This window comes from Bombyx mandarina, chromosome 20 (genome assembly GCF_030267445.1).
Source record: "Bombyx mandarina strain Sakado chromosome 20, ASM3026744v2".
Lineage (NCBI taxonomy): Eukaryota > Metazoa > Arthropoda > Insecta > Lepidoptera > Bombycidae > Bombyx > Bombyx mandarina.
Genome location: NC_143226.1, coordinates 6,285,373 through 6,391,869, shown reverse-complemented (window position 1 = coordinate 6,391,869; position 106,497 = coordinate 6,285,373). Strand labels below are relative to the sequence as shown.

Here is a 106,497-nt window from a genome sequence, read left to right as displayed (position 1 = left end):
TGCTAGCTCTGACGTCACGCGAGAAGAGATAAATGTGTCACAAGCCAACGCTTTGGCCGATTGTGCCTCACTGTCGATTGTTTCGCGCTCTCGATTGCACGCTCAAGCGGAACGTGACACTTTTTCGTGCATGCAGCCGGTGTTCATCAATTATGTATTATCTGTATTTCACTCTTTTGGTTGACAAGGTTTCCGATCACTGGTCTGAAATCTAGACGAAAGCTTAAAAACACGTTGATAAGAATAAACTGAATATAAATGTATCGTTTATGATTGAAATTGTGGCTCGCGTCGTAAAAATAGATTTCTCTTCACGAAAAAATAAGCTAACGTCGTGCGATTTATACCTTTCGGTGGTTGTCAAAGTTCGCGTTTTGTGAGAAGGAATCTATTCGCCGTTGCAATGGTCCTAATTTTACGATGCACGTTGATAGGTAAATTGCGTACCCGATTAGCGCCGAAGACTTGGGTGCGACTAGCGATTGTCGAAGACGATGTTTTGTGTTAATTTTTCCATACACAATATGGATGACAAAATACTGGTAGATAGGCTAGGTAATAATTGCAAGTTTAGAATACACAGCCGCCGCCAGTTACATTGTTATGTAAAAAAATGTCACTTCCAAACATACAGCCAATTTTTATATGAAAATTATATTATATTAACGAAAGTCAGTATGTAACCGTCGCTTTTTCTTCTAAATTGACAAAAGATATCTTGTTTTCATATGATAATCTACCTCGTGTCTACTTTATGATACCATATACCTTAATATAATTCAATTTAAACGCATAAGGCTAGTTGCATCCAATGGCAGATCTTATGAGATTAACGTTACTATTAAATAAATTAATATTCGTAGTGTAATGTAATCGAACTATTGTTATAGAAATGCGCACTCAACCGAATGGCACACCGCCACGGAAACTGTCATCGTGTGACGACAAATACATATCGATTAGTTTTTAAGTAAATTTACGAAAAACAGCAACGAAAATTATTTTTAGAACAACAACAAACAGAGATTGAAGTACGGTACAAAACTTGAATGTCACGTTTTTGACAGTGACAGTATGTAAAAAAATGTCCATAGATTATAAACATACCTCGTCATACGATGGCAGTTGTGGGTTAATAATAATGCTGTGACCTGATATTTTAACTGGCAGACGATTTAATACATTGTAATATTGTATAAGTCGAATAAAAAGATTAGCCATTCCAGAGTAATTTCTAAATATCCCAGTATGACCAAACTCTGGTCATGGAGTGCTCTCGGCGCCATAGGATGTCGTTAGAACGTACATTGGCCGGGCTAATATCTCTAAACAACGAAAAATCGAAGCCGGTTAAAATATTGGTATCAAAATGTAATAGTTTTTTAAATATGCACGCATACTTTGTGATTTCATTGAATCGTACGCTAGTTTGTGATATATTATTATTGATATATTCTGTTTGCTAATAAATAATACTTGTTATTGTTTTTATTGAATCATTTTATTATAAATTATTGTAACTAAATTCAATGTTGTTTTATTGATTTCCTATTTTTTACTTTACACATATTTCTTGTATTTATGGGCCGTGTTGATCCTATTTTCCGTAAACTTTAGGCACGAGATCGAAATGTCAGCTGTCTACTTAGGACATTTTTTACACGAGAATTCTCGATTGTGATAGAAATGAGCAGAATGGTAAAATCAAGTTGGTATAAGGCAACACTTTACTAAATAATTCGCAAAGGCAAAGGATTCTTTTCCTGACAAAATAAAATAAACAAATTAAATTAGAAATATATTTATTTACATTTTTAATAAAAACAAATAAATATGCGTGTAGTAAACAATTTGATCACAGTTTTACTTACGGTTCTGTAATGTATCTTTGCTACACTTTTTTAAGGTTTTCAAATAATTATTTTCTTGATTTTACAAAAATAGTTTGTATTCATTAGCATTAATTAATCATAATGTTAATTAAATCTTACATACTTTAAATTTTATTCAATTAATTGTATATTCATTTTGAAGTTTACTTCGATTCAGTTATAAATTGGATTTTCTAAATTATTGTAAGTCATATATGAAAAATTAAGAATCATCATTTCTGATTTGCTGATTGATTTGGAGTTAAGTTTAACTTTGAATATACCTATCATTTAAACAATTTTGTCACATGAAAATAAGAAAATTCAATCAGTTTTCATAAATTCGTGAAAGAACAACAAACACTCAAACATTTTAAAATCGTTTAAATTCACTAATAACATTAGCTCAATTTTTTTAATAACATAAAAACAAAAAAATTCAATTAAAAAAAAATTAGTAACATTTTTTATTTCATACAATTTTTTTTGACAATAGTTCCTTCGCATACTGCAATACAACAAGGTCAATGACTGCAGTTCTGAATGTTTTCTCATTGAGTGAAAAGCAACGTCTGCTATGCACCAAACATAATCAGACAATAATAAGTGTTCATATCGATTCACAAGCTCCCAAGTTCCTCAAGCTGAAACCACAAGTGTCCACTCTAAGCCCGCCATCAATCCCCACAGATTGGTGCAACAAACTTAACACCAGTAAGCAAGTTTCATAAGTCCACTTTAGCACCTATATTACTCAGGGGTATTGCTTTCAACTCAGTCCTCAGGCACAAGAACTCGCCCGCCACGCACATTACAGCCCCACAGGCTATGTTCAACGTCCACCACGAGAAAGTTGTGGGGAAACTTCCGTTGTAATACCAGCATGCGATCAAATGAAGTCCGTGGTATGTGCAACTGAAATGATAATATACTATTTAAATTCAGATATGCTTTAGTTTTATTATATTCAGTGGTTGAAGTATCTCCCAGCTGTTCAAAAGCATCAGTATTTGAAGTCTCACTTGTACCGTGTTCCATCCATTGTAACACCCTTCAAACCAGAAAAGATGATGGCTTCATGGCCAATATAGACAGAATGATAGTACTTCAGTTTGCGGGCTCACGATATGCCCTATTAATAGTAAAAGAGATGTAAGAATGTTCATTTTATAGCACAGTGCATATTTTACATTCATGCTCCTTTTGATCCGAGAGAACCTGATCAAAATCATCAATAAGTTGTCTGTCCTTCTTCAAACGAGGCTAGTGGAGAGTATTAAGCGGTAGGCAGCGGCTTAGCTCTGCCCTTGGCATTGCTGAAGTCCATGAGCGACAGTAACCACTCACCATCAGGTGGGCCGTATGCTCGTCTGCCTACAAAGGCAATAAAAAAAAAAAAAAGAGTTTTTTTTATCAATGCATTACAACATTGCCATATCACAGTCGATATTGTTAATAAATGCTACCAGTACAGAGGTTGGCTTTGCGAAGATTTAATTGAAATGTTAAAATAAAAAACATACCGATGTTCATTTTATATATGAGTATAATAATAATGTAATGGTATAAAACAATATCAAGATAATTTTCCTATGAAATTATGTTGTATTAATAAACTGTGTAATGTTCAAAGATAGTTGGCATTGATAATTTTTTTTTAAGTGCTTTGATAAACCATCAAATAACTAATAGTAATTTATTAATTTTTATCACAGATAGGGAGACCTACTCGAGGCTTGCCTGGTGTTCTGAGGTGTTCTTGCGGCGATGTCATTGCTTTATACATAAATGATAGGCAATAAACATATTCGTTGTGCAAAAAAAAAAATATTTCTAGGTCTATTAAAATCATTTCAATCCTACAGCTAGATTCGTTAAAATAGATTTTTTTTCAGGTATTTCAACTTAAAATAAGTCTATTGTAAAGTTCACGCATTGTCGCTCAGTCACGTTTGCCTTTCAAGCGTCGATATCATGTGGCTAATTCAGTTAGGAGAATATTGTGCCGAGCACTTGTTCCGCACATCTTGAGGTTCAGTTTTCTTATAAACACTAGACATTATTTATTTATCATATATTTTGTTTTAAGTATGTGATACAGTATTATCATTTTCACAAGAACATGTATGTGTTCATAATTGAAATCTGGTGAAAGAGGGAAGCTCAATAAAGTATTTATAAGCAGTATACATACAGATAGTGTCCCAGGTCCACAGTGACTACATTCCATCAATTGAACCTGTATACAGACTATGACAATAAAGACAAGGTAATCAAAAGCAGCTTTGCTATAACTGCTCCATAATTTCTGATATTTTCCAATCCTGGCGGCGGGGCAACGCAAAGCTGCCTCCGCCTATAATATGTCTTGACAGATCCTGTAGATTCACTCTCAGTGTTTTGCAAGCACAGCCGCAAGGCAGCATTCTCCTTGTGTTGTAAAGGAGAGTTCGACAAATGAACTAACCCATAGACACAACCCACTGACTTTCCCACTGAGACTATTCAGTGAGAATATTCAGTTCAACTGATTCTGATCTGGTGGTAGTTTCAGCAAAACACTGCTCTTTGCTAAGGTTAACGTTAGCAAATTCTCTCAGGTTGAGCCCGTGAGCTCACCTACCCATCTGCACATGGCTGGAATAGTCCCATAGGCTCCCAGTGAATGCATAGTGGCAAAAAAAAGGTTATAAAATATAAAAAAAATATTAGGAAAGTTTTCAAATCAATTAAAGTGACTAGATATTTTCTTTGCTTTTATTATATTCATAATAATGTCTTACCTAAAGTCCAAGCACAGCTTTGTCCGTCCAACAATCATCCATAATGCAAAGGCACCGATGACTGCATTGAAAACAAATGCTAATATCACTGCCCTTCCTTCGTTATCTACTATGTGGAGCTCCTGAAAATAACAAAACAAATTTTATGAAAATGCAATCAATTGGCAGACCAGGTGGTTGCATTAAGCATCTGTTTACATCTTCTCTGTTTCTTAATCTATTTCTATATATTTTTCATGTGTTTGTATTTCATTTGATATTGCTTACCAGTAAATTATAGCACATACAAGCTTATGTTAAGCAGTTATATAAATGAGCCTCTGGTAATATCTGAATGAGTTTAAGAATGATAAGGTAGTTGTTAAGAGGATAATGCTGATATGATGAGAATATATAGGCCTGATTACGCACCTATTTTCCGTAATTACCTGGTCATAATCACTGTAGGAACCTCTAATGTTAATTCTAGTATTATTTTTACCTAACTTGATAATTTAGCAAATAAAAGTTTTTGGCGGAAAATATTTTAGGCTACCAAATCATTCATTGTTTAAGCTAGGGACATACTAACGTACGAAATAAACCGTAACGGAGAGATTTACGTACATTTATTAGTTGAAACTTGACTACTTTTGTCATGCTACCTTTTGTTTGGTAATGTACTTACATGATATTCAAATAAATGATCCAAAGTTCTCGTGGAGCCGGTCAAGTCCTGCATGATGGCCACGAGCAGACTAAGAGACAGGTACATTACAGACTGCATTGCCACTATTTGAGATATTATCAAACAAGGGTCCCATTGCGTATAGCGGAATGAGCCACTGAACTTTTTAATTTTCGACATCGTAACAACGCACTGTTTAGGTCGGCAGAAAATTTAAAGATCTCTGTATACGTTGAGGACGTTTAATTGTAGGCATATGGTATTTTTATGACGAAATTAATGTTATAAACTAATATTAAAAAGTCACTGTTTTATCAGCTGGCTTGGACCTTAGGTGTATTATCTATGGATCTGTCACTATGTTAACACAGATAACAAATATGCTGTCACTGTTTTGCTTAATCTATTTCTAAAGTCGAAGGCATAGAGTAAGATTATATATAACCTAAGTCGAAGGATTTTTTGCAATGTGATGACATTCCGTAAAATTTCTTAATTTTTCACTTAATTGCATCTGTTAAACACGGTCTACACAAATAAATATTACTTTTTGGCGGGAACGCGAGGAGTGAAGTTATGCGATTTGTTTTATTTTATCTATTTAGTGTTTCTTCACGTTTAAATGTGTAATAACGGTGGTTTATTAACTACCGGTAAAATGGGGCGATTAGGGATTGACAGGCGAATCGGGAAAAAACCGGGAAAATCTTTCGACGCTCAATATAAGTTTTATATTCGTTGCAAAATCTTCCATTTTTTGTAGTTTAATAGTAGAATGTTGAAAGTTCACAAAACAACTCTGAATATGCACGATAATAGCTGCTAACTTATAAAAAATCGCGTTTCAAATTAACTTCCTGTGGTGGTCATTATTTTAGTGCTAGAAACTTTGCTCTCTTTTATTTATTTGATAATAATAGAAGACGACTATGATTTATAAACGTTATTTAGTGTTTGAACCAGCATATATATTAAAGGTAAGTCTCAGTTGTTATTGGTTTTAATGTATTTGATTAAATAAAAATACATGTAAAAATCTGTTGTTTTTGGGGATATTGGGGACGTCTTAGGTACAAATAACAACGAAAAAGGGGTCAATTGGGATGAAAATACGTGAAATGGAAACGACCTAAGTATAAATAGGTACAGGTTTGTAGGGTTGTCTATGTAGTTATAACAATATTTTTTAAATTTGTTGGTAAAAATCTGGTTTATTCGAAGCGAAATTGGGAATAAGTCTTTATTTGAAATAGATAAGCAATTTAATATAAGTAAGTCGATTTTGCAGAGACATGTAACAAGATCAATGAAATCTCAAGGTGGACAAAAATGTCTAAGTAATACATAATAAAATATTTAATATTTGTTCAGAGTGGGGGTATTCATCTGATTAATCCATGGAATAACCGACACACCTAATCTCTTAACCCAGATAGAAATATCAGCACTGTCGATTGCACCTATAATTGAGGTGATGTCTGCCATGTACTTTTGTCAGTTTTTCAATTTTTTTATTGATGATCACTTTGTTGGTGCAACTAAATAAATAAATAAATTAAAACTATATATAAAAATAAAAGTAGTGCCAACCCTAGGAAATTTCTCATTTCGTCCCAATTAACCGCAATTTTCGGGTAAATAGGGATTACACCTATTTTTGCATTTTTAGCTTAAACTGGAATGCTAGTTGCATAATTTTAAATTAGATAACAAAGATGCCCCCAAGACTCAATCATTTTGATCCTGATATAGCATTATATACATCAACAACTACCTTAAAATTGCTCATAAAGTTGGAATTTGTCCCTAATCGCCCCATTTTACGGTATTTAATATCTGTGAAAGTGAAGTGATAATATAGTATAAAATTTTTTAATTTTTAGATAAATTTTATGACCTGGCAACTAAGACTTTTAAGTCATGTCTTATATTTTAATTTATTTTCTTATTTTTATGAAAAATTATAATATGGAGTGAAATGAAATTTAATGAACGAAAATTATTAACTTGAGACACTAATAAACTGGGATGAAATTAAATTAAATGAAATGAAATGAGATGATATTATGTGGGATGAAATATAATCTCAATAAAATGGTCATTTACTGAAACTTTCTCAATGGACTTTTTGGAAAATCCCGAGAAGTAACTTTCAGCAACTTTGTTTCATTTTCCCACATTGGTGCACTTTCACAGATACTAAATAGTTAATAAACCACCGTTATTACACATTTAAAGCTGAAGAAACACTAATTAGACAAAATAAAACAAAATCACACAACTTCACTCCTCGCGTTCCCGCCAAAAGTCTCGTATGTTTTTTTTTTAGGGATTTTATAACCTGGTAACTAAGACCTTTAAGTCATGTCTTATTTTAATTTATTTTCTTATTTTTATGACAAATGATAATATGGAGTTGAATGAAATGAAATTAAGATGATTAATTTGAGACATTAATCAACTGTTATGAAATTAAATGAAATGAGATGATATGGGATGAAATATAATCTCAGTAAAGTGGTGGTCATTTATTGAGATTTTTTTCAGTGGGCTTTTTGGAGGATCCCGATAAGTTATGTCCAGTGGCTTTGTTTCATTTTCCCACATTTGTGCACTTTCACAGATATTAAACAGTTAATAAACCACCGTTATTACACATTTAAACCTGAAGAAACACTAAATAGACAAAATGTGGCAAAATGAAACATATCCGCTGGACATAACTTATCGGGATCCTCCAAAGAGTCCTCTGAAAAATATCTTAGTAAATGACCACCATTTTACTAATATCATATCATTTCATTTAATTTCATCCCAGTTGATTAATGTCTCAAATTAAGCATTTTCTTTCATTTAATTTAATTTCACTCCATATTCTCATTTTGCTTAAAAATAAAATATAAATTAAAATGAGATATGACTTAAAGGTCTTTGTTACCAGGTCATAAAATATCTTAAAAAAAGTAAAAAAAAATAACACATGTTCTTGTTTTCGTTCAGTGGATTAAACACATGATATTATTGCTTAAACATTACAAATAACTGTGCAATACAAAAATGGTAATTATAATACACTAACAAAAAAAAGATAAAGATGAAATACGACTAGAGTTTTTACCTCAAAATCTGTGTATTCAAAATAACCTTTTCGAAACTAGAAAAACGATCTTTGGAGATTCACTTTTATATTTTAAAACAACTTTTCAAACAGCGAGTCTTAGAGTCAAAATAGAAATAAATGTAAAACCTTACCTTGTTCCAGCCTAAAACAAAAAAGAAATTCATAGATAAAAAGAAAGCGGTGACGTTTAATCTAGTACACAGATCTCAAAGAGATCCTCTGGCCGCCGACGAAACAGCCCCGCAGCGAGTATTAGTGCCCGTAAACACAACCATCCCACCTACAAAGGATAAAGATCCAGTAAGTAAAAATACTCTCCGACTACAAGCTATCTGTTACACACTACAATAGAAGCCATGTATCCGTACTCCATACTTTCCAATGCCCGCCCTTGAAAAAGGTAGCTTAATTCTCCCATCACTGAGAATGGAAATTTTCTAACACCTTACTGAGTTGTGTAAAGATAATATTATTTTCGAAAGAAGTACTATACAGAAGCTAGAGATTTGTAATAAAGTTTGAATTTTGTCAAAGTGCATACCTATATTGTTAAGAATGGATTTATGTTTACAAGAAGTGTGGCTATGGTAGTTTTCCTATTACAGCACAAGAGCGCATTATGCGGCATAATGCTCAACATTGAATGTTCCCACTACAGCAACGCTTCGCACAATCAAGTACTCTCAAAAGTACTGCTCTCGCGTGATACTCGCAATCGATACGGACTCAGTGACAGAAAATTTACAAGGGTTTTTTCTTTAAGTTGGCATTGATCGAAATTTTGTTTATATTATTGTTAGTAATATTATTTAATGTTGAAAAAAATTGTAAGGCTTTCGTTTCGTCGTAGTTTCTTAGAAATAATCAATGTTAATTAAAACTGCTAACTTAGCGCACTCTGCTGATGCATTTGAAAACTAATTCACGTTCCAATTAAGCTTCAGCATAATTCGGCATTGTGCGTCACTGAGTCGCATTATGCTCTGTAATTGGAAAACTACCTATTTCTACTATCAGTTTCACCCACATGGGCGTAGTAAATGAGTTGTATAACTTAAATCTTTGATTTAAATTAAACCCATAAGTTATTAAATTCACTTCCTGAATCAAAGTATTATGGCACTGATAATCATGTGTGGTCAAGTGGTATATGAAAAAGGGCAATGCCCTTCAATGCCTGTTGCTTAGAGATATATTGAAGAACTCTTTTAAATGATTTTTATTTCATTTTAGGAATACACACCTGAACAACGCAAGGAGGAACAAAGGAAATACGGTATATATTACGACGATGACTACAATTATTTGCAGCATCTCAAAGACACAAAAGAGGTTACACTTGTGTTGCAGCCCGTGAGTTTTTTTTTTAATTGATTCTACGTAGTTATGATTGTTGATCTTGTATGAAGAACTTTTTTCAATAGAAAAACTGTTAACGACTTGCAGGATTTGACCACTGAGTCGCATCACTCCATATATATACACCAAAAGATTTATTCTTTAGTTCATGATAACCTAAAAAAAAAACTAATATCATACAAGATTATTCATTATTAAAAACTATATTTTTATTTGATTTACTCCTTTGCATGGTTCTCCCAAATATTCAGAATGTAGTTTCAACTGTCTAGTAGCAAGTCTGGATTGGCTTGTATCAATGTAACTCTGTTGATTAACAACACTCAACACGCATTCTTATCTTCTCTACGCAACATTAAGTAGAGAAAAATTTAAGAAAATAATTGTTTAGTGTAATATATAAAGTAATTTATGAAAAGTCAGTCCGTATCGGGTATCCAATGACCTCTTCATTCGGTGCACTGTTATATGTTTTGCATGTTTGTACTAACAATAATTTTTACTATACAGAAAACTCCACATAAAAAGAAGGAAAATGAATCAACAAAAACTGATGAAATCATCGATGAAGATGAAGAGCTGCCCATTCCAGTCACAGAACGTCTGATGCTGCCCAGTTCGGTGTTCGCCTCTGAATTTGAAGAGGATGTTGGTTTACTCAATAAAGCTGCTCCACAGGGTCCGTTTTTTTTTATTGATTTGATTACTGAATGGTCGAAAGATCACTTGAACGGTCGCTTCGTTCTTTTGTCGACAATTTTATCTTATACCTTTAAACGAGCAATTCTTATATATCTATTTAAAATCTTAATCTCGGAAACGGCTCCAACGATTTTTATAAAATTTAGTATACAGGGGATCTCGGGGGCGATAAATCGATCTAGCTACGATTTATTTTCAGAAAATGTTGTTTTTTTCGTGTTTTCAATAATCAGCTTTATCGATAATCAACTTTATGACTCTTCCCGATATCTATTGGTGAATAATAATACTATTTTTCTTAATTGAGAGAAACTAACTGCTTTAAAGACACTACAAGATGGCGTTATAAACAAAATTACCGAGTAAAGCTTGGTCATCATCTAGTATGTATATGAGAACGGTCGGTTCGTTCCTTGTCATCTCATTTGTGTCTGTCTTTAAGGAAGTCAAACAATGTACTGCCTGCCGCTAGTCACGTACGCCCTCGTTCCATTACTTTTCTAATTCTTGTCAAGTATCTGTCTTAGTCTGTGTCTATGTCTAGTCGTTGTAGTTCTTATGTCCTTGTCAAAGAGGTTGTACGCCACGACAACTACTTATAAGTATTGCATTATACTAACAAATGTGATTGTTTTTAAATTCCCAAAACGAACAGTAACTCTATAAAAAAATTCGAGTAATCTATAATTTTTTAACAAATTATTTAAACATTTGCAGGTTTACGCCTCGATCTGGATCCGGAAGTAGTGGCCGCTTTGGATGAAGATTTTGATTTCGATGATCCTGAAAATGAACTGGAAGACAACTTCATCGAATTGGCTATGGGGGACGGTGAGGGCTATAAACAATTATAAACGTTAATAAATTGTTGATACGTCCCACCTTTTGTGGACTGTAGGATTAGGATGGCCATGGAGCTTAATAAATAAACTCGCGAGGATTGCACGTATAAAATTTTTATTTTTGGAAATTTCATAATTCGCGTACATTAAATAGCACGGAAAAAAGAGAATGTTAAATCTAAAACATTTCAAAATTCAAAATTAATGTTTTTTCCACAACCACAACAATAAACAATATTTTATACCAATTTGTTGGGTTGCCAACACCACCTATGGTGATAAATAATTAATTGAGTGGATTGTGACGGAAGTGTGAAAGCTTAGTGTAATATCTTGCAAATAATAAATAAAAATCTGTTTAGTGGTAATAGAAGTGAAACCTTCTTTAAACGAGGCTTTTTTCGAGTTTTGTTTGATTGAGTCTCAAATTCCATTGGAACCATTTTCAGATGATGAAGAAGCATATGATGAAGATGAAGGTTCATCGGGTGATGATAACTCTGAGAAAGCGTTCTCTTCAGACTTTGAATCAAATGATGAAAGCGATTCACAGGTTTGGTTTGACAAAAACAATAATTTTTTTTGGTACAATATTGACTGGTGTTAGGAGGTGTTTGACCGAACGGAAAGGTCACTCCCCCTTCCCACCGTTTTGCTCTCTACCTCTCTCTCTCTCTTACCCTCTCCCCCTTCCCACCGTTTTGCTCGCTACTTCTCTCTCTCTCGTAACCCCTCCCCCAACCTCTTTATCTATCTCTCTCTACCCCCTCCCTCTCTACTTCCCCTCTCTCTCCCCTCCCCCTCTCCCTCTACTCTCTCTCCCCTCCCCCTACACCCTCTCTCTCCCCTCCCCCTGCCCCCTCTCTCTCTACTCTCTCTCTCCCCTCCCCCCTACCCCTCTCTCTACTCTCTCTCTCCCCTCCCCCACCCCCTCTCTCTCTACTCTCTCTCTCTCATATTCTCTACTCTTAAGCGACCGGAGCTGGTCGTATTTACTGTCTCTGGTAACAGTCAACAAGTGTTCACTATCAAAAACTAATTAATTATTTAATGGTTGACAGGATGAAGACAACCGCGGCAGGATGCCGACGTGGGCGCCGCCGGACAAGGACGACACCAAGTCGCGGTTCTCGCAGTACTCGATGTCGTCCAGCATTATAAGGCGCAACCAGGGCTTGGAGCTACTGGACAACAGATTCGAAAAGGTAATCACTTTTTATTTATTTTATTTTTATTGCCTTATTATTATTACTAGTGGTCCCTTGCTAGTCGAAATTCGACTATAATTAATTGAAATTATAAGTTTGAACATTATTATGGTTCTATTGACAAAGACTTATACTTCTATGATCACAGATTTCGCCAAAACTACACTATAGACAAATAATATTAAATCATCATTATCCTGCCCTTCTCCCAGTCACCTGAGGTCGGCGCAACATGTTTTCTCCTTCCATACTCTTCTATCATATACCATTTCTTCGCTCACTCCCCTCCTACCCATATCGTCTAGACAAATAATATTAAAGATAAAAAATATTAACCTATTCTCAATTTGACCACACACTGCAATAACAGACAATAAAAGTTTGAAAATAAACATAGAGTTTATATGTGTGTGTGTCAAATACATGGTGATGTGTGTAATGTTTTTTTATTGATTTAATGTATTATTAATGTATAATTTTTAAAAAATATTAGCATTCGTCACTCCTTCTCTATATCTATACTAATATTATAAAGAGGAAAGATTTGTTTGTTTGTTTGTTTCGAATAGGCTCCGAAACTACTGGACCGATTTGAAAAATTCTTTTCCATTAGAAGCCGACATTGTCCCTGATGAACATAGGCTACTTTTTTTTATTTTTTTATTTTGGTTTCATGTGTGTTTTAATGTTTCCGAAGCGAAGCGAGGGCGGGTCGCTAGTTCTCTATAAGTGTGGGAAATTTCACAATGCTCCGTCCGCGCAATTTTCATAAAAAGGGGTACAAAGTTTTTGCTTCACGTATTAATATATAGATTATTATTACAATTTAGAATTTAAGAAGGAGCGAAGGAGTGCAGAATGGTAATTTTTTTTTAAATTATGCATTAATAATACATTAAATGAATAAAAAAAAACGTTACACACACTACCATATATTTGACACACACCCATATGAATACTTTATGTTTATTGTCAAACTTTTGTTGCTCTGTTAGTCTGTGATCAAATTGAGAATAGGTTAATATTGTTTATTTGTCTATAGTGTAGTCTCGGCGAAATCTGTGATTATATTTTAGAAATATTATAGTCTTTAACAATAGAACCGTAACGTTCAAATTTATAATTTCAATTAATTATAGTTGAATTTCGACTACTGCGAGGGCCACTAGTAATTGTAAATTCTTAACGTATTATTAAATTTGAGCGAGTGAAATCGCGGGACAAAAGTGTGTCTATTATTGAACTTGACTTACGGTTAAATGTGTAGCGTGCAACACTCGGTCGCGCTCGGGCGTCATCGGTCGCGATCGGAGTTCCCGAACGCGCAGGTGTCCCGTGACGTCATACTGCGAGATTCGCGCGCGTCGATTTAAGTTGATTGTAAAAACGTAATTTTAGTTTTAATTCGTATCTTCTGGTGCCTAGCGTTGCTCACTTTACTTTTGGTTATATTTTAATATTGTACACATTATAGATACTAGATGATGACCGAGCTTTGTTCGGTTTAAAGCAGTTAGTTGCCCTCAATAAAAATAGTATTATTATTTGCCAATAGATGTCGGGAAGAGTTGATTATTGAAAACACGAATAAAACAACATTTTCTGTAAATAAATCGTAGCTAGATCGATTTATCGCCCCCGAAATCCCCTGTATACTAAATTTTATGAAAATCGTTGGAGCCGTTTCCGAGATTCAGATTATATATATATATATACAAGAATTGCTCGTTTAAAGGTATAAGATTGTGGAATTGGTGTGTTTGACTTTTATATGTTCGGAGTATAATAATCCCAAGAATACGAACAACGAATAACAAACCACATATGTGCCTCCGCGTAGATGTACGCCGAGTACGACGACACGGAGCTGGGAGCCCTCGACCTGGACGAGATCGAGGGTCACATGCCGGAGACGCACGCCATGCTGCTGCAGGCCGCCCAGGAGTTCGAGGCCTCGCAGAGGAAGTACAAGCTCGACAAGGAAACCGAAATGAGGAGGTATGGTCCCGCATATTCAGTATACATAAAGGTTTTTTTTTAAACACGCTTTATGTATCTATATATTTATAAAACTAGCTGACCTGGCAGACTTCGTAGTGCTTCAATCGATAAATAAAAGACCTAAAGGGGAATGCCCACTCTCCATAGTGTGCTGGGCCCAAGGTGGACATCAAATATTACTATAAAAATGGACTGATTCAAATTCTTAAATGTATTGGATATCTAAAAAATATATTGAAATTGACGCCACTATTATAAAAAATATAATAAAAATAAAAACTCGTTTTGAGGTTAATTTTCTATATAAATACTTCAAGAACTTTTCTTTTTTTAATGTTTAAGATGTTCCTAATGTATTTTTATCCAATTGTAGTTATTAGGGTATAAAAAAACACACATACTTTTTTAAATATCAATATTTTCTTCATCTTCATACACAATTAGTAAATCATCTAAAAATAGCACAGGACAGCATATACGCGGTTTTAAATCTCGGTCAGGTTAAAACCACAATTCACACAATGTTTTTCAGTCGTAGTATGAAACGTTATTGATAAAAGCAAAATAAATCGAAAAAAAATCAAAACACATCCATTTTGAACGCAAGCACAAGCAGCAAGCGAAGTGGCAGTCAGATTAAAATCAGTGTTGTCAGTATAAAGAAAAATAATTACATGAAATTCATATATCGATCATTTTTTTAAATAACCGATCATTGATTTATTTCTTAATCTTTTTCTTTACGAGTACACATTTTTTTTTTTTTTTGTTTTAGTTGTACATATTTAAATAACAATACTAGTTAAGTTTTTTTTTTATTGCTTAGATGGGTGGACGATCTCACAGCCACTCTGGTGTTAAGTGGTTACTGGAGCCCACAGACGTCTACAACGTAAATGCACCACCCACCTTGAGATATAAGTTCTAAGGTCTCAAGTATACTAACAAGTTAAAGTCCAATGGGTATGTCTTTGATGTTATTTTATGTGCTTATAATCGATTAAAATCGATTTATTAATGATAATACTTAAAATGATTTATTTATATAATTAAAACGTTTAATTAATACGTAAAAGATTTTGATGCTGGCAACATTTTTCCCGCAAAAATAAAAATCTTGTTTTTTCAATAGAGTTACTTTTTTTAAACTACTTATTGTAAACTGTAGTGGCGCTTATTTGGAAGAAAGTAAATGCATATTTATTTATGACAAAATTAATGCACTAAGTATTTTTTCTCTAATCTATTGTCCGCTTTGGGCCTGAAATGGGCCGTCCCCTTTTTGTATAAAATAAACTCAAACCATGCATTATGTAAAAAAAAATTAGCATTGTGCACTCCTTCTTTATATTCTCTACTAGCTGACCCGGCACACTTCGTAGTGCTCCAATCGATAAATAAAAGACCTAAACTTTTGTATAAAATACAAATAAGCAAACGAAATCCGTCCGACGGGGGATCAAACGAAAAACAAAATTGTTATTTTTATTTAATTCCGAGCATTTTCATATTTATCTACCTTTTAAACCTTCTCTGGACTTCCATAAATAATTCAAGACCAAAATTAGCCAAATCGGTCCAGCCGTTCTCCAATTTTAGCGAGACTAACGAACAGCAATTAATTTTTATATATTTGTATAAATTAAAATAAAATATATCTGTGCAAAGATATTCTTGAAAGTAATTTTTGATCATCTTCAACACGATCGATTAACTTGACAATTTTCACCAAGTTGCAATGCCGATAATATTATTTTACTTTTATTTAAAATTACTTTAGTCTAATATTAGGTGCACTAATATAAAAAATGATGTAATTTATTGTTTTGAGTTATCTACGGTATGTATTTTATGGTAAATTATTTTGTTTTTAAACTATATGTTATATTATTTTGTATTTTAATTATAAATAAATTGCCCTTGATTTTGGTTATGTGTTGAGCTTGGTTGATGTTTGCATAACTGCAATTGGTGATGCCCGAGGGCACAATGGCGGGTATGGAGGTCGCGTTCAGAAACTAGCGAACTCAGGATATTGTTTGAACTTTTCCAGGTTACAACGTCTTCAGGAAATCGAAGAAGAATCTGAAGAAGATGTCGTCACCGTGGAAGTTGAGCCCAAGGAGAGATGGGACTGCGAGACAATTCTCAGTACTTACTCCAACTTGTACAACCATCCGAAACTCATAGAGGAACCTAAGGTACGTCTACCAATTTACAACTTTTCAATGCAGCTGAAGTATTCCAGATGGTCTGTGTTACAATTACGGCACAATCGTATTTATAGTAAAAACCAAAACTATATCTATAACTATAACTTATAGTCAATAATAATTTGCGCAGGAGTTGCCGCCCCTTTCAACATGTCCTCCGCCTGAAGAACAATAGATGAAAGCGTGGCCATCTTGTGTCTTTACCACTTCGACAAATAAGATGCGCCGGCGACATGTTGCAGGGGGCGTGGTTTAACATTCTTTGCACACGGCACTCGGATCACCTGATGCGTCGTAAAATCGTATGATTTCTGTGCTGTTTTGAGATGTGCGAGTTGACTTGCCCACTCGCCACACAGCGATGACCTTAACCACATTGGAAATTTTCCTGTTGTGTAGGTTACCGGTGCCCTACTCTACTCCTCTATCATATACCGTTTCTTTGCTCACTCCCCTCTTACCCATATCGTCTTTCACGCAATCCATCCATTTCTTCTTAGGTCTACCTCTTCCTCTATATCCTTCCACATTCATAGTTAACATTCTCGTACTAAGCTCATTTTCATTTCGTCTCATCACATGTCCATACCATCCCAATCGCGCACTTCTCAGCTTTTCTGTCACAGGCGCCACTTTCAGACTTCCTCTAACATATTAATTCCGTATTCTATCCATTCTCGTTCTCCACACATCCATCGCAACATTCGCAACATTCGCATCTCTGCTGCATGCAATCCTCTATATTCTCTATAAGTGTGGGAAATGTCATATTCTACCGATGGCGCAATATTCGTAAAAAGGGGTACAAAGTTTTTGCTTCACGTATTAATATATAGATATATATTGCAGAAACCGAAGAGGATTGTGATAGATCCAAAAACTGGTATACCTAAGGACGTGCTCGGCGCCGACGGTGGGAAGCTGACGGTGAAGGCGCTGGCCAGGTTCAACGCCATGAGCGAGGCCGCCCCGCGCGCCGCCGACGCCGCCAGCCGCGCCGACACGCTGCTGTCCACGCTCAGCGCGCTCTCCATAAGGTGGGGGGGGGGGGGGGGGGGGGCAGAAACCCAGGGTCTCGCTTCGAACCTCGCTGGAAAACGTATAGAAACGCCCAAGGAAACCGCGAAAAACCCGGCAGTTCGCTTCAGTCTGATGCTGATGTAGGACAATATCTGGAGACGTTACGTTATACGCTCGAGATAAATTTCACAAAAATACACATTAAAAATCTGTTTAATCATTACTCGAATGATACTTTCAAGCAGACTTCAACATCGTTTCTGCTGTTTGACGATAGATGGCGTTACTCGTGCCGCTATAGTAGTACTTAGGACGAACTATTCTGGTGGTTTTCACTAGCCCGGTGACGCTGATATGGTCTCTCAAAACCATCAGCTTAGGTAGGGAAAAAATATCTAACCATTCCTAAATCGATCTTTTCATTTAGTACTATTTTCCCGTAACTGGAATAGCCTCTTATGCTACCAGCGAATGGGTAGGAAAACAAAATATTATTTAATCTCCACTAATTAAAATGAACACTTTTAAAAAAAACTTGTAACATTTCCCAGGCCCACAGACGAAAGTGTTGAAGAAAAGAGAGAACGAAAACGTTTATTGAAAGAATACAGACGAGAGAGGAGAATCGAGAAGAAAGCTAACAAAGAAGCCTTCAAGGAAGAGAAGAAACGGCAAGAGAAGATCATGATGAACAACAAGAATAATGTGCAAGGGAACAGAATATTGTAGGAGCAATAAATATTGTTTAATGTATAACCGGATTATTATTTATTATTTGTCGTACAAGGACTAGAGAGCTCTGCGGCTTGAGCTAACAGTAGCTATTACTCACAGGAGTATATATCTATATATTAATACGTGAAGCAAAAACTTTGTACCCATTTTTACGAAAATTGCGCGGACGGAGGAGTATAGAATTTCCCACACTTATAGAAAATATAGAGGAGTGCAGAAAGCTACTATTTTTTTAAAATTAATAATACATTAAAACAATAAAAAAGAACATTACACACACTACCATGTATTTGACATACACACACATATATATTATTTATACTCTTTGGTTATTGTCAAACTTTTGTTATTGCTTTATATCTTTATATCTAATCTATAGTGTATTCGAATTCTGTGATTATAGAGGAATAATAATCTTAAACAATAGATTCTTAATAATGTTCCATGAATTATAGTCGAATTTCGACTACTGCGGGACCACTAGTTGATATAAATGAAACATAGTAATACATAAAACAATTAGGTAACATTATTTAACAGAAAAAAAACAATTGTGATGCTATATGACTGAGTAACTTAAAAAAAATTTAAATGTTTATTTAAAAAAGCATGTGTTATGAAAAAAAAAGTCGAATATCAGTTATTAAATTTCTTTAATTCGATCATCAACATAAAAACAACAATACTATAATCTAAGATCAATCTTCAGTTTACTAAAAATATGTTTTTTTCTATATACAGATCAAATTGCATATACCAATATATCTTAAATAGTATGTATACTAAAATTGTATATATACTAATTGTAACACTCCTTTTGTCTGATAAATAAATACAAAAAATTTAAGTGTTCGACATCTTAATTAAATGCTTTTCAAAAGCTCACGATATTACGATAGAGTTATGGGCAAGATACTTTAACTGGTTTTCATCCAACAGTGTTTCCACAACCCATATATAATATATTAGTTTTTCATTTCTCTATATAAATGTTATATTTATTTTATCATTTATCATTTCATTAATACATCTTGATGATGTTTATTAGATACTAGTAGTTGAAGGGTACTCACGTGAGCCTTTGACGCTCTATATCGCTCGTGTAGTATGTTTACGAGTGCTAACGCTCCCAACTACGTCATTAAGATAGATTGACAAGAACAAGTACCGGACCTCCCAGGGTTAGGACAGCGTGAGACCCTCGTAGCCCAGACTCTCGGGGTCCGGAGACTCGATCCTGTTCTTCAGATGCTGCAAAGTGTTGTGGAAGTGTTTCGTGATCTGCTCCACTTCTTCGGACTGATCTAAGTTGGCCAGCTCCTCGCGTATTTTCTGTATTATCTGTGGACGAAATTAGTTTAACGTTAATGAAGACTTTTTGGCGGGAACGCGAGGAGTGAAGTTGTGTGATTTGTTTTATTTAGTCTATTTAGTGTTTCTTGAGGTTTAAATGTGATAATATCTTTGAAAATGCACAAATGTGGGAAAATGAAACAAAGCCGCTGGACGTAACTTCTCGGGATCCTCCAAAAAGTCCACTGAAAAAATCACAGTCCATTTTACTGAGATTATATTTCATCCCATATCTCATCTCATTTCATTTAATTTCACCCCAGTTGATTAATATCTCATATTACTCATCTTCACTTCATTTCATTTTATTTCACTTCATATTATTATCATTTTTCATAAAAATAAGAATATATCTTAAAATAAGACATGACTTAAAGATCTTAGTTACCAGGTCATAAAATCCCTAATAAAAAAGTTTAACGTTAACGAGTGGTTATAGACGTCTGGGCCAACCGGTCTAGGGTTCGAATACCGCAGACAACGATATTTCTAATGAAATATTTAACACATGCCCAAAATTACTTCCACGATGAAGTAATAACGTTGTGATACTTTCCTTAGCCGATTTCGGCCACGGCGACCACTTCCGATATCTTTTCTAATTGACACGGGGCGCTTATTTTATAATAACATTTTCTATTCTATTCTATCAGCCCACAGACGTCCACTGTTGGATAGATGCCTCCCCGAAGTTTCGTCACAACGATTTGTCCTGCGGCTAATGTAACCAATCTTTATTCCTAAGTGTTATATAATAATAATAATAATCAAAATTAATAAATTACGTCATCTATGTACATGACATGCATCCACTTTGAATAGCATCAGTGAAAGTACATGAATAAAATGAATGAATAAATAAAATAAAATAAAATATGCCACAAATTAAAGAAAGCCACTGGACATGGTATTCTTCAGGTCCTTAAAAAAAATCCAATAGACTTTCAGTAAATAACGATTATTTCACATACCATCTCATTTTGTTTTGTTTATATTCATCCCAATTAATATGTATTGAATAATTGCATATTTTTATAAATTTGACACTGGCAATAATGGCATCGCAAGTAACCGATTGCCATACGTAAAAAAAGGTATTTATTCCGGCTTAATCTTTGAAAGCTGTTACACACTTATTTTTTCGTGTAAAAGATCTATGTTTGTGGGTTTGTGGTGTCGTCTAGACAGCGACAGAGATAGAGAGAGTGAACTCGCCGCGTCGATGAGGCTGGGCGTGAGGCTCTGGTTGCCGCGCTCCCGCAGCAGCGCGTATCGGCCCAGCAGCTCGGCCAGCAGCTGCGCCTGCACGCCGCCGTCCATGCACTGCTGGGCCACGCGGGCCGCCTTCTTCAGGCAGTCCAGCGCGCGGGACGCGTCGTTCAGCGCCCACACCTGCAAGTATGCGAACATACTATTAGCAAATCGTTTTGTTGTCTTTTTTTTTATTGCTTAGATGGGTGGACGAGCTCACAGCCCACCTGGTGTTAAGTGGTTACTGGAGCCCATAGACATCTACAACGTAAATGCGTCACCCACCTTGAGATATAAGTTCTAAGGTCTCAAGTATAGTTACAACGGCTGCCCCACCCTTCGAACCGAAACGCATTACTGCTTCACGGCAGAAATAGGCAGGGTGGTGGTACCCATCCGCGCGGACTCACAAGTGGTCCTACCACCAGTAATTACGCAAATTATAATTTTGCGGATTTCATTTTTATTACACGATGTTATTCCTTCACCGTGGAAGTAAATCATAAACATTTGTTGAGTACGTATTTCATAAGAAAAATTGGTACCCGCGTGAGATTCGAACACCGGTTCATCGGTCAACACGAATGCACCGGACGTCTTATGCGTTAGGCCACAACGACTTCAAAATCTCTACAAGTACGTCTATACGGATGTACTAACGTCTTTTTCAATGTTTACGTAATATATAGCAGTGACTACACTTCCTTTCATCACGACCCGGGTAGATTAGTTGGCAAGACATAAAAATAAAATACTACTAGCTGTACTAACTGTTAAGAGGTCGTCGTGGCCTAAAGGATAAGACGTCCGGTGCATTCGTGTTGAAGCGATGCACCGGTGTTCGAATCCCGCAGGCGGGTACCAATTTTTCTAATGAAATACGTACTCAACAAATGTTCACGATTGACTTCCACGGTGAAGGAATAACATCGTGTTATAAAAATCAAACCCGCAAAATTATAATTTGCGTAATCACTGGTGGTAAGACCTCTTGTGAGTCCGCTCGGGTAGGTACCACCGCCCCGCCTATTCCTGCCGCGAAGCAGTAATGCGTTTCGGTTTGAAGGGTGGGGCAGCCGTTGTAACTATACTGAGACCTTAGAACTTATATCTCAAGGTGGGTGGCGCATTTACGTTGCAGATGTCTATGGGCTCCAGTAACCACTTAACACCACTAACCACAATAAAAAATAAAAAGCCACATGGGGTCTCGGGGTGCGAGGGTCCCCTGGCGGTGCGTACCGGGCGGCCGTCCCTGGTCCCCTTCCAGAAGAGATGCGAGCAGAGCGCCACGGCCCTGCTCTGGTCCGGCTTCTTCAGCAGCTTGCTGGCCGCCAGCGCGCACTGGGTCCGCATCGGCTCCGCGTTCTCAGCGCCTGCGTACAACATACTCCACATTACACTTATATTCCATTGATACCACAGTCATCCCATAGACACAGTCCACTGAGTTTCTTGACCGGATCTTCTCAGTGGGTCGCGTTTCCGATCCGGTGGTAGATTTCGCGAAGCACTGCTATTGCTAGGGCTTGTGTTAGCAACGTCACCAGGTTAGATCCCGTGAGCTCACCTACTCGCCCGGCGAATCTAACATAGCATTTTCTAAAAAAAACTACCCAGTGCAGACCTTTCCATGGACCACACCCTGAATATCACCAAACCCTGACTGGATTGCGTCGCAGGTTGAGGAATACATTACTAGACCAAAGTGGTCCATGACAAAGCCATTAAACGTGCGAGGGAGACAAAAAGATGTTTTGTCCTGGATTCGGGTTCCACTCGTGACAATGACGGTGCAACACTTGGTACACACCATCTTGAGGCCTGAGGTCCAAGTTCCAATGTCATATATAGCAGAAGATAATTTGCTTGACAAAAAATTTTAAATCAAAGTTTCCGGTGACATAGCAAACTTACCAAAACAATTGATCTGCTCGAAGGTGGCTATTATCAATGTTATTGCGGCCAGTTGCGCTTTGCTGTCGGATATCTCGTCTTCGTATAGCGAGAAAGCTTGCGACAGGAACTCGTAAGCTATCGTTTCGTGATTGGCGAATCCTATTTCGCTTATCGCCAAAGCTCCCTGCAGGTACAACCTGAAAAAAAATTATTTTTTTGTTTTATTGCCTTTCTAGGCAGACGAGCATACGGCCCACCTGATGGTGAGTGGTTACCGTCGCCCATGGACTTCAGCAATGCCAAGGGCAGAGCCAAGCCGCTGCCTACCGCAAACAACATATTTATATACAACATAACATATTTACACACACACCATACAGTACCGATGGGAAGACAATTTTATTATTGCTTGTAGTGGGTAGCCATCACAATTATGGAGGGTAGAAGTAAGGAGGATCATCTCAGTGTATAAAGGACTTTTTAGCGGGAACGCGAGGAGTGAAGTTATGTGATTTGTTTTATTTTGTCTATTTAGTGTTTCTTCGGGTTTAAATGTGTAATAATGGTGGTTTATTAACTGTTTAATATCTGTGAAAGTGCACAAATGTGGGAAAATGAGACAAAGCCGCTGGACGTAACTTCTCGGGATCCTCCAAAAAGTCCACTGAAAAAATCTTAGTAAATGACCACCATTTTACTGAGATTATATTTCATCCCATATCATATCATCTCATCTCATTTAATTTAATTTCCATCTCAGTTGATTAATGTCTGAAACTAATCATCTTCATTTAATTTCAGTCCTTATTATCGTCTTTCATCAAAATAATAATATAAATTAAAATAAGACATGACTTAAAGGTCTTAGTTACCTGGTCATAAAATCCCAAAAAAAAAACAGCGTATTAAAGTGTCTGCTGAATGGGGGTAAATTAAGGTGGCGCCACTGTAGCAAGTGGAAAGATAAAAAAACAGCGCCAAAGACTACACTTCACTACAACCCAGTACACTGAACTCTGTTTAAAACTGCTATATTCATATTATTTACATTTCCTATACTAGCGCTATTTCAGTGAGTCACAATAACTTGCAATTTACATGTGATCATTTTCTCAAATTGTCCCTTATACAAAACTCCTCCTTACTTCTCCTCCTCCTTTACCCTCCACACATACACAAAATATTTCACAGATGAATGCCCGAATCTCACTCACGAAATTTTCAAGATAAGTTTACATATCGACGCTCGAAAGGCAAAAGTGACTAAGCGACAATAACTGCTTTGTACATAAATGATAGGCAATAACCATATTCGATGCGCAAAAAAAAAAAAATTCTAGGTCTATTAAAATCATTTCAATCCTACAGCTACTAACTAGATTCTACTACAGCTAGATTCGTTAAAATAAATTTTGTTTTCAGGTATTTCAACTTTAAATTAGTCTACTGTAAAGCTCACGCATTGTCGCTTAGTCACGTTTGCCTTTCAAGCGTCGATATGTACAAGCTCCTAACATTAACATTAGGACCGTCGTCCACTGAGCAACTTCACCAGTTCACATGACATTAACATATAAGCACAAAAGCTCCCAAGAGTCGAACAGTCTGGTTAGACTTTCCTTAGTCCAAAGGAGCAGGGTACCTTAGAGGGAGTTCGGCCAATTCCGCCTTCACGAGCATGGTGATGGTCTGGTGACAGAACTGGAATATCTTCTGGCATTTCTTCTCCCACATCTCGTCCTGTTCGTTGGAAGATTTAATTAAACATTTTGTTTCTTATTGCTTTGACGACTAGCTCACGGTTTATCGGGTGTTAAATACCGGAGCCCATAGACAACAACGTGAATGCGCCATCCTCCTCGAGGGCATTAGTGAAAACTTCTTAATGTTACGAGTTTCATTATTTTTTTATTGCTTAGTTGGATAGACTAGCTCACAGCCCACATGGTCTTAAATGGTTACTGGAGCCCATAGACATCTACAACATAAAGGCCGCCACCCACTTTGAGACACAAGTTCTAAGGTCTCAGTATAGTTACAACGGCTGACCCAGCCTTCAAACCGCAACGCATTACTGCTTCACGGCAGAAATATGCAGGGTGGTGGTACCTACCCGTGCGGACTCACAAGAGGTCCTACCACCAGTGAATTCTTATTGGATGACGTCACTCCTTCCTAATTCAACTGCTACTACAGTTTATATTGGCCTTTATTAATGTCATTGCATTTTTCGTGACGTCACGAACGCTTGACAGTCTCTAAGGAGACGGACCAGTGACGTAAGCAGCTCTGAGTGACCAACTTCGTAAATGTAGTTTTAGTATTTGATACGTTGGCAACACGTACTCCGAGCAGCCCACGGACGCACCTGGTCTTTGAGGTCCTTATAAACGAAGGCCAGACGGTAGGCGTGGAACACCAGCGGCGGGAACGTGTGCTGGATCCTCCTCGCTCCGCCACCCTGAAGGATCTTCCTCGCTGTGCTGGTTATCAGATACTGCTGGTCGGCGGAGTCCGATTTGAAATGATGAATCAGTCTGAAATGAAACGACAAAGAGCTTACTTCTTACTAGTGGCAGGACCTCTTGTGAACCCGCATGCGTAGGTACCACCACCCCTCCTGTTTCTGCCGTGAAGCAGTAATGCGTTTCGGCTTGAAGGGTGGGGCAGCCGTTGTAACCATACTGAGACCTTAGAACTTACATTTCAAGGTGGGTGGCACATTTACGTGGTAAATGTCTATGGGCCCTAGTAACCACTTAACACCGTGTGGGCTGTGAGCTCGTCCACCGATTTAAGCAACAAAAAATAATAATAATAAAAGCAATAAAATCATAAGTGCAAAAAATTTACATAATTATAGCCGGAGCATATTTCTACAAAACCCTCAAAAGCTACAATTTCATATCTCAAGGCAGCATTCACGTCTTGTGTTCATAAACTCCAGTTCTCTATAAGCAGTCTAGAGCTTTTTCATCTACATCTACTAGATCTCATTTCAATAGCATCTACTAGTTAAGGCGAAGCTGATATAGCCTCTCAAAGCTATCAGCTTAGGTACGGGGAAAAAAAAAGTGGCCTTAACTAGTAGATGAGCTCACGGGGCTCAAACCTGACGAAGTCGCTAACACGAGCCCTAGCAAGAGCCGTGCTTCGCAGAATCTACCACCGGATCGGAGACGCGACCCACTGAGATGGTCCGGCGAGAAACTCAGTTTTTTTTTTATTGCTTAGATGGGTGGACGAGCTCACAGCCCACCTGGTGTTAAGTGGTTACTCGAGCCCATAGACATCTACAACGTAAATGCGCCACCCACCTTGAGATATAAGTTCTAAGGTCTCAAGTATAGACTCAGTGGGCTGTGTCTGAGGGTTGTTTAGAGCAAGACCATCTACCGTGATGATATAGTGGATCCCAGTTACCTGGCCAACAAGCCCTGTTCTTCCACGAAGTCTTCAACGTCGCTTTCAGAAGGCGGCTGATCCGGCTGGTCCTTCACCAGCACATCCAAGAGACCGAGGACAGCTTCGACCTAGCAATATCGACTTAACTACATTACTCATACATAGTCCTGCTAAGGAACGGGCATTTTACTGGTGGTAGGACGTCTTGTGAGTCCGCACGGGTAGGTACCACCACCCCGCCTATTTCTGCCGTGAAGCAGTAATGCGTTTCGGTTTGAAGGGTGGGGCAGCCGTTGTAACTATACTAAGAGGTTAGAACTCATGTCTCAAGGTGAGTGGCGGTCTTTATGTTGTAGATGTCTATGGGCTCCAGTAACCACTTAACACCAGGTGGGCTATGAGCTCGTCCATAGATGGATGGACAATAAAAAATAGCAATAGGAGCAATAAAAAATAAATAAATAAAAAACGTTCCAAATCCACATCGGCTTCGATGACCACTTAACATCAAATAAATAGTTCATCCATTCTCCTACGTGATTATATTATTGCTATAGATCGGCATCTCTCAATTTGCAGTCTACTTGACTCTTTTCCATCATTCAGTGATTCTTTCATGTCACTATTCCACCATTCAATGATTCTTTTGACCTTGATGGTTGTCTGGAAGAGATTGCTCTTAGCGATAAGACCGCCAATTCCCTTTTTTTTTTGTATTTAATGTTTCGCATTGTTAATATACAATAAAGAATTCTCTCTCTTCCTCTCTTTCTTTCTTTCTGTCTCTCTCTTTCTTTCACTCACTCACTCTATTTCTTTCTTTTTTTCTTTCTTTCTTTCTCTCTCTCTCTCTCTCTCTTTCACTCACTCTCTTTCCTTCTCTTTCTCTCTCTCTTTCGAGGCCTCGACTATACCCGTAAATGAAGTCAACCAAGCTTCGAACGTAGAGTCGAACGCTTACATCTTGCGGAGTGGATATTGCGGTGTTGGTCTCCAGCACGTCGTTGATGAGGTGGACGGCTATCATCACCCGACCCTGGTAGCTGAGGTGTCGTATCAGCGGCGCGTAATTAGACAACTTAATCAGCACCAATATGTTCTTGTAGTGGTCGCAGGGCAGCTTGATGATCTTCATCAGTTCCTTGAAGACTGGCGTGTGGTGCTCCAACGTGGACTGGCCGCTGAGAACAGGGTTGTACAAGGTTTATTGACGTAAGAAAATGTTTTTTTTATTGCCTTTGTTGGCAGACGAGTACTTGATGGTGTGGTTCTTACTGGTGGTAGGACCTCTTGTGAGTCCGCGCGGGTAGGTACCACCACCCTGGCTAGTTCTGCCGTGAAGCAGTAATGTGTTTCGGTTTGAAGGGTGGTGCAGCCGTTGTAACTATTCATATCTCAAGAAGGGTGGCGGCATTTACGTTGTAGATGTCTATGGGCTTCGGTAACCACTTAACACCATGTCAGCTGTGAGCTCGTCCACCCAACTAAGCAATAAATAAATAAAATCTACCAATGAGCATAGTGTTTGCAACAGTGCCGCTATGTCGCGTGGGTGAGCTCACGGGCTCAACCTGAGAGGTTTGCTAACACTGGCCCTAACCAAAGCAGTGCTTCGCAGAATACACCACCGGATCGGAAACGCGACCCATTGAGAAAATCCGGCGAGAAACTCGGTGGGCTGTGTCTATGGGTAAATTTACTCGTCGAGCCCTTCGTCGCAAATGACGGGTTCGCCGAGAACGATGACCGGTGCTTGTAGTACCTAAAAGCACTGTTAATGTGTCGGGAGGATCCGTAATGACGTGTTATGGGCGACGTCGACTCTTTACCATTCGGTCTACAGGATCGGGCATGTAATTCCCGGCTGGAGTCATGGTCCAGACGGCTGGCCGATCCTTCGGCTGGTCGTAGGACCGTCGAGGCGATTCGCCCGGTTCTTGTGAACTGGGTGAATCGTGACAGAGGACGCCTCACTTTCCGGCTTACGCAGGTGCTCACTGGGCATGGTTGCTTCGGTGAGTTCCTGCACCGGATCGGAGCCGAGCCGACGGCAGAGTGCCACCATTGTGGTTGCGACTTGGACACGGCGGAGCACACGCTCGTCGCCTGCCCCGCATGGGAGGGGTGGCGCCGTGTCCTCGACGCAAAAATAGGAAACGACTTGTCGTTGCCGAGTGTTGTGGCATCGATGCTCGGTGACGACGAGTCGTGGAAGGCGATGCTCGACTTCTGCGAGTGCGCCATCTCGCAGAAGGAGGCGGCGGGGCGCGTGAGAGACGCACAGGCCCGCCGCCGTCGAGCGGGTGCCAGGGACAAAAAAAAAAAAAAATAATTCCCGGCGGCCACGACAAGGGGGTTTTCGTGTCGTGCCGCCTTCTCAAAGTTTCTAGCAATCATGGTAAGAACCTATCAAATAATAGTATTTAGTGTAGGTAAACAAGAAGTAAAAGGAGTAAAACAATAAGTAATCTCTCAAGTCCGAGTGTTCACCTGGACTGGTGTATGTCAGTGCAGATCTTGTCCGTGTGAGCTAGAACCCGGTCCACATAGTTCAGCTTGTCCGGGTGACATCGCTGAGCTAGCTTGAGCAGAGCGAGTTGGAGGCTCAGCATGTCTTCTTGGGGCATGTCGACCCTGCTCTGGTGACAAAATATCTTAATAAATCTCCATGGTCAGTCTAAGCTCATTGTTTATGCAAGCCTTTACTGATGGCAGGACGTCTTGTGAGTCTGCACGGGTAGGTACCACCACCCTGCCTATTTCTACCGCGAAGCAGTAATGCGTTTCGATTTGAAGGGTGGAGAAGTCGCTGTAACTATACTGAGACCTTAGAACTTATATCTCAAGGTGGGTGGCGCATTAACGTTGTAGATGTCTATGGGCTCCAGTAACCACTTAACACCAGGTGGGCTGTGAGCTCGTCCACCCATCTAAGCAATAAAAAATAAATAAATAAAAACACATCATTATTGGAGTCCATTATAGACATCACACAGAAAATGTCATGTCAATCTATTGTGTAGCATCTGTGCCAGCCATTGCATGTTTTAAAATGATATCTGGGTATTTCAAAGATTGGCTAACCTGGGTGATCGCAGCAACTTGATCAGAGAAAACTTCGAACAGTTGAACTTCTTGTTCTTGTCCATCTTCCAGGACCACGCTTAGATTCATATTGCCTTCATTCCTCTGCAATTTGATAATGGAATCATAATCCAGTTTCCAATGACACATGGTAGGTTATAATTAGGTTAGATTACATATACAGGGTTGCTGGTAATTTAATGAGTTTCGGCCAGGATATGATGGAAGGATAACACAGCAAGGCATGAGGGCAAAATTTGAAACGGAATCATCGGCAATAAAGGTTCTGAGGAAATAATAAAAATATTTCTTAAATATCTCAAACACTAAAGTGTCTATATACTAAAAGGACTAAATTTGTAGCATTTTTCCCCTCCCATCTTATCCTGGCTGGAACATATCGAGGTGCCAAAGAAACATGTACAGTACGACCGACGTAACTTGGCGAGTCTGAATATAGCCGCAGGTCAACTTTCGCGCATGTACACTTGTAAAAAAAAGTGTTATTAGCTTTCATTTTTTTAAATCAAAATACGAATTAAAATTTCCATATACAGGGACCAAGTACAAATAAAATGAATATCAAAACACTATGAGAGAGAAAGCTATAAAAATAACGTAATAAATTAAAGAGAGGTAATAAAAAATTATAAATTAAGACAGAAAGCGGTAAAAATAACGTAATTAAATTAATTCGAAAGTAAGCCCAACACTGCCTTCAGTTGCGATCCGCTGTACTGTGCGTTGCGATACACCAGATCGTTAGCAACTCTAAATAAAACTGTCAACATCTTTTACGCCTTCTTCTTTTTCTTTTTAAAAAAAAATCAAAAATTATGTTTGTCGGCCGTCGATTTAAAACACTATTATGCTTTGGTGGCATCTTTGTTAACGAATAGTATAAATGCCAAGGGACACTCAATACTAAAACAAATTTAAACACAAACAATCTTAAAACTAAACAAAAAACTGAGCACTAAACAAAACAGTATAATAATAACAAATCAATGAAAACTTTTGTAGCCGCCCGTATTCAAGACAGAGATAGCGACACGAACACGACACTAATGCTAGCGTGTGAGTGAGACACATTACCGCATACCGAGAATTACCGAATTTATACGATGTCAAGAAAAGGGATGTCCAATATGCGTGTTTGAGGATGTTGTTTAATCGATTTTTTTTCAAATTGATTAAAATTTATATAAAAATATATATTTATATTCCATTTTATAGGAGGTTTAAAATATTCACGAACAGTCCCTATTGTAGTAGTTGTTGATAAATAACTGATATTCAACTAAATCATGTCTTTCAACCAAGAAAATAAAGTGTTATTAGTTTTTTTTTTTATTAAAGATGAAGTCTCGTTTACTAACGACAACATTCAATATGTTTGTAAATCTCTTTCATTCATTATCTCATATAAACAAAAATCAATAAATTCCAAACCGATAAAAATCGATTGTGATATTTGATTGAATAAAGGGACGATTGTGTTTACATAGAGTCAATCCCTAGCCTAGACCTCCGCCCCGCGCACGTTGCTCATACCACCATTTGGTTCCTAAAAACGTTTGTGCGCAGCCTTCTGCGCGAAGTTCGGACTCGCCAAGTTACGTCGGTCGTATTGTATAATAAACGTAATAAAAAAAAAAACAATAGTATACAATAAACAAACACTAATATTCCCTCACATTCACATTTCATATACGGACCTGGCTATACGAAGCGAGCCTCTCGATCAGTGCTATGATGATGTTCTTGATGTTGACTCCGGGTTGGAGTTCAGCACACGACTTGAGGAACGGCTGCAAGTTGGCCAGGTGGAACTCGTCCGGGAAAACCTGAATGGAATAAGATTCCATAATTGTTGAATATTATTAAGATTCTGTTTGATAAAGTTAACTCTCCTTTAATTAAGAGTTAAGATAAAATGTTCATATATTTGTGAGTAGATTTTTTAAATTTGCCACTGCAAAAACTCTGTTATGACAAACAACAAATATTTGTTTATTGAAATCATTAAGATTAAGATAACCTTTATTAACAATCTAATTTAAGTTACATTTTTATTAATTTTAATAACTAGGTCACTAGCGCGATATATGTAGGTGTTAACGCCTACGAATTTCTATAGAGCAATGAACAAAATTTTATTTATGTTCACCGACACAATTTTTAAACACTTCAATTAACGGCCGTGCCAAGCTAACTCATTCGCAATGTAAAAATCAAGAAGAACACTGTATAAAGGAAATACAAGCACAAAATCGATTGTGGGAGTTTTATTCAAGAAACCCAAGCATCCAACAGTAGGTATTTAATAATTCAAATATGTAAGTATACATTTATTATCTGGTTTTATTATTCAACACCGGTTTCTTGATCATCTTGCTGTACAGCATAGGGCTCCCCAAGAGTTCTCTTCTGCGTTTTTCTCATGCAAGTCGGTTCCTGCCACAATTTTGGTGTCATCTTCCTATCTACATTGTTGTCTCCCTCCATTTCGCTTTGTATATCATGGACACCATTCTGTCACTCTTATAGCCCAATTTTCTGTTTAATCTCGAATTAAATGTCCAGTCCATTTCCATTTCAGTTGTTGTATTCAGTATTTTATATGTATGATCTTTGTTTGTTTTCTTATTTTTTTCTCCTACCTACGCCAAAAGTTCGGTTTACATCCCGCTGTACAGGGAAGAAAGTGTAAGTTTTCCTCCCTGGGTACTGGGTACAAGTGCGCATGCGCGTTAGTGTCTACGTCTGCTCTCACGCACCTAAAATTCTCCGCCATTGTTGTGCTCGGGTAATTTGCAATATTGTGTTTCGTGTAAAAGTGAAATAAATAAAAGGCAATAAAATTTAATAGTGAAGTATTAAGCAAAGATGAGTTCATCAGACAGTTCTTATTCAATTAGTAGTTGTTTATTTAAAAATTTAAAAACAGTTAAATTGTTTTTTTATGAGAGGGCGGGTCCGCCCCCCAACCCCCCGCCAGGGCTTCGCTCCTGGACCCCGGCTCGGTACCCCACAGATGCTAAGTTTTGTATAAAGTCGAACTTTCGGCCTGGTAGGAGAGAAAATAGTATGTGCACCGCGGGAAAAAAAGTAGGACATCTCATCCTGGAAATGTCAAACTTTTCTCCCTTGGTGCACAATTTACTATTGTTAACCGTATTTTTTTTGTATTATTATTTTGTTAACCGTATTTAACCGTATTTATCTTTTAATTATTATTTTTTTAAATTAAAATTCAAATCATGGCGGCTAATAAAATTCTAAGTTAAATCCTTCTACAAAATAAAATATTTTCCGACCTGTATGATACACTCCATGAGGTACTCCTGCGCTATGGCGTCCCTGCAGCTCACCACCTGCTCCAGGATGCCGGGCAGCACCATCCTGCGGTAGTCCTCGACCGTGACGGACTCCAGTTGCGAGAGTCGAACCAAATTCGTGCCGACCAATATACGAAGCTCGGAGCGTTCACGTTCGCGGCGCTCTTTGTCTCTGAAAAAAATCGTCAATTCAATAATAATACAGCTCAAAATTTATACTTTTTTTTTATTGCTCTTGTAGGCAGACGAGCATACCGCCCACCTGATGGTGAGTGGTTACCGTCGGCCATGGACTTCTGGCATGGCAATGAAAGGGGCAGAGCCAAGCCGCTGCCTACCGCTTATGCAATTATTCTGATCAACATGATCCATGTGCTAAAAGCTTTTTGGATTACTAGTGACCGGGAAGCCTTTCCAGTTTCACCAAGACAGGTGGGCGAGCAAGGACTTAGCCAGGAGGGGTGGGGTTTGCTAACAGCTACCTGAGCGCCTCCAACGAGTCCTAACATATTATTATATACTGGTGGTAGGACCGCATGTGAGTCCGCACGGGTAAGTACCACCACCCCGCCTATTTGGTGGGGCAACCGTTGTAGCTATACTTGAGAGTTGAGACCTTAGAACTTATATCTCAAGGTGGGTAGTGCATTTACATTGTAGATGTTTATGGGCTCCAGTAACCATTTAACACCAGATGGGCTATGTAAGCAATAAAAAAAAAACAGCTCAGAGCAGCTGCTTCAGGAATGAATCTGCTACTGGATCGGAATGGCGACCCGCTGAGAAGATCCGGCGAGAAACTCAGCGGGCTGATGTTTAGGTGAGTGCAATAAGTTGTTGATGATAAACAAGCTGGATGTAGGCAGCACGGGCGCAGTTGTTGTGCCAGCTTGCATTAAACATATCATTTGTGTCCATTATTGTAACAATTAAAAATATTTTATCGTAGACAACCCTAACAACAGTTGAAGACATTTTTAGTAAAAAGTTGCTTATTTAGAATAGCATATTCCGCCTCACACATCATACCTTGAGTGTCCCTGATGCTGCATCCTGACCCAGAGCTTGTTCATTTCGGCGAAATTCATCAGGACAAAATCAACAGCGTCTCGCACCTGAAATATATGAATTTAAAACTTCTCATTTTCAATTACTACATCTGCTTATAATATTACTACGTATGATTTTTTAATATTTTATGAATGCTGTATAATTATTCAGTGGCTTCGAGTATTAAGTTTTTCTAATATGAAGTCATGTCATTATATGTGTGTGTGGGCACAGCCCTGCCGAGGGCGCTGGTCATAAATATGAAGCAGTGCGATCTTTGCTGATCACGTAGGCCAATCATGTTGTGCTGACAGCGCGCCTCGTACCAGGTGATGGAAGTGCATGGGAACGATTTCCATTTACTAGCCTTGTGTAACAATTACAAAATAAAGTGCTGAAATTTGAACACCAGTAACCTAGTCTCATAGTTCTGTACACGGGGTGTCTTCAAAATCATCATGACCTAAATGTTTAAAGATTAAACCAGCGTATTATATAGTGCTATGAAAGTATTCATTTTATTTACTGAGCTAAAAGACCTAGTTTTCCTTTCAAAATAATTCTTTTACACACACACAATTTTTTATGTCATATTTAGCATCGATCAAACGATGCAGTTGATCTGGGTAACAAACTGCGCTTACAGAAACTATGCCGGAGCACAGACTACTGCTTATGCACATCAAAGATTAAAAACTTGTTGTCCATAATTAGAGGCTGTTTAAATTACTCACGGTTCCATCGTTTTCATTTGGGGCTTCGTGTGTGTCCGGTAAAACGTTCCTTGTGCACTGCAATAGGTAATTCCTAAGGAAAAGTCCTCTCAAAGGATGCTGAACTCCACGACACATCTCAACCAAATCCTGAAAAGCAAGATTATTCAGACATTAAAGTTGAATCGGGAGTTAAAACTTTAGTTACAAGGTTAATGTTTCTCTCAAAGGTTGTCTGTTCAAAAATACCCCATCCTGGAAATAGTAAAGTATACAACATCAGAAATCACTATACTATACAAACCTTCAATAAATCTCTTCGCAGATTCGTGTTTGTTTTAATGTAGACCAGTCCTACTGTGATTAACAGGTACAATCTAGGTACAATGTTCCCAGCATATTGGACCAGTTCGTAAAGATCTGCAACCTTCCTTCCCTTTTGGAACTCCTCCAGAAGATACAGCTCTAGGTGACGCAGTTCGTCTGTTATTGCCATATCTGATTTCTCAGAGTTACGAAATTTATTTATCACCCATAATAAAGCTACCATATGAATATATCTTCAACAAATAGCTCTAAACTGAATTTCAAAGGATACAAAGCTCATAATAGCTTTTTGGTGATAATAGTGAAGTTCTCAATTCACCCAGCATTGTTGATGCATGTTTCAGGGCGTCCATTAATTTAGATTTGTCGAGACATCTTTTCATTTGAAATGCCTGAAAACAATTAAAAATACATAATAAACTACATGTTGAGAAAAAAGTGGTCATATTATAACTTTTTATTTATCAAAGTGTAATTGTAAGGCATGAGCAGTCAAACTGACTTCTCCACACTGTGGCAATACTGAACAGATTTTTAGTATCTCTCTTTCAGCTCACACATATACTGCTGAACATAGGCCTCCCCCAAAGCCTCGACACAATAACCTGCTGCATTGCCTGCATCCAGCGACAGGATCCTCAATTTTTCACAGGTCATTAGTTCAGCTTGCAGACCTCCCACTCAAAATCTTTTTGGTCCCAGTGCCATCTGCGAGCCTTACCTACTGCTGCTTCAACTTCACAATTTCATTAATTCAGATTTGTTTCTTACCATGTAACATGCAGCTTATTTCAATTACTTTATTCCTTTTAATAATTATAACTACTACTTAAATTAAAAGTTTGAAACTCTTTTATGCCAAATTCACCACAATTACCTGAACTTTAACAATGTTCAAGGCCTCCTCCAGGAGTTTCTCCTGCTCTTCGACTGGAGACACCTGGTTTGTCATTTGGGCCTGTAGATTGGATCAATCAAAATGATTATGTTGTAAACTATGCCAAATAAACCTTTTTTCAAAATTGAAGCATGTCATCCTTACAACAATAAAAAAACCTATAAGCCTAGAATAGTACATTCACAATAGTTAAAATAACATTTTGTAATGATTTCATGTTTTTTTTTGCTAAATTATGCTGTATCTAGCACATTCTCACAGATCTACAGAGGGATTTCAGTTCCCACTGTATTTTGTACTGTATGTTTCATGGAGTGTTCTGAGGAATTGTTTGAAATGTTACCATCATCTCGTTTTTACCATCACACCGCCCACCAACGGAGTAGAGTTCATTCATACTACTTGGAACCACTGCGTTCATCCACTCTTTAAAGAAACTTGAAAGATATTAACGGATTACCAAGCTTGCTGACTTCAAGCAGTTGATGTTTGATGTACAAGGACTTTGTAGGAAAAAGGGTGTATGTGTGTCCTATGTTAGTAGTTAATAATATGTTAAATAGGTTTATACATAAATATGCCCCTGAATGTTTAGTAAAGGTCAAACAATACACATCACCGTAAATTCCGAAACCAAGACATGTAACATAATTATTAATGATTTTTTTACAAAGATAGAATATTCAACTGTGTAACATAATCATATTACCAAAACTTTGATTAAACTAAGAAGTGTTGTTAGTTCATTTTTAAAATCAGCTGGATGTTATAAATGCAGTGGAAAAAGAAAATTAACTGGCCGACATCGTTCACAGAATATTTACAAATGTATCAACTTTAAAATCATGCACCGTAGAACACAAAAGCACTCAATTTATTTATCAATGTCTAACTCACTGTTGACCAAACATACAGAAATGGGTGGCCTTTTCCCGCCATTTGTCGTTTTTAACGATGATATTGAGCTGTACGCATTTAGTAACGCACCTGAGTAACTAATCCGATGCAATTGAAAAACCAGATAAGGTTTTTTTGCAAATTCGACGAAAATTCGTAGGCGTTAACAATCACTCAACGAGCAGGTTCTCATAAACTGAATTGACATTTCCGTTCTTAAGATATCACTAGCGGCCCGCCTCGGGTTCGCTCGGGATTTAAGAAAAATTTCAAAATTTAAAATTATAATACATACTCATTAACGCTCCTATTTTCGTCAGGTTATTAAAAAAAGAAGAATAAAAAGAAAGTTAGAATATAATTATTTTTATTTGTCGTTTTATTTTTTTAAGTAAAAGAACCCTTATTGTGTCATAACTATAATAGTTACACATTTGCTGTTGTATCAGTTTTTGTAAATAATGATGTGCTCTGCAAAGTCGTAGTACATTATTTTATTCTATCATCAATACTTTTCGGTGCGCACAAAAAAATGTTTTAGGTAATTGATTACACCTTGGGTTATAGATTATTTGAGTTTTAGTAAAGAACCATATTTTTTTTAAATAAAATAAAATCTAAATCAATTTAAATAAAATCTGCGTCACCCTGGAATAGTGAAGCTTCTATACAGTGAAAGAATTTTTCAAATCGGTTCTGTAATTTCAGAGCGTATTCAATGTAAACAAACAAACAATCAAATCTTTTCCCATTATAACTTTTTTTTAGGGATTAATGACCTGGTAACTAAGACCTTTAGGTCATGTCTTATTTTAATATAAATTCAAATTTTTATGAAAAATGTTATTATGGAGAAAAATTAAATGAAGATAATTAATTTGAGACATTAATCAACTGGGATGAAATTAAATGAAATGAGATGAGATTATATGATATAGGATGAAATAAAATCTCATTAAAATGGTAGTTAATTACTGAGATTTTTTCAGTGGACCTTTTGGAGGATCCCGAAAAGTTACGTCCAGTGGCTTTGTTTGCGTTCCCCCCAAAAAGTCTCCCCTTTATAATATCAGTATAGAAGTATAGATTATAATGTTAGTAAAAATTACTGTTTTATCTTTATAAAAGTTGTCTGATACTTCTAAAAATTAATGTTCGGAGTTTAAAGTCATCATCATCATCATCATCAACAACAGCCAACCGTCGTCCACTGCTGGACATAGGCCTCTCCCAAGCCCCACCACTGAGCCCGGTCTACGGCTCTCCTTATCCACTTCTTGCCGGCCATCGTTCGGAGGTCATCGCACCATCTAGCCGGGGGCGTCCCACGTTACGTATTCCGCTGCGCGGTCTCCAATCGAGAGCCCGTCTGCTCCAGCGATCGTCAGTTCTACGGCATATATGGCCAGCCCACTGCCACTTATGCTTGCTGACTCTTTGAGCTTTGTCGATGACTTTTTTGGTAGTCGTTGGTGGTGGTTGTAAGGTCACCAGTGCCGGGCGGCACAATAACGAGTCCGTAATTGGATGGACAGTTTATTTCCAATCACAGACGATATAACAATATTAAGAAGGAGAAATTACGGAGTACAGAAGGCACAGATAAAGCGGTAGCAAGTTCAAACACAATAATACAAAATAGGTGAAAGCAATACATCGTAACGAAGCAAAAGAGTACGCGTAAGTCGAGGAGTGACACAGTCTTAGCGTAGCGTTGATCAAACCCGACTGGCCGCGAGCGGCGGCCGAGTCGTGGCGCAGGCGACGACCAGTACGTACGCAGTTATACATAGTCGGGGTCTTTGCCGCATACTAGCGGTTGCGCCCGACTATGCTTGTGTAAATAATATAATTTTGAGTAGTGTTGTGAATGTATGATTGTTTAGCGTAATTGTGTACTGTATGAGAGTGTGTTATAGAATACGTAATTAAATATGATATAATATTAAATATTGCGTAGGTGTACAATGTAAATTAATAAATAATATGAACTAATATACATAAATATAGTAGAAACACCTACAACTTTAGTTCTCTGTCCAATAACCTCATTCCGGATTTTATCTGTTGGACGGTTAAATTTGAGGGGACTGGGTTCTGTAGATTGATGAGGGGCTATTTAAAAACACACTGCTTCATTATAATTATATTGCAGATAGTTTGAACACTGTTACACCATTATAAAATTATTATCTTTATATTTTTATAAAACTCTTACATGTTTCTTTGACCGTGTCTAGATGAGAAGTCATGATTTTTTCTTACGAGAAGACAATCATCTGTTTTTTAAACATTTAAAATAATTCTAATATTCGAAATCTGTAATCATGTGTCAAATGTTGCCTGCTATTACATTTATATTCAAACTCCAACGTTATCCTTCAAAGAAACTCCGAGCATGGCACTTTCCATAGCTCGCTGAGCGATCGAGTTTAAATTCACAAAAATCAGAATTTTGCCGTTTCTGACTATATTAAATTCAAATGGCTGGCCTTATGTTCATCTAACTACATTTTTAAAAAGTCAAAATTGCTATTTCAGTCAATTTATTCATCAAAGATTGATGTCACATAGTAGGTACTCATAAAGAAAATACCAAGACCAAAAAATCTATAAAAAACATCCAATATAAGCTGTCAAGTTGACAGTGTCAACCAACGTCAAACATCAAAATATAAATGAAACATATTTGTAGTTTCTTAAATTTAAACCTTTTTAATCTAATTTCCTGTTCATATTTATTAATCTAAAACAAAAATATTAATTAGAATCAATTATATAAGGGATTTATGGCATTCGTGAATAATGCGAAACCTGAAATGTAAATGTGGACTGTAATCTAAACGTCTTGAAGAAAATCCTGTTCGTCATTCAAATAAAATGGATAATAAACCGTCATTGAGTCAATATTTCGGAGGATCAGAGATACCACCAGCTTCTCAGTTCTTCGACGAAATCGGAACATCGCCATCAGATATGATACAAAGCGTTTATTTAGGTGAAAGCGAAGGTAACAATTTTTATTTTGCTTTTCCATTTTAAATTTATATATCCATTCTTAGTGTAGAAGTGTATGCCTTAAACTCGCTAACGATATTTTCAAGATATGATTACATATGTAAAAGTTCCAAAAATCACATTTGGACTGTCTAAAGAGGAATTCTTAACTGCTCAGTGAGAGATCTGTCTTTTACAGGCCCCAAACTAGGCAATAAAACTGCCTAATTTATGTCAGATTTGTATCTAGGTTGTCTACACTTTTTACACTTGTTTTATAGGATATACATTATATAACATTGTTAATTCATCAAGTTCTTGGCTAAATATTTTTAGGGTCTCGAACAACAGCACCCAGTGTATTTACGTCAAGTACGTCAGCAACATTTTCTCAATCGTCTGCTCTTGATGAAGTCACCTTTTCAAATGTTGTACCTACTGTGAGTGGGACCACATCTCTACCTGCTACCAGCTTGCCAGATCCATCAACGTTTTTTGATACAATCGGCCCTGAACCTACTATAGGGCTGACAAAACCTGTAACAACTACAGCACTGTCTGATGCTATGGATGGATTGAGTATTAAGGTATTTGAAAATAGTAAAAACAAAGCGGCATATTGTAAAGCTGTTTCATCTAATGCTTTACTCCACCTTGACTATAAATGCTTAGCCAAATTTGGTACAAAGGCCTTAAAAAATGTGTGCTTCAAAATATGTGTGGTAACAGTGGAGGATTTAAAATTGAATTCAAAAGAAACTTGCAATGTAAGATTGTAATCTTGTTTGTTTTTAATATGTTATTTTAAAGACATAATCCGTGCCGAAAACGAAAATAAAGAAACGAAAATGGCATCTATGTACCTACACTGACAGATGGTAGGGTCAACAAGTAAAAAGAAAGATAGAAAGAAAAAGTTGTTTATTGTAAAAAAAATATAATTGTATTTTATTGTAAAGTTGTTTATTGTAAAAAAAAAACAAATGAGAATGTACTTTACTTCACTTTGGTGCCCTGGCAGAAGGGGAGGAGTCTAAAAAACAACAAAATTATAGATACGTTTCTTTATTGACGTGGCTTATACCAAAAGTTTCTCATAACCCTTTGACTGCCATGTAGGTCACCGGTGTCCTACTTGGCTCATTGAAGTATTTATGTTGATTTCTGTTACTAAGCACCTGGATTGTCTAATTTTTCCTTCTTTTTTTTAAATATATTTTCTCTCAGAAATAGAATTATTCTTAGCACCTTTGGATTCGTCTTTCCCAGAGTCTACTAGATGTTTCGGCATGTCAGTAACCTCTACTGGTGGTAGGACCTCTTGTGAGTCCGCACGGGTAGGTATCACTGTCCTGCCTATTTCTGCCGTGAAACAGTAATGCCTTTCGGTTTGAAGGGCGGGGCAGCTGTTGTAACTATACTGAGACCCTAGAACTTATATCTCAAGGTGGCACATTTACGTTGTAGATGTCTATGGGCTCCAGTAACCACTTAACACCAGATGGGCAGTGAGCTCGTCCACACATCGTAGGGCAGAAGATTTCAAACAGCTACTAAACACTACACACTTTACTAATAGTGCACTTTCCCTTCAAGCTGAAATTAGAATACTTTCCTGCAAGTACCCAATGCACTTTACCACTGAAAAATTACCACCACTATTAGCAAGAAATTCAGGTTTAGCCCTAATGAAAATAACTGAACATTTCTATTCATTTTATCATAAATGTGACTTCAAAACAAAATGGGGATGATACTGAGACAGCTGGATGTAATGTTTTAAAATGTTTGCATCAGTTCTTTTTGTATTCTGAATAAAAAAAACTGCAAATAGTTCTTGTAACTCCAAAAATATGTACCCAGAATGTTTCTTCAAACAAGTTCCACCTGAAAAGGGACTATTGGCTTGTCTGCTCAGCTAAAGTGAAAAGCTTATGATGCTATTATTGCTTACTAGCTGCCCCGGCAGACTTCGATGTGCCTCAATCGATAAACTAAAGACCTAAACTTTTGTATAAAATAAACTTAAAACAAATAAAAGGAGTTCGTCCAATGGAGAACACATCAAAGGAAAAACAAAATTGTTATTTTTATTTAATTTCGAGCATTTTCATATTTATCTACCTTTTAAACCTTCTCTGGACTTCCACAAATAATTCAAGATCAAAAATGATAAATCAGTCCAACTGTTCTCGAGTTTTAGCGAGACTAACAAATAGCAATTCATTTTTAAGACTAACGAACAGCAATTTATTTTTATATATATAGATAACCCGGATAATTCATAGTACAATGGGAACAGTACATGTAAGTTTATACTTACTAAAGTTATTATAGATAAGAAAGTTCCTCACTCTATTATCTTTAACATCGAAACCAATTTCTACGAATGTTTGTATGCAAATTGTTGGAACCGTGGGAAACAAATAGAATTTCTTGTATCCCATTTTTGAGCATGTGTTTCCATTTACAAGATGTATTTTTAAATGAATACCAGACTGCTTTTAGTCAACCTGGGTGCAATCTTGAGTAGAAAGCTAGTTTATGATAAACAAAGATTATTTCTTTTTTCAGAATCAACCCATAGACAAAGATGCAGAAAGAAGACGAGACGCTTGGATACCCAATGAAGAAGCCAAGAAGACATTGATGAAGGTCCATTTTAGATTTAGAACATTTTAGCGCAATAGACAGAACCTCTGATTGGAGCCAATCGCCATTTAAATATGTTCACGAATGAATATGATCACCAAAGATTGTGCAGAGTGTAAAATTTATAACATAGAGATAAAACTATAATTCATCGTTAAAAATAAATGCTCATCATTTAGGTAATGAGGTATAGGCACTGGGGAATGGCTGTGAACACATGTCAAGTAAGATTTTGAAGAATTGTATCTTGTCTATTATTTTTTTATTGCTTAGAAAGGTGGACGATCTCACAGCCCACCTGATGTTAAGTGGTTACTGGAGCCCATAGACATCTACAACGGAAATGCGCCACCCACATTGAGATATAAGTTCTAAGATTTCAGTATAGTTACAACGGCTGCCCCACCCTTCGAACAGAAACGCATTACTGCTTCATGGCAGAAATAGGCAGGGTGGTGGTACCTACCCGTGCGGACTCGCAAGAGGTCCTACCACCAGTAAATCAAATGGATTTGACCCTGGGAATTGTTTAACTAATGATTGTCATAATCCCACAAAACGTTTTGATATAATAAATACAAACTGTTTTTTTTTTTGCAGGCACAATCGTCACCTAAAGGCTCATTTTTCCCCGAGAGAGAAGTGTTGACCATGCCAGGACTGGTGCTTGAAGAAGAACTGGTAAGAAAATTTTAATAGAATCTATTTTAGATTATACACGAATATTTTTAAGGTACCAGACAAAAAATATCAGCATTCTTAGTCAGACTCCGATCATGTAAAACAAATAAATATTACACATATATATAAACAATTGTAGTATATACACAAATACGAGCAGGATTCAAAAATGGCACGGGACATTTAAAATCTCAGATTCATTTTCAATGAGGCGCGATAATTCAATTTACATTTAAATGTAGAAGGAATACGGTAATTGAGTCGACTATTATCAAAGGCGGCAATCTGACTTTTGGACAATGATTGGTAAATCAGAAAAACGAATTATTGACTTTGTATTCCATTGGCAGTCACAAAACTCTTCGGAACGACATCTTAGATAAATAAGAGGTTAACTATTAACCTTTATTTAATGCAGGTTTTGAACCGTATTCTTTGAAGGAGACGATTATATTCAAATAAATCTGTATTGACATATCAATAAATTTTTTTCGTCCAAATGCACAGATTGCCACCTTTGATAATAGACGACTCAATTAGAACACAATCGTGTTTTTAGAACAAAATAAATTTGCCTTATGTCTTATCAGTGAAAGATCATTTTCGCTAAACTGTTTTGTACCCCCGCCGTACCAGTGGGCGTGACGCCTATCCCTACAGTGTATGCGAAAAGGATAGGTATATGTGTTTCAACACTTTCAACGCTGACCCGATAGTTTGGCTTTATTAATGAATATTAGCAATTAGCATGTAAGTTTAGCATTTGGTATGTCCATGATGTGAAATTTTTCTGTTATGACGTAAAAAAAATTTTTTACAGCACATTTAAAACAGAGTATATAATATATTGCGCTAAAATATGTTTGTTTTTTTATTGCTTAAATGGGTGGGTGAGCTCACGGCCCACTTGGTGTTTAGTGGTTACCGTAACCCATAGACATCTACAAATGCCGCCACCTACCTTAAGATATGAGTTTTAAGGTCTCAGTACAGTTACAACGGCTGCCCCACTCTTCAAACCGAAACGCATTACCGCTTAACAGTAGAATTGGGTAAGGTGGTGGTACCTACCCATGCGGACTCACAACACGTTTGGAACCTCTTGGTCTGCGGAGGGTCTTCGGTTCCCTCTGTATTTTGTACCGTATGTTCCATTGGGAGTGCTCAGAGGAATTGTTTGAGATGATCCCCGTATCTCCTTTTTATCATCGCACCTCCCGCCATCGGAGCAGAGTTCGTCCATATTATCTGGAACCGCTGCGTTCATCGACAGAGCGTTACCAGAGGTCTTTTTTGCCACGTACCATCCGGCTATGGAATGAGCTCCCCTCCACGAGCGCTATGACATGTCCTTCTTCAAACGAGGCTTGTGGAGAGTATTAAGCGGTAGGCAGCGACTTGGCTCTGCCCCTAGCATTGTAGAAGTCCATGGGCGACGGGTGGCCTAAAAAAAAAAGTCCTACCAGTAAAACATGTAAGTCCGTTCGTGTGGCCAGGCGGACGCGTTACAAGAGGTGGCGGTAAAGTACCTGGGCGTGAGCTGCGCGGGCAGCCGCGGGGTGGTCCGCGCCGACCACGTGACCCGGGACGAGCCCGGCCTCCGCGAGCTCATCCGCACCGGGTACTTCAGGGCGGCCGTCAACCTCACCGCGGTGCTCATCAGCGCCGCCGGACAGGGTGACTATATTGGATAACTGTAACTGGTGGTAGGACGTCTTGTGAGTCCGCACGGGTAGATTTTTATTTATTTATTGCTTAGATGGTTGGATGAGCTCACAGCTCACCTGGTGTTAAGTGGTTACTGGAGCCCATACACAATCTGCTTCACGGCAGAAATAGACAGGGCAGTGGTAGGACTTCTTGTGAGTTCGCACGGTTAGGTACCACCACCCCGCCTATTTCTGCGGTGAAGCAGTAATGCGATTCGGTTTGAAGGGCGCGGCAGCCGTTGTAACTATACTGAGACCTTAGAACTCATAATATCTTAAGAGGTGGGTAGTGGCATTTACGTTGTAGATGTCTATGGGCTCCAGTAACCACTTAACACCAGGTGGGCCGTGAGCTTGTCCACCCACTTATGCAATAAATAAAAACGTTGACATGAACGTATTTGTTATGAGCATTTACGTAGCCTTCATGTGCCTATATTCCTCCTCAGCGCCAAGAGAATAACTTTATTGATACTGGAGGAAGCTTCTCTCATATACATATGCCTGAAGGGGCGGGTGCCAGCTATTAAGGTAGTTTACTATACCAGCTAACTCTAGGCGGACTGTGAGCTCGTGCCTATCTAGTATCTATGCAATAAGGATGCTAGTAAATTCATTTCGCGTCCTATCTCTATTTGAGACTGACTGATCGACTTAAGGATCGAATTCGTGATCGGAAATCGGAATAGGCCAATGGCTTACATACTAGACATGTGTAAGTAATGCGAGTGATATTACTCGGGTAATATTACTCTACGATGTAATGCAACATCACACATTACGCGAAGGAAACAAACATCACACCATCACCCAACATGTTTCTTTCTTTGTCGTGTAATGTTGCTTAATACACGAACGGAACCGAGCGAGCGAGACAGACCGATCGACGCAAAATAAATGAGCAAGCGACACGGAATTATTCCTAGTGATTTGGAACCGTATGTCCTGGCCGCTAGGTACATTTTTATACCTATGGTACGTCTGAATTTTAATATAGGTATTTGTGTTTATATTTTTCATGCGGCCAGCCGGTAGTTTCCCGCAAGTACTTACTTAATTTTTTATTCGCAACTTTTGTAAAATCGCTAGTCGCTCGTAATTGTTTAGTAATATTTCATATTAATTTTTGTGTTTGATTTGAATTACTTAAGCACTTGTTTGAAGATAGTTTTATTATTTGTTTTAATGCGTGTTTAATAAGTGAAAGAAATAACGGCGTCTAAATGAAAGTACAGTCCTCCTTGGATGCACTTTGAGGATATCGCGCCGAAACAATGCATCTACTGCTCTCGTATATTAACATTATTGTCGAGCTCAATTTGCAGTCTAAGTCGCCATATGAAATCCGTTCATCCCACAATAAATTATATTAAGTAAAAAATAAAATTATTATATTATTAAGTAAGTCAATCTCTGTCAAGTAATATAACAGTGTATTACAATACAAAGTTCATACTTTGTATTGTAATACACTACTGTAATGACACACCCGAATCATTACCTAAGTGATGTGTATCAACACATCACTTAGGTAATGATTCGGGTGTATAGATACAATGTATTCGTCGTCACAGTATCTATTGAACGCACCGAGTAATGTTAAGAGTGATGTGTAATGTTTTCGAGTAATATCACCTGTCTGTAAAAGTGATGTCATATCACATTACATTGAGGAGTGATGTTTTGCGCAAGTCTAGTCCTATCTCTATTTGAGACTGACTGATCGACTTAAGGATCGAATTCGTGATCGGAAATCGGAATAGGCCAATGGCTTACATACCATTACTTGCCTGCCTGCCTGGCAATTGTCTCATTCCGTTGGGTCACGAACCGTCGACAGATCGCGACCCTCACTTGAAAAACTCCATAGGAAATCTACGTTGTAACCTCGGATAATTTTTTGAGATGGATGCTATAAATACGAACGAAAAACAATTGACGTTAGCGCGTGTTGGGAATCAGGCAGCACCATCTAGCGATGACAATAGTAATTAAGACTTTCACTTCACATCTTACCTTGTCTCTCAGGCGTGGGACGGATGCACAGACCCACGAAGCACACGCCGCGCTCCCTCCAGCTCTGGTTGACGAGGTTCTCTCTGATGCTGAGGATCAAGCTACATGAACCCCTGATCAGGGAGGCGGAGCAGTTCGGCGACTGCACCAAACCCGACATGTTTTACCAGGTAATTCGAAATGTGGACACCAGAGAATTTTATAACCATTTGAGCAAGCTCTAAGCTCTAAGCTTGGCATTGCTGAAGTCCATGGATTTTTTTTTATTGTTTAGATGGGTGGACGAGCTCACAGCCCCCCTGGTGTTAAGTGGTTACCGGAGCCCATAGACATCTACAACGTAAATGCGCCATCCATCTTGAGATATAAGTTCTAAGGTCTCAGTACAGTTACAACGGCACCCTTCAAACCCAAAACGCATTATTGCTTCACGGCAGAAATAGGCAGGATGGTGGTGCCTACCCGCGCGGACTCACAAGAGGTCCTACCACCAGTAAAAACCAGGCTACCGAGTATTTGGCCCTTGACCCCCAGCCTGATCATATCCGTGTGCATAAAATGCGGTCAATTTTATTTCAGTTCTACCCGGAGTCTTATGAGAACCGTCCGGGATCCCTCGTTCCTTTCTCGCTGAGGCTACTCCTGGCCGAGATACCGGGGCACGTCGGCAAGCCGGACGAGTCCATGGACAGACTATACGCTATGCTCGATATTATACAGCAGGTTGGTTTTTATGATGGTCAAAACTCTGTGCTGATCGGTAAATGTGGTCCGCGGTCATCACAATGTAAACATAAGGTAGAATCTGCTATATTGGAATATTAACAAAGGTAAGATCATTGAGATCATTCACATTCTTCTGTCGTTGCTTGACAGTTGACGTTCGTATGGCGCTCGGAACTTGTATTTATACAAGCAAATTGTAAATGTCGTTATCGCGATTCAGGTTTTTATCTAATGCTTTAAATATTGTAACAATATTTATTGTTACAATTAATGTTGTAACTTTTTTTTCCCTACCTATGCTGATAACCGTGAGAGGCTATTTCAGCTTCTCTATTTGACGTGTAGGTGAGCTTACGGGGCTCAAACCGGGTGTGTTGCTAACACTGGCCCTATCAAGAGCAGTGCTTCGCAGAATCTACCACCGGATCGGAAACGCGACCCACTGAAAAGATCCGGCGAGAAACTCAGTGGACTTGTGTCTGAGGGTTAATTTGACCGGTGCTTTTGGTACTTAAAAGCTCCGTTAATGGATCGGGAGGATCCGTAACGACGTGTGTTTTAAACTTTCTCCAAACCAAGTATTGTTTCGTAGTGTGCTTATGCAATCTTATGACATATCAGGATCAAGATGTCTTTTAAACTCAAGTCAATGCCTTTCTTTATTCAGATGCTGTCGAATCTCCGCGACGGAAAGACCGAGGATGGCTCTGGTCTGCTCTCGTCGGAGCAGGATAAGGCGGAGTCGATACGTTTGTGGACGGGGAGGGAGACGAGGGTATATCATTCGATCGTCAACTGCGCTATAGCCCTGAAGGTAATACATGTTTTGGGAAAAAACCGAAAAAACGTTAGCCGATGCGGGATTCGAACACCGACGCGGATGCACTGAAGTGAGTGGAGCGTCTTAACCTCCAGTCCGCGGTGGTTTTCAGAACCCTTTCGAAATTGGGAATGTATAGAAGGAGTTGGAATTTTAGACTGAAAAACCAGGAATTTTACTGGTGGTAGGGCATCTTGTGAGTCCGCACGGGTAGGTACCACCGCCCTGCATATTTCTGCCGTGAAGTATTAATGCGTTTCGGTTTGAAGGGTGGGGCGGCCGTTGTAACTATACTGAGACCTTAGAACTAATATCTTAAGGTGGGTAGCGGCATTTACGTTGTAGATTTCTATGGGCTCCAGTAACCACTTAACCCAAGGTGGGACGTGACCTCGTCCACCCATATAAGCAATAAAAAAAAACGGTGCGCGTGCAACTTGGTGCACGTGAATGAAGTGAAACTTCTTTTTCGATGTGTAGTATTGTAATTTTCTTCATTTTTCATCCTTAAATCGGATTGCTCTTGTAATAGGGAATGCTGTGTATAAGACATGCGACATCTTCAACATTTATATTATAAATATTTTAAATTATAGATATAAAAATAAATATAGATGTTTTTTAAATACATCATTAAAATATAGGACGCTACCAATTGCTAACACTCGCGCTGGACTGTACCAGGTGTACTGCGCGCATTCATTCTCGCTCTGTCTCTTTCTATTCCCCCTCCCCAGAAGCGTTGAACGTTTAACGCAACCTTGTTGGAAGTCGCATTAGAAGTTTCACTTCGAAAATCGAATTTTTTATCAGGATTACAGGCACGCTTCCAACGTGCTGTCCTCGTTGGAACAAGCGTGCAGCACGGCCGGTCAGAAGCGGGCCGTGTGCAGCGCGCTGTGTCGACTCGCGCTGCTGGCCGGGCACGTGACGGCCGCACGTGCGCACTGCCGCCGCGCCACCGAGAACCGGACGCACGTGTCAGTAGTACCCGCTACTGTTAATCGTAACGTTAAATGCGGCCGAATGCAAAATCGGCATGTGTGACGTCATTTGTGGCCAGTGAACGATGAGCAAATGGCATATATCGTCTTTTCGCATTAAAAGTGTACAATTTCAAAAAATATTCGAAATTGAGTTAATATGGGGAATCATTTGGTATCACCAGTATTTTTCTCATAAATACTGTCAAAAGAGTTTAGTTTTAGTTTTTTTTCTTTTAGTTTCCCTATGTTTTGACTACTATTAACAAAATTAATACATAAATTTATCTTACTTTAAAAGACAGATAATGTAACTGGTAAAAACTAAAAAATAAATGTTGCAAAGATTATTAATATTAAAAATATCATATGTTTTTAAATGTAAATTGTGTAAATATTGTAAATTTAGTAAGTTTTAAGATTATAAAGTTTTAATGCGATATAATGATATATGTGGGAAACGGAACGTTTAGAGTGAAAGGGATGAATGTGTGAGGAAGAAAGGGACGGAAAAGAAGATCAAGATGGCGATCGACTAATAAAGGTGTGAGCGTTTTACGACGTGTGCTAATTTATGAAATTTTGCTACTTTTCCAAAAGACTGTTATTTACTTAATCTCACATAATATATGGTCACGTAATTGTTTTTTCTAAAAAAATATTTTTTGTTGCGTAGATATGTGATCAAGCTCACAGTCCTCATGCTGTAAAGCGGTTACCGAAGCCCATAAAAATAGAATCTCTGATCATCCAGAACATATAGACAAACACTAATTGTACTTTACTTTCTGTTGTTATTTATTGGTTCGCGCGGGTAGGTACGTCCACGCTGCCTATCTCTGCCGCGAAGCCGACGTGCGTTCCGATTTGATATTAAGACTTTGACCGTCTCGTCACGTTTTTTTTTTTTGCTTAGATGGGTACACGAGCTCACAGCCTACCTGGTGTTAAGTGGTTAATGGAGGCTATAGACATCTTGAGATATAAGTTCTAAGGTCTCAGTATAGTTACAACGGCTGCCCCATCCTTCAAACCGAAATCACTGCTTCGCGGCAGAAATAGGCGGGGTGGTGGTACCTACCCGTGCGGACTCACAAGAGGTCCTACCACCAGTAATTGATGTGTATGAGCTCTCCGGGGTGGCGGGGTCACGCTGATGGTGGGTTGCGATGTCTGCAGATGTCCGACGCCCGACGTGCGCGAGTACGTGGACCTCGGGCTGGTGGCGATGGCTCAGGGGAAGTACGAAGACGCCTACAACGACTTCGTGAGGGCGGCCGACCAGGAACCCACGAACATTATGGTGCGGCTCGTTCTTAAGCTCTACCGCTCGTGAGCACCCGTGAACATGTTACTTGAGTGATTGCTTCACTGTTGCCACACTGTAGTAGTCCTTGCATTCCCGATCCTGCGGACAGAATGGAAAGCAGTCGACGTCGCCCAAAACACGTCATCTCGGATCCTCCCGATCCACTAACGGTGCTTTTAGGTATCTCGACCTAGTAAATTAACTCACAGACAGCCCACTGAGTTTCTCACCGGATCTTCTCAGTGGGTCGCGTTTTGGATCCGGTGGTAGATTCTACGAATCACTGCTCTTGCTAGGGCTCGCGTTAGCAATGTCGTCAGGTTTGAGCCCCGTGAAAAAAATGTATGATATATGTACTTTTTGTGATCTCAGGTCGCGAACAACATCTCCGTGTGCCTGTTGTACATGGGTCGCCTGAAGGAGGCCATATCGGTGCTGCAGAAGGCGATAAAGAGCGACCCGGAGCGCGGCCTCAACGAGAGCCTCCTCGTCAACCTGTGCACGCTCTACGAGCTCGAGTCGTCCAAGACGAACGAGAAGAAGCTGAATCTGTTGCGGATGCTGTGCAAGTACAAGAGCGACACGATACCGAACGTTCTCGAATGTCTGAAGCTCGCGTAGGCTCTGCGGCTAGCAATATACACGTAAACTCAACTAAAGGCTTCGTCAAACAGGTGGCTTGGCTCGGTAGGCAGCAGCTTGGCTTTGTCCCTGGTATTTCTGAAGTCCATGGGCGACGGTAACCACTCACCATCAGGTGGGCCGTATGCTCGTCTGCCTACAAGGGCAATAAATACAAAATAAAAAAAAATTATACACATTCACTCCGACTCTAAAATGAAATTTGTAAAAAATTACAACGCCTAATGTCAAAGCGTCCTAACGCCGCGACATAGCGTTGCTTACTTACAGCGCTGGCGCTCTTTTTTTTAATAAGGGATTTTATGACCTAGTAACTAGCACCTTTAAGTCATGCCTTTTTTTAATTTATATTCATATATTTTTATGAAAAATGATATTATGCAGTGTAATGAAATGAAGAAGCGCTGGCGCTCTGTATGACAGTTTGTTACCATAGTAGTACAACACATCTCGGCGTCATAGCGCGCCGTCAGTTTAGCGTTCTGACGCGCGCTAAGTACGCGTTCTGTTTGACGAAGCCTTTAATCATAGCGTTAAAGCGAACAGTGATGAGCTAGAAAGGGGATGATGTTCCGCTGAGTGAGACGTCATATGTGTGCCACGGTCAATTCGATATATGAGTCGTCTATTATCAAAGGTGGCAATCTGTGCATTTGGACAAAAAAATGTTATTGATATGTCAATACAGATTGATTTGAATATAATCGTCTCCTTCAAAGAATACGGTTCAAAACCTGCATTAAATAAAGGTTAATAGTTAACCTCTTATTTATCTAAGATGTCGTTCCGAAGAGTTTTGTGACTGCCAATGGAATACAAAGTCAATAATTCGTTTTTCTGATTTACCAATAATTGTCCAAAAGTCACATTGCCGGCTTTGATAATAGTCGACTAATATGTGTGCTTAGTGCGAGTTTTTTAACATTCTCGATATTTAGAAGTCGTCGTGGCCTAACGGATAAGACGTCCGGTGCATTCGTGTTGAACGATGCACCGGTGTTCGAATCCCTCAGGCGGGTACCAATTTTTCTAATGAAATACGTACTTGACAAATGTTCACGATTGACTTCCACGGTGAAATAATAACATCGTGTAATAAAAATCAAACCCGCAAAATCATAATTTACGTAATTACTGGTGGTAAGACCTCTTGTGAGTCCGCACAGGTAGGTACGCATTTCTGCCGTGAAGCAGTAATGCGTTTCGGTTCGATGGGTGCTGTAACTATACTGAGGCCTTAGACCTTATATCTCAAGGTGGGTGGCGCATTTACGTTGTAGATGTCTATTAGCTCCAGTTACCACTTAACACCAGGTGGGCTTTGAGCTCGTCCATACATCTAAGCAATAAAAAAAACCGTAAAAGTTAACTCAAATTTGTATGGAGTTGGAACGTTTTCCTACGTTTGCCGCTAGGGGCGCTTTTCGTATTAACTTTTACGCTATCGAGAACGTTAAAAAACTCGCACTAAGCACACTGAACTATGCGCTTAGCTTTTAAGCTCGTAATGGCAGTTGAAACGGTGAACTTTATAGAAATTTTCCAAAATCAAAAAATTGTGCGCTTCGAGTGAATTTCTGCGGAAACCTTCTATTACAATGTGACTGTCTGTTTGCCTCTTCCCCGAGGCTTATATTAAATTTTCAAATAACATATTTAAAGAAATATTTATATAAAAAAAAATGTGAGCCGTCACGGGACGCCTGGCAGATGTGAAACATCGACATTATTTTGTAAAAGTAATATGCAGAAAAGAACAGATTGTGATAGGAACTAAATATGTCATAATGATAAAATAAAATATTACGAAAAAATAATTTGTTTTCAAGTAAAACACAGGTTATATGTACGATAGTCAACAACACTGTATACACTACGGAGTATACACTATAGGTATCCAAGCTCAGTGTAGCGAGAGAGATGGCTTAACGCCGGATCGAGTGGGAGAGAATCGCACAGTCGATTGCGCATGGCGACGCGTCGCCACGCCAGAAATCGGTTTTACGTGCAGCTATAGATGTTTCACATCAAAACATTCATACGTGGCAACACTGTTCGCTTTTTTAAATTGCAATTGTCGAAGTTCAAATATTTCTTGATGTATAATCTCCAAATGACAACGTAATTATTTATGCTCTTTATGTTAATTACAGTTGTTACTGGTAATTAGTGGTAATGCAATTCAAATATTTAGTTACGAGTGTAGAGATAGCACACTATCACGTCTATGATTCAAGTGTTTGAAGTGAAAACTTCTTTAGCATCGTTGTGATTCGAACGCCAATGAAACGAAAAAGCGACACTAAAAAGAGATAGAAACATAAATTCATAAGATTTAACGTGAGAGAAAATGAGATAGGAAGCATTATACAGTGTTTTTTATATTCGTGGTTTTCTTTGTGCCCTGCTTCGTAACTAATATTCGTACTTAATACATTCTGAATAAATGTATGTAATATATAATAAATAAATAAATAATAAAATGTAAAATAATTATCAAACTTTGTATCACTATGATCATTACTAAAACCTACAAATATCCTTTTCCCGAAATTTTACATTGGTCTCGTTACCTTGAAGCCAAAATTTTTAAAGGTTTCACTTTTATCACGTGTGAATTGCACACATGGTTTTTTTATGGTAATGACATTAATTTTTTGAATTTTTTTTATTGCTTAGATGGGTGGACGAGCTCACAGCCCACCTGGTGTTAAGTTGTTACTGGAGCCCACAGACATCCACAACGTAAATGCGCCACCCACCTTGAGTTACAAGTTCTAAGGTCTCAAGTATAGTAACGACGGCTGCCCCACCCTTCAAACCGAAACGCATTACTGCTTCACGGCAGAAATAGGCAGGGTGGTGGTGGTACTCACCCGCGCGGACTCATAAGAGGTCTTACCACCAGTAATTACGCAAATTATAATTTTGCGGGTTTCATTTTTATTACACGATGTTATTCCTTCACCGTAGAAGTCAATCGTGAATATTTGTTGAGTACGTATTTCATTAGAAAAATTGGTACCCGCCTGCGGGATTCGAACACCGGTGCATCGCTTCAACACGAATGCACCGGACGTCTTATCCGTTAGGCCACGACGAATACAAATTTAATTAAGATAGTAAGAAATTTAATGTATGTAGGTATTAGTTACTTCTTGACATTATAAGCGTCAGGTTTTGTGCAGTGTGCTTAGTTCGAGTTTATTAACTTTCTCGATAGCGTTAAAGTTAACTGCCATCAGTGCCACCTATCCGGCACAAAAGTAACTATATTCGTCAGGGTAGTCATGTCGCCCTTTAGTGTGTGCAATGTTTCACATAAATTGAGCTAACGGATTTAGAGTTTTAGATCAACCCTTATCGACATCTCGGATATTAGACACACATACATTCGCTGTTATATATTAGTATATATATAGATTAGAATGTAAAACGTTTATTTTGATATAAAAATGATTTTTTACTGGTGGTAGGACCTCTTGTGAGTCCGCATTGGTAAGTACTACCATCCTGTCTATTTCGGCCGTGAAGCAGTAATGCGTTTCGGTTTGAAGAGTGGGGCAGCCGTTGTAACTATACTCGAGACCTTAGAACTTATTTCTCAAGATGGGTGGCGCATTTACGTTGTAGATGTCTATGGGCTCCAGTATCCACTTAACACCAGGTGGGCTGTGAGCTCGTCCACTCATCTAAGCAATAAAAAAATGAAAGAAAACAAACAACCCTCCCTACTTTTTAAGATTATTATACCTACATTGTTTCGTTTTATCGACTTTATTATAATGACAGAAACTTCATAATTACAATCGGTAATATAATAACAATCTATACTAATATCCATACTAATATTATAAATGCGAAAGTAACTCTGTCTGTCTGTCTGTTCCTCTTTCACGCCTAAACGGCTGAACGGATTTTGATGAAATTTGGTATGGTGATAGATGATAACCTAGAAATGGTCAAAGGCTATAAATAATCACGCCATCGTTCTTAGGGGGTAGGCAGTAGGCAGATAACTAAATTGAGTTAGTGATTTTTAGTCGTTTTTGTTGGGACTTTTGCTCTTTCACGTATAAAAGGCTGAACAGATCTTGATGAAATTTAGTAAGGTAATAGATGGTTACCTAAAAACGGATATAAGATCAAAATGATCACGTCATAGTACTTAGGGGGTAGGAAGTAGGCAGAAAACTGAATTGAGTTAGTGATTTTTTTATGGTTTTTGGTGGGAGTTTTGCTCTATCATGCCTAAACGGCTGAACGGATTTTGATGAAATTTAGTTAGGTGATAGATAGTAACCTAGAAAAGGATATGGGCTATTAATATTCATGCTATCGTACTTAAGGCGTAGGCAGTAGGCAGAAAACGAATTAAGTTAGTGATTTTTAATAGTTTGGTTTAAAAGTTTACCTCATTCACGCCTTGACGTCTGAACGGATTTTTATAAGACTTGGTTAATATAAAGATAGGATCCTAGGCACGGACACAGGCTACTTCTTACGGCGGGAAAATACCTCATTCCCGCGGAAATCTAGCGTGATCGTGTCAAGAAGCGAATGACGCCATAGCTACTGAAATGATTTTGATGTTTTTTTTTTTAAATGAGTGTTACTAAGACTTAAAGTTAGTATTTGATCACTTTTCTAACTTAGAGGGTCGGTAGGCGCCATAATTTAGGGAATTTATTATAAAATTTTGATGCATCTGTCTTTATTTAACAGTTTTACTTGGATCGAAACTTAGCGACATACCATCACACTACTTAACTTATAGGGTAGGAAGGTACCAAAATTCAGACTACTTCTTACTTCGGGAAAATATCTCATTCCCACAGGAACCTATACACAGCTACCTATCTACAACATTAAAACTCTGTCTAGAATCACATTACGCCATAGCTATTGATCTGATTTGTATACGATTTTTTATTCAACTGACTGTTAAATTACATACAGATAAAATCTAATTACCTACACCACAGAATTAATATAGTACTACATAACTAGCTACGCTTTAAACTTGAGGAGGTAATTAGATAGACATTTATACGAACTTTATGCTCAGTAATCAATCATAGTGATAAGTTAATACTCATTTTAGACAAAGAAACGGATAGGTAATCAGTTCATCACCGAAATTATAACACCTACACTTAGTTTGTTTACTATTCAACGAGGGAAAATAATTCAATATAACGCAAACCTTCAAATCATACGTCGTCGTAGTGCATAGTTGTTTAGGTTCAATATGTTATTGATTGATTTAGATATTTAGGTTATAAGTAAAAAGGTTTGCTTTATCGAAGTTTTTATAAAAAATTGTCTTACGTTGTAGTTTTTAAAACTACCGATTTTAAAAATCTTTAATTATTGTTTTATTGTTTTCGATATGCCACGCAAACGTAAATCCAATCTAAGCCGTAGTTCTAGCAGAGCTCGAACTGCAAAAGTTGCTAGAAGCCAAGAATCTGAAGAGCAGATTCAGACGCGTCAGATGTTAGATTCTCAGCGTCATGCGACTCAAAGAGCTTCTGAGACCTATACGCAGACTCAAGCCCGTAGGACCTTAGATGCTGAGCGCCACGCATCTCAAAGGGCCTCTGAGACGTTTACACAGACTCAAGCCCGTCAGGCCCTAGATGCTGAACGCCACGCATCTCAAAGAGCCTCTGAGACGTTTACGCAGACTGAGACCCGTCAGGCCCTGGATGCTGAACGCCACGCATCTCAAAGGGCCTCTGAGACCTATACGCAGACTCAAGCCCGACAAACCTTAGATGCTGAGCGCCACGCATTTCAAAGGGCCTCTGAGACGTTTACGCAGATTCAGGCCCGTCAGACCCTGGATGCTGAACGCCACGCATCTCAAAGAGCTGCTGAGACAGTGGAACAGACTCAGACACGTCGAGTTTTAGATGCCGAACGTCACGCGCAATTGATTGCGGCAGAGACTGACGAAGATTCACAAAGACGACGTCTTTTAAATGCTGAACGGCAGGCAGAAAGAAGACGTACGTTTTCAATGAGTACGTGGGAGGCATTTAATGGTGCCGCTTTTGAGTATGACCCTTTGATCGACTATGTTAATCACCGATTGGTTATCATTGGGAGAATGGATAAAAAATGCAGATATTGTGAAGCACTGAAATGGAAAGAAGAAACTCCAGGTATGTGCTGTTCTGGTGGAAAGGTTAAAATTCCATTACTTGGCGAGCCAGAGGAACCTCTTAAATCTTTACTTTTATACGACAGTAACGAATCGCGCCGGTTTTTAAGCAGGATTAGAAAGTATAATTCTTGCTTTCAGATGACGTCATTTGGTGTAGATAAGGAGGTCGTAATGCCTGGATTTTCACCTACTTTTACCATCCAAGGACAGGTGTATCACAGGATTGGTTCCTTACTTCCCGCAAATAATGAACAACCAGTTTTTGCAACTTTATTTCATGGGCGATGAAAAAAACGAAGCTGATCGCAGGTGTCAAAATATACAAGGAATCGAAAGGGATACTGTTTTAAAAATCCAGAGAATGTTGCATGAACATAATCGCCTTATCAATACTTTCAAAACAGCACTAGAAAGAATGCCGGGAGAGGATTATAGGTTGGTGACGCACCCCGATCGCACACCAAGTGGGGAACATGAAAGGCGGTATAATGCACCGTTAATAAATGAAGTCGCAGCCTTGGTTACAGGCGAACAGTTTGCTTTCCGTGATATAGTTTTACAGGCCCGAGATGACACATTAACCAGGGTGCCTGATACTCATAAATTTTATGATGCGTTGCAATATCCGATCATATTTAGTAAGGGACAAGAGGGGTACCACTTTCAAGTTCCTCAAATTAATCCTGTAACAGGTCTTCCCTTGCATAACAAAAAGGTTTCATGCATGGATTTTTATGCCTACAACATGATGATACGAGAAAACAACTTTAACATTGTACAAAGATGCAAGCAACTGGCCAATCAGTTTTACGTTGACATGTACGTTAAAGTTGAAAGCGAGAGGTTACGGTACATATCATTAAATCAAACTAAACTAAGAGCAGAGAATTACATCCATCTTCAAGACGCTGTGGCAAATGACGCTAATTTAAATCCAAATAACTTAGGTCGTATGGTCATTTTACCATCTTCATTTGTAAATAGCCCGCGGTACTTACACGAATATACTCAGGACGCGTTTGTTTATGTGCGTACACATGGTCGCCCTGACTTATTCGTCACCTTTACTTGCAACCCAGCCTGGCCCGAAATAGTCAATCAGTTGATGCCGGGGCAAAGCGCAATAGATAGACATGATGTAGTCGCAAGAGTTTTTAGACTAAAAGTTAAAAAACTAATGGATGTGATTAATAAAGGCCGAGTGTTCAGAGAAGCGCGCTGCTTTATGTACTCTGTCGAATGGCAGAAACGTGGACTGCCACATGTCCATATATTATTGTGGTTAAAAGATAAATTACGACCCGATCAAATAGATAACATAATCAGCGCTGAAATACCGGATCCTAACATTGACAAGACTCTCCATGACATTATTGTAAAAAATATGATTCACGGTCCATGCGGACCCGAAAATCCACAGTGCCACTGCATGAAAGACGGAAAATGCACAAAAAAATTTCCTCGCAAGTTAGTGAAAGAGACCGTTCACAACGACCACGGATACCCGCAGTATCGTAGAAGAGCGCCAGCAGACGGAGGTCGAACAGCAACCGTGAAGCTCCGAAATGGTAGCTACGTTACGGTTGATAATAGTTGGGTAGTCCCCTATTCACCAATTTTATCAAAAATGTTTAACGCCCACATAAATGTTGAGGCATGCAGTTCAGTACGCGCCATCAAATATATTTGCAAATATATAAACAAGGGTAGTGATCAAGCTATTTTCAATTTTAGAAATACTGATCTTGCGAATCCCGTAGATGAGGTACAAACTTATCAGTCTGGTCGGTATGTCAGCAGCAACGAAGCCGTGTGGCGTCTGTTAGCATTTCCGTTGCACGAAAGGCATCCCACCGTGACACATCTCAGCGTGCATTTAGAAAATAGTGAACGCGTTTATTTTAATGAACACAATTTCCACGAACGAATAACTACTCCGCCAAAAACCACACTCACTGCTTTTTTTGATCTTTGTATCAGAGATGAGTTTGCAAAAACTCTTCTTTATGTCGAGGTGCCGAGGTATTATACTTGGGATGCAAGTAGGAAAACTTGGAAACGCCGCATTCAAGGTACTTCAGTTCACGATTGGCCTGGCGTCAAATCTGGAGATGCTTTAGGACGAGTTTATACAGTTCATGTTAGTAACATGGAATGTTTTTGTCTACGCATGCTTTTACACCATGTGCGCGGACCTACCTCTTTCAATGATCTAAAAAAATACAACACACAAGATTATCCTACATTTCGAGAGGCATGTGAGGCAAGAGGATTACTGGAGAATGATAACCATTGGGATGTGACACTGGAAGAAGCTGCTCAATGTAGATCAGCAGGCAAGATGAGAGAGCTATTTGCTGTATTAGTAGCGACATGTGGTCTTTCAAATCCTCAACAATTGTGGGATAAATACAAAAATGATATGACCGACGATATATTGCACAGATTACAAGAGCAAAATCCCAATGTCACGTACAGTGATTTAATTTACAATGAGGGTCTGACAAAAATTGAAGACCAGGTTAAAACAATTTCTAGAAAGGATTTATCAGATTATGGAATGATCAGACCACAGAGAACCGAGGAAATCAGTAGCGATTTAATACGGGAACTAGATTACGATACTGCTTCCTTACAACAACAATTGACAGAGTCTGTTCCACGTTTGATCCCAGAACAAAGGTTAGTATTTGACAATGTTTTCAAAAAAATCGAAGATGGCGAAGGTGGTTTGTTATTTTTGGATGCTCCCGGAGGCACGGGAAAAACCTTTCTTTTAAACTTGCTTTTAGCGCAAATCCGAAAAGATAAAGGAATTGCTGTAGCAGTTGCCTCTTCCGGAATAGCCGCCACTCTGCTCAATGGTGGTCGAACGGCACATTCGGTGCTTAAACTGCCATTAAACTTAGCCCATGAAGAAATGCCAGTCTGTAATATAAGTAAAAACAGCGAGCGTGGACGTATGTTGCAGCAATGTAAATTATTAGTTTGGGATGAGTGTACTATGTCCCATAAAAGAGCAATTGAAGCTCTAGATCGGACTTTGAAAGACATCAAGAGTAATCCAAATATCATGGGGGGGATGGTGGTACTTTTAGCGGGCGATTTTAGACAGACTTTGCCGGTTATCACTAAAGGCACCCCTGCAGATGAAATAAATGCGTGTTTAAAAGCGTCAACGTTATGGGTGCACGTAAAAACGTTTAGTCTGTCTACAAATATGAGAGTGCAACTACACAATGATGTACAATCTGGACAATATGCTGCTGCTCTTCTTAAAATTGAAGAAGATCGTATGGCAAAGGATGGTAATGGCATGATTACATTGGATCGTGAATTCTGCAATGTTGTGCATAATCCAGATGATCTAAATAACTTCGTCTATAGCGAACTGCTAACTAATATGAGGAATAGAGACTGGTTATGTGAAAGAGCAATTTTAGCGCCGACGAATGAAATGGTGGGACAGATAAACGAGCAAATTATGTCACGCGTGGAAGGTGATATTGTTGAGTTTCTCTCTGTAGACACTGTAATGGATACTGAACAAGTAACATCATACCCTGTAGAATTTCTTAATTCTTTAGAACTGTCGGGAGTACCTTCACACAAACTGAGGCTGAAAGTAGGCGTTCCTGTCCTTTTAATGCGGAATTTAGATGCACCAAGACTGTGTAATGGCACACGGTTGCAAGTGACACACCTCGGTCGCAATATTGTAAAAGCAATCATTATGACTGGAATGGCAAAAGGAGAGAACGTTTTAATCCCCCGTATACCCATAATTCCGACAGATTTGCCATTCCAGTTTAAGAAATTACAGTTTCCGCTGAAAATCGCATTCGCTATGACGATAAATAAAGCTCAGGGGCAAACATTAAAAGTAGCCGGCATTAATTTAGAAAAGAGTTGTTTTTCTCACGGACAATTATACGTGGCTTGCTCACGTGTTTCAAGTCCACAGAATCTCCATGTGTTGGCCAGAGAGGGAAAAACAAAGAACATAGTTTACAAAAATGTACTACAGTAATAAGGCCTCTTATTTTTAGCATCCTACATTATTATACTACTTACATTAAGTTAGTACTTCCTACGCAGACGATGTTACGGATGTCACACTGTCTAACATCGGGGGTTGGCAGGTAGGTAGTTAGTAGTATTTTAAACCGATTTACATTATTTACTTTTTATATTTACTAAGGAAACATTCGGAGCTATCCATTATGTAGCTTAGGTTGCTTTTGAACAAATTTTGATGTGAAGTTGAGGATTGGAACACGATAGTGGGACATTGTTGCAGGGGGACTTATAGCCGGGAGAAAACAAAAAAACTTATGTGGACGAAGTCGCGGGTAAAAGCTAGTAATGTATAAATCTACAGTGGTTTTTACGGATGTTCCGTTATAACTACTGAACCGTGCATCCGATTGACTTGAAACTTGGTATCCATATAGAAAACACATGTACTTAATGGATAGGCTAATATTTATATGAGTGTTGAACTCCCTATATCAGTTGCGGGGGCGTTAATGATGAGAATCTTTGTGGGGGTGAGAAATAATAATGTTAATTTTAAATGCCCAGCGAAGCGGACGGGTACAGCCAATACCGTCTTTACCATAAGGGCACACGGGGCCCGTGCCCAGGGCCCCCATTCTCAGGGGGCCCCGAAAGACCGACAATTTCTCTCACACGTTTATTCTCAAAACATTTTTGTCGGGCACATTAAACTTTTTTCACAAATCAGTAATCAGAAGGTATTTACAAGGCATATACTATGCCTATAATAGAAGATTTTGCTCAACAGAAATCCTGAAAGAAACCGTTATCGAAATCGTAACCAAAAAACCAGCAGCATTCTAATATCATTAATGACATATTATATCATACTGTATTTGATTACCTATAATAAATGGTCATACTCAGTAAAAAAATGTTATTATAATTCGCTTTTTTTACTTTCCAAAAGGGCCTCAAATTCTTGTGTGCCCAAGGGCCCCAGCCTAGTTTAAGACGTCCCTGGGTACAGCTAGTTAATAACTTATATAACATGATACGTTTTCCGCTTAGAAAGGAAAAGAAAAAAACAAAGTTCGGTGCAGTTATGAATTTTATTGTTTAATCTCATTATCTCATTCAATAATCAGTGGACGGTTGGATTATAGTTTAAATGGGAATCGGTATTCGAATTAAAAATATTAACACCGTAGTATTTAACATGGATCATGTATGTTTTGTTACACCGTACACAGACATAGGCTGTGAGCTGTGAGCATTACTGAGCCGGATGTTTCATATGAACAACTATCTCTCCCGTATTTGGCTGTCTCAACTACGCAGAGTAATGAGCAACTTTGCGCATTTCGAATCATTAACAAAATGCAGACTAAACATACATTACATACATACGCATGTACATGTAATGAAATAAAACACGAATTTATATGTGATACCGAATGTAATCACCAAGGCAGTGATTCTCAACCTTTTTTTGGCTGTTTAAGTTTTTTTTTATTTACACTATTAAAATAGTATCATAATAATTTTGAATATAATACCGAGGGATGAAAGGTTATTTTGTTTAAACGACCATTTGTAATTTTACAGGAGAGCCATTCCAAGTTTAAAATTTGGAAAAAATATCATGACAACAAACTTCTTTAGCTGTTTGAATGGGTAAACATAACTGAAGTTCAATTAAAAACATCAAATTGTCGATACCAATCTATACTTCTATACTAATATTATAAAGAGGAAAGATTTGTTTGTTTGTATTGTATAGGCTCCGAAACTACTGAACCGATTTGAAAAATTCTGTCACTGTTTGGAAACTACACTATTCCCGTGTGAAATAGGCTATAAACTTTTTAAAAAAAATTAGGGATCCTTACTAAAACTCCAATAATGTAACCCAAGGTGTAAGAAAATTACCTAAAATATTCTTTACATCGCGTGCCTTGCGAAAAGTATTGATGATAAAATAAAATAATGTACTACGACATTGTAGAGCACATTATTATTTACAAAAAGTATCGCGACAGCGTATGTCTAACTATTATAATTATGCCGCAATAAGCGTTCTTTTATTTAAAAAAATAAAACAACGTCAAATATCGTTGAAGTTTTTGTTAAAGACCCGAGCGGAGCCGGAGCGGGCCGCTATACCGAATAAAACGGACCCTTGATTACAAAGATAAATGTCGCTTAAACAAAATAACCTTTCATCTGACGATATAGTTTAGTGGCACATAAGGGGTTATTCCAACTTCGCGCGAACCGATAGATGAGCTATAAGTTTGAATAGCCCCTTAGGCAACCAACGATTAGGTAGAAAAAAAAGTGGCACAGTGGAGAATCACTGCACTAAGATATCGTGAACTATATTAAAGCTAGATGATTTTTTTAAATTTGACATTTGCTGGAAGTAAACGCACGATTCAGTCGAGCTCGATTTTGTACAGGACTTTGTCAATGAATTTTAAACCGTATTATACTTATATAGAATACATTTGAGAAAACCTCGGTAACGTTTGAAAGATCCAATAAAGTGATAATTTATGAATATGAAAGAGCCTTTAATTTTATGTCCTCATTTCGTTGCTAACCACTAATTCTTATCCTGGTTCGCGACCACATCAAGGCTTACCTTTTGAAGGGGTTGACGTTATGCTGAGATATTGTGAAAATCCCGTCATGTGTACCAGGGGGCTAATATGTTTTTTTTACGTCCGATATCAGACAAAAATATTTTCAAAAAAATAATAGCAAAAGATTGCTTCACCTTTAATTGATGTCAAAGGAATGGAATGTTACAATCATACCAAATATTGATTATAATGTCTTGACAAAGAATTCTATTATCCAAACTATTTTATGATTAAAACATGTGCCACGGGCTGCGTGAAAAAAAAGGCGTGGGCCGTTGTCTAGACTGCACTGATCTAGTACAACCCCTGGAGGTTACTGGAATAGGTAGAAAAAAAAACCACGATGCTGACTCGTCACTAGTGCCCTGTGTGCTTAGTGCTAGTTTTTTAACGTTATCGATAGCGTAAAAGTTAGGTCAATTTTGTATGCAGTTGGAACAGCGCCCCTGGCGGCAAACGTACGCAAACGATCCCATTCCATAAAAATATGAGCTAACGTTTACGCCATCGAGAACGTTAAAAAACTCGCACTAAGCACACTGAAGCAAGCTGATGATGCCAAATCCGAGATGTCGGGTAGTCTTGATCATATTCGAGTAGTAACGAGAGAAAAGGGCAGTATAGTCGAAGAGACTAGTGCGGTATTATAGAACATCTTACAACTGGAATCTATCTATCTATATATATAAAAATGAATTGCTGTTCGTTAGTCTCGCTAAAACTCGAGAACGGCTGGACCGATTTGGCTAATTTTGGTCTTGAATTATTTGTGGAAGTCCAGAGAAGGTTTAAAAGGTAGATAAATATGAAAACGCTCGGAATTAAATAAAAATAACAATTCTGTTTTTCCTTTGATGTGTCCCCCGTAGGACAGATTCCTTTTGTTTGTTTTAAGTTTATTTCATACAAAAGTTTAGGTATTTTATTTATCGATTGAGGCACTACGAAGTCTGTCAGCTAGTACAAGATAAGAATTAGGGTGAGGATTTTAGACAACATTCAGGTATGGCGACGCGTGCATGCCGCGACCTTGAGACGGACGCTCGTCTTTGATGATTTATTTCACAGGTTCAAGTTTACATACAAATAATAGTACCACAAATGTCCGACAAGGAAAATTCTTCACTGTCCATTTTAATTACAAGCGACAACAAAAAAAAAAAAACAATTCCCTCTAAAAATACAAATAACCATAATTTTTGTTCTTACATTTACATTTTATATACGTACCAAACTATTACTAGCCTAATTCGAGAATGAAAATTTATAATCGTTATTCGTTGTATGTCTTATTACTCTATCTTATCTTATTTCTTCGATCTTATATTAGGGAATTCAACTGGGATATTCGGTTGGGCGTCGGAAAGGTATTAAGCGATTGTTTTTTTTTATTGCTTAGATAGGTGGATGAACTCACAGCCTACCTGGTGCTAAGTGGTTACCGGAGCCCATGGACATCTACAACGTAAATGCGCCATCCACCTTGAGATATAAGTTCTAAGGTCTCCAGTATAGTTACAACTGCTGCCCCGCCCTTCAAACCGAAACGCATTACTGCTTCACGGCAGAAATAGGCAGGATGGTGGTACCTGCCCGTGCGGACTCACAAGAGATCCTACCAGATTGTTTACTAAAGGTAAAGGTACAATAGAACTCAAAGCGCAATCTCATTAATTGCATCTGAAGTGCATTGGTGCATGTTTCATATAAGAGGGCTCTGATTAGCTCAGCTTAGATCTGGAATATCCATTAAAATAATAAAATTGTGGGCAAACAACCATAGAAAACAGTAACAAGGACTAGATATTATCCTAGATATTTGTTTAACTAGATAAGTCTAAGATGTTTCTTATGTTTAAACATTGTCTTCTGTATTTGAACCGCGAAGAAAAAGTTACGAAAGTAAATTTTCATTCTCGTTAGTGAAATGTTTATTTCATTCCGTGACAACGGTGATAACGCCGAAATAAGATAAGTCGATTGGCTTCGAATGGCGGCGATTTTTTTATACAAAATGCCTTGGTATTGGTGCATAGATAATTTTGCCTAATTAAAAAAAAAACATATTTGTTTAACCCTAATTCAAAACAGTAATACATTGAACTAGAGAAAAAGTTTTACCGCATTTCTAAGTGGACATATTCCACCGCCTTAGAAACCAAGCGACTCAAATATCTAAGGAAACTTTTGAATATATTTAAACCCTAAAATGGCAAGGGTGATTGGCTTCGCCATTATTTCTTTTGAGCTGCCATAATTTTTAAAACATTAATTAATAATGGCAAGACTTACTTTGACAGTTTTTAAGAAAAGCACAAATAGGCTTTTACATGCAGCCAGATAAAAATTACGACTTTTCAAAGTTTTCATTGTGTTCTCAAATTTAATGCCCCTAATCAACTCGACACACCTTCGAATTCTAGACTGAGAGGAATAGATAATATTTAACAGGTATTGTATATGTGTGGCGATAGTATACCAAGCCACATCACTACGGCGCGATGGTGATAACGTATATCATGTGGCGGTTGGCGCGGCGCTGTATCAAATATTTCGACATTTGGCGATACTAGGGATGTCGTGACGTGGACAAGTAAGTCTTATTAAACCACACCAAGCCCCTGTCATAAGCGCGATTTAGCTAATATCGGCCTACACCGTATGAGTCACTTTCTAGTGTCCAAACCTGACTGCCAATGCAAAAGACACGACGTGGTCAAACAGAAATTGTTCGCAATTTCTTGTTTCGACCAGGTTTATTCATGTGACAGTAAAGCTTTGAAACAGACTCACGTGATATTATATGGACGGCTCAGCCGCGTCATTTAGAAAATTATTTGTTTGAATATAATTGCGACTTGTTGGTTAATTGCCGAAACCCTAAGTGTCGTGTCTGCGTGGCTGAATCGTAAAATGGTAAACAGTCGACGTCGCCCTAAACACGTCATTTCGGGTCCTCTAGATCCACTAATGGTGCTTTTAGGTACCTCAAGCACCGGTCACCGTTTTCGTCGAACCTGTCGCTTGCCGAGGGGTTCGGCGAGTAAATTAACCCAGGGCTAGTGTTAGCAACATACTCAGCTTAGAAGAGCCCCGTGAGCTCACCTACTTGTTCGACGAATCTAGTATGACCCCTCGAGCTCCCTAAAAAAAAGGTAGGGAAAAAAAGCTGAATCGCCGAACATAATGTATGCGCCCTGTGTTATAAATCGGTTTTGTTTGACGCATAGGTACTGTCTTGTTATATTGAAAATCAAATCAATGAAACTACTAAATTGGTATCTTTTATGAATTATCAACCGTAGCAGTTAGTTTTTCGATAGCATTAAGCATTTTCATCAATCTTAACCACTATTAATTTTCGTTTACAAAACTTCACATTAATAAAACGACCCTTGAAACTTTATAGGACAACAACTTCATTATTAAAGTCAGTTCAACATCAAGTGGTTACAAGTTTCCGAATTCCAAAAGGTGTCGAATTAGATTGTAGGCTGTCAATGCGTATATGACTACTTTGAGAAAAAAAAAACCATTGATTACTTTTCGTTCAGTTTATATTTCATTAACTTTATGTAACGCAAGCACTTTCGGGCATGTGCCGATACGAAAACTTTTAATCAAGCCTACAATAAAATATCATTTTTCAAAATGGTAACCTTCCGTTATGCTGAACGATTTCTTTTATATGGCAACTCTTTTCATGCTATAGCTTCATGCATAATTTATTTTTCAAAGCCCAATGTCTGCCCAATTATGAGGTAGTCTTGTTATAATTTAATCACAAAAGGAATTCAGCACCAAAGTTTTAGGATTTTTACGTTTTCATCTCTGCCTTTGAACATTGACATTTGTGATCTCTCTGTTGTTGGGAAAGTTGTTTATTTCCTTGCTCGTATTAAAAAGAAAACTATTTAGAATATTGTATTTAAAATACTGATCTGAAATGTGGTATCTAATTTTTTAAGCGCCTTCCAATAAACAAGAGGACGGAAGTATGTAATTGCTCAGAGGCTTTTTTTTTTTAAATTTAGAATGCGCTCTACTATTCTTTGACGATCTATGTAAACTAGTCGTAAGGAACTTAACACTTTCCATGTTCAAATGACGTAAACGCTATATCTGTCAATTATCGCCATAATCATACAAAATAATGCACCAGGGAACTCTCTAGAAGTCTCAAGAGAGTTCTTTAAACTACATTAAACGTTCGCTATCGAGGACAATACTGTTTCGTCAGTAATTATAATAAAATAATATGCATGATTTATTATCTATATATACATAATTATTAAAAAATTGTGATTTTTGCGTTTGTTGTATAAAAATAATAATACGAAGCACGTCACTCCCAAAGGGCGGTGAAAGGATTCATGCAGACATTCATAAGAAAACAAAGGTCATAACGAAATAATAAGTCAAAAATATACTTTTGTCAAAGAAATTTTATTCAAAGTTATTTTGAGATCAAAGCACTTATGATTTGAAGATTGAAAAAAAAATAATGGCATTAAAGACGAAATCATTAATAGATTTACGTTCACGTCCCTTTGGGAGGGCTAAAGTATTTTTCTCCTAAATACGATCGGTCTGATCTAAACGGCACGTCGCTGTAAATCATCGAGTCTGTGTTTTCGTGAGTATTCGATAATGAAGCGATAATCACTATTGTAAATTCAGCACTTTTATCTTACACTAACTTTATTCCCCTAGAGTAATTTCGCACAATATAAGGTAAAAGATTTATAAAGCTTCATTATAATTACAAAGCGAACAAAATGTAGATAGATAGTCAACCATGATTCCTCTTCAATTAGTGGCTACCTTCATTTTTGTGTTAAATACAACTGGAATCAAACTAATACCGAAACTGACTCGCCGATCACAATACCTTTAAAGATGAAACTAATATACAACGTTAAAATGTACTACTACATTTCGTTAGTCAATCAATAAAAAAATAAATCCAGCACATGGCAATCCTATTAAAATTTTCCCCAGTTTAGAAATTCGTTTCTGAAATAGAATTTTTATTAGCTATGTCGCCAGTGGCTGTTTAACTCTGCCAATACCGGTCCCAAAAGCCCGGAGAGGAGAGTTGAGTTGCAGTTCGGCCTTTCCACTGTAGAAGAGTCAACGCCGAATGTCGGCCGGCGGTTAATTAGCCGGACCCAAATAAGGCTTCAACGGCCTCAAAACTAAAGCTCTTCCAAATGCACTGCCGTAGAAGGATGCGGGACCCCACCATGTCTATTCTCCTAAGAAAGCCTCATGAGGCCACGACCACTGGGGATTATCGACGGAAGGAGGAGTAGCCTAAAGTATCAGAACGCCTTAAAATAAAACGTGGATGGATTCGAAGTTTCGCGAATGTCGACAATCGTTGGTCTTCCGATATTCCAGATAAAGAATCGACTTCAGAATATAGCCTACTGAATATAGTTTCAAAATATCTTGCCCAAGGACATTGACTGCTTAATTGCAGATCTAGACAGGGCACCTTACCAGAAGGTAAGTGCTAAAATACCTGCAGACAACATGACGTTTGCAAATTGATTGCCAAATATATTTTATCTTTCAAAGGTATTGGGAGTGGCAAATCAATTAATACGATTACATACAAACATAAACATGAGTTATAATTAATTTCTTATCTTTCCAGACTGAAAAAAAAAACTATTTATTCTTAACTAAATATATGAATTATAAATCTTGTACTTAATATTATGCTTTTTGAGTAGTTTTGTCACGAAAGTTTCTAATTTATTTACATAAGTATTATTAGTATAGATAATAATTATGATTAGAAATTAACTATACATCGATTATTGCTTGCGATTCTGATATCCAAAATGTGTATTGGGCACATTTTTGTTTATCACTTTTGTTCAGTCTTCTTATGAAAAAATATTTTATGTCTGCTTATCGTGATACACCGTGTGATATCATTGTGATACAGCTTCCAAAAACCTATCGTTTTTTGCTTGTACTCACAGATGCTCATTATTAGTTACCCTCAAATAGAGGGTGTAAAAGTAACAATCTCGAAATCGAAATAACAATGTTATTCTTTCCGGAGCATAACAGAATAACAATTTTCATTTCAGTTACTTAAGACTCAGACGTAAGTCTTACTCTCTTACTCTCTTACTGGAGCTTAACCAATCTGATATAAGAAGACTATTACAAAGTTTCTTTCACAATAAAAACACAAATCTCATGATTGACAGACTTCTTATGGCAAATTGATAAAGCTGTGATAACTTATTATGAATAAGGTCACCGGTCATTTTAGTGTTTGGATGAAAAAGCAATTTATGTGTCCGTTGACTCCGAGTGCCAGTTGCATATTAATTGACATTTTGACATTTACATGCGGTGCTAAATTACGGAACATGTTTCAATAAAAAAAATGTAAACATATTTTAAGTGTCATCATGTGAAAAATGAACTTCATTGCCCCTCTCATTTTTGGGAATGTTGCCAATACACCCAAAATACCCTATTAACACATTCAACACTATCTTGATTTTGAGTTGTACATCAATATTTAGTTGAATTTTATTTATACAATTGAGAAGATCAGACAAAAAACATTTTTTCATTCAGAAAATGTTACTATTATTAACTAATTTAACAATTTCTTTATAGACTATCATGGACATATATACGACCAATAGAACATGCAAATGTGTTTTTAGCATTTTAATAAGTGAAATACATTTGTCTGTTCATGTGCTAAGTTTGATGCAACAATGTCTTAATATTACATGCACATTTCCATAAATTTCCAGAGCTCGAATTAAAAAGTTTCAAAGCTCTTCTATCTATTCTAAATGTTTATTAAAATGTAACAAAACTACTAAAAAAATACAATGCAAGTTAAAATTCCAATGGACCCTATGTACGGTACTGAAATTACAAAATAACGTTTTTTGTATCATGCCTGAAAATTTTGTGATTAATTACTAGTATAGTAAAAGAAAAATATTTAGAAAAAAGTATTAAAAATGTATCCACAGTCCTCCAAATTTTTTTTTTTAATTCTGTCCGACTTTGTTCATTTCTTATGCATTCAAACGTCTACATAGGGACCACCGATTGCAGTTTTCACTTCAAATAGGCTCCGCAGTCATGATTTCAGCACTGTGATGTCGAAATAAATAGTTCACTTACACACTATTGAGTTGTTTATTGTTCACAACCGATTACGACGGTTTCTAATAGCTCTAAGGCGCGCACGGCGCAACCTCGCGGATTATATGTCCCCGTTCTGACTGATCCCAATTCTCTTGATGAATTCTTCTTGAAGCATCACGGTTTTGATCATATTCGGATGGGCTCCATATGAGAGAGTTTGATCTGGAGTCGAACAGTATTGTTGGGTGCCATCTGTTAGGATAACCTGACCGTTGCTGATAGATGTTGTTGTGTCAATAGAGTTCCAGTAGTTTTCACTTGGGGATGTGCTGTTGACTCCGGGTGGGGGTGCTGCTGGAGCACCTGTGTACCTAAAGTAAGGATTCTTCAAATCCAATGTGTTTGATGAAGATATATTTGTACCTTCTAAGTTCACTTCCATTGTCACATCATAGCTCTGGCGCTTGTTTGCCAACAAAAGCACTCGACCTGTAAGAGCTTGACCTTGTTTAGCAAATATAGGTGTCTCAAGCAAACACCGCACTTGATACCAATGCGTTAAAGGTTCCGTTGGTGCAGTTGATAACCATATGTGCTGTGTTCCCCCAGCAAATAAAACATCAAACCAGAAAGCTAATCCGTGACAAGTACCAGATTGGGTTAGTTCAAATCTAAAGGGTACCTCTATACGATGTAAGTCAGTTTCATGAGCATTTAAGAAGTCAACAACGTGTCTAACAGACCGAGACATGCATATGCGTACATCAAATGTGTCAACTATAGGCTGTCTAAAGTATTCTTTCATAGCAGCTGTGCGTAACGCACTCAGGTCAACCCCATGGAAGCACACTTGATACCAAAAGTTAGCCTTATTATACTGTTCCATGAATAATGCATCATCAGTGAATGGTGCTATATGGAGATCACCTCTCGTTGGATACATATTACCATTCGGTTTTAGCCATTTCTTCGCATGTAAATATGTCTCTAACATACGTTCATTGTACAACATGTAACCCATCGGTTCAGAGATTATTATATCAACACTTTCTGGTAATTCAATTTCTTCAATTTTACCCGCTATGACTGTGATACGATCATGTAAACTGTTCGCTCTGACTAGGGCCTGTGCGTGATGCGCCATGTTGCTGGCTTCTACTGCGTAAACCTTCCGAGCACCTGCCTGGGCCGCGAAAAACGAAAGTATCCCGGAGCCTGCCCCAACATCCAAGACCACTTTGTTTTTGAAATCGTTCACATTAGACAATATGGCGCGCTGATATGTACTCGTTCTGACATAGTCCTGCATCATGTTCTGTTGCTGACTCAGGTAACCATAAAACTGGAAGTACTGCATCGCCGACGAGTCTTCGGTCCTGACCGTGAAAACTGAGGACGACCTGCCCGCCTTGACTTTGCTGACGAGCAGATGGAAACTCTGGCAGTCTGCGTCGGATGCCAGTTTGAAAAATAGCGTTTCATTGTCTATCGTAAATATGTATGACTGTCCGGCCACGCGGGAACACTCACTCTGGCTATGAACAGGAAACTCCAGCACCTCCTGCGCGAGCACAGGATCAGCACGTATCACTTTCACACTCAGCCCTTGCGGGTCGTAGTCCACGTTTACGTTCGTCGGGAAATTGAATCGAGGCGTCAGAACGCCATCGCTGTTGACGGTCGACACCGTCACGCCGCGAAACGTGTTCGCCATTTTATAAAAACGTTTTGGTTAGTTGGATGTTTTGTTATTAAATCACACGTTTTATTGCAAACAAAGAGAAATGCCGTTGAAAAGTTTACAGGGCCGGCGCAAAATCGATCACTCACAAACTTCCTCTCCCTCCTTTTGTCTATGCACGACAGCAGGGACAGCGTGTTATTTTTTTTCTTTCAAAAATTGGCATCTGGTTTTGACAGAACCATTTTTGAATATTTGTTATGAATCAACAAATCACGACGAATAAAAGATAATTGTCAATGTGTCAATTTAATAAAACAAAACAAGCACTTTTCACTTATTTTAGAAAATAAATCTTGACTAAAAAATAGTTTCAACCAACATTTTACGAAACCCAAAACTGTGTTACTAAATGTAAAAACCATAGAATATGTACTGTTTTCTACACATATACTATTCTAAAGGTATTGCTGCTTGATATTTGTATTTTATTATATTACCAAAAACCGTTGATTTCTATTACTTTCAATAAAAGTCAATGTAGAGCTCAAAAATGTCCATCATAAAAAGCTAGTCTAAAAGTCTAGGTGAAAAATTTGAGGCAGTGGTTTGGTTGCAACATTACCTCAGTCCAATTATTATCAAGCAGGTGGTTTTAAAAGTTAGGATTTTATTGTTTAAAGGGAAAAATTCAGTTGAAGAAAAAGTAATTAGACCACAGACAATTGTGTTCACTTTATTTTTAATACATTTAATCTTTGTTAAAAATAATACACTAAAATTATGGCGGACGAATGGACAAAGATATATACATATATCCAAAATAAATAAAAAAAAAAAGTGAGCGTCACGGGATGCCTGGCAGATGTGAAACGTCGACATTATTTTGTAAAAGTAATATGCAGAAAAGAATAGATTGTGATAGGAACTAAATATGTCATAATGATAAAATAAAATATGTATTACGAAAAAATTATTTGTTTTCAAGTAAAACACAAGTTATGTGTACTGTAGTAAACAACACTGTATACACTACGGAGTATAGACTATAGGTATCCGAGCTCAGTGTAGCGAGAGAGATGGATTAACGCCGGATCGAGTGGGAGAGGATCGCACAATCGATTGCGCATGGCGACTCGTCGCCACGGTATGCGTCGCCACGCCAGAAATCGGTTTTACGTGCGGCTATAGATGTTTCACATCAACTTAAATTAAACTTCTCGATCATAAAACCTATTTTTAACTTGAGAGATTCCCAGAGAGCATAAGATCCAACTTTTTTTTATTCCTTTCTTAAAATGGCAGCGAAAACAGTTTTTATACAGTCATAATGAAATTATTATAGGTCTATACCAAGAAAAAGGTCTATGGAAATTATGCTATGAATTCCGGAAACGGTACCGTAACGACAGTTGTTCATTTGTCAATGTCAAAAACATGTTTATTTGGAGAGGTTATGATTTACCTTACATGTTGTGTTCTGGTTTAGTGTGGATAGGACTCGGTTCTCTTTTTCGGTTATTTAGTATTCGTATAATTTCCGAAAATGAGTAAAAAGCTGAAAGATTTGAAGTGGGAAACTGTTCCACTAGAAGGCTTTCCAGCTTCCGTCACAGATAAGCTGCATGGTTTTGTAGGTCTTGAAGAATGCACCTCTTACGGTCTGGACAGGGAAAACAGGAAGCCGAAAAAAGTATTTCTAAAAACTTCTATCTACAAGGTCTCATAATTGTAAGTTCGTTACATGTTGTAACCTCCTCAATTGTTTTACAGCACAAAGAAAATGCAAATAAGAGAAAAAGCGAAGCAAAATGCACCAAAGCACAACAACCAGTAAAAAAGCTTAAATTAAGTAATGGTTTTATAGTTGAAACTTGTAATACCTCCACTCCGTCACTAAGTAATGAAATAGCAACAAGCAATGTCTATGATCAAAAAATTAAAGGAAAGAAACCAATAAAAGAAATGAATATTAAAAAAAAGAAACATAAATTAGGGGAAATTACGTCTTCACAGTCCGACGTTACTCCTCAGGATATGTTAGCTTGGGCTGAGTTCCAGCTGCCAGATTCAATCATGAAAGCACTGACTGAAATGGGCTTTAAGCAACCAACAAAAATTCAGCAACTGTCATTACCTGCAGCCATACATGGTAAATATTCAAAGTGATGTTGTTTCTTGATTTTATATATAGGGTGATGCAAACAGATTAAAAAGTCCCATTAAATGACATTGAGGGGTCAAAGGCTATTTGTTTAAAGCAGCATTTTCCTTAAAAAGCGATATTTCTCTTTGTAATTCAAATTTCGATTTATATGGTATTAGTATCAACAGTTTGATGGTTTCAGTTGAACTTCAATTAGGTTAACTTCATTTAATAGCTAAAGAAGTTTTTTGGTTATGATGTTTTTTCCAAATTTTAAATTTTCAACCTTTGATATGACTTTTTTAGTAAATACTTGGCTCAAAGTACTTTAGGTCTGGCCCATGGTTTCTTCCAATAAAAATATATTTTGTTTTTTATTTTATTTTTGGCCCTCTACTAAATGCATATAAAAAAATATTTACAGGACGAAGAGATATTCTTGGAGCGGCCGAGACAGGTAGTGGTAAAACCTTAGCTTTCGGTCTACCTATATTATCAGGAATACTAGACCTAAAAGAAAAAGCTGATCAAAAAGGCTTAGATGTTTATGACATACCATACAAAAAGACATCTGCCAAAAAGAAAACAGAAGAGAAAGAATTGAAAAAGAGTAACAAAATCAGTAAAAACAAGGTGCAAATTAAAAAAGATAACACTAGTAATAAAGATTCTGAAGAAGGTTATGGTAGTTCAGAATCAACTGATAAAATGAAACATAAAGAAAAGAAAAGATATAAAGCTGCAGAAGATTATTTAGAAGAATATGAAATTCCAATCAAAAAAAGGAATGACTCTGATGAAGGTAATGATTCAGATGGTGAGAACTATGTTCATCTATCTGATATGCTGGATTCAGATGATTTGAAAGATGAAAGTGATGACAATGAACAGTCTGAGGATGATTTGGAATCTTCTGAAAATGATCAGTCTGATAATGATAAAAATGAAGAATTAAGTGATTATGGAAACCAATCAGATAGTAATGAGAGTGATGAAGGATTGGATGTTAATGCTAGTGATGTGGATTCCACTGATGGTCATGAAATGGATGTTGGGGATGGTGAGGATGACAAGTTACAAAGTCAAGGTAAGCATATAAAAGATTTATAAAAAATAAATAATAATAATATACAAAGAAACAGCTATTTAAATGAATAATAATAATAACCGTCATCACGTAGACTATACATTAGACACTGTATAGCCATCATACTAAGACTATACATAAATAATAAAAGTCTTACGTTAAGGACGTTTTTTCCCAGTTAGGGTACTCCTCCCCATCGTCCCATAAGGAACTTTGTTCCAAAAATATCACAACCTTGTTATTTACAGGAACGGGCCTGGTCAAAGTGGTAGATGATGTGAAATTGCCACCTCACATGGAGGTCAGGACCGGCAAACCTTTATATGCACTGATACTAACTCCGACCAGAGAACTGGCTATGCAGGTCAGCAGGCATTTGATGGCTGTAGCCAAGTACACAGGTTAGTTTATTAGAAGGAAATATGGAGGATCCATTACCCGATGGTGGTCCCGTAGATTCGCTGCCGTCTTCTGGAAAGCAATACCCTTATCTATCCTGATCCGGGTTCCTTTTCGGGCGGGGATCTGCCGTCGGGAGAGGTGGTCCGACATAACTCGGCCCGATCCCACACCAGCTGGCTATCCGCAAACTGGATTTCCCACCGTAAAAACCAAGAGGGCGCATTTCACATTAGGAAATTAGATTGTGCACCGTTATATGGATATAGTGAGAAAAGATTTTCCTTCGTAATTTTTCGGAAAAGTTCGTATTTATCGTGCTTTCTGGAATTGCTTCAGTACCCATCATAGAGCCGTAGGGGTAAGTAGCATCAGCAGACCAATATATCTATCTATACCAGCCGTACTCGCTCGCTTCGCTGGGCATTTAAAATTAACATTATTATTTATTGTCATTATTATTAGGGAGTCCAACACTCTTATAAATATTAGCCTATCCATTAAGTATATGTATTTTCTACATGGATACCAAGTTTCAAGTCAATCGGGTGCATGGTTCAGTAGTTATAACGAAATATCCGTAAAACCCACTGTAGATTTATATATTAGTATATATATAGAGTGGATAATACGCAATTCAAATATTCGCTATAGTTTTAATCATATTCTCAGATTACATATAAAAAGGTTGTATATCGATGCCGAAACCTCGAAAACGCTTAAAAAATCCAGTTCAAGGAATTATATTTAATATTTACCCATACTTCATATTGGAAAATAGCAAATTCAAAAATAACAACAACTCAATTAATAATTGTTATGGTTGTAACATCTCTATATTATAAAATGACATTATTCATTTTGACATTTTACACTAAGCAATTAAGATCTTTATTAATGAATATGAAAATTTCACTCATTTAATACGATCATTCATTGACAGTTTGGGTGTCATCGTATTCCGATAAAGATCTGAGTTTTCCCGAAGGAAAATAATTTCACACTACATCTTTTTTTTTTATTTATTGGTTAAATGGGTGGACGAGCTCACAGCCTACCTGGTGTTAAGTGGTTATTGGAGCCCATAGACATCTACAACGTAAATGCGCCACCCACCTTGAGATATATGTTCTAAGGTCTCAAGTATAGTTACAACGGCTCCCCATCCTTCAAACCGAAACGCATTACTGCTTCAGGGCAGAAATAAATGGGGCGGTGGTACCTACCCGTGCGGACTCACAAGAGGTCCTACCACCAGTTATTACGCACATCTATACATAATAATATATTGATTTTACACAATGTCCATCCATCTTCACAATTTCAACATCAACCAGGCAGTGCTTTAACCAGCGGCAAATAAATAATTAGTACTAAGAATAAAAACCGCATTGGGATGTAACTCATAAATCTTTTATGTGTTTAATATATTTCAATTTCTATATCTCAAAGTCAAAGTCTAGTTCAAAGTCTTCATAACTGTATTTTAGGTATAAGAATCGCGACAATAGTTGGAGGTCTGGCCGCGGTGAAGCAGGAACGGGTGCTCGGCAAAGGGCCAGAGATCGTGGTCGCCACCCCGGGCAGGCTGTGGGAGCTACTGTCCCAGGGGCAGCCACATCTACAACAACTTTCAACCGTCAAGTGAGTGCAGTAAAGCTCGTTTTTAATCGGTGTTAAGATAGGGACAGCATAAAAGAAATCGCACATAAAATAATAATGAGGACTTTTAATTGGCTTTTTGTTTCTATGATTGTTATATTAATATATTATGTTGGGTTGGCTGTTGGTTCTCTTTATAATAAATAAATAAATATGAAACTTCATAAATATCGTCGCTTAATAAACACATTTATTATTAAATTATAATAATTAAACATATATTTATTATACATTTATTATTAAAATCACACACTAATCAAACTGTTTTGTTGATTAAAAACAGTTAAGGTTCTCGTTAGATTGCCAATAAAACCAAATCGATTGACAAACAGAGAAAACAGTATTTAACCCTTTTTGCTTCGTTTATTAATATACTTACTCTCAATCTCGTACCAGATTCCTGGCCATCGACGAGACCGACCGCATGATAGAGAGGGGCCACTTCGAGGAGCTTCAACCCTTGCTGGAGAGGCTCAACGCGGATGACGACCGCCGCAGTACAAGGCAGAACTTCGTCTTCTCGGCAACCCTGACCATGGTGCACGAACTGCCCGCGCACATGCGGGGCAAGAAGGTATGATGCAATCAATGATCAGATGAACCGTCCATCTGATGGAAACTGGCACCATCAATCCAGATCGAGGACCAGTCATACAATGCTGCTTGTCATCGAAGTCTTTTTTTTTTTAGACATTTACAACGCATATGCGCCACCCACCTTGAGCTATGAGTTCTAAGGTCTCAAGTATAGTTACACAGGCTGCCCCACTTTTCAAACCGAAACGCAGTACTGCTTCACGGCAGAAATAGGCGGGATGGTGGTACCTACCCACGCGGACTCACAAGAGGTCAAGAGAGAAGTAGCTTCAATGGCATTTTTTTTTCTACCTAAATCTGCCATCTGGGTGATTGCCAGCGTAACCTTAACTAGTAGGTGAGCTCACTAAAACTTATACCACAAGGTGGGTGGCGCATTTACGCTGTAGATGTCCATGGGCTCTAGTGACCACTTTACACCAGGTGGGCTGTGAGCTCCGTCCATTCATCTAAGCAATAAAAAAAACACTGTTAAAGTTACGTGACAGTTAGGTGTGTGTAATTTTTTTTACTACGATTCCTTCTCTATATCAGGTGACAAAGCGAGGGAAGATATTAAACAGGAAAGTGGACAAGATGACATCGCAGCAGAAAATCAATAGATTAGTCAAAATGATTGGCATGACCGATCCCAAGGTGGTCGACATCACCGCGCAAAACCTGGGTAAGCCGACGCCGCTGGTGCCGCAGCGTCAAGGTACAGTATGCGCGCGAGTTCATGTCCATTGGGGCCAGAGGCGACGCGAGGGGGACAGCTCGCCCCGCCTTCACCCTCCTCCCCCATTTATCTGACGTCGAGTGTTGTCCTGACGGTAGTGATGCGCGCTTATCGATATCGAAAATTTACGCTAACGCTATTTTGTTATTTAACCATGACTACACCGCTTCCAACAAGTTCAGGCAAAAAAAAAACTACTGAATAAAGATACATACTGATTCCGACTCTGATCTGTCGGTTGCCTTTTCATTTGATAGAGGAATATAAAATTGGAATTTAAACAATATTTTTTTTTATTAGAAATAAATAAGTAATTACTTATCACATTTATTTTATTTCATAATTTGCAAAATTACCTTAAGTTATTACACATTAAACCAAATTGAAAGCTTTGACTAAATCGGTAGTTATTATCGACATTACCATAATTAACTAGGTCACAGCACTACTGCATTCCTCAGGATGGACATGAACTCGCGCGCCTACTGTAGACTGGCCCACTGAGTTTCTCGCCGGATATTCTCAGTGGGTCGCGTTTCCGATCCTGTGATAGATTCTGCGAAGCACGGCTCTTGCTAGGGTCAGTGTTAGCACCACTCAGGTTTGAGCCCCTTGAGCTCACCTACTAGTTAAGGTTACGCTGAAATAGCCTCTAAAGGCTATCAGTTTAGGTAGGAAAAAAAAAAGGATTCTTCCACTGACATTGTCATTAGACGCCTGCAGCTTTAGCACTGGGGGCACGCATAGAGACCCTGGTAACCGCATTCCTAGAACTTAAACACTTCAAGGTTTTTTTTATATTGCCTGTGTAGGCAGACGGGCATGTGGCCCACCTGATGGTGAGTGGTTACCGTTGCTCAAGGACTTCAGCAATGCCAGGGGCAGAGCCAAGCCGCTGCCTACCGTTAAATACTCTCCACAAGCCTCGTTTGAAGAAGGACATGTCATAGCACTCGGGAAACACCCTGAAACACTGCGAAAATGTGAAAAGTTATCAGCAAAACAGCCGCCCCGGTGAAATTGGAAAGGCTTTTGAGGCCCCAGTGTTGAAAAAAACCGTCTACTGATCAACATTCTTTTCTTGCACTAATACCGTCTTCTCGTTGAGTTAGTTGCGGGGTCGTGTGGTCCACGTGCCCTAAACTAGACGTGGTCGGACACCACGGAGCTGGAAACCAGTAAAGCAGCTTATGGTCTTGGGACAGGTGCTGCAGAGACCCTGACGGAGAGCAGGATCACCTGCTCCGTGCAGCACAAGGACGCGTATCTGTACTACGTGCTGAAGAGGCACCCCGGCAGGACGATCGTGTTCTGCAACTCCATCGGATGCGTCCAGAGGTGAATTAGCCCAAGGCCATTTTTTTTAAGTTTTTTTTTTAAAGTGATTTTATGACCTGGTAACTAAGACCTTTAAGTCATATCTTATTATAATGTATTTTCCTATTTTTATGAAAAATGATAATATGGAGTGAAGTGAAATGAAATTAAGATGATTAATTTGAAACATTAATCAACTGGGATGAAATTAAATGAAATGAGGTGATATGGGATGAAATATAATCTCAGTAAAGTGGTGGTCATTTACTGAGATTTTTTCAGTGGACTTTTTGGAGGATCCCGAGAAGTTACGTCCAGCGGCCTTATTTCATTTTCCCACATTTGTGCACTTTCACATATATTAAACAGTTAATAAACCACCGTTATTACACATTTAAACCTGAAGAAACACTAAATACACAAAATAAAACAAATCACACAACTTCACTCCTCGCGTTCCCGCCAAAAAGTCATTTTTAAGTTTTCACGTCCTTGTAGGCAGTCGCGTATACGGCCCACTTGAAAATACTGATCAGCAGCTCTATCACTGTGAATTCTCCGCAAACCTCGTTTGGTAGAGGGCGTATCATAGCGCTCGTAAGCATTGAGAAGGGAAGTTCATTCTATAGTCGGATGGTACGTGGCACAAAATATCTCTGGAAACACACGATGATCTGTTGCTCAATGGCTACGGGAGCCCATGGACATCATGACTGCCGCATCCGTCTCGAGACACGAGACCGAGGTCCGTAACTCGGTAGTGCTCGGTAGGTACTCGGTAGTAACCGATACCCCGGATTCCAACTTTAATTCACCGTGAACATTTTCTTTACAGATTTGTTGTTGTTTGTTCAATTTTGTTGTTGTTGTTTATAGTAGGTTGGGGAAAAAGTCTTTTCGCATTATAGCATGTATGAACTTGTAATAAAATCTCTTTGGCTATACTATTTGTATCTGGCTGGTTTTGGTAACATTAAAAGTTTAAAATTTAAAGAAGATAATTCCAAATTTAAATTGGGAAAATGTGTGATTTTTATTTATTTTTCGTACTGTCAAGATGAGTTAATCTAATGAAGAAATTCGATACATTTTAAAATTTTACTACAAAAAAGGTAAAAAAGCAATGCAAGCCACGAAAAAAATTTGAGATCTTTATGGACCTAGTGCAGTGTCTGTGAGAGTAGCACAAATTTGGTTTAAGCTTTTTCAATCCGGAAATTTTGATGTCAAAGATGCACGTCGCTCTGGTCGCCCTATTACGGATAAAATGGATGCCATTTTTTAAAAAGTAGAGCAAGATCGGCATATCAGTAGTTACGACGTAAATTAAATTTAAAAATGTTGTGAATTTTCTTTAAAAAATGCGAAGAAACTTTTTCACGAAGATGTCTGATGTGGCAAACGGAAATCGACGCGACGATAAACTATGTTTTCCAAAATCCAAAACTACATTAAAGTATAATAGTAGGTATACTCGGTATGAGCGTTAGGATGTTTAATAAACTACCAAAGAAATTAAGAGACTTAGATGATTTTCATTTTAAGAAAAAACTAAAAGATAATCTTATAAGTGAAAATTATAATCACAGGGACGACAGGGAATATTCTTAGGGACGACATTGAAAATAAATGGATTTTTTAATTATTAGTTGAATTATGGATGAATGAATGGTAAATTATATAATATTATAATATCTTGCACTGCACTAAAATTCGCATGTCAAATAATGACAAAGCATACACGCTGCTTTTAACTTATGTAATAACTCATTTTCACTATGCTTAGCGAATAAATGATTTCTTCCTTTCTTTCTTTCCCTAACCTATTATATGCAAAAACTAAATCTAGATGACGTATGTTCGTTACAGGTTAGCGCAGTTATTCGGCATACTGAAATGTCATCCCCTGCCCTTACACGCGAATATGCAGCAGAGACAACGCCTGAAGAACTTGGAAAGGTAAGCCATCGGGATCAAGTCCCCAGTACTAAGAGGAACAGGATCTATTGAGGTTTACGGGGATCCAGGACCGGTCTTTGTGGCGAGGTTTGGGGGACGCCTCTGTCCAGCAGAGGACGTCTGTGGGCTGATAGAGACAGGAACAGAGACTCATATACGTTTATATACATTTTTTTTATTGCTTAGATGGGTGGACAGCCCACCGGGTGTTAAGTGGTTACTAGAGCCCATGGACATCTACAACGTAAATGCGCCACCTACCTTGATATATAAGTTCCAAGGTCTCAGTATAGTTACAACGGCTGCCCTTCAAACCGAAACGCATTACTGCTTCACAGCAGAAATAGGCAGGGCGGTGGTAGCTACCCGTGCGGACTCACAAGATGTCCTACCACCAGTAAAGAAGTTTGCACAAAGTGGGAATGAGTTGCTAGCTCCGGGCATTTCAATATTGCAATAATTGTTACGTTATAATAGTCATTGTTAAAATGAATATTAAAAAAAATCATATATTTAAAAAAAAAAGACATTCCCGCTGAGTTTCTTGCCAGTTCTTCTCAGGACGGAGGCTAGTTTTTTGTGAATTGGGAGTAGTTCTTTTTGACGTTCAACAAGTGGGTACTTTCATTTATCTATCTATCTATATAATTATATAAAAATGAATTGCTGTTCGTTATCTCGCTAAAACTGGAGAACGGCTGGACCGATTTGGCTAATTTTGGTCTTGAATTATTTGTGGCAGTCCAGAGAAGGTTTAAAAGGTTAGATAAATATGAAAATGCTCGGAATTAAATAAAAATAACAATTTTATGTTTTCCTTTGACGTGTCCCCGTCGGAAGGATTCCTTTTGTTTCATTAAAGTTTATTTTATACAAAATTTTAGGTCTTTTATTTATCGATTGAGGCACTACGAAGTCTACCGGGTCACCTAGTGTTGAATAATTTTTTTTGATGAGATTTGATTTTATTTGATGTGAACGTTTTGTTTTTGTGTAGGTTCCGTGATGACAAACACGGTGTGCTGATAGCCACGGATGTAGCTGCCCGCGGGCTCGACATCCCGGACGTGGACCACGTGGTCCACTACCAGGTGCCCAGGACGGCGGAGAGCTACGTGCACCGGAGCGGCCGCACCGCCCGGGCGAGCAAGGAGGGCCTCACCATACTGATGATGGAGCCCTCTGAGGCGTTCCTCTACGCGAAGCTCTGTCAGACCTTGAACAAGAGTAAGCTCCCTCACACTGCAAACATGTCATTACTGGAAGTCGTTTGTAGAGATATTTAATATTATTAGTGGTCTATTTTACTGGTGGTAGGACCTCTTGTGGGTCCGCACGGGTAGGTACCACCACCACCCTGCCTACTTCTGTCGTGAAGCTGTTATGCGTTTCGGTTTGAAGGGTGGGGTAGCCGCTGTAACTATACTTGTGACTTTAGAACTGCTCTCAAGCTGGGTGGCGGCGTTTACGTTCTAGGTGTCAATGGCCTCCAGTAATCACTTAAAACCTGGTGGGCTGTGAGCTCGTCCACCCATCTAAGCAATAAAAAAAAAAAACAAAAAAAGACCAGGGGTCATCAGCTTGTTCCCTCGTGTAAATTGACAATTGAATCTTGATCATCGTCGTGACCTAAAACTAAAACAGTGGGTCGTGACCCTTTTTTTTTTTTTTTTTTTTATTCCTATATAGGGACCGCCAAAAATATTCTCTCTACCGAAGGGGTGGTACTACTCATACTCTCAAAACCACATTGAAATCCTAATAGCAATTGCGGTTCTTTTGAGGTCCATTAATTGTGTCTCCCAGAAACGGAACTGCCCCTGTTCCCGGTACAGTCTCACAGCCTGTCCCCGGTCAAGGAGCTGGTCGGCTTGGCCCGGGACATTGACGCTTTAGAGCTGAAGAAACGCCGCGCGGCCCAGTCCGTTGGATGGAGGGAGAAGGCCGCCAAGGAAATGGACATGATCGTAGACGACGATGACGCGTATCCTTTGGAAAATAGTCAGATGTCGTGATATATACCTCAGTTTGAGATAAGGCAGTGGCTCTCAACCTCCATGTTGCCACATATTGGTGTACAAGCCCTTTGTTGAGTGTATCCCAAGATATCATACGATGTTTTTATCCAAGGTGACCCAGGGAAATTGCATCGCTCGGGTCCGTGCGGGATAATTATACAGCTGTTTGGATAGACACGGGTTAAAAAAGAGCCTCGTGTGGAAATTTAAAAAAAAAAGCTGCGCGTGCAACTTGGTGCACGTGAATGAAGTGAAACTTCTTTCTCGATGTGTAGTATTGTAATTTTCTTCATTTTTCATCCTTAAATTAGTTTGCTCTTGTAATAGGGAATGCTGTGTATAAGAAATGCAACATCTCGAACATTGATGTTATATATTTTTTAAATTATAGATAGTTTTTTTGTATATTCTTCATTAAAATATTGGACGCTACTCCGGTGCTAACACTCGCGCTGGCCTGTACCACGTATACTATGCGCATTCACTCTCGCTCTGTCTCTTTCTATCCCCCCTCCCCGGAAGCGTTGAACGTTTAACGCGACCTTGTTGGAAGTCGCGTTAGAAGTTTCACTTCAAAAATCGAATTTGTTTACCAGGTTTACAGGCACGCTTCCAAAGTGCTGTCGTCGTTGGAACAAGCGTGCAACACTTACTCTCGCTCTGTCTCTTTCTATCCCCCCTCCCCAGGAGCGTTGAACGTTTTACGTAACCTTGTTGGAATCGCGTTAGAAGTTTCTCTTCGAAAACACTTCATTAATACTCATGGGTTTCGTTAAACTGTGTCCGATGTCCTGTGGTCCTTAACGAAACCTTCAGGCCAGTGAAACAGATAGATCCGTCTATCGAGAGGACGCTGCGGGCCAAGAAGCGTCAGCTGGAGACTGCGATGGCGAGGCCGCTGTTCCCGAGAGGGTTCTCTTTCAAGTATCCAACCTTGAACGACCCTACTGCGTTGGAGATGCCCCAAGAGAACGCATTACAGGTCCGTTCTTTTTAATACGTTTTTATTAGCTTCAGACGTATGTATGTTAGTTTGTAACGGAATCTTTGAACATGATTTTGACACCCTTCAAAACGTCGGATTAACTCGAAATTTGGTATACTTATTAAGGACCGATGACAATTCAATATTTAAAAAAAAAATTGGAAGTATTGAAATTCAACTAAAAAAATAGTTTGTATCTTTCTATCTTGTCTATCTTTGTATCTAGCGATGTACCGGTGTTCGAATGTCGCAGGCAGGTACCAATTTTTCTAATGAAATACGTACTCAACAAATGTTCACGATTGACTTCCACGGTGAAGGAATAACATCGTGTAATAAAAATCAAACTCGCAAAATTATAATTTGCGTAATTACTGATGGTAGGACCTCTTGTGAGTCTGCGCGGGTAGGTACCATCACGCCGCCTATTTCTGCCGTGAAGCAGTAATGCGTTTCGGTTTAAAGGCCGGAGCAGCTGTTGTAACTTATACTGAGACCTTAGAACTTATATCTCAATGTAGGTGGCGCATTTACGTTGCAGATGTCTATGGGTTCCAGTAACCACTTAACACCAGGTGGGCTGTGAGCTCGTCCACCCATCTAAGCAATAAAAATAAAATAAAAAGAAAGTCAAGTCTGTATAATTGCAACTCTATTATGACGTCATTTGGGGCCAAAATAATTCAGTATCTATGTATAATTCAATTCAATTCAATAATTCATATTAATAATAATTCAGTAATTTATATAGCGATTCAATTTAAAAAAAATATAAATATTGATGCTTCTTGAATGAATGAATATTAATGTTAAAAGTGAAACCTTACAACTCATCTCTCAAGGTGGATGACGGCATTTACACTGCAGATGTCTATGGGCTCCGGTAACCACTTAAGATCTGGTGGGCAGTGAGCTCGTCCACCCAACCAGACAATAAAAAAAAATTTCAAATATCAGACGATAGACTTGATTATTTCATTAGCGTGCTCAAAAACGACTTAAACATATTCGATAATTTAAAAAATGACAGGTGATGAAAAACGCAATACAATCCGGGGAATTGAAAAAGGACAAGAGAAAATCGAAGAACGCTCCTCTCCTGAAACTGGGCAAAGGAACGAAAAACCACATGAGACCCAAAAAGAGAAATAAAAAAATTTAATAAACAAAAAAAAAAATATGTGACAATTTATGTGTTTTATTTGAATCCTATATTATATCCGTCAAGATCTATATATATAAATGAATTGCTGTTCGTTAGTCTCGCTAAAACTCGAGTACGGCTGGACCGATTTGGCTAATTTTGGTGTTGAATTATCTTTGAAAGTCCAGAGAAGGTTTAAAAGGTAAATAAATATGAAAATGGTCGGAATTAAATAAAAATAACAATTTTGTTTTTCCGTTGATGTGTCCCCCGTCGGACGGATTCCTTTTGTTTGTTTTAAGTTTGAATTATACAAAAGCTTAAGTCTTTTATTTATCGATTGAGGCACTACGAAGTCTGTCGGGTCAGCTAGTAAACAATAAAAAAATGTGGTGTAACGCTAGACAACGTAAAATAGAGGGTTTTTGACAAAAAACTGAATAAGGCCGAGGATAATTTACAATATAGCTCGTGGAGAGTACTTAAGAGTAGGCAGCGGCTTGGCTCTGCCCTTGGCCCTGCTGAAGTCCATGGGCGACAGTAACCACTCATCGTCAGATGCGCTGTATTCTCGTCCGCCTACAAGGGCAATAAAAAAAAGATGTGTGGTGTCGTGGGACACTGGATAGGAACGAAGTTCCTTATGATAAAAATATTAATTTTAAGTTGTATTCGAGGTATAAAGAAATTTATTATTCGGGTATACATTTTGTATTATCATTTTCTTAGTGATTAAAAAAAACTACAAAGTTATCAACTTTATTTTATTCACAATCATTTATAAAAATATATATAATAATAATATACAAAGAAACAGCTATTTATATGAATAATAATAATTACCGTCATCACGTAGACTTTACATTAGACACTATCTATATAGCCATCATACTAAGACTATACATAAATAATAAAAATCTTTTGCTGTTCGTTCCAAGAAGGATTGCTGCCTGATTTTTTAATTGTAAACAAAATCTTTGTATGCCGACTAAATGATTTCAATGCTGTTTTTTTGTGGCTCACCAATTTTATAATTGCTAAACATTTAATTCTCTATTATTATTGTGTGACATTCATATAATACATACCGGTATCTCGTTTTTACCATCGCACCGCCCGCCACCGGAGTAGAGTTCATCCATACTACCTGGAGCCACTGCGGTCATCCACAGTGCGTTTCCAGAGGTCTTTTTTGCCACGTACCATCTGGCTATGGAATGAGCTCCCTCCACGATGTTTCCCGAGCGCTATGACATGTCCTTCTTCAAACGAGGCTTGTGGAGAGTATTAAACGGTAGGCAGCGGCTTGGCTCTGCCCCTGGCATTGCTGAAGTCCATGGACGACGGTAATCACTCACCATCAGGTGGGCCGTATGCTCGTCTGCCTACAAGGGCAATAAAATAAACATTCAATACAGAGTCATCTGTTAGATGCGTTAGTGATTATTGCACTTGTTCCTTATGTGAGGTTTATAGGGAGATGGAGGAGGAGGAGGCGTGTGCGTTGATTGTTTGTTGCGTGTTGTCCTCCATAAACCTCATCGGAGCGGTCAATAAAACATTACTTATAATTACATGTTTATTCGCGTCAGCGACCGCGGTGGATCGCTGCACGTTGACCACTGATTGACTCGTATGCTGCTCATTACTGTATGCACAATAACTGCATAGTAAGCTAAGCAGGGCGGGGTATTATTCCCCTACACTTAATTTCAACAGTCTAAGTTTTTCCCACAAAAATGGATAAATGGCAGAGTAGTCTCTAATATCTAAAAATAAAAATCTTACGTTACGGACGTTTTTTTCCGGTCAGGGTACCCCTCCGCATCGTCCCGTAAGGAACTTCGTTCCAAAAATACAAAAAATATAGACTCTACAGAGTTCATCGTTTGTGGAAGTTGTTATATAGCTTGTCTAAACATAGGTGTATACAAGTTCCGATATTGGGATTACCTGTCCTGGTGAAACTGAAAAGGCCTTCAGGCCACCAGTAATCCTTCATTCATAACAAAAAGATATTTAAACTTTCGGTCCACGGCGCAATATGACTGGCTAGATAGAATTCCCGCCTAATGAAGAAGTAACATTTTGTGATTTTAAACAAAAAAAATTATTTCATAAATATAGGGTTTCATAAATATAGTTTTTGCCTAGCGTAGCAGTTGCTTGCAGTGATGAGCGAAGCAAGAATAAAACCTTGTGAGTAAACGAGTAGGTACCACCACTCTGCCCATTTCTGCCGTGAAGCAGTAATGCGTTTCGGTTTGAAGGGTGGGGCAGCCGTTGTAACTATACTGAGACCTTAGAACTCATATCTCAAGGTGGGTGGCGCATTTACGTTGTAGGTGTCTATGGGCTCCGGTAACCACTTAACACCAGATGAACTCTTCCTCCCAGCTACGCAATAAATAAAAAGTCTACGACAATCTTGGTATTGATCGCGCGTGTTCAGTCTAGGTTTTACTCATTTTATCTGATACTTGTGTTATTTTTTTAATAATTTACCCGGATACATTATAACCATTTTGTAAAGGCATAAATTGGATATTGTAAGTACACAAACAATATTTAACTAATAAAATGCTTTATTTTTATTCCAATCCAAATACTAATTAAAAACCGATTTGCGTTACTCAAGAATACCTATTCTTGTTTTAGATCCTATTTTTTAAACAGTCACAAAGTTTACTGTCTTTTTTTTTTATATACACAGTGTTATATTTAGTGAAACAAATTAGAAATGTAAAATAAATATCTTTGTTCCCCGAACAAAAGTACGTTCCATTTATGACAAATTATTTAAATCCGCCTTTCCCAAAGTGGGCGATAACGCCCCCTTGTGGGCGCTGCAGGCTTAAAGGGGGGCGGTAGGAGACCCAGAAAAAATGGGTGCGTTGTGTAGAGGGTTGTAAGACGATTTGTAATTTCATTTAAGAGGACGCATAGACACCGACTAAGCTCTCACTTCGAGTGGTTTTTAAGTAGGTGAACAAAATTGGGGCGCTAAAATATAATTTATTCTCAAAGTGGGAAATAGACAAAATAAATTTGGGAACCCCTGTATTAAATCATTATATCGACGGTATTTATATATATTTTTTTTGTTTATTCACACACACGCACAGGCGGTATTCGTCGTCTACGGGTACAGCTGGTCTTTTGGCAAAAAAAGAAAGACCATTATTGCTCATCACTATGCCTATGAGATCATAAGTCGTCATAAGGACTCCTGGGTACTGAATGTGTTTCGATGATCTGCTTGTAATAGCGGGCGGAGGCGCGTTGCCTTCGGGTGCGCATCGGGGAAGTAAAGTTCACTTCGTATAATCCGAATTTCGAATTGTAACCGTCGTTCCACTCGAAGTTATCCATCAGGGTCCACGCTGTGTAACCAGTCACTTTTTGGCCGTCCTCGTTGATGGCCAGGAGCACCTGGTCAAGAAACAAATGGTTAGAATCTTCTTCTTTTTCCCCACTTTAGCCCACTAGGTGGGGTCGGCACCGCGAATTTTTGAAGTGAAACTTCTAATGCGACTTCCAACAAGGTTGCGTTAAACGTTTAACGCTACCATACTAGAAAGAGACAGAGCGAGAGTGAATGCGTGGCAGTCGAACGCATGCGCGTAGTATACCTGTTACAGGCCCGCTCGAGTGTTAGCATTAGCAACGACTTCCGCCACTCATGAATGTCAGCAATGCCAGGGGCACAGCGAAGCCGCTGCCTACTGCTATCTCAACCCTCAGTGCTGGGAGCTCTAGCATTGCTGACGTCCATGGGCGACGATAACCACTCACCGTTAGCTGGGCCGAATGTTCGTCTGCCTACAGGGGCAATATATATATAATGCGGATGGTAAATTGAAGACTGTCCGTTTTTAAATCGGAACTTTATACCTCTTTCAGATAATCCCTGTAGAATTCGATTCGTTCTCTGTCTTCTAGGCCGCTGGTAGTCGACAAGCCGTTTTCTGTGATCCAGAATTTGATGTCTCCGTACTCTTTCCTCAACCAGGCCAGCTGCCGTCGAATACCTTCGGGGTTAATCTGTAAAATAATTGCATTCAGAATTCCATAAAAATCTCAGTAAATGACCACCATTTTACTAAGATTATATTTCATCCCATTACATCTCATCTCATTTCATTTAATTTCATCCCAGTTGATTAATGTCTCAAATTAATCATCTTCATTTCATTTCACTCCATATTATCATTTTTCATAAAAATAAGAATATAAATTAAAATAAGACATGACTTAAAAGTTTTAGTTACTAGGTCATAAAATCCCACAAAAAAAAAGAATTCCTTATGGGAATGCGGAGGTCTCTTTTGGCTGTTCGGCGTCTTAGAAAGTGTAATATTTTCCCGTCAATTATTTTAAGATAAATCTAATGGTTGCATCTTTGATACGTTAGAGCCAATTACTTTGAAGCTTTGAAATTATATTGATCTATCTTGATACGTGAAGTCAAAGTTTCATTTAATTTTGTAATGTACAACTGACCCCACGCTTCAGATCGATTGAAAAAAGTTCATTGGCCTCAGTTACAGGGTACTTTTGCGGCTTAACCGTATCTGGATTTCCTCTGTTACCAGTAAATGTTATGTTTCTAGGGTCGAGAAAAATAACAGCGGATTCCTATAACGGACTTGGACCTTGGACTTAATTAACGCAATCGAGATATAATAGTTGCCATCTCCGCGTCCCTTTGTAAGCGCTCAACCAATCTATTTATATAAAAATGAATTGTTGTTCGTTAGTCTCGATTTGACTAATTTTGGTCTTGAATTATTCGTGGAAGTCCAGAGAAGGTTTAAAAGGCGAATAACAATGAAAATGCTCGGAATTAAACAAAAATAACAATTTTGTTTTTCCTTTGATGTGTCCCCCGTCGGACGGATTCCTTTATTTGTTTTAAGTTTATTTTATACAAAAGTTTAGGTCTTTTATTTATCGATTAAGGCACTACGAAGTCTGCCGGTTCAGCTAGTAGACAATATATTCCTGAAGATTAAAAACTAATTAAAAAATCACTGACATAAAACCAATGGGATGTCGCAATGCTCCAACTGGGGTCTTGCTCGAAGACAGCTTCTAGGTCAGGAGCTCCGTAGAATGGGAACGAGCCGATGTGGTCTCCTGGCTCAGCTTTCCGAACTAGGCGACTGGTGTAATGGTTCATGGCGTAGAAATCGAAGGTGCCTGGATTGATAGAATTCTTGTTACAACAAGCTCTTGGCTTGTTTTAGGTAAAATCGGCCCGTGATGCGAACAATGTATGTTCTCGTCGAACCCGTCGCTTGCAAAGAAGGGTTCGGCGTGTAAGCTAACCCATAGATAAAGCCGACTGAGTTTACGCCGGATCTTCTGAGCGGGTCTTGTTTCCGATCCAGTGATAGATTCTGCGAAGCACTGCTCTTGCTAGGGCTAGTATTAGCAACGCCTCCTTGTTTGAGCCTCGAGAGCTTACCTACATGTTAGGGTTCGTTGACATAGCCTCTCAAGGTCAGTCAGTCAGTCATTCTTTCTTTTATTGTCATTCATTGTCAGTGTCAGTCATTCATTCATCAGTCATCAGTCGTTTTTTCATTGAGTGGCATTAGATTGTCACAGGTATTTGTTGTGACTTATTTAACTTAGCTTGTGAATAATCTAGAGACTCCCCCAAGAACCGGTATGTATTACCAAATCCAGGTGCACTTCTCCGGCAAAAAAAAAATTAGTGCACTTAGTGTTTAGGATATTTTTCTCTTGAGAAAATTCATAATGCCGCTTAGATGAAGATACCAAATTGGTTAAATCGAATCTGTTCAGATACCACCTTTCCTGCAAAGTCTACCTTTTACTAAGTCAATCTCCTCTCGAGTGAAAGGAGGCAGGACTGATCTCTGGAAACCTTTCCGTCTGCTGACCTCTTCCATGTGTTTTTCGAGCGATGGCGGCCAACCTCCCTCCTTTGAATAAACCGGATGAGAGTATCGACCAACCTGGTCATAAGGAGAATACCATGTTCAACAGAGATGAAAATGATTATTTGGACCATCGATCAATTACCAATGGTAGTAATGGTAATCGGTAAAAAATACCGATGATCGATGATTTGGACTCTGAGGAAATATGGCAGGCATAACCTAAAACAGTGAGTTGTTTTGTGGACACTATCTGCTCCAACTCCATGGATCCAACAGGTAAAAAAATTATAAAGGGAGATGAGACTCATTGAAGTGACATAACAATTAACACAAAAGGGACATATTTCCTCGCGTCGTTTCCTCACTGCTGAGGGTCGTGACCACATGAAGGGCTAAAGGCATATATTTATGTATGTAGGTACTATTTCTCAGACCTATCAAAAGTCTTTGCTAGTTTTTGTTAAGTTAGAGGATCGTCTATAAAAATATTAATACGTATGCATTATAAGTATATGTACAGAAAATAAACTGGTGGTAGGACCTCTTGTAAGTCCGCACGGGTAGGCACGGTACCACCACCCTGCCTATTATGCCGTGAATCAGTAATGCGTTTCGGTTTGAAGGGTGGGGCAGCCGTTGTAACTATACTTGAGACCTTAGAACTTATATCTCAAGGTGGGTGGCGCATTTACGTTGTAGATGTTTATGGGCTCCAGTAAGCACTTAACACTTAAACAAATAAATAAATAAATAAACACCAGGTGGGTTGTGAGCTCGTCCACCCATCTAAGCGATAAAAAAATATATATTACAATATCGTTAAATATACAGTTGAAGTTACCAAATTTTGCCGGACTAATTCAGTGAGTTCGAAGTCTTCTTCACCCAGAGGTTCATACCAGATCAAATGATTGACTAAGGTTATTTCGCCTGAAAATAAAATTGATACTCGCTCTCAACTTTCAAGGTCGGAATAATTGTTACGCGGTCGAAATAGGCTGGATTGGTTCTATTCCATCCATAGATAAATTCAGTAGAGTTAACAGAATCAACATGTTGTTGCTAGGTTGTTTCTTAATTTCTTTTACATTTTATCTGATGTCACTTTTTAATTATACTATAATTGACTAAGCTATGTTTCATACAAAATGTTTTTAAGAGTTCAATTAGGCTCATTAGCGGGCACATTTGACGCTCTTTTGTTTTTATATGACTGCAAAAAAAAGAAGTCCAATGTTTGCAAGGTCCATGTCACTTAGTTTTCTTTTTTTATTATTGCCCCTTGTAGGCAGACGAGCATACGGCCCCCACCCTATAGTGATTGGTTACCGTCACCCATGGATTTCACTAATTCCAGGGGCAGAGCCAAGCCGCTGCCTATCTCTTCTTAAAGCGTTCGTGGTTTTAATACGCTTTTATTAGCTTCAGACGTACGTATGTTTGTAACGGAATCTTTTAACATGATTTTGACCCCCTTCAAAACGTCGGATTAACACGAAATTTGGTATACTTATTAAGGACCGATGACAATACAATATTAAAAAAAAAATTGCAATAATTGAAATTCAACTTTAAAATTATAAACAAATACAGTCAAACCTGGATAAGCGAGAGTTCAAGGGAGCATAATCTCATTCTCGCTTATAGAGGTTTCTCACTAACCCGAGTTTCTCGCTAATGCTCCCTCTGAATTTCATTTCGCGATTTTCCGGATTCAAACGCATTCACTGTTTTAAGTTTATCACTTAATGACAGTACTTTAATTTTCCGTTTTGACATGATGCAGAACAGAACTTTCCTACGAAATTGATTAACGATAAACTGAGTAAGTCCGACAAACAGGACGGTACATAGGCACACGTGTCTATTTGAAAAGAATGCGATAAAATAACAACGTTATTTAGTTCCACGAAATAGAATAGATTCAATATTGATGAGAAAACAATGCAAAAATAATGGTAGGAAGTTCCACGAAAGTTAAGAATGGGTCATAGAATAGCAGATGTTAAATTTGTAATTTGTTTTGTCATTTCTTCCTTCTAAATAATATAAATAAATAAAGCTCGACTGTCGCTTATAGAGGTATAGATAAGTAGCAGTCTCACTTACGGAGGTCCATGAGGGAAAAACGACTCTCTCTTACAGAGGTTTCTGTTTCTCGCTAATAGAGGTTTTGGGAGCTTAAAATGACGGGTCCTGGCTATTACTCTCACTTATAGAGTTTTCTCACTTATCCAGTTCTCATTTACCCAGGTTTGACTGTAATAGTTAAAAAAAAAAACAAAAAAAAAACGTGTGGTGCTTTTCAGGATATTATTTCAGGATATATATATTATAAACGTGTGGTGCTTTTCAAAATAACCCTTCTACTCATATCTGTTCATAAAATATTTATAACTACTGATACCATGCACCGCACGCTTTTTTTACAATAAAATCATTGTTTCTTTTGGATTTTCTATAAAAGCGTTTTTCTTTTGTCATGAGGTAATCGCCGGACTTCCGCCCTCCACTGGGGATGGAGGGCAGGGTATGTCAGAGTCGAACTGACTAAAACCTACTGTCGCTTTAGTGCGGAGCACATCTCTCCCATCACCCTCCCCCTCGGGACGCCGGACCGGCGGTCGTCGGCGCCACGACCACCAGCCCTCTTGGTCGGCATGTGATTTATCGCTTGTGCTACTTTATGAGCATGTAAATTAGTGCAGCAAAACCCGGAGCACCTGTCTTCATTGTCGGGACTGTGCTCCACTTGCCCTGTTCACCTACCGTTGTACTTTGGTCTGTATTCCTCGTCGTAAATCCTCCAAGCCTTAGCATGGGCAAGCAAAACGTTCTTTGCACATACATAGGGGGATATATGGGGCTCGAAAATCGCTGGGGCAAAGAAACCAGTGTTGTAAGATTCATCGCAGATCATAGTAGGCTCATTGATTGTGATCCAGGTCTTCACTCTGTCTGCGTATAGAGAGAATACGACCCTTGCGTAATCGGAGAACCAGTCAACTATGAGAGGATTTACCCAGCCACCTGGAAGTTCACAAAAGAGTTAATGTTTTGGCACAAATGTGTTGGTTTTTTTTTCTCCTACCCATGCTGATAGCCTTGAGAGGTTATTTCAGCTTCGCCCTAACGTGTATAGGTGAGCTCACGGGGCTCAAACCGGAGTGTTGCTAACACTGACCCTAGCAAGAGCAGTGCTTCGCAGAATCAAAAAATTAAAGAATTAAAAAATAAATAAATAATAATTTCATATTTAAAAAAAAAAAAAGACATGCCCGCTGAATTTCTTGCCAATTCTTCTCAGGACGGAGGCTAGTTCTTGTGAATGGGCGGTAGTTCTTTTGACGTTCAACAAGTATGTACTTTCATTTATGTTGAGTAAAAATTTTTTGATTTGATTTGATCTGAATCTACCATCGGATCGGAAACGCGACCCACTGAGAAGATCCGGCGAGAAACTCAGTGGGCTGTGTCTATGGGTTAATTCGTTCGTCGAGCCCTTCGTCGCAAGCGACGGGTTCGACGAGGACGGTGATCGGTGCTTGTGGTGCCTTTTTTGTTTTTGTTTTATTGCTTAGATGAGTGGACGAGCACACAGCCCACCTGATGTTAAGTGGTTACTAGAACCCATAGACATCTACAACGTAAATGCGCCACCCACCTTGAGATATAAGTTACTAGCTGACCCGGCAAACGTTGTTTTGCCATATATAGGATTTTTAGGGAATTTCTAGTGTAGAAAAAAAAATACTAACTTATTGTAAGTGTGTAAGGATGTGGTAAATGAGTGAATGAGGCATGTAGCGCTGTGAACGATGAGGGAATATAAAAATAACAAAACCTCATTCAACCACATAATGTATTATTAAAACAAAAAAAAATTGTCCAAAAAATTTATAAATATTTTAGGGGTGGATAACCCTTATCACTTAAGCCTTGTTCGGACTAGGCGAGTATTTTAGTCGAGTACCGAGTAATTTAGTGGCTAAACTACTCGCTACTCGCCCGAAAAAATAGAACAAAACGGATTGATTTGACTAAATTATTTACTAACCTACTCGACTAAATTTTTGGTGCTCAGACACATTTAGCTACTAAATTACTCGGTACTCGACTAAAATACTCGCCTAGTCCGAACAAGGCTTCAGGGTTGCGGTCGGGGAACTTTTTTAATTATTACCCCAAAATATTTTTGTGTAAGTTGATATTATCCCACGGCGAAAAATAAACAAAAAACGAAATCGCTTCTTTTTATAATAGTATCTTTCATAATTATTATAGCCCCCATGATAATTTTGAAAAGAAAACAATAACTAAAAATTTAACGATTCTAAAGAAGTTTCACTTCAATATATACTTTTTACTCACAAAAGTTTAATTTTTACCTCCCCAAAATTTCATTTTACCCCATTTGGGGTAATTCACCCCGGTTCCCCGACCGCTGACTTAGAGGTATGAAAAATAGATAGTAGCCGATTCTCAGACCATGCATATAAAATTTCATAAAAATCTGTCAAAGCGTTTCAGAGGAGTATGGGGTAACTAACATTGTGACACGAGAATTTTATATATAAGATTATATTTATGTGTACCCAGGTCTTGCAACTTCTGCGGCAGATCCCAGTGGTAAATTGAGATTACAGGACTGATCCCTTTCTCCAACAGCCCATCAATCAGTCTATTGTAGTAATTTTTTCCGTCTTCACTGATCTTATCACTGAAGCCGGTTGGTAGAATTCTCGTCCACGCTATAGAGAATCGATAGAAGTGTAGACCGATTTCTGATGCAATTTCTATGTCTCTCTGCCAGAGATGGTAAGAGTCGCAGGCCACGTCTCCGTTACTGCGATCCCCTATCATTTCAGGATTTTCATGGACAAGATGATCCCATATGCTTTCTCCTTTATCTGTAATGTAAAATAAAACAATTGTGGCGGGGTAGCCATCATAGAACACAAGATATTTGACAGATGCCTGAATCTCGCTTACGACATTATCAAGATAAGCTTGCGTATATACAAGTTCCGAACAACCACATTCGGACCGTCGGTCTACCGAGCAATCTCAGCCGTTCGGTGGAAGATCTTCCCTTTGTCGTACCGGCCAAACAATAAAAGGGGAAGAGAGTTCATGAACCATTGTCAGACCTATTGTTCCCATAAATGACACGTGCCTTACTCTTTATAGATGCAAACAATTCTAAAGTAATATAAATTTAACCAAACCTATCAAAGTTTTATTTTATTTTTTTATTGCTTAGGTGGGTGGACGAGCTCACAGCCCACCTGGTGTTAAGTGATTAACTGGAGCCCATATACATCTACGACGGCTATGGAATGAGCTCCCCTCCACGGTGTTTCCCGAGCGCTATGACATGTCCTTCTCCAAACGAGGCTTGTGGAGAGTATTAAGTTTGGCTCTGCCCCTGGCATTGCTGAAGTCCATGAGCGACGGTAACCACTCCCCATCAGGTGGGCCGTAGCTCGTCTGCCTACAAGGGCAATAAAAAAAATAAAAATAAAACGTAAATGCGCTACTCACCTTGAGATATATGTTCTAAGGTCTCAGTACAGTTACAACGGCTGCCCCACCCTTCAAACCGAAACGCAATACTGCTTCACGACAGAAATAGGCGGGGTGGTGGTAGCTACCCGCGCGGACTCACAAGAGGTCCTACCACCGGTCACTATCACTATCAAACTATTCATTTAATAATGCACTATCTAACTAGCACTATCAAACTATTCGTTTAATAAATCATTAATCATTAATAAATCTTTAACGATTGCGAATGAGATTTATCTAGAAATATGATGTTTGATCTCATTTGCATTCCAAAGAACAAAATAATAAAGAGCAAATCGGTATAGTTGGCTTCTTTTTACGACTGTCGTTTATTAGAAAATGTTAACTATGAATGTGGAAGGATATAGAGGAAGAGGTAGACCTAAGAAGAAATGGATGGATTGCGTGAAAGACGATATGGATAAGAGGGGAGTGACCGAAGAAATTCTATATGATAGAAGAGTATGGAAGGAGAAAACATGTTGCGCCGACCCCAGGTCTTACTGGTCGTAGGACCTCTTGTGAGTCCGCGCGAGTAGTTACCACCACCCTGTCTATTTCCGCCGTGAAGCAGTAATGGGTTTCGGTCTGAAGGGTAGGGCATCCGTTGTAACTATACTGAGATCTTAGAACTTATATCTCAAGATGGATGGCGCATTTACGTTGTAGATATCTATGGGCTCCAGTAACCACTTAACACCAGGTGGGCTGTGAGCTCGTCCACCCATCTAAGCAATAAATAAAAAAGTTAACTGAGAGAAGGGCAGGATAATGATGATGTTTATTAGAAAATTTCCATTCAGAGATTAGGTTGTTATCGTGACATGACTGACTTGACTACTGATTATCGAGACTTATTTCTTAAGATACAAGTGTTTCCATTTATCTTATCTCTTAAAAGTGCATATCGACGCTTGAAAGGCAAACGTGACTAAGCGACAATGCGTGAACTTTACAGTAGACTAATTTAAAGTTGTAATATCTGAAAAAAAATCTATTTTAACGAATCTAGCTGTAGGATTGAAATGATTTTAATAGACCTAGAAATAATTTTTTTTTGCGCATTGAAAATGGTTATTGCCTATCATTTATGTATAAAGCAGTTATTGTCGCTTAGTCACGTTTGCCTTTCAACCGTCGATATCTTATCTCTAAAAATGCATATCTTATCTCTAAAAGTGCAGTAGAACGTTGCTACCCACCGCTGGCATTCCAACCGCCTTCAATCTGGTATGCCGCTGATGCAGCACCGAACTTGAACCCAGGAGGGAAGGTTAGATCCGACCCCCAGGCGCAAGCCATCAGCGCGCTGCGAACCAGTATTTCATATTTTGACGAGGAATCAAATAATCCATAAACGGACGAAGAAAGTCTTTACCCACTTTATTTTTTATTTATTTTTATTGCTTGGATGGGTGGACGAGCTCACAGCCCACCTGGTGTTAAGTAGTTACTGGAGCCCATAGACATCTACAACGTAAATGCGCCACCCACCTTGAGATATAAGTTCTAAGGTCTCAGTATAGTTACAACGGCTGCCCCGCCCTTCAAACCGAAACGCATTACTGCTTCACGGCAGAAACAGGCAGGGTGGTGGTACCTACCCGCGCGGACTCACAAGAGGTCCTACCACCAGTAAATACGCAAATTATAATTTTGCGGGTTTCATTTTTATTACACGATTTTATTCCTTCACCGTGGAAGTCATTCGGGAACATTTGTTAAGTTCGTATTTTATTAAAAAAATTGGTACCCGCCTGTGGGATTCGAACACCGGCACGGTCGCATCGCTCGATACGGAATGCACCGGGCGTCTTATCCTTCAGTCCACGAGGACTTCAGAAGTTTTATGCGTCGCAATAATTAAATTGTGTTTTGGGTTGTATTGTTTACTGGTGGTAGGACCTCTTGTGAGTCCGCGCGGGTAGGTACCACCGCCCTGCCTATTTTTGCCGCGAAGCAGCAATGCGTTTCGGTTTGAAGGGTGGGGCAGCCGTTGTAACTATACTGAGATCTCAGAACTTATACCTCAAGGTGGGTGGCGGATTTACGTTGTAGATGTCCATGGGCTCCAGTAACCACGTAACACCAGGTGGGCTGTGAGCTCAACCACCTATCTAAGCAATAAAAAAAATTTAAAAAAATCGGTCTGCCCGCAAAAATATGGTAATGTTATCATTTCGAGAACATGTTAACAACAAGGTTTTGAGTTTTAATTGTCATCACAACGTCTGCTCTTGAAGAACGAGTTATGTTACCGTGACACCATTTTATTAGATATTCGCTTCGTAAAATGGTAGATGAATTTTTTTCTTGTTCACCTAGTTGCCTCGAAAGGTTATTTTAGCTCTGCCTTGGTCGATCAGTAAGCTCACGGGGCTCAGGGAGAACTAACACTAGCCCTAGCAAGAGCAGTGCTACGCTGAACCTACCAACGGATCGTAATCGCGCCTAAACAAATCCCGACCGGCGCCCTCTTCTTCGATATCGCGAAGGCGTTCGACAAAGTCTGGCACAACGGTTTGATCTACAAACTGTACAACACGGGAGTGCCAGACAGACTCGTGCTCATCATACGAGACTTCTTGTCGAACCGCTCGTTTCGATATCGAGTAGAGGGAACTCGTTCTCGTCCCCGTCAACTGACTGCCGGAGTCCCGCAAGGCTCCGAGCTCTCCCCGTTATTATTTAGTTTGTATATCAATGATATACCCCGGTCCCCGGAGACTCATCTAGCGCTCTTCGCCGATGACACGGCTATCTACTACTCGTGTAGGAAGATGTCGTTGCTGCATCGGCGACTCCAGACCGCAGCTACCGCCAGAACGTGGATCTCCACGATGACCTGGAGCTCAATTCCGTTAGTAAGTACAGTCGGCATCGCTGCGCCACTTTGAGAAGGCGGCACGACATGAGAACCCTCTTGTCGTGGCCGCTGGAAACTACATACCCGACCCTGTAGACCGAATGGTAAACAGTCGACGTCACCCAAAGCACGTCATTACGGATCCTCCTGATCCATTAACGGTGTTTTTAGGTACCTCAAGCACCGGTCACCGTCCTCGTCGAACCCGTCACTTGCGACGAAGGCCTCCACGAGCGAATTAACCCACAGACACAGCCCACTGAGTTTCTCGCCGAATCTTCTCAGTGGGTCGCGTTTCCGATCCGGTGGTAGATTCTGCGAAGCACTGCTCTTGCTAGGGGTAGTGTAGACAATTCTCTCAGGTTGAGCCCGTGAGCTCACCTACCCGTCCGGTCGTAGCTGGAATAGCCCTATAGGCTACCGGCCAATAGGTAGGGAAAAAAAGCCGGTCCAAGCTCTGTGCACACAATTTGATAAACCGCATAGTAAGTTTTTATTAGTCGATGCCTTTCTTGGTTTTACGTGTTCAAACTTTATATTTCAGATGCGTATATAGAAGCTATATATTAATTAATAAGTGAAGCAAAAACTTTGTCTTCTTATAAAAAATCCGCGGACGGAGGAGTATGAAATTTTTCACACTTTTAAAGAATACCTATAGAGGAGTGCAGAATGTTATTTTTTTTTATTAGCATAAAAAATACATCAAATCAATAAAATAAACATCACGCACAATACCATGTATTTGAAACAACACATACCTTTGTTTATTGTGAAACTTTTTTTATTGGTTTTTTTAAGGGATTTTATGACCTGGTAACTAACACCTTTAAGTCATGTCTTATTTTGATTTATTTAACTCACATGTTCACTTAAAAATGCCTAAACGATCTTGGAATATTTCATCATTAAATTTTATCAATATGTAAATTTATGTAAAAAACGTATGTATACATTTATGTACAATATGTAAAAAAAAAACGTATTAAAATATAATTTCTAAAAAAAAAAATTTTATAAAAAAAAAAAACAATAGCGGTCGGCTCGAAGCTCGGTCATCACTATCTACTTATACATTTAAACCTGAAGAAACACTAAATACACAAAATAAAACAAATCACACAACTTCACTCCTCGCGTTCCCGCTAAAAAGTCTCTTTTTTTTTATTGCATAAAGTCGGTGGTCAGCTTGAAAGTCGATTAATATTATTTGTTTATAGAGTAGTCTTAGCGAAATCTGTGATTAATGAAGTATAATAGTCTTTGATAATAGATCCATAATTATGTTCAAACTTATAATTTCAATTAATTTTACTCGAATTTCGACTACTGGGGGATCACTAGTTATTTTAATTATTTTTTTATTGCCGTCTGCCTACAGACGAGCATACGGCCCACTTGATGGTGAGTGGTTACCGTCGCCCATGGACTTCAGCAATGCCAGGGGTAGGGCCAAGCCGCTGCCTACCGATTAATTTATAATAGTTTTAATAAAAATATAAACCTTACCTGAACGCGACTTGCCACGAGGGATTCATTATTAGTACTGAACGGACTGGAAACACCGAACGCGCTTTTTCATATAATTCCGCATCGATGTCTCAGCAACAAATGTTATTGGAGAATATCTGTGTATGATCGATTGATATTTTTGCTTGTTTAAATAATTTTTACGGATTCAGTCTCGCCTTTCTTTGCATTGCATTACATTTGAAGTCGTCGTGGCCTAACGGATAAGACGTCCGGTGCATTCATGTTGAGCGATGCACCGGTGTTCGAATCCCGTAGGCGGGTACCAATTTTTCTAATGAAATACGTATTCAACAAATGTTCACGATTGATTTCCACGGTGAAGGAGTAACATCGTGTAATAAAAATGAAACCCGCAAAATTATAGTTTGCGTAATTACTGGTGGTAGGACCTCTTGTCAGTCCGCGCGGGTGGGTAACCACCGCCCTGCCTATTTCTGCCGTGAAGCAGTAATGCGTTTCGGTTTGAAGGGTGGGGCCGCCGTTGTAACTGTACTTGAGACCTTAGAACTTATATCTCAAGGTAGGTGGCGCATTTACGTTGTGAATGTCTATGGGCTCCAGTAACCACTTAACACCAGGTGGGCTGTGAGCTCGTCCACCCATCTAATAAAAAAAAACATCGGTTTTAATTCAAAGACATAAATCCGTAATATAAAGAATAGAAAGAAAGTGCAAAACGGACGAAAACACCAAATACTATAAAACCAGAGGTTCCCAAACTTTTTTCTCATAGACCACTTTCAAAATTTTGCTGGTCTCCGTGTACCACCTGTAGCTACATTACGAGTACGACCATATACCCAAAAATTCTAGAAGTTGCGACCGAGTTCCAATCACGAATTAGTAAATAATATATTTTTTGAAACAAAAAAATAAAAAAATAAGTGACAATTTATTGGTGTTCTTATCAATTGATCGTGCTGTAAGTGGATGTCACGAAAGTAAATTTATTTAAGTTTTTTTTTAAACCATAACATTTTGTTACTAAGAACTATAAAGTCGGCCAACAAAAAAGCAAGCCTACGACACAAGGACACAATAAATTCTCACTTATTTAATTTAGAATACTCACTAATCGGAAATAAGACATTTTTTAGTGTTGTATTTTTTCAAATATGTATCATTTCATTAATCATTTTTGCTATCGCATTATATTGTAATATTGATAACAGTCGTAATATAATCTTATACCTTTAAACGAGCAATTCTTGTATATTAATACATATAATCTGAATCTTGGAAACGGCTCCAACGATTTTCATAAAATTTAGTATACAGGGGATTTCGGGGCGATAAATCGATCTAGCTACGATTTATTTTCAGAAAATGTTGTTTTATTCGTGTTTTCAATAATCAACTCTTCTCGACATCTATTGGCGAATAATAATACTATTTTTCTTAATTGAGGGCAACTAACCGCTTTAAAGACACAACAAGATGGCGTTATCAAAAAAAAACCGGTCATCATCTAGTGAATATTTAACATTAATAACGTAAAGTAACTTCTACAATGACAATCACAAAATAGTCATAATTTTCGACGCCCCGCTTACGAATTGTTGGCCCCCGTTTTTTTGTTACGCCAGCGAAGACCCCCTTTGGGCCTCCCGTGGACCCCTAAAGATCCACCAGGACCACTTTGAGAACTAAGGCTATAAACACTATTGTTTATCTCATAGTGCAATGGTGAGTGGGTTTGGGCCAGCATTACTGGTGGTAGGACCTCTTGTGAGTTTACTGGTGGTAGGACCTCATGTGAGTCCGCACGGGTAGGTACGCCTATTTCTGCCGTGAAGCAGTAATGCGTTTCGGTTTGAAGGATGGGGCAGCCGTTGTAACTATACTTGAGACCTTAGAGCTTATATCTCAAGGTGGGTGGCGCATTTGCGTTGTAAATGTCTACGGGCTCCAGTAACCACTTAACACCAGGTGGGCTGTGAGCTCGTCCAACCATCTAAGTAATAAAAAAAGTAATGTAAACGGTATATATCTATTTATTGTATGTATACATTTTCTATAATAATATATTGTCAATGGTACACCGGAACATACCTACTATATTTTTATATATTCTTATATTTTTCAGAATTTCTTTAAATTATCGCTTATAGCGATAACATCGCCTATTGTACAAATCTATCTGCTTTTTGACTGTTTTTTTAATGTAAATTGTGTTTTGGTGTGCAATAAAGTGTATTCTCTCTCTCTCTCTCTCTCTCTCTCTCTCTCTTTCTATCTCTCCTTATTTAATTACAAAAATGGGTACTTGGAATTGGTATAGGAGTGTTGGTATATTGGTATAGGAACGTCTTATCCTTTAGGCTATTATTATGTAAAGTATTTTATTTTTTGCTAAACAAAGGCCTGTATCTGGGCCCTACATCAACCATTGTCTAGGACAATTAGGTCTTGTTACAGTTACGATAAAATAGATAAGTTAAAATTTAAAAACAGCTAAAAACAAAGACCAGATTATATTATTATAAAGGTAAATACTATTTATTCAATATTAATCATTCGTACGTGCTGAATAAAGAATTGACGTATATATTGAATGAAATAAACAAGAAAATGTATTCATTTATTAAATAAACAACAATGATATCAATATATATTTTTAAATAAAAAATTCCAGCCCTTTTGTACGAATATACCGTGATTAACGCTAATTTATTAAAGTAAAATGAAAGAAGCATACACTTGTTTATATGTTAAGGGCGGTCGATGGAAAAGCCACCTAAGGTTTTTTTATTCCTACCTATGCTGATTAATATAATATATAAATATAAATATTTACTAACAATCACGCCACGTTAACTGGTCCCGTGATAAGTACGTAAAGAACTTGTGTTACAGGTACCAGATAACGGAAATATATGTAAGATTTTTATTATACGCAAACATATATTTAATATACATCCATAATCCTGGAAAAGATATTTATATTTATCATACAAATATCTTCCCTTGGCGGGATTCGAACCAGCGACCCCCTTGTGTAGTGACCATGACGTCACTTACCACTACACCAGACGGCCGTTAAATTTGATTGATAGCCTTGAGGGGCTATTTCAGCTTCGCCCTAACGTGTAAGTGAGCTCACGGGCTCAAACCAGAGTGTTGCTAATACTGTCCCTAGCAAGAGCAGTGCTTCGCAGAATCTACCACCGGATCGGAAACGCGACCCACTGAGAAGATTCGGCGAGAAACTCAGTGGGCTGTGTCTGTGGGTTAATTCGTGGAGCCCTTCGTCGCAAGTGACGGGTTCGACGAGGACGGTGACCGGTGCTTGAGGTACCTAAAAGCACCGTTAACGGATCAGGAGGATCCGTAATGACGTGTTTTGGGTGACGTCGACTGTTTACCATTCGGTCTACAGGATCCTTCAATGTAGTAAGGAGATAATGCCTTTGTAATGCCATATACCAATTATTGATCACAGGGTTCAAAATTGAATAAAATTAGTTTTTAATTAAACTTACATATTATATTGTTTTTAATACATTTTTATTAGTTTGCTATATATATTAAAAGTATTGTATCTTTATCTGTCCAGAATTTCGGGTAATTAAACGGTTGTCTGGAAGAGATTGCTATTAGCGATAGACCGCCTATTGTACAAACATATCTGCTTTTTGACTGTTTTTTGCTGTTAATTGTGTTTTGGTGAG

The 106,497-nt window shown here is 38.4% G+C and overlaps 8 protein-coding genes across 9 annotated transcripts; 4 read left to right on the top strand and 4 right to left on the bottom strand.

Annotated features, from left to right (window-relative positions):
* Positions 1 to 1,785: 1,785 nt before the first annotated feature.
* Sys1 (Sys1 golgi trafficking protein) lies at positions 1,786 to 5,692 on the bottom strand. Its single transcript, XM_028183204.2, has 3 exons — positions 5,322 to 5,692; positions 4,655 to 4,776; positions 1,786 to 2,786 (listed from the first exon to the last, which is right to left on the bottom strand). The coding sequence occupies exons 1-3, from the start codon at positions 5,499 to 5,501 to the stop codon at positions 2,597 to 2,599; spliced, it is 492 nt and encodes a 163-aa protein (XP_028039005.2). The 5' UTR covers positions 5,502 to 5,692; the 3' UTR covers positions 1,786 to 2,596.
* A 2,547-nt stretch (positions 5,693 to 8,239) lies between these two features.
* LTV1 (LTV1 ribosome biogenesis factor) lies at positions 8,240 to 18,540 on the top strand. The gene is made up of 11 exons (XM_028181431.2): positions 8,240 to 8,381; positions 8,584 to 8,742; positions 9,676 to 9,795; positions 10,312 to 10,480; positions 11,221 to 11,334; positions 11,795 to 11,898; positions 12,407 to 12,550; positions 14,394 to 14,551; positions 16,608 to 16,755; positions 17,617 to 17,804; positions 18,339 to 18,540. The coding sequence occupies exons 1-11, from the start codon at positions 8,379 to 8,381 to the stop codon at positions 18,514 to 18,516; spliced, it is 1,485 nt and encodes a 494-aa protein (XP_028037232.2). The 5' UTR covers positions 8,240 to 8,378; the 3' UTR covers positions 18,517 to 18,540.
* A 618-nt stretch (positions 18,541 to 19,158) lies between these two features.
* Vps35 (Vacuolar protein sorting 35) lies at positions 19,159 to 37,451 on the bottom strand. Of its 2 annotated transcripts, none has more exons than XM_089735643.1 (18): positions 36,831 to 37,451; positions 35,823 to 35,903; positions 35,217 to 35,337; positions 34,923 to 35,116; positions 34,640 to 34,768; positions 33,885 to 33,970; positions 32,835 to 33,027; positions 31,233 to 31,361; positions 29,515 to 29,619; positions 28,921 to 29,069; positions 27,392 to 27,611; positions 26,449 to 26,558; positions 25,394 to 25,562; positions 24,668 to 24,765; positions 23,044 to 23,222; positions 22,369 to 22,502; positions 21,091 to 21,267; positions 19,159 to 19,863 (listed from the first exon to the last, which is right to left on the bottom strand). In XM_089735643.1, the coding sequence occupies exons 2-18, from the start codon at positions 35,895 to 35,897 to the stop codon at positions 19,705 to 19,707; spliced, it is 2,427 nt and encodes an 808-aa protein (XP_089591769.1). In that variant the 5' UTR covers positions 35,898 to 35,903; positions 36,831 to 37,451; the 3' UTR covers positions 19,159 to 19,704. The 2 variants fall into 2 exon arrangements, with proteins under 2 accessions (XP_089591769.1, XP_089591768.1); XM_089735642.1 differs by having other exon boundaries at positions 36,741 to 36,938.
* Positions 37,452 to 39,377: 1,926 nt separating this feature from the next.
* LOC114249753 (trafficking protein particle complex subunit 12) lies at positions 39,378 to 51,454 on the top strand. The gene is made up of 11 exons (XM_089735646.1): positions 39,378 to 39,750; positions 40,074 to 40,324; positions 42,312 to 42,392; positions 42,990 to 43,070; positions 44,567 to 44,747; positions 46,808 to 46,965; positions 47,375 to 47,518; positions 48,189 to 48,335; positions 49,155 to 49,321; positions 50,504 to 50,627; positions 51,006 to 51,454. The coding sequence occupies exons 1-11, from the start codon at positions 39,621 to 39,623 to the stop codon at positions 51,252 to 51,254; spliced, it is 1,713 nt and encodes a 570-aa protein (XP_089591772.1). The 5' UTR covers positions 39,378 to 39,620; the 3' UTR covers positions 51,255 to 51,454.
* Positions 51,455 to 56,667: 5,213 nt separating this feature from the next.
* Positions 56,668 to 61,477, top strand: LOC149500710 (uncharacterized). Its single transcript, XM_089735758.1, has 2 exons — positions 56,668 to 57,445; positions 57,852 to 61,477. Exons 1-2 carry the CDS (start codon positions 56,668 to 56,670, stop codon positions 61,475 to 61,477), a joined length of 4,404 nt encoding a protein of 1,467 aa, XP_089591884.1.
* A 7,044-nt stretch (positions 61,478 to 68,521) lies between these two features.
* Positions 68,522 to 73,341, bottom strand: Art4 (arginine methyltransferase 4). Its single transcript, XM_028183675.2, has one exon. It carries the CDS (start codon positions 72,946 to 72,948, stop codon positions 71,353 to 71,355), a length of 1,596 nt encoding a protein of 531 aa, XP_028039476.1. The 5' UTR covers positions 72,949 to 73,341; the 3' UTR covers positions 68,522 to 71,352.
* A 981-nt stretch (positions 73,342 to 74,322) lies between these two features.
* Positions 74,323 to 86,991, top strand: LOC114249938 (ATP-dependent RNA helicase DDX24). The gene is made up of 13 exons (XM_028183663.2): positions 74,323 to 74,608; positions 74,689 to 75,067; positions 75,486 to 76,148; positions 76,397 to 76,549; positions 78,038 to 78,191; positions 78,606 to 78,783; positions 79,341 to 79,470; positions 80,730 to 80,862; positions 82,711 to 82,800; positions 83,798 to 84,027; positions 84,607 to 84,784; positions 85,635 to 85,800; positions 86,834 to 86,991. Exons 1-13 carry the CDS (start codon positions 74,462 to 74,464, stop codon positions 86,963 to 86,965), a joined length of 2,733 nt encoding a protein of 910 aa, XP_028039464.2. The 5' UTR covers positions 74,323 to 74,461; the 3' UTR covers positions 86,966 to 86,991.
* Positions 86,992 to 89,514: 2,523 nt separating this feature from the next.
* Positions 89,515 to 102,888, bottom strand: LOC114249317 (myrosinase 1). Its single transcript, XM_089735648.1, has 9 exons — positions 102,803 to 102,888; positions 99,630 to 99,736; positions 97,455 to 97,769; positions 95,629 to 95,889; positions 93,701 to 93,789; positions 92,787 to 92,934; positions 91,986 to 92,149; positions 90,842 to 90,991; positions 89,515 to 90,379 (listed from the first exon to the last, which is right to left on the bottom strand). Exons 1-9 carry the CDS (start codon positions 102,829 to 102,831, stop codon positions 90,155 to 90,157), a joined length of 1,488 nt encoding a protein of 495 aa, XP_089591774.1. The 5' UTR covers positions 102,832 to 102,888; the 3' UTR covers positions 89,515 to 90,154.
* Positions 102,889 to 106,497: the final 3,609 nt, after the last annotated feature.

Excerpts from the sequence above, each read along its gene's own strand:
- Sys1 (XM_028183204.2), bottom strand. The coding sequence starts at position 5,501 with ATGTCGAAAATTAAAAAGTTCAGTGGCTCATTCCGCTATACGCAATGG. Across the intron at positions 4,777-5,321 it reads ATCATTTATTTGAATATCAT|GAGCTCCACATAGTAGATAA; the intron begins GTAAGTACATTA and ends TGTTATTTTCAG. Across the intron at positions 2,787-4,654 it reads AAGCTGTGCTTGGACTTTAG|TTGCACATACCACGGACTTC; the intron begins GTAAGACATTAT and ends TTATCATTTCAG.
- LTV1 (XM_028181431.2), top strand. Across the intron at positions 8,743-9,675 it reads CTACAAAGGATAAAGATCCA|GAATACACACCTGAACAACG; the intron begins GTAAGTAAAAAT and ends ATTTCATTTTAG. Across the intron at positions 17,805-18,338 it reads CTCAGCGCGCTCTCCATAAG|GCCCACAGACGAAAGTGTTG; the intron begins GTGGGGGGGGGG and ends AACATTTCCCAG.
- Vps35 (XM_089735642.1), bottom strand. The coding sequence starts at position 36,782 with ATGGCGGGAAAAGGCCACCCATTTCTGTATGTTTGGTCAACA. Across the intron at positions 35,117-35,216 it reads AAAAAGCTATTATGAGCTTT|ATATGGCAATAACAGACGAA; the intron begins GTATCCTTTGAA and ends CTGAGAAATCAG. Across the intron at positions 29,070-29,514 it reads AAGTTGCTGCGATCACCCAG|AGCAGGGTCGACATGCCCCA; the intron begins GTTAGCCAATCT and ends TTTTGTCACCAG.
- LOC114249753 (XM_089735646.1), top strand. The coding sequence starts at position 39,621 with ATGGATAATAAACCGTCATTGAGTCAATATTTCGGAGGATCAGAGATA. Across the intron at positions 43,071-44,566 it reads TGGTGCTTGAAGAAGAACTG|GCGGACGCGTTACAAGAGGT; the intron begins GTAAGAAAATTT and ends TCGTGTGGCCAG. Across the intron at positions 46,966-47,374 it reads AACCCGACATGTTTTACCAG|TTCTACCCGGAGTCTTATGA; the intron begins GTAATTCGAAAT and ends ATTTTATTTCAG.
- LOC149500710 (XM_089735758.1), top strand. The coding sequence starts at position 56,668 with ATGCCACGCAAACGTAAATCCAATCTAAGCCGTAGTTCTAGCAGAGCT. Across the intron at positions 57,446-57,851 it reads ATGGAAAGAAGAAACTCCAG|CACTAGAAAGAATGCCGGGA; the intron begins GTATGTGCTGTT and ends CTTTCAAAACAG.
- Art4 (XM_028183675.2), bottom strand. The coding sequence starts at position 72,948 with ATGGCGAACACGTTTCGCGGCGTGACGGTGTCGACCGTCAACAGCGAT.
- LOC114249938 (XM_028183663.2), top strand. The coding sequence starts at position 74,462 with ATGAGTAAAAAGCTGAAAGATTTGAAGTGGGAAACTGTTCCACTAGAA. Across the intron at positions 78,784-79,340 it reads CGCACATGCGGGGCAAGAAG|GTGACAAAGCGAGGGAAGAT; the intron begins GTATGATGCAAT and ends TCTCTATATCAG. Across the intron at positions 85,801-86,833 it reads CCCAAGAGAACGCATTACAG|GTGATGAAAAACGCAATACA; the intron begins GTCCGTTCTTTT and ends AAAAAATGACAG.
- LOC114249317 (XM_089735648.1), bottom strand. The coding sequence starts at position 102,831 with ATGAATCCCTCGTGGCAAGTCGCGTTCAG. Across the intron at positions 95,890-97,454 it reads GCAGAAGTTGCAAGACCTGG|GTGGCTGGGTAAATCCTCTC; the intron begins GTACACATAAAT and ends GTGAACTTCCAG. Across the intron at positions 93,790-95,628 it reads ATACAGACCAAAGTACAACG|GCGAAATAACCTTAGTCAAT; the intron begins GTAGGTGAACAG and ends TTTTATTTTCAG.